Source organism: Rhododendron vialii, chromosome 13a, assembly GCF_030253575.1.
Source record: "Rhododendron vialii isolate Sample 1 chromosome 13a, ASM3025357v1".
Classification (NCBI taxonomy): Eukaryota; Viridiplantae; Streptophyta; class Magnoliopsida; order Ericales; family Ericaceae; genus Rhododendron; species Rhododendron vialii.
The window spans coordinates 14,101,535-14,225,127 of NC_080569.1; the positions used below are offsets into that span (position 1 = coordinate 14,101,535).

Sequence of the window (123,593 nt, forward strand, 5' to 3'; positions counted from 1 at the left end):
GGGGAGGGAAATCGTACCAACAGCGGGCCGTCTCCGGCCACCGGACGGCCGATCCAAGCTGTCCAAAAATTCTAAAAAAAACACCAATGGGGCCCACGCGGGAATCAACGGCATCCAAGGTGTAAAGAGTTGCTCGGATCAAGCACCCTACACACCTTGGATGTTGTTGATTTCCGCGAAGGCCCCATCGTTTTTTTTTTAGAATTTTTGGACAGCTCGGATCGGCCATCCAGTGGCCGGAGACGGCCCGCCGGCGGCCATTGGTACGATTTCCCTCCCCCCGGTTAGTACTTATATCATTTTCGCGTGAAAAATCAGCTCAATCCGATATGTGTAAATGCTCAATCCAATCTTCTTCTTTTTAACGAATCTGGAATCAAAATGGAAAAAATGAAGGTTGGATCGAGCATCTACACATCGGATTGAGTTGATTTTTCAAGGACCTACTCGGGATTTTTTTTTTAAATTATTGAACGGATCATCCGTGCAGGATTCAGAGTGAGCCCCACGTGCCCTTCGGTGGCCTTAGAGTTTCTGTGTAAAATTACACATACAAGTTGTACATGGTTTTTGTCTTTTGTATGATGACTTAGAGAGAAACTTGTTCACGGTCCTGCAGTAAACAAGTTTTTTGCGGAAACGTTCAATTGCAGCCGTCTGTTTCGGCAATTAACGGCTGAGATTGCTTTTCAATATTGACCGGTAAGAATCAATATTGATTTTCAATCCGGACCGTCCAAAATTATTTTGGACGCGCGAGATTTGGCTCCGTAAACTCTTCTTTACGGTAAGCGCCGTAAAGAAGTTTTTCTCGTAACATTTGCTTGGTGATGACATATATATATAATATACTTTTCTTAATTACTACTCCGTATTTAAGTGATGGCTCCAAAACAAATAAGTTATAGTAGTAAACTCGTTGGCAGTGATAAAGCCAGAAATATTTTATAAGGTGTTCAAAAGGTTCTTTCCATCCCATATTATATGTTCATTTGCATTAAAAAATTATATACTTTAATTCCTAGGGTGTTCGACTGAATACCCTTGCTTGTATGTGCCGCCGCCTCTAACGCGAGTTACGTCACCTTCACTAATTGCTTACTATGAATCAACTTGTGATGCTTGTAGTGTTAGTTTGAGTCACTTTTTCCAATAAGGTCACAGTCCTTTCCACAAGAGGGTGGCTTGGGACCCCCTTGGTCCACTACTCCTTTGTCTTGCACCAACTTTCCGGGTCCGGTTGTAGAAATAAGATAGATAAACCCAAAGTTCCGCTTTATCTACTTCTGTCCGAAAGTCTTTCCGTTTTGGCTCGATCAGCTCATAACGCTTTTTGCTTTAATTCGTCGCCCTCAACAGCACGGCAAAGTGACTACTTGTGGAAAAAAATTTCCTGACATCGAGAGACCGATGGCATTGTTTGTAGGACTGAGCTCTCAATTAAGAGCTGGCAGCCGTACCTAGTTGCAAGCGTGCCGATAGCATTGTTTGTAGTACTAAGCTCTCAATTAAGAGCTGGCAACCGTACCTAGTTGCAGGCGTGCTGATGGCATTGTTTGTAGGACTGAGCTCTCAATTAAGAGCTGGCAGCTGTACCTAGTTGAAGGCGTGAAAGTTCGGGCGGTGTTAGCATTGGTGGTTATGGTAGTGGGATGACAAAAATAGATAAACCTCACTAAAGAATCGTTCCTAGTTAAGATCGGACTGGAAAAAGTTAGTAGATAGATAATCAAAACACTGTTGTTTATCTGTCAAACAGAATAAAGGCACACCGAGGCTCATCTTTGTAAAGTGGGGTTGGTAAGATACATTTAAGTAGAAAATTTACACTCTTTCAACTGTTAAGGCAAAAAGGGCACACTGCACAACAGAAAATTATTCCACTATTGGGTACCGCAACTACCACTTATGGAGCAACCACGTGGAGGTGCTCCAAGAGCATTAAATAATCATATGGCAGTACCGCTTGTGTTTCAATGATGCCAAGAAAGAACATAATATCATATCAGCCTCCTTTCTTCTCCAATTGCCATAAATTATCAAATAGAACTGGAAAAAACTCGTCCAAGGGACTCTGACCTAAAGAAAAAGAAAACAGGCCCTCCTCTTCCTTGTCCGGGGCAGGAATTTCTATCCCGCGGTAAAGACACTGTTTTAGTTAACTATAAATCTCAACTTCGGGAACTATACCAAAATCACTGACCTTCAAGCGCCGAAGCGTTTGGCTCCATCTCACCTAATACTAACAGTTTAAGCCGTTTCATCAGTTGTAAACATGTTCTGTATCTACTGTTTCAAACTTCAGAATAATGCATATGATAAAAATCATCTATACTTCATTCACAGAGCAACCATGTTTCAATGAAACTATACCATTTCAGGGCCTCATAACTCAGCCAGTTTAAGCTTAACAGCTCCACTATTTACTTAACAGCTCCCCTATTTACTTAGCATATTTCTTTTCCCGATTGGAAAACAACAACCAAATTACAGTGAGGGGGAAAGAAAAGAACAGACAATTACTGAAATGTATCGTCAATAAATCATCATCAACCTCAAATCTAATCTTTGTCCAGAGGCAGGGCACGGAATAATTTTTCCTCCTAGGGTTGGATGTTCTACTGTACTAAAGTTAAACCGGAATTACGTTCAAGATAAGGCTCTAAACACCAAGCAATCACATTGCAAACGTGTCCAGTTTCTGCACAAGATCATGCGGACTATGCATATGCAAGTACACAGACTATACTTATATATACGGCAATATGAACTTTTGCATGCATTGGGTATCATCTCATGGAGATCATCCCTTAATAGGAATCTTATGTTAACATACTAGGTATCTGTATTTGTCACTCCCGTATACAAACAGGATCTTACTTTTCTCCATCTCTTATCCAGCAATGACCTGTACAAGTCGGTCTCTAAAGGGAACATGTGAGGATATAAAGTAGAAAGAACCAAGACTTTACTTCAGATGGACCACAATGACCAAGAAGCTTTTTCCATCTTTGGGTCCATTGACAAAAACAACATATCAGTATATAGAGACAGAGGGGGGAGAGAGAGAGGACACTGAATGACACTGTTGCATAAGCCACATTTGTCCAGTAGTCAAAAGTTTTGTTAAGAACTATGTGAAACTAATCTGCATGTGATTGTAGGACCATCGACAATTGCTGAATGATCGATTATCGTTTTCTTTGGTTACCCATCGAGGGTATACCGTAATATTAGTAGTTGATGTCTGCTCAATTTTCCAATTGTTTCACATACATTTGAACTCCGTAGGAGTGTCAGTATTCTCCAATCAAACTGAAGCTCCATTTATGCTATGCAACTTCTCAAATCGAAAGAATCAGAGTAAGCATGCATTAGCAAAAATCTCACAAAATCAAACACGTACACACATAAGGCACATATTAGCTAACAACTCAAGAGTCCATGATTACCAGAAATAGTAGCAGTTTTCTCTTCCAATATCAAAATTAATACTACTATGTCTTGAGGCAAACAGCCAAATGCAATATGCTGACTCGTTCGAGTTAAACAACAAAACATAGATCTTCAAACGCATCTCTCTCTCTCTCTCTCTCGATCTCTCTCTCGATGGTCCAATTGCTGATTCAAGCTACTAATCACGCAAGGAAGAGGTAAAATAACAGCAGCCTCTATGCACAGATTACGCCAACGATTTAGAATGTTTCTAATGTTACCCTAATTTTTTTGATCGGCGTTTCTAATGTTACCCTAAGCAATGCACTAGACGTATGGGGCCCACTAATAAACCGATTTCCTTCGTTTAAGACTAACAAATAAGTTATCAAAAGATGATAGTCATGCCAGAATTTTTCTCACCAAAGCAATTATCATGCAAGACTTATTCAGAACCAAAGGGAAAAAACGATAACCCAGATTGAAATAAGTAAACAAAACCTAGAGCAACAAATAATTATTTATTGACACACTTTATCCTTGTTACCTAAATCAGTCAACTCAGCCTTATATAGGAAGGCACCAGGAAACTTCTCACCTTTAAAATCAAGAATAACTCATGACATCAATGACAATATTTGGGGTTCACTAAATTTGATTGAGAATATGTGGGGTTCACTAAATTTGGTAATTGGCAAAAGGTTGCTAGTTTTGGTTATCTAAAGTCCAAAATTTGATTATTTCTAAGGAGATTGCTAAGTTTAATTATATCATTGTTAGCCATATTTTGCACAGATATTGTTAACTTAAGAAACGTATTACTTTTGATTGTCATTGTGGATAGCCTTAGGGCTGTGAGTGGTGGTTAAGGTCAGAATACACTAAAGAGCAATACTATTAATTGTTGAGGTAAGCTCCAAAAACTGAACTGAAAACAAAATCATCCAAAAACCACGTCAACCCACCATCAATAAAATTAACGATTACAATGGAACAATAAAACACTTCTTCAATACACTATATGGTAATCCGTAACAATTTAAGAACTTCACTCCTTCAAAGACCTTTTCCTTGAACACACTGAAACTGGCGAAATTAGTAGCCCTAATTGAGTAATGTCCTAGCTATTGGAAAGACAGATCACAAAGCAACCTTCCAACAAGGCCAGGGCAATGCGCCTTTCTTGGTTGCACCAACCAATGATTACCGTCTTACTGAATTGGGTTAGGGCCAGGTATGATTAGATTACAGTTGTGCTAGATTTATCGAGCTGAAAAACAGGACATCCATATTACTTTCTAACCAAGCTTGAAAATACCAACCCGAGAATCAAGTCATTCAACCTCAGCTCAACCCGCTAACCTACTTAATGTTGTGCTTTTATGGGAATCACACACAATATATACAAAGAAAAAACTCCGTATCTGTATTAATCAACTCAAACACAAATACATGAAAAAACCCTCAACACTCTGGTTCACTCACTCACTCTGTTTGCTACGTTCCACACCTCTCTCACTATCCTATACGCAGATGTATACAAAGGCCAAGGAAACAAATCAGTAAAGACAACGTGTGAGGTGGGTGAGAAGTGGTTGCCGTCACCTAAGAAAATAATCCTCTACATCTAACTCAAACCCACTTGGAAGGAACTTGACTGGCCAAGTCAACACTTAATCTAAGAAATTTACTAACTCAATATCTGAACATAAAATAGCGGTAGAACGATCCCAAGAAAAAGAGTCATTTAGTTGTTTTCAAATTTTACGGAATCCCAGCTATTTACGCAGGTTTTATGATCTTCTCTACCGGCTGTAGGAGGATCTGTCAATGAAAACGCAAATATTCGCAAATAGTAGTACTTCTCCTTGATAGGAACTTAACCTGCTTAGGCAAAGGCAACCCGTGTACGAAATGGATTTCTTGCACTTTCTTAACCAAATAGACATGCTCTCATGGAGTAATCTTAACCAAGCTTACCGCAACTCATTTTCAGAAGCTGGTGAAGCACGGAACAAATCAACTATCCAAACTAATGCAACCATCGGAACTCGAGGTTATTAATTGACACATGGCATCTAACCAGCCGCCCCCGGGAAGTTTGTAAAAAGTGAAAAATGGAAGCTTTCGATAACAACAAAGGAAAATCTTTGAGGGATATAAACTTTTCTACTCATGCATTGACACATTGCACCATTAGGTCCCACCCATCAGTGCAATATCACATATAGTCCCACAACTGAAATTCTATCCTTGAAGTGACTAGTTAACATCAAGGCCCGCACAATTAATACCAAAAGTAAGAGGCGGCACTAAAAGCTAAAACTGATTTAACTTGTGTGATTGGGACCAGTGACTAAACTTTAAGCCTTACCATGCCCTCACAAATCTTATCTAGTGGTTCCTTATAAATTCCATCCAAAGGGTGTGTGTCCTTGCTCATCCGCAACCTCACCTTCCTGTACAAAACACCCTCTCGACTTCCTCATCTCTTAGTGTCTTAGCTCCTAGTGTCATACACTTTACACCAATAAAATGGCAAATGCTCGCATTGCAAGGTTTGTCACTGAGGTAGCACCACCACAACTTGTGTGTGTCATGAGGCAAAGAGCATCAAAGGTTTTGGATACAATTAATGAAGAAGAGAGAGATATCAGCTCCAATGATTCTCTTTCTTCAACTCCAAAGAGTTCATCATCATCTTCTTGTTCTACCCCTACTTCTGCTTCATCTTCAAACGAAAACATATCTAAGGGCTTTGTCAAAGAGGTACAAAGCTATCTTGCAATATTTGGCCACTAAAGAGGTACAAAGCCCCTATCTCCAATGGGGTTTTCAGCAACACAGTTAAGTTGCAGTCTCTTCTGACTCAATTGCTTGGTTTTTACTCCCAAGTTACAGTGTGAGAAGATCTTGTATCAAAAGCCTTGGCGTGATATGACTGGACGGAATAAACCTACTATTTGTACAAGCAATAATATTATGGCCTGAGAGACTGGCTGTAACTTTCTTGTGTATACCTAGACGGTTTTCTGAAGAGTATTCGATCTGAGTAAATGATTTGATGTTTAAAATGTTCTTGCCTTGCTTCATTGCTGAATTAAAAGTATCAGATTGTCTCAGCTACAAAATAAGAGACCCTATCTACTTCCAAACAGCAAAATAAAAGGCATAGGCATAGGCATGGATTTGCTGAAATATGTTTTCATAGATGCCATTACAGCAAAATAAAAGGCATAGGCATGGATTTGCTGAAATATGTTTTCATAGATGCCATCAAATCAAAATTGTTTTGATAAGGAAATCAAAATTGTTACCCTATTGCTAGTGCAGCTAAGAAGAGTAAGCCACAACTTCCATCTTATTTTCTAGTGGTCAAAGCCTGCTATGACTATAGCAACACCTTTTCTTATCTTTTCTTTTCCATTGGTCAGAAAATACAACAGTGCAACCTAGACTGGGGGCAGCAGTATCATGATGAATACTAAAAATAAAAAAAATAAAAAAAGAATCATGCATTGAGAAATGTAGGACATGATTTGAACTCTAAGCAAGTAAGCAACCATCCTGGGAGTCAATACACTCAGGGATTATTTGGGAGGACGCCTGCAAGGCGTTGGTGTTCATTTAACAAATTTGCAGTCTAAAAGTGCAAATTTGCAGTCTAAATTCTCATTAGTGTTAGTGTTCATTTAATAATTTGCAGTCTAAATTTGTATGTAGCTTGCAAATTTGCACTTTTAGACTGCAAAGTTTACAAAAGTTCCTTTATTTGAAGTCTAAAAGTGCAAATTTGCAGTCTAAATTTTCTCTAGCTTTAGTGTTCATTTAACAAATTTGCAGTCTTACACACACACCCCCACCCGGCAGCCAGTCAACCTCCACACCCCCAGCTGTGTTACATCTATGATCTTTGGTCATATTTGACACCATCGTTAAGACTGGGATTAATTTCTTGTCGCATAAAGCTTGCAGGCTTGTTTCGCCTGTATATTACCCTTCAAGTTTGATGTGTTCCGCCTCCTTGAAAATGGACGCAGCCCACTGGAAATTCGGAGGACTCATGTTCGTAAAAGAGGATGATCACCTTTTCTTATCTTTTCTTTTCCATTGGTCAGAAAATACTAGACTGGGGGCAGTAGTATCATGATGAGTACTAAAAATTAAAAAAATTAAAAAAGAATCATGCATTGAGAAATGTATTACATGATTTGAACTCTAAGCAACCATCCTGGGAGTCGTACACTCAGCGATTATTTCGGAGGACGCCTGCAACCCTCGCTACACAAAACAAATCACAGACTAGAGATCAACATTCTAATTTAAAATACTCAACTTGACAGGCATTAAGTCAATTACCAATGTTCCCTCTGCAAAATTTGAAAAAAATTAGCCCTCTTCTTGTGGCCTTGATACTCATTTGTACCTAAGCATAAGTTGTTTGCAGCATGTACGAAAAAACTATCTAAAAGGATACTAGTCATTTTCAACATAATTGGTACCACTTTTAAGTTTTCGAGAACAGATTGATTTCCTTTTCTATATTCGTAAAGTTTGGTGCTGTAATATCATGAAGAACCCCAAGGGTGAGCTAACTCCAAAAACCCCTTCTGCGATCAGATTGCTGGCTGCAACTAACCTGCATGAAGCTGGAATCTCTAGTAGTCATCAGAATGCCCTACGACGGTGAATTTGTTCCCAGGCCTGACATGAGAAATTGAAAATATGAATAGCGCTTTCCCCAACCATTAGGAACATTACGTTTTGAACCAACACCTGTATGCCATTATTGAAGAATTCTAGTCAATCGAAGAGTCTATTTAAGTTTTCAAGAGTCTTCCTAGTTTTTAGGAGTCAATTGTCTTTATTTTTCATTAAGTTCTAATCTAGGAAAACTAAGTTTATTTTTCCTATGTTGGAGGGATGTTCCAACAAGTCCTATATATACACACACACACACCACGGATCCAGTGAGGGATCCCTTACCAGTCTACCGTGCGGAGCTCCCCTTTCCCGATCGAATTGCGATGATCCGAGCCGCTCAATATGTTCAGAACGTGATTTTAAGGGTACCCGCGAGAAATTAGCAAAAAAAATGATCGGGAAGGGCTTGATCCGAGCAGTTTTTACTGAACCGTTCAATAAAAAACTGCTCGGATCAAGCCTTTCCCGATCATTTTTTTTGCTGATTTCTCACGGGTACCCTTAAAATCACGTTCTGATCACTTTGAGCGGCTCGGATCGTCCCAATTCGATCGGAAAATGGGAGTCCCGCACGGTAAGCCCGTGCGGGATCCCTTAAGGGAACCTAACTATATATATATATATATATATATATATATATATAGTTAGGTTCCGGTGAGGGATCCCTCATTTTATTAAAATGCGGGACTCCCCTTCCCGATTGAATTTCGATGACGCCCTTCCCGGTCATTTTTTTTGCTGATTTCTCACGGGGACCCTTAAAATTACGTTCTGCACACATTGAACGGTTCGGATTTTCAAAATTTGATCGGGAAATGAAAGTCCCTCATTTTAACAAAATGAGGGATCCCTCACTTGAAAATTCCTATATATATATATATATATATATATATATATATATATATATATATATATATATATATATATATATATATATACTTTGCTATGAATGAAATGAGTAGTTTTTGAGTGTTGAATTAAAATAGCCTTTGGCTTGCGAGAAGATATTTCTTCTTGTTAACTCTTATCCTTCGGTGGATTCTGATAGGTGGCGAGTTCCCCGTTTTTGTATCTCTTAGGTGGATTCCTTAAGAGTGGTGAGCGGTCCCTAGCCCTGTATCCCTCGTTAAATCCTCAAGTGGTGTTAATCTGTATCCCGTTGGGTCCCTAACGTAGGTGGTGAGCTTTACCCTTTTATCCCTTTATAATTTTCTTTTCTTCCTTCCAAATTTCCGTCGTTAGAAGTTTTCAGACACACAGTGGGTACAAACACGAAGTAGGATAGGATCACAAAAGAGAGAGAATATTATTAACTTGCACTATCATGTGACTAACTTGGTTTACAACGGAGAGAGGCCTGGCTATTTATAGGCAGCCAAGACATCTACTTACATCACTACGTGCATCAGCATACAGTATTACAACATAGTTGACAAATACTATTTAAGCCAGGAAAGTAAAAACCTATAAAGCTAAGCCTAAAAAGCCTACAGCAAAAATACAACCTGCTGAGGACTTACGGACACCTGCTGAGGACTTACGGACAATAAAGTAAGATTACACTATTACACCATTGACAAGTAAACATAAATACAAACATCTGTATAGTAAACACTAATAATTTCACCCTTGCCGAAAAAGGCTGAAACTTTATTGTACGCAAAGGGACAGCTGGCTTGAACACATTGGTGTTATTCTGATTCACTCTTTCCAGAAGAGTCTTCAGTCCTGTCTGTGAGGTGATACTGATCTAAAAGATAGCGGATATTTTGGCGCCATTCTTCCGGATAAGTGTCATTGAATTTCCAATTTGCAGACTCATAATGGAGGAGAGATGAGGGGACCTCTATTAGTGCCAATCCATTAAGAGAACACATTGTTTGGGTCATGACAAGATAATTTCCACTGTTGATCCACAATCCTTGAGTCACTGGATATGTTGAAAGAAATATAGTGTGATACTCCTTTCGCCAAGTGATAGAACCATCTGGATTAGGGTGACTCCTGTTGTTACGACTTGTCCAGAAAGCAAACTGGAGATCTTCATCTGGATTGCAGGGGGTGCTTCTGAATTTTTGTTGCCAGAATGATATGCTTCCAAAGAGCAGGAGAAATTTCAGGAAGTAATCTTCAGGAGGACGGATCTGACTGAACGCTGCATGTGCCAAGTATACCAAGACGGCTGACTTATTAAAACAGACGCTTATAGTATAGACATCAACTAAATACCATAAGAGAAGATACGCTTCTTTCTTAAAATGAAAGACATTATGGTAAGAGATCTCAAACGGGGTAAGGAAAGGATAGACGGGATGAAAAGGTAGACCTTTTATGGGACACTCATCAAGACCATATTTAAATATACATAGATGTTGAAGGTTTTGACACATTTGAACACAACGAGAAAGAAGGGTTAACTCTAAAAGATAACACTGGAGGTGGACAGGAAAATTCACTGGATGGAAACAGGAAATCATGGGAAAACAACCAGGGACAAAGAAATGTGATTTTGATTTTGAAAACTGGTTGATTTCTTTTTTGAGTCTAGACAAAAAGTCTGGGAGGACATTTGTTTTTCCTTTTATGTGAACAGCATCAAAACTCCAATTGGAAAACCAATTTGCCCATCTGAGTAACTGTGCCTTTGGAAGGTGTTTCTGTTTGAACTTGAGCATGTTGGGAAAGCTCATCATATCAGTCTCAATAAGGAAATGATGACCGATTAGATGAAACTCAAACTTTTCAATACTCTTCTTGATTGCCAGAATTTCTTTGTAAGTGGAGTGGTAATGAAGTTCTGCTGTGGAGAAAGCACCACTCTTGTAACCACAAATTCTGCGCTTTTGTTCTGTATCTTCTTCCAAAAGAACTGCTCCCCAATACAGATCAGAGGCATCTGTCTGAAGTACTCTCTTCCCATTTGAAGGTATGGTTAAAGGTGGAAGGGTTTTGGCTAAGGTTTTGAGGTCTTTGATGGCTTTAGTGCAGTGGGTTGACCAGGGAGGAGGAATTTTCTTTAGTAGAGCTGAGAGAGGGGTACGGTATTGAGCAAGGTTGGGGATGAAATCAGCCATATAGTTAACAATTCCTAGAAATTGCTGAACCTGTTTGACTGTGAGGTTTTCATCTGAAAAGTGGTCAAGCTGGGAGGCTATATGAGGTTGGAGAGTATATTGACCTTTAGAGATATGCATCCCTAAAAAATCAATTTCTGGTTGGGCCAAAAGCATCTTCTTTTCTGAGAGCATAATGCCATGGGTTTGGACAAGGGAATGGAAAGTTTGTAGTAGAACAGCATGGGATTCAATATCTGGGGAGAAGAGTAAGATATCATCAATGTAGACAAGAGCTGTGGATAATATAGGAGCAAATACCCGAATCATGGCCTTTTGAAATAAAGATGGAGCTGTTTTAAGACCAAAGGGCATGACTGTCCACTGAAAGTGGTGATCTGGAATGCAAAATCCAGTTTTGGGACGATCATCGGGATGAATGCCAAGTTGCCAAAAACCTGCTTTCAAATCAAATTTTGAGAAAATCTGAGCTTTAGGCAAGTTTGCAAAAAGAACACTTCTTCGAGGAAGAGGGAACTTATTATCCTGCAAAAAATGATTAAGAGGCTGGTAATTGATAACCAGTCGGAGTTTTCCTCTTATCTGCTCTGTCCTTTTGTTTACATAGAATGCTTCACATGCCCACTGAGAGGTTGTGGGTTCAATCAAACTTTCTGACTGAAGTTGCTGGAGCTCCTGAAGAGCAAGTTGGTAATGTTCTGGGTTCATTCCATGATGTGTGGCTTTGGTGGGGTTAATATCTTCATTTTTCTTGAAAGGAAGGGAAATGAAGAAATCTGGGTTTTTCCAAAGCGGGTTGGAACATTTGGTGAGGAACTGGGAATGGGTTTCAGCACAAGAGGTTTGGATTATGGCTTCTTTTATGGAGGAAAAGGTTTTTATGCTGAAAAGGTTTGGTTGAGTGGTCCAGGGTAACAAATAGTTTTTGTATTTCAATCCTTTTTTGAGCCATGAAACTTTGCTGAGATTTTGGAGGATATCAAAGCCTAACAGTAAATCTTTTCCTGGGAGATCAGAACCATAGACTTGGTGTTTTATGGTGTATCCAGGGAAAAGTTGAATGATAATAGGCTTACTGATTAGAGAGATGACAAAAGTTTCTCCATTGGCTGCTGTAAAGGGTCGGAAACATGACTGCCAGTAGGACCTGGGAAGAATTGCTGGGTTGAGGATGGAGGCTGCTGCACCAGTATCAAAGAAAGCGATAACTGGTATGGGTTTTTCATATTTTCCAAGTAAGATCTGGACCTTGGCTAAAGGTTGAGCTAGCATGATATTTGGAAAACAGAGTGTTTGGATTTCATAGGGGAAGGAATCAGATTCATCAGGGAGATCATCTAGATCATCTGATTCTGAAGAGGAATCATCAAAAGTGAATGCCAGGACGGCATCATCTGTTGCTTCATCTTCGATGGAAAATAGGGACTCAACATCAGCATCTTCGAGATCACCATTAATGAGAGCCAAAGAGTTCATCATCTTGTCTCTAGCTGCTTTGTTGGGACACTGTTTCGCATAGTGCCCTTTCTTTCCACATATGTAGCAGCGATCAGACTTTCGCTGTCCTCTGAACTTTTTCTTCTTAAAGAATTTCCATTTCTTCTTTCGTGAGAACTTGCGAGACTTGAAGGACTTGGGGAACCTGCCAGGAGATTGAAACTTCCATTTCTGAAAGTGTTTAGACTTCCGGTGTGAAGGACGGCAAGTGCACTTCTTGTCTTTACACTTTATGGATAAGTCTGGCCGATCACAAGCTTTGCCAAGAAGTTTTCCTTGTTCTTCAAGAGTTCTGAGGAATTTCTGATGATTGCACAGTTTCTCTAAAGCAATCAAAGAGTGTTGATAAATACCGCCAAGAGAAATTGAGTTCAGCGTTAATCCTTTTGTCTGGAGGAGCCTTGTTGTCTCATTTCCCAATGGTTCAGGAAGGGAATTGAGAAAAGCTTGCTTGAGATTAACATCATCCATTCCGTTGAGAAGATAAAATCTCTGAGACATACGGTCATAGTGAGTCTCAAGATCTTTCCGTTTGAATGAACAGCATCTCATGCTGAGGTATTCTTCTCGAACGAATTCCTTGGTGTTGTTGTGGTCTCCAAGAAACTCAGTATGGAGGACTGAAATAAATTGGTCAAGTGTTGGCAGCTGCTTGAGTTGTAGCTGTCGGTATTCACCGAGAGCTAAGAACCATTGACGGAGACGGCCAAGAAATTTTGCTGTACACTTAGTAATGACATTACTTAGTGTAGCATTTGGAGAAAGCATAGCTGCAGTACACCAGGCATGAATCTCATAGAGTTTATCCAACCATTTTGAGGGGGGAATGGTATCAAAAGAGAAACCTTGGGTATGGATATTGGCATGGGAGAAGGAATCAAAGGTTGGAATTTCTGGAGGTGTTTCAAACTCAGGATCCTCTTCAATGATAGGAGGGTCCTCAACATCCTCTTCTGGGTTTTCAGGGTTCATCATGAAAACATGAGGAGTCGGTATAGAATCAGTAGATTCAATATCTGAATCAGATTCGATGGTTGGTTCGGGAGATGGGGTTTCAGGCATGGTGGCTAGGGTATGTAGCAAGGTGGAGATTGGATTGTTAGAAGGACTAACAACTGGCTGGACCATTAATTGAGGTGCTTTGGAATTTGGGTTAGATGGTGGATCTGTTGGTCTAGAAGAAGTGGAGGTAACCGGTGCTGTAGTAGAGGTGGATGGTGGAGATATGACAACTGGAGGTTGGGTAGGTTTTATCTGGGGCTTTGGGAAAGGAAGTTTTGGTGGAGATGGTCTTTTTGGTGGAGGAAGGAAAGCCGACGGGCTTCCAAAGAGACTGGAGCTTGAATCACCAAATATTGAGGTAGGGTTTAAAGGTAAGGGTTGAGACATTTGAGGATACCCAGAGAAACTTTGTTGGGGATAAGTTGAGAACATATCAAATGGATTTTTCTGTTGAGAATACTGCTGAGCCTGGAGTGAGTGAAGCTGGTTCTTGAGATGCTTCATTTCAGCATCCTTTTGGGAAAAAGCTGCTGAAAATGCTTGGTTGGCATAAGCCATCTGAAGGAGTTCCTGGTGAACATGTTGGATTTTCTGCTGCAAATCTCTGATAAGAAGTTCTAATGTTGACAACTTCTTATGGACAACATTTTCCAAATTTTGCTGAGAGTTAGCAATTCTTTGGAGAATTTGATTTTGTGCTAGAGAATTTGCTGATTGCCAATTTATGGCTGCTTCTGCTGCTGATACTGCTTTAGTACTACCATCAGGGTGAATGGTAGTTGAATCAAGAATCTTATGACGGTGAGTGGTTCTTTCTTGAGGGTTATGATATTCCAATGGAGGAAAATCTGCATCAGTGAAAGATGGGGATGAGGTGAACATGAAACAACCACTGGGTTGAGCTGAAGGGTCATTTTTGGATGGTAACTTTGGAGAAGGTGGAGATTTACAAGGTATAGGAGTTGACTGGGGTGACTGAGGACAAATGGGACAAGGATTGTCAGACTCATCATTGTCATCTAGAAAACTTTCTTCGGAACATTCATCACAGTTACAGGCATCAAAGTAACAATGACCTGTTTCTGGGTGCTTGAAATAGAAGACTGGAAGACCACTAGATTGAAAATATTTAATTGGAGGTTCTGGTTTAGAACCATCAACAAACATGTCAATCCTTGAGGGAAAGATGACTGGATTGGTTGCAGGTGAGGCAGACGTTTCTCTTGGGAAAGAAATTTCTACCGTGCCATCGGGTTTGGTTTCAAAAAGTGGGTTTGAAGATTGGACAGGTATGGGCTGGTGTTGGTTATTCTCAAAAGCTGTAACCCATTTTTCTGGGAGAAGCTTAAGAAGTTCAGATCTGGAAATTTGTCGGGGTACATGAACACACGAAGCTTGGTGAGGTGCGTTGACAGTTAGGAAAAGGGCTTCATCTGTGGAGGAGGGTAAGGACATGTCAAAGGCATGGTTTTGAAGTCGGTAGGCCATTTGGTAGTGAAGGGTTGCAGCATATGTAGTGGAGATTTGGGAGGCACCACCAATTTGGACTTGAACTTTTAGAGCTGAGAGCAGATGAGGATCTGCTAGTGGCATGTTGAAGTTGGGGTAAAAGGTAAGATGACAGTTCCAGCATTTAAAGTGGTTTGGACCGTGGCAATACATGCATGCTGATACTTCATAAACCTAGTATCAACCAGAGCAATTCTGGAAGTAATAGGTAAACCTTTTCTGCCATGGAAAGTAACGGCCAATCTGATTGCTCCAAAGTGAAGATGGGTAAATCCTTGTTGTTGCCAAATGCGAGGCAAGTCAACTGGGATTTCTAGAGGTAAAAGCTGTTCAGCTTCTGTAGCTGCTATGAAGCACTGATCAAACTTAGAGGCTTGGACATACTCTTTTACTGAGGTTGGACGCTTTGTAGAGAAGAGTTGGGTGACTGTCTTTTTTACAGAGGTTTGTGGACGGACAAAAGCATTATATGGGTTGAGGAAAGGAAGATCAGTAAGAGGAACCTTACTGTCGTCAGGAAGATACTCAAACTCATAGAGGTACTCAAGATTAGAAGAAGAAGTAGAATTTCTACTGGTAGATGAACTTGAAGAGACTAGAGAAGATGTGGTAGGGGAATTAGGTGAAAGCCAACGGTTCATTTAAGATAAAGGCTCTGGGTCCTTCACTTCCTCATACAATAAATTTTTTCTTTTAACTGTAAAATCTTCAACTAATTTTGATTAACAAAATTTCTGTATACTAGGGTAGATAAACCGAGACAAACTGCTTTCTCTGAAGCCAAACGTCTCAAGGTACTTTAACCCACTGATACAAGAATTTTTTTCAATCAAAACAGTTAGTGAAGTTTCTGGTGTGGAAGATCCTTAGAAGGCAACCACAGAGCATACGCTTCAATTTCTTTTTTAGAAAAAATTTACCGTAGTATTGAAAAAGAAGTTCCCAGAGGAGGGGGTTTAAGCTAGAATGAAAGACATGGCTTTGATACCAAGTTTTCAGACACACAGTGGGTACAAACACGAAGTAGGATAGGATCACAAAAGAGAGAGAATATTATTAAGAAAAGGACCGGTTTGGAATCGGGGTAAAAGAAAATCTTTTGGTAAGTCCAAGAAGCCAAAATTCTTCTCTAAAAAGGGCAGGAAGAGGAAAAAACCCTCCGCACCCCCTAAGAAGGATGCTGCTTCATGCAAATGCTTCATTTGCAATCAGCTAGGTCACTATGCTAATCGTTGTCCCAAACGAGGAAGCAGTGAACAGGCAAAACTCATCGAAGACTTTGAAGTCTATCCAATCGATGAATATGAACTTGATAGTGATGACACTGTCTACGAGTTCGACCACTGGACAGATGAGGATACTTCATCTAACTACGAAAGTAGTAATGCCAGTTCCGAGGATCTGATGAACAGACTTGAATGTCTGGACATATAAGATACACGGATGATGTCACGGAAACAAACCCCGAAGTACTCACAAGGTACAGGGAGTTTTGTTCTCTACGTGATCCCAGAACACCTGGTCATGCTCATTGGAAGGGTAAAACCGACCTTGAAGTTATGAACTCAGCCAGGAAACGTGTCTGGTATATAAAACTTCAGGATAGGCCTTTGGCCGGTCAAGAAGCTGAAGTACCTTTAGCTTGCCATAGTGTCCAAATGGATATCTTACAAAAGCAGCTAGAGTTAAAGCAATTGGAATTGCAAATATTGCAATTACAACTGGAGAATAAAAAGAAAGTGGAAGATAAACCAATCAAAGAAAAATTGGTTCAACCACCTTCTCCTTCTCTAACAATTGCGCAACCATATCCTTCTGACGATTCTTATGAGGGTGACACCGAAGAATCTGAATCAGATGAAGAATATGAGTCGTATTTCCCTGAGGAAAACGATAACGAATCTGAGGATACTTCAGAATCGGAACCATCACAGTCAGATGACGATTATACGTCTAAATCTGATGATGATGAGGTTGATTTCATAAAAGAAGCTGAACCAGCATTTTCCATAGGAAAAGCTACAGGGGTTCGTTTCTTTGAAACAACTATCCACGCTCAAGGACATAATGACTATACAGTCAGTGCTCTTTACGACACTGGATGTACATTAAATCTTGCTCGTGAGGAAGTATTGCCTCCTGAACTATGGATTCAGGGTCCAGCTAAGTCTTTGACTTATGCAAATTCGGCAACTTCTACCATTGATCGATGGGCACCAAACGTGCAAGTAACTCTTGGAATCCAAGTGTTTACTATCGATTTCTGGCAACACAATTTAATGCGATATGAGATTATCATAGGTAACTCATTTTGGTCTTCCAATGGCCCATTAATTGTGTATGACGATACAATTATCCTTCGCGATAACAATATTGTTCGTCTTAATAAAAAGCCTACGGAATTTATTCCTCAATGGCTAGCATCAGAAGTAAACGCGCTGAAAAGTGGTGAATATCACCCTACAAAAGCCGGAATTCAGGAAACTATCACTCACGTGAGACAGTTACTGAATAAAAACTTCTCGAGTAACCCTTTGGCGATGAGCAACCCTTCTCACCCAAAGTGTAAAATTACTCTCATGCCAAAGGATACCTTGGCAATACGCAATCTTAAAATTCCAATAAGGATAAAACCTTATCCCGCATCACCGGATGGAATACGAGATATGCAAGAACATATCAAAGAGGCCATGGACCTTTCTTTAATAAGAAAGAGTACATCTGAATGGTCATCTCCCGCTTTCATTATGGTTAACCATAGTGAAGAAAAGCGAGGCAAATCAAGAATGGTCATTGATTATACTAAGTTAAACTTATGTATAATTAAAGACAGCTATAGAATCCCTAACAAGGATGAGCTATTCTTGAAGCTTAGAAATACTAAGTATTTCTCCAAGATGGATTGTAAGTCCGGATTCTTCCAAGTAAAAATGGAAGAAGACTGCATTCATTACACTGCCTTCAGTACTCCCATAGGGACCTACGAATGGTTAGTAATGCCAATGGGATTGGCAAATGCCCCAAGCATCTTTCAAAGAAAAATGGACGATGCACTTCAAAACCATATGGATTACTGTATGATATATATTGACGATATTCTTGTTTTTAGCAGAAATGCAGAAGAACACAAGAAGCACCTAATCGCAGTTGCAGAGACATTGCGAAATGAAGGTATCATCATCAGTGAGAAAAAGGCAGAATTCTTCAAAACCAAAATCGAGTTTCTAGGAATAGAAATCGAAGACGGAGAAATAATCCTGCAGCCACACATTCTCACCAAAGTCAGAGACTTTCCAGAACAGATCAGTGACAAGAAGGAACTACAACAATTCCTTGGCATAATCAACTATGCTTCGTCAACTTATCTGCCTTTTATAGCTGAGCTACGGAAACCGTTGCAAAACAAGCTTAAGAAAGGAACACCTTGGTCGTGGAATATCCAAGACACTGAATGCGTCAGACGCATCAAACAAGAGTGCACAAAAATGCCTACTCTCACTCTGCCCAAGAATGGTGACAAGATACTTGTAACCACAGATGCAAGTGATATTGGCTGGGCTGGAGCTCTCCAATTCTACCAACTTTTGGAAGATGGAAACTACAGCAAAACCCTTAAAATTGCCAGATACGCAAATGGTACCTGGAACGACACTGAGCGAAGATGGAACACCTTCGACAAGGAGCTCAGAGCCATCAAAAATGTTTTGAAAAAATTCAGAATATTTTTATGGAATCCATTTATCCTACAAACTGACTCAAAACCAGTTATCGGATTTTTGGAAAAGAAAGAGATTCAAAAAGATCGATCTGACAAACAGATTCGAGATAAGATCTCTATCATGTCATACGAAGATCGTATGACCATTCAACATATCTCTGGTGCAAGAAATTTCATCGCAGATGTGTTAACTCGACAATTAGCTGCATCAAACACGAACACAGCACATTGTAGTGAAGAAGATATTTCTAACTCTGCTCATTGTTCAGTTTCAGCTATTGACTCGGAAATGGAAGGTCCCAACCACGAAAAGGAGATCCTCCAGATGAAACTTCAGCTAGCCCAGCTCGAAGCTGAAAAAATGAAGTTAATGACTCAAGAGGCTAATAAGCCCATAATAAGTCAAGAGGCTAATAAGCCCAAACTTCCCCCTCACAGCTATAAACAAGCTGTGGAAGCAACTGCCAAACTTGTGCCATTAGGCCCGAAGAAAGCAGCCCAACAAGCAGCCTCTCGAAAGGCCCAACCCTCTCAAAAGGGTATATTCATCCATGAGCCCACTGCTATGGAAATCCAAATGCCCGAGCCCACTGGCAAAGGCAAAAGCCCATTGCAGCCCAAAATGAAATTTGACCCAAAAAGCCCAGATATTAGAAAGGCCAAATTTCAGGCTCGTTTATCCAAGAGACCCTTCAACATCTTGGATCACATGAATAGCGAGCACAACCATAGGTTGGCCGTATCAAATCCTCTCTCTCTGGAACCTCAGATTGATGACTCAGGCCCATCCATACAAGCCGGGTTAAAAATCAAAAAATGGAAAAGGTCCAGCAGAAGATCTATCACCAAAGAACAAAATGAGATAATTACTCTCGTGTTCACTCAAACTGGTGATTCTGCTATATGCAGAACTATTGAGGATGAGTTCTTTCGCCTCAATAAAATGACCCAATCAAATGGCATTAACATTCGTGTCAAAAATGCCAGCTCTTTTGAAAAAATTATTTTTAAAGAGGAAATTGATTTGGAAAATTGGGATAAAGAAGCCCCAATAATTTGGGAAAAATTTGGACACCAAATCATCCCAAAATTTTTTGGTCTATATGAAAGATGGAATTTATTCCACAGAAATATAGCCACCAACAATTGGAGCTATTTCCTCGAAACATGTTTTCAAAAAACTAACAAACTTGCTTTCGAAGAAAATGCTATGATCTTTCAAGAAAAGATATACATTACTAAAGAAATCGAGTCTCATATGTTTCTCGAAATTCTTGACTATGGTTTTCTTGGGGGAATCAAAATCCCATTCGAAGGAAAAATCCAAAAAATGATCGAACACTGTTCCAGTAGTGTGAAGGAGTTCATCAACTTTGTGATTAATACCCTAGAACAAAGAGAGATAACACTCTCTGGCTATGGTATACAGGTTATTTCAGCAGCACCACTCTACGTTTTCAACAGATGGCGTACGATACAGGATTTTTACAACAATCCTCCTGCTGTTCATCCAAGTCTCCATTTATTCAAAGAAAGTAATGAATGGATCGACACGATCGAAGATAACTACAAATCCTCTCCAAGTATGGGAATTAATTCTCAAGAAAGAGGAATAGGAATTCAAAAAATTAATGATGAATTGGGCAACCAAAGTCAGCATTATGTTTGGAAAGACGACGAAAGATTCGTTTTCTTTGCACACCAAGAATGGCCAAGAATCAAAATCCACTATCTTTGCTTAGAGGACAAGATTTTTGCAAAGCAGATGTTGCGGACCCCATCTCCACCGAAAGATGCTACTTTTGACTCGGATACTGAGCAAGAAGACATCAACAGTGAAGAAATGGCCGACAATCCAGACTGTGAGCCATGTGAAGAGATTCCCACCACTAACATAATGTAGTGGAGTCACTATTCACCTTTTGACCCATAGGGTCATGCTTTATGCTTTCGGTGTGGCGTGCTTTCCTTTTGAGCTGTAACACTAAGTGGGGGTTCCCACCATGTGAGCCTTAGCTCAGGGCATCTAGGTCCTCTCCTATTTAAGGAGAGCAGGTTTTCTCTTACAGATAATCCGATTTTAGAGCTTTCTCTCTCTCTCTAAAAAAAAAAAAAAAAAAAAAATCAAAGTGTTCTTGTAAGGTATGTGTGAGTAGTCCTCTAGGGGCTCCGATGGGGGCTCTGAAGGCAAGAGCATAGTAGCTCATATCTATGTAAGTCGTTTGTTTTGAATAAATTTCAGGTTTAATAACTACTTTTGTTCTTGTACTACTTGTGTTATGTCTATGAGTTTAAAGGGTTATTGCTAAGGCTTAATTTGGTTTGGCCCCTGTATGATTGTCAGAACAAAAATTTATTTTTGAAACGCCCAAAGATTTTCATGGCAACAAAACACCATATTCTACCAGAAGTCTTTTAAAAATGCCGCCCCTGTTGATAGCACCGCCGCTCTGCCGCCTCCGCTTTAGTCGCCGCGATGGACAGCATAGACGTTTTAGGAACAGGCTTCAGGCAACGCTTTTATGAAAATGGCAAAACTTAAAGACGGGTATTCGAATAAGGTTTTGACCAAAAACCCATAGGGTGCCAGAGTTCTGAGGATCAGTTGTTCTTTTATAAATTTTTGGCAGTATAAGACCATTAACCAAATATTAGCCAAAGCCTTTCAATCTCTCGATAGACCTATACACATAGTATTTTTACAAAAGATTTCTAGTTATTCGAAGTTTATGTCAAAATAAAACTTCCTTTTCATAGTAGAGCTTCTTATTCGCTCCTAGTAAGTCCTTTATGACAAAGAGCCATATCCCATGGAGTACCCCGTTCTTTCATCTATTGCATAAACACCACTTGCATATAGTATCATGCATTTGAAATGAAGATCATTTCAAGAAAATCCCTTAAAATAAGGGAAAACCATGCTCCAAAGGAGCAAATACGGGCCAACCCGACCAGATCCTGCCGGCCAAACGACGGTCAGAAATGGTATCAGATCCTCATCCATAGGTTCGTTTTTGACATTGACTGTGCCTCCATATCTTTTGTTCCAAAGATGTTTGCTTCGCTCGTAAGCGGTATAATCATCTTGGACTAATATGGGTTTCTTCTTATGCCTCCTTTTAGGGTTTTTACCCTTAAAGGTCTGAGCATTAACCTCTTCCTCTGGAAGTGGTGATTCGTCATGATCAATGTTGTTGACCTCGAATCTCTCAGGAAAGTAACCATAGTCTATCGGATATTCCAATATACTGGTTACAAGGCATAGTTCCTCGCAGACGTTTTTTCCATTATCCCAGTCAGTATCCAACTGTGATTTTAATACCTTTAGATTTACATCTAATGGTAATCCAAGTCTGGCTAATTCCTTCTGGTAATTAGTCATATTAGATTGGAAAAATCCATCGTGGAGTGATTTCTCGAAGATACTGATCCTCTGGATCTAGTAGGCTTCTTTAATCTTACATTGAGACCATCTTTGGTATCAATGCTGTATTCAACTTCAGTAGATGTTTCTACTGTGAGGGAAGGTGCCCTTCTTTTGAATACAAAATCTAAGTCATAAGTAAGCTCATCAACCGGTATAGGTTGGGGAATAGCTTCAGGACCAATATTCGATCCTTTGATTATGACTGATTTGCCCCGAGATAAACCATATTGATCTATCCCTGAGTCAGAACGTTTTCTATATGGCTTGCCCATTTGGTTCCAAGACATATAGGTTCTAACTTCAACTGCTAAAGCCTTGGATCCTTCCAATAACTTTACAGTGGGTTTTATATGCAATGCTAGTGCATCTTCGAGATTAGCATCCATTATCGACAACGTATTGTCCAGGAATATCTCGGTGTATGTAGCTCCAGAAAACAAATTGGTAGTGTAGAGACCTATCACTCCTTGTTTTGGATCTGACATACGTTCATCAATGAGGTATATTTGCAGAGGGATGTTAACTCCTGCATTACCCAGCCATTTGACTGTCAGCTGTATTGCTGATACATTGATATAGCCATAGCTAGGACAATCCTTTCGGATTTCATCTTCTATGATTACCGGTATCCGAATATAATCATTTGAAGTGTAGTCCTTGATGTTTATTTTAAACATCCGAATGGCTTTATCTTTCTTTGCCCGATTTACTTCATATAGCGCCGCCTCAGGGATCTGACATGCTTTGAAGTTGCTAGCATCATCTACCTCTTGGTAGGTGAGCTTGCCATAAACCTGGTATCCAGGCTTGGGCTTTTCTCTTACCAAAAGTCTTTGGAATTTTCCCAATAGACTCATTTTCTTTGGTAAGGAACATCCATCCAAGCATATGCCTTGGGCTTCCTCAGGGTAGCACCAAATTCTGGCAATAGAGGCTTGTTACCACCTGAGGTTCCTATGGAACCTACGGCTTTCTTTACTTCATCAAGATCTTTCTCCACATGGGATAGATCGAGATGTTTCATACCGTCTTCGATTTGCTTGACCATAGGTCCAGTATCAAATCGGGGATTGGTGGTTTTATTTTTCAAATCATCTACAATATCAACAAGAGTATTGATGGAGATATTACTATCATTCAATACTTTTACTGCGGTAGTTATCTGGTTTCCAGATTGCTCCATAGCAGTTAATGCTTTGTTGATTGTAGTAGTGGTTTGAGTTACGTCAACTTGTTTGAAATTGACAAACTCTTGTTTCAGAGTGCTTATCTCATCAAGGATTTCCTTGAGAATTTCTCTGTTTTTATCCACTTCGCAGAAGGTATATGTTATCAAAAACTGATTAGATCGTATCAATCTTTCAGTTCTTAATGTACTTTCTTTTGCGCTTGATTTGACCAAGGTATCATCTGCTATACTTATGGCAAAGTTTTGATCTCCTGTTCCGTGATAATCGGACAGTAGTTCTTTTGCCTTAAGTGCATAGAGTTTTGCATTAGCATCCATGGTAGCCATATCTTGGCTCCTGTAGGAATTATCGCTATTGCTCATCTAAGCCAGATTTTAACCTTTTCAAGGACTCCAGTGGTAGCGGCTAAGGTATCCTTAACCTCTTTAACCAAAGGTAAGAGTTCTCCGTTAATCCTCAGGATTTCTTTAGAGTTCTCTTCTGTCCTTAACTCTGTGGGTTTTGGGTTATCCGGATCAAATTTGATCTCTGAGATAGCCTCCCTTAGAGTATAGTGAAGTTTATGAAGCTCGAGGCTTACTTCACCCATATGGTCTTGGTTTGCTTTAAGCATAGAAGCCTGAATCAGTCCAGGGTTCATAGCTTTGACCATTGTTACCATATCTTTGATTTGGACTGAAGTTTGACGTTGAATCATTTCAAGGTCTTTAACTCTGTCGCAAAGATTGGCAATAGCGTCATTGCTCGTACTATCGCTAGTAGAGCTACCTGGGGTATTGGGAAGTCTGTCCCTTAACCTTTCCAAGACGTTATACATCTTTTCATTCCAGGCTTCAAAGTCGCTAGCTTTGATTGATCTAGACTTGAGATCATTAATCTTCTTTTTGAGCTTTTCATAGCTTCCTATGGAAGTTTGATTGATGCTTAGCATCTGCTCTGAAGATTTGTCTACAGCAGCACTAAATCCAATAATCAAGAGATCCACAATGACGTTAGTCATACGGATTATATCCTGATTAGAGAAAGTTGTACTGTGCAACTTGTGAGGATGTATGCATCCTTCAGAAGCTATAGGGCAGTAGTTAACTGTCCACCAAGAATTTTGATCTTGGTTTGGAGCTTCCACTAGGCGTCTTAGGCCTTGCAAGATTTCTCCAATCATGATCAATATTCAATCAAGATGTGGAAAGAGAAATTGCTTGAAGTCCCTTGCCCAATTGACATTATTAACATCAATAGTAGGTCTCCTACTATTGCCTATACCACCATTTCTGATGGATAGCTTGTTAAGCATGTCTTGCACTATTCGATCGAGTGTGAGATTTGCACATCCCGCGATAGGCATTTCATCAAGATGATATTCATCTTGGTTTATCTCATTGTGTTCCACGTTTCTTTTATAGACCAGTTCATGATCTATGAGGAACTTGAGATATTTGCTGTACTGTTCGTCGCATAAGCGGTATACAGTTTTAGCGTCTTCATCGGCGTCTTCAAACCATTGGGTTGCTGGATTTATCCTGTGCTTGATAAGATTCATAGCAAACTGAGCAACACCAATATAATGTAAAGCTCTTTTTCCTTCGTCATTAGGAAAATAAAGAGTATTATTTGTTTGAACAGCCCAAGGAGGATTTAGCCATGTTTTGGCGTAAGCCCTATAAAAGGCATGATCATTTTCATGTCCATGCAAAGCCCAGTGAGTAGTTAGCTCCTTGGCCTCTTGCAGCATAGCTGCTCGCATGTGGTCTGCCATTTGTTTTATTTTAAAACAAAAATTCTCCTTGTTGTAGAAACAGTGCAATGTCTTGAAACAAGACGAGGTGTTCCCAAGGGTTTCTTGGCAAATTTTACAAAGATCGACATAACCGATGCCATAGGCAAAAGGGTATGTTAATATTTGTACTTTTGCTAATTTTTAGCAAAATGGAGTAAGTATGGCATTTACGACCTTTTGAAGGAAATAAATAAATACTTACAGGTCTAAACCATATTGGTTTAGTGTAGATTCCGATCTTCTTTTTGCAGAATAACCGGCTCTGATACCATTTCTGACCGTCGTTTGGCCGGCAGGATCTGGTCGGGTTGGCCCGTATTTGCTCCTTTGGAGCATGGTTTTCCCTTATTTTAAGGGATTTTCTTGAAATGATCTTCATTTCAAATGCATGATACTATATGCAAGTGGTGTTTATGCAATAGATGAAAGAACGGGGTACTCCATGGGATATGGCTCTTTGTCATAAAGGACTTACTAGGAGCGAATAAGAAGCTCTACTATGAAAAGGAAGTTTTATTTTGACATAAACTTCGAATAACTAGAAATCTTTTGTAAAAATACTATGTGTATAGGTCTATCGAGAGATTGAAAGGCTTTGGCTAATATTTGGTTAATGGTCTTATACTGCCAAAAATTTATAAAAGAACAACTGACCCTCAGAACTCTGGCACCCTATGGGTTTTTGGTCAAAACCTTATTCGAATACCTGTCTTTAAGTTTTGCCATTTTCATAAAAGCGTTGCCTGAAGCCTGTTCCTAAAACGTCTATGCTGTCCATCGCGGCGACTAAAGCGGAGGCGGCAGAGCGGCGGTGCTATCAACAGGGGCGGCATTTTTAAAAGACTTCTGGTAGAATATGGTGTTTTGTTGCCATGAAAATCTTTGGGCGTTTCAAAAATAAATTTTTGTTCTGACAATCATACAGGGGCCAAACCAAATTAAGCCTTAGCAATAACCCTTTAAACTCATAGACATAACACAAGTAGTACAAGAACAAAAGTAGTTATTAAACCTGAAATTTATTCAAAACAAACGACTTACATAGATATGAGCTACTATGCTCTTGCCTTCAGAGCCCCCATCGGAGCCCCTAGAGGACTACTCACACATACCTTACAAGAACACTTTGATTTTTTTTTTTTTTTTTTTTTTTTTTTTAGAGAGAGAGAGAAAGCTCTAAAATCGGATTATCTGTAAGAGAAAACCTGCTCTCCTTAAATAGGAGAGGACCTAGATGCCCTGAGCTAAGGCTCACATGGTGGGAACCCCCACTTAGTGTTACAGCTCAAAAGGAAAGCACGCCACACCGAAAGCATAAAGCATGACCCTATGGGTCAAAAGGTGAATAGTGACTCCACTACATTATGTTAGTGGTGGGAATCTCTTCACATGGCTCACAGTCTGGATTGTCGGCCATTTCTTCACTGTTGATGTCTTCTTGCTCAGTATCCGAGTCAAAAGTAGCATCTTTCGGTGGAGATGGGGTCCGCAACATCTGCTTTGCAAAAATCTTGTCCTCTAAGCAAAGATAGTGGATTTTGATTCTTGGCCATTCTTGGTGTGCAAAGAAAACGAATCTTTCGTCGTCTTTCCAAACATAATGCTGACTTTGGTTGCCCAATTCATCATTAATTTTTTGAATTCCTATTCCTCTTTCTTGAGAATTAATTCCCATACTTGGAGAGGATTTGTAGTTATCTTCGATCGTGTCGATCCATTCATTACTTTCTTTGAATAAATGGAGACTTGGATGAACAGCAGGAGGATTGTTGTAAAAATCCTGTATCGTACGCCATCTGTTGAAAACGTAGAGTGGTGCTGCTGAAATAACCTGTATACCATAGCCAGAGAGTGTTATCTCTCTTTGTTCTAGGGTATTAATCACAAAGTTGATGAACTCCTTCACACTACTGGAACAGTGTTCGATCATTTTTTGGATTTTTCCTTCGAATGGGATTTTGATTCCCCCAAGAAAACCATAGTCAAGAATTTCGAGAAACATATGAGACTCGATTTCTTTAGTAATGTATATCTTTTCTTGAAAGATCATAGCATTTTCTTCGAAAGCAAGTTTGTTAGTTTTTTGAAAACATGTTTCGAGGAAATAGCTCCAATTGTTGGTGGCTATATTTCTGTGGAATAAATTCCATCTTTCATATAGACCAAAAAATTTTGGGATGATTTGGTGTCCAAATTTTTCCCAAATTATTGGGGCTTCTTTATCCCAATTTTCCAAATCAATTTCCTCTTTAAAAATAATTTTTTCAAAAGAGCTGGCATTTTTGACACGAATGTTAATGCCATTTGATTGGGTCATTTTATTGAGGCGAAAGAACTCATCCTCAATAGTTCTGCATATAGCAGAATCACCAGTTTGAGTGAACACGAGAGTAATTATCTCATTTTGTTCTTTGGTGATAGATCTTCTGCTGGACCTTTTCCATTTTTTGATTTTTAACCCGGCTTGTATGGATGGGCCTGAGTCATCAATCTGAGGTTCCAGAGAGAGAGGATTTGATACGGCCAACCTATGGTTGTGCTCGCTATTCATGTGATCCAAGATGTTGAAGGGTCTCTTGGATAAACGAGCCTGAAATTTGGCCTTTCTAATATCTGGGCTTTTTGGGTCAAATTTCATTTTGGGCTGCAATGGGCTTTTGCCTTTGCCAGTGGGCTCGGGCATTTGGATTTCCATAGCAGTGGGCTCATGGATGAATATACCCTTTTGAGAGGGTTGGGCCTTTCGAGAGGCTGCTTGTTGGGCTGCTTTCTTCGGGCCTAATGGCACAAGTTTGGCAGTTGCTTCCACAGCTTGTTTATAGCTGTGAGGGGGAAGTTTGGGCTTATTAGCCTCTTGACTTATTATGGGCTTATTAGCCTCTTGAGTCATTAACTTCATTTTTTCAGCTTCGAGCTGGGCTAGCTGAAGTTTCATCTGGAGGATCTCCTTTTCGTGGTTGGGACCTTCCATTTCCGAGTCAATAGCTGAAACTGAACAATGAGCAGAGTTAGAAATATCTTCTTCACTACAATGTGCTGTGTTCGTGTTTGATGCAGCTAATTGTCGAGTTAACACATCTGCGATGAAATTTCTTGCACCAGAGATATGTTGAATGGTCATACGATCTTCGTATGACATGATAGAGATCTTATCTCGAATCTGTTTGTCAGATCGATCTTTTTGAATCTCTTTCTTTTCCAAAAATCCGATAACTGGTTTTGAGTCAGTTTGTAGGATAAATGGATTCCATAAAAATATTCTGAATTTTTTCAAAACATTTTTGATGGCTCTGAGCTCCTTGTCGAAGGTGTTCCATCTTCGCTCAGTGTCGTTCCAGGTACCATTTGCGTATCTGGCAATTTTAAGGGTTTTGCTGTAGTTTCCATCTTCCAAAAGTTGGTAGAATTGGAGAGCTCCAGCCCAGCCAATATCACTTGCATCTGTGGTTACAAGTATCTTGTCACCATTCTTGGGCAGAGTGAGAGTAGGCATTTTTGTGCACTCTTGTTTGATGCGTCTGACGCATTCAGTGTCTTGGATATTCCACGACCAAGGTGTTCCTTTCTTAAGCTTGTTTTGCAACGGTTTCCGTAGCTCAGCTATAAAAGGCAGATAAGTTGACGAAGCATAGTTGATTATGCCAAGGAATTGTTGTAGTTCCTTCTTGTCACTGATCTGTTCTGGAAAGTCTCTGACTTTGGTGAGAATGTGTGGCTGCAGGATTATTTCTCCGTCTTCGATTTCTATTCCTAGAAACTCGATTTTGGTTTTGAAGAATTCTGCCTTTTTCTCACTGATGATGATACCTTCATTTCGCAATGTCTCTGCAACTGCGATTAGGTGCTTCTTGTGTTCTTCTGCATTTCTGCTAAAAACAAGAATATCGTCAATATATATCATACAGTAATCCATATGGTTTTGAAGTGCATCGTCCATTTTTCTTTGAAAGATGCTTGGGGCATTTGCCAATCCCATTGGCATTACTAACCATTCGTAGGTCCCTATGGGAGTACTGAAGGCAGTGTAATGAATGCAGTCTTCTTCCATTTTTACTTGGAAGAATCCGGACTTACAATCCATCTTGGAGAAATACTTAGTATTTCTAAGCTTCAAGAATAGCTCATCCTTGTTAGGGATTCTATAGCTGTCTTTAATTATACATAAGTTTAACTTAGTATAATCAATGACCATTCTTGATTTGCCTCGCTTTTCTTCACTATGGTTAACCATAATGAAAGCGGGAGATGACCATTCAGATGTACTCTTTCTTATTAAAGAAAGGTCCATGGCCTCTTTGATATGTTCTTGCATATCTCGTATTCCATCCGGTGATGCGGGATAAGGTTTTATCCTTATTGGAATTTTAAGATTGCGTATTGCCAAGGTATCCTTTGGCATGAGAGTAATTTTACACTTTGGGTGAGAAGGGTTGCTCATCGCCAAAGGGTTACTCGAGAAGTTTTTATTCAGTAACTGTCTCACGTGAGTGATAGTTTCCTGAATTCCGGCTTTTGTAGGGTGATATTCACCACTTTTCAGCGCGTTTACTTCTGATGCTAGCCATTGAGGAATAAATTCCGTAGGCTTTTTATTAAGACGAACAATATTGTTATCGCGAAGGATAATTGTATCGTCATACACAATTAATGGGCCATTGGAAGACCAAAATGAGTTACCTATGATAATCTCATATCGCATTAAATTGTGTATGACGATACAATTATCCTTCGCGATAACAATATTGTTCGTCTTAATAAAAAGCCTACGGAATTTATTCCTCAATGGCTAGCATCAGAAGTAAACGCGCTGAAAAGTGGTGAATATCACCCTACAAAAGCCGGAATTCAGGAAACTATCACTCACGTGAGACAGTTACTGAATAAAAACTTCTCGAGTAACCCTTTGGCGATGAGCAACCCTTCTGGTAATTAGTCATATTAGATTGGAAAAATCCATCGTGGAGTGATTTCTCGAAGATACTGATCCTCTGGATCTAGTAGGCTTCTTTAATCTTACATTGAGACCATCTTTGGTATCAATGCTGTATTCAACTTCAGTAGATGTTTCTACTGTGAGGGAAGGTGCCCTTCTTTTGAATACAAAATCTAAGTCATAAGTAAGCTCATCAACCGGTATAGGTTGGGGAATAGCTTCAGGACCAATATTCGATCCTTTGATTATGACTGATTTGCCCCGAGATAAACCATATTGATCTATCCCTGAGTCAGAACGTTTTCTATATGGCTTGCCCATTTGGTTCCAAGACATATAGGTTCTAACTTCAACTGCTAAAGCCTTGGATCCTTCCAATAACTTTACAGTGGGTTTTATATGCAATGCTAGTGCATCTTCGAGATTAGCATCCATTATCGACAACGTATTGTCCAGGAATATCTCGGTGTATGTAGCTCCAGAAAACAAATTGGTAGTGTAGAGACCTATCACTCCTTGTTTTGGATCTGACATACGTTCATCAATGAGGTATATTTGCAGAGGGATGTTAACTCCTGCATTACCCAGCCATTTGACTGTCAGCTGTATTGCTGATACATTGATATAGCCATAGCTAGGACAATCCTTTCGGATTTCATCTTCTATGATTACCGGTATCCGAATATAATCATTTGAAGTGTAGTCCTTGATGTTTATTTTAAACATCCGAATGGCTTTATCTTTCTTTGCCCGATTTACTTCATATAGCGCCGCCTCAGGGATCTGACACGCTTTGAAGTTGCTAGCATCATCTACCTCTTGGTAGGTGAGCTTGCCATAAACCTGGTATCCAGGCTTGGGCTTTTCTCTTACCAAAAGTCTTTGGAATTTTCGCAATAGACTCATTTTCTTTGGTAAGGAACATCCATCCAAGCATATGCCTTGGGCTTCCTCAGGGTAGCACCAAATTCTGGCAATAGAGGCTTGTTACCACCTGAGGTTCCTATGGAACCTACGGCTTTCTTTACTTCATCAAGATCTTTCTCCACATGGGATAGATCGAGATGTTTCATACCGTCTTCGATTTGCTTGACCATAGGTCCAGTATCAAATCGGGGATTGGTGGTTTTATTTTTCAAATCATCTACAATATCAACAAGAGTATTGATGGAGATATTACTATCATTCAATACTTTTACTGCGGTAGTTATCTGGTTTCCAGATTGCTCCATAGCAGTTAATGCTTTGTTGATTGTAGTAGTGGTTTGAGTTACGTCAACTTGTTTGAAATTGACAAACTCTTGTTTCAGAGTGCTTATCTCATCAAGGATTTCCTTGAGAATTTCTCTGTTTTTATCCACTTCGCAGAAGGTATATGTTATCAAAAACTGATTAGATCGTATCAATCTTTCAGTTCTTAATGTACTTTCTTTTGCGCTTGATTTGACCAAGGTATCATCTGCTATACTTATGGCAAAGTTTTGATCTCCTGTTCCGTGATAATCGGACAGTAGTTCTTTTGCCTTAAGTGCATAGAGTTTTGCATTAGCATCCATGGTAGCCATATCTTGGCTCCTGTAGGAATTATCGCTATTGCTCATCTAAGCCAGATTTTAACCTTTTCAAGGACTCCAGTGGTAGCGGCTAAGGTATCCTTAACCTCTTTAACCAAAGGTAAGAGTTCTCCGTTAATCCTCAGGATTTCTTTAGAGTTCTCTTCTGTCCTTAACTCTGTGGGTTTTGGGTTATCCGGATCAAATTTGATCTCTGAGATAGATTTCTGTCCCTGGTTGTTTTCCCATGATTTCCTGTTTCCATCCAGTGAATTTTCCTGTCCACCTCCAGTGTTATCTTTTAGAGTTAACCCTTCTTTCTCGTTGTGTTCAAATGTGTCAAAACCTTCAACATCTATGTATATTTAAATATGGTCTTGATGAGTGTCCCATAAAAGGTCTACCTTTTCATCCCGTCTATCCTTTCCTTACCCCGTTTGAGATCTCTTACCATAATGTCTTTCATTTTAAGAAAGAAGCGTATCTTCTCTTATGGTATTTAGTTGATGTCTATACTATAAGCGTCTGTTTTAATAAGTCAGCCGTCTTGGTATACTTGGCACATGCAGCGTTCAGTCAGATCCGTCCTCCTGAAGATTACTTCCTGAAATTTCTCCTGCTCTTTGGAAGCATATCATTCTGGCAACAAAAATTCAGAAGCACCCCCTGCAATCCAGATGAAGATCTCCAGTTTGCTTTCTGGACAAGTCGTAACAACAGGAGTCACCCTAATCCAGATGGTTCTATCACTTGGCGAAAGGAGTATCACACTATATTTCTTTCAACATATCCAGTGACTCAAGGATTGTGGATCAACAGTGGAAATTATCTTGTCATGACCCAAACAATGTGTTCTCTTAATGGATTGGCACTAATAGAGGTCCCCTCATCTCTCCTCCATTATGAGTCTGCAAATTGGAAATTCAATGACACTTATCCGGAAGAATGGCGCCAAAATATCCGCTATCTTTTAGATCAGTATCACCTCACAGACAGGACTGAAGACTCTTCTGGAAAGAGTGAATCAGAATAACACCAATGTGTTCAAGCCAGCTGTCCCTTTGCGTACAATAAAGTTTCAGCCTTTTTCGGCAAGGGTGAAATTATTAGTGTTTACTATACAGATGTTTGTATTTATGTTTACTTGTCAATGGTGTAATAGTGTAATCTTACTTTATTGTCCGTAAGTCCTCAGCAGGTTGTATTTTTGCTGTAGGCTTTTTAGGCTTAGCTTTATAGGTTTTTACTTTCCTGGCTTAAATAGTATTTGTCAACTATGTTGTAATACTGTATGCTGATGCACGTAGTGATGTAAGTAGATGTCTTGGCTGCCTATAAATAGCCAGGCCTCTCTCCGTTGTAAACCAAGTTAGTCACATGATAGTGCAAGTTAATAATATTCTCTCTCTTTTGTGATCCTATCCTACTTCGTGTTTGTACCCACTGTGTGTCTGAAAACTTGGTATCAAAGCCTAACAGTAAATCTTTTCCTGGGAGATCAGAACCATAGACTTGGTGTTTTATGGTGTATCCAGGGAAAAGTTGAATGATAATAGGCTTACTGATTAGAGAGATGACAAAAGTTTCTCCATTGGCTGCTGTAAAGGGTCGGAAACATGACTGCCAGTAGGACCTGGGAAGAATTGCTGGGTTGAGGATGGAGGCTGCTGAAGCTGGTTCTTGAGATGCTTCATTTCAGCATCCTTTTGGGAAAAAGCTGCTGAAAATGCTTGGTTGGCATAAGCCATCTGAAGGAGTTCCTGGTGAACATGTTGGATTTTCTGCTGCAAATCTCTGATAAGAAGTTCTAATGTTGACAACTTCTTATGGACAACATTTTCCAAATTTTGCTGAGAGTTAGCAATTCTTTGGAGAATTTGATTTTGTGCTAGAGAATTTGCTGATTGCCAATTTATGGCTGCTTCTGCTGCTGATACTGCTTTAGTAATACCATCAGGGTGAATGGTAGTTGAATCAAGAATCTTATGACGGTGAGTGGTTCTTTCTTGAGGGTTATGATATTCCAATGGAGGAAAATCTGCATCAGTGAAAGATGGGGATGAGGTGAACATGAAACAACCACTGGGTTGAGCTGAAGGGTCATTTTTGGATGGTAACTTTGGAGAAGGTGGAGATTTACAAGGTATAGGAGTTGACTGGGGTGACTGAGGACAAATGGGACAAGGATTGTCAGACTCATCATCGTCATCTAGAAAACTTTCTTCGGAACATTCATCACAGTTACAGGCATCAAAGTAACAATGACCTGTTTCTGGGTGCTTGAAATAGAAGACTGGAAGACCACTAGATTGAAAATATTTAATTGGAGGTTCTGGTTTAGAACCATCAACAAACATGTCAATCCTTGAGGGAAAGATGACTGGATGGGTTGCAGGTGAGGCAGACGTTTCTCTTGGGAAAGAAATTTCTACCGTGCCATCGGGTTTGGTTTCAAAAAGTGGGTTTGAAGATTGGACAGGTATGGGCTGGTGTTGGTTATTCTCAAAAGCTGTAACCCATTTTTCTGGAAGTAATCTTCAGGAGGACGCATATCATTTGCACCAAAGGATTTAAGATATTTCAGTTTTAATTGGCGGTGGCGGGGGCGGGGGCGGGGGCGGGGGCGAACTGGGAATTGGTGCCTGCTTGCTTGCTAACCTTACCTATTTTATGCTCAACTTTTCAAAATAGACAACAATTATGGGACATCTCAAATTGGAAAGAAGGACAACCAAAATGGGACGAACAATGTAACTTCAGTTCCTTAAAGTTTGGTTCACAAAGGAAGACCATTTACTGAAAATTGTGCTTTGTTAATGACTTGTATACAATACAAACAATGAGTTCTTACACAAAATGAAACTTGGTTTGGGAAGATTTTGAATAATGTTTGTGGATTTCCCGTAATCCTTGTGCATTGTTCAAATAAAAGAATGCTTCTGTAGGTCAAACCAAATTTGGTAAACTAGATATTCTGCGATATAGGGACGTATCATTTAGCATAGAATAGTGGAACCAGACCAAGCCAAAACAAACTTCGGTTCCAACCAGCGCAGTAGCCTCAGAGCTGCTATATGGATTTCTTTTCCAAACTAATTTGAGTTTACGATCAACAGCTTTCCTAAGCATTTAAAAAAATCTCATCTTTCAGTCAATGGTAAATGTCAAAATAAGCGTCAAAGGGACGATTCATTAAGGAGTTTGATTTGTTAATCAAGCCTTCTATAGATTTCCATAGATTGCCAGAGATGTACCCACATGGTACTTGTAAACATCAAAGCTAAAAAATACTGACACATGTACCAGGTAGTTAATGGGTAGGAGATCCAACTAAGCAAACACAAACCAAGTCCGACAGAATTTCAACTCCCCCTTATTTAAGAATCTTTAGGTTACGAAATGTTGCATGGTTATTTCGTGGCATAGATATTTAAAGGAAGGGGGAAAAAAAACTTGTAGCACATTGCAGAATTGTCCACGATAAACGTAGATGGTTTTCTTGTCAATGAGGTCTTGAATCGCCTCCTTCAATGCAACTGAGCAGTTATGTGGCCAGAGGCAGAACTAGATGATAATCACTGCCTTCATAATGTTAGAATGTGAAGACGATCAATTTTTGTGACCTTGATCCGGACCACCGTCAGACTGGTCCGGACCACCGCAAACAGAATTCAGTTTTAAGCTGCTGGAATTTTGGTCCGGACCAGCAGGACCCAAGAAACGTTTTTTTTAGGGTTTTTTGGTGTGCTAACTTGCTTGGACTATAAAAGCAAAGTTAGGGTTGCCTCCCATTGTATTGTTGTTCATCTTCTCATCATAGTGAAACCCCCCAACACCCCGTGGAGTACGATTAGGCAAATTGCTTAAGTCGGAACCATGTATATCGCGTGTCTTGTTCTTTCGATTGCTTATTTATTTTTCGCTTGCGTGTGTTCTCTTGCCCTAGCAACTGGTATCAGCGCGCCCAGGTTGAGTGGGAGCATCGATGGCAGGAGAAGAAGGAAAAGTAAATGGAATCGAAAAGTTCGATGGTTCTGGATATTGGAAGATGCAGATAGAGGATTATCTATATGGAAAAAGCTTGAACGCACTGTTGGAAGGGAAGAAACCGGAAGGGATGAAAGATGAAGACCGGAAAACCCTAGACAGGAGAGTCTTGGGGATTATTCGTTTAACGTTGACAAAATCGGTGGCCTACAACGTCGCGAAGGAGAAGACAGTTGCAGATATGATGGCGGTCTTGTCAAGTATGTATGAGAAACCCTCTGCGAACAATAAGGTACATCTCATGAAGAAGCTATTTAATCTTAAGATGTCGGAAGGCACTGCAGTTGCCAACCATCTTAATGAGTTTAATACCATTACGAATCAATTGTCTGTTGTTTCAATTGAGTTTGATGATAAGATACGGGCCTTGATTGTTTTGGCTTCGTTACCCAATAGCTGGGAGGGTATGAGAATGGCTATTAGTAACTCTGTTGGCAAGGAGAAACTCAAATACGATGACATTCGAGATTTAATCTTCAGTGAAGAGGTTCGTAGGAGAGATACAGGAGAATCCTATTCGTCTAGTTCGGGTTCTGCTTTGAATACCTAGACTAGGGGTAGGAGCCAGAATAGAGGTTCTAACAGAGGTAGGTCGAGGTCAAGAAAAGGAAGGAGTGGGTCAAGGACCCCTCAACATGAGGTTCAATGTTGGAACCTATGTTGCTTGGACTCGGGTACGGGAATCGGGTGCAGGTACATATCCAAGGGTCGGACACCTCAAAGCTGAAAATAGAGGATTCGGGGATATGTATCCGAATTTGGACACGGGCGCGGGGATTCGCTGAATAGTTATATATAAATAAAAATATTTATATTATTCATATAAATATATGAAAATTATCTCATAAAAATATTATTTTCTTTGCACAAAATTAATTATTAAAATTATAGTAAATATTTTTATGTTTTTTATATAATTGTTTCGTTAATAATTTGAGGGGGTTAACTGTTATGTTAATAAACAATAAGGGTCTTAGTGTAGTTTATATATACAAACATATATCATGTACATAAGTACATGTCGGTCAAAATCTCCAAAAGCAGATCAGATTCAAAACACTCTCTCTCTCTCTCTCTCTCTCTCTCTCTCTCCCCTACGCAGCAAGAGGAGGTTCGATGACGATCTGCTGCTCCTCCTCCGACGGCGGCTTTCACACATCGATCTCCGCCGACGATGATTCTTCCTCCGAAGGCGACTATCTACTCGACGACGACAACGGTGAAACAATCTGCTCCGACGACGACGATGATGTTCGTCCACGTCTCTTTCAATGATCTTCGACGACGAAACAAGCTAGTAAGCTACGCCTCTTACTTCTTCTTCTCCTCCTCCCTTGTCTTCTTGTTCTTCTTCTTCTCTGGAACGTATCCGATTGTTTTCCAATGAATCCCGTACGGATCCCACACCCGCACCCGCACCGTGTCGTGTCGACACGGGTACTTTGCCCAAAGTGGCGAGTCCGCGTAACATAGGTTGGAACTGTAACAAGATGGGCCACTAAAGGAGAAACTGTAGGGAGCCGAAAAAGTAAAATAACGATTCTGCTAATGTTGTTGCTACTGAAAATCAGGATGCTTTGCTTCTTTCAGTTGACAGTCCGATAGACTCTTGGGTGTTGGACTCAGGAGCTTCGTTTCATACCACTGCACACCGAGAAATTATCGAGAACTATGTTGCTGGTAATTTTGGGAAGGTGTATTTGGCTAATGGTGAAGCGTTGGAGATTGTGGGTATGGGAAATGTTCGAATCAGACTGCCGAATAGGTCTTCATGGTCACTACAGAAAGTCAGACATGTTCCAAATTTGATGAGAAATTTGATTGCTGTGGGACAGCTAGATACAGAGGGTCATTCAATCTCATTCTTCAATGATCAGTGGAAGATTACAAAAGGAGCATTGGTTATGGCTCGTGGGGTCAAGACAAGAACGTTGTACATGACGCAGAGCACAAGGGATATAGTTGCAGTTGCTACTGCAAGTTGTGATGCAAACCTTTGGCATCAAAGATTGGGTCACATGAGTGAAAAGGGCATGAAGGTACTTCTTTCCAAGGGTAAACTTCCAGGGTTGAAGTCAGTTCAGTTTGACTTGTGCGAGGGTTGTGTTTTTGGGAAGCAGAAGAAGATTAGCTTTCTGAAAAACAGCAGGACTCCAAGGTCAAGGAAGTTGGAGTGGGTCCACACAAATTTGTGGGGTCCCGCTCCTGTTGAATCGCTTGGTAGGTCAAGATACTACATGAGTTTCGTTGATGAATCAAGCAGGAAGGTATGGGATTATTTTTTGAGAAATAAATCTGACGCCTTTGAAACTTTTAAGAAGTGGAGAGCTTTGGTAGAGAATGAAGCAGCCCTAAGACTGAAATGTCTAAGGTCAGATAATGGAGGTGAGTATGAGGACAAAAAGTTCAAGGAATATTGCACTGTTAACGGGATTAGGATGGAGAAGACCATTCCGGGGACACCATAGCAGAATGGTGTGGCCGAGCACATGAACAGGACCCTGAATGAGCGAGCAAGATGCATGAGGCTGCATACTGGGTTGCCAGAAACTTTTTGGGTTGATGCAGTGAGCACTGCGGCTTACCTAATAAATCGAGGACCATCAGTTCCTTTGAATTTCCAATTGCCCGAGGAGGTTTGGAGCGGAAAGGAGGTAAACTTTTCGTTTCTTAAAGTTTTTGGCTGTGTTTCATATGTTCATATTGATTCTAATGCTCGTAATAAATTGGAAGCTAAGTCTAATAAATGTTTTTTTATTGGCTATGGCGATGAGGAATTCAGCTATCGATTTTGGGATGCGCAAAATCAAAAGATTGTAAGAAGCCGGAATGTGATATTCAATGAGCAGGTTATGTACAAGGATCGTAATAGGACAGAACAGGTTGATTCTGTGCCAGAGGTTGAGAAAAAGGATGTGGTCGCTTTGGATGAGCTATTTGAGGGTTTTGTGCCAGACAGCAGCCAGGAAGATGAAGAAATTGTTATTCCACAAGGGAGACAGAGTACGCCAACTAGCACTGTCAGAAGGTTGTCTTCCAAGGTTAGCAAACCACCACAGCGTTTTTCACCGTCTTTGTACTACATATTGCTCACTGATGCTGGTGAACCAGAGTATTATGACGAGGCTTTGCAGAATGAGAGTTCAATCAAGTGGGAGTTGGCCATGAAAGATGAGATGAACTCTTTGTTGACGAACCGGACGTGGGAGTTGACAGAATTGCCAGCCGGTAAGAAAGCTCTTAATAATAAGTGGGTTTACAGATTGAAGGAAGAGCACAATGGTAGCAAGCACTACAAGGCTCAACTAGCAGTCAAAGGCTTTCAGCAGAAGGAAAGGATTGATTACACTGATATTTTTTCTCCAGTTGTGAAGTTGACGACAATACGGTTGGTATTGGGGATTGTGGTTGCTGAGGATTTGCATTTGGAGCAGTTGGATGTGAAGATTGCGTTTCTCCATGGGGATTTGGAGGAGGACATCTACATGCATCAGCCACAAGGCTTCGCAGTTAAAGGGAAGGAGAAGATGGTTTGCAAACTGAGCAAGAGCTTGTATGGGTTGAAGCAAGCTCCGAGGCAATGGTACAAGAAGTTTGATAGCTTCATGTGCAGCAATGGATTCAAACGGCTAGAGGAAGATCACTGCTGTTATACCAAGGGGTTTGGCAAGTCTTATGTGATTTTGTTGCTATATGTTGATGACATACTTATCGCAGGGTCTGATATTAGGGAGATCAACAAAATGAAGAAGGCGTTGTCGAAACAGTTTGCAATGAAGGATTTGGGAGTAGCTAAGCAAATCCTTGGGATGAGAATAATCCGAGATAGAGCAAAGGGGACTTTAAAGTTATCACAGGCCAAACATATCAAAAAGGTGCTCAAGAGATTTAGCATGGGTCATGTAAAACCTGTTGGAACACTTTTGGCTAGTCATTTTAGACTAACCAAGGATCAGTCACCGAAGACAAACGAGGAGCTGGACTACATGGGTAAAGTTCCGTATGCATCAGCGATAGGGAGTCTTATGTACGCTATGGTTTGCACACGTCCTGACATTGCGCATGCAATGGGAGTAGTGAGTAGGTACATGAATAATCCAGGGAAGCAGCATTGGGAAGCAGTGAAATGGGTTATGAGGTATTTGAGGGGTTCTACAGATGTCTCATTGTGTTTCACGAGGGCTGGCCTGAAGTTGCAAGGTTATGTTGATGCAGACTTGGCGGGTGACATGGATAGTCAGAAGAGTACTACCGGGTTTGTGCATACTTTGGGTGGTACAACTGTGTGTTGGGGCTCTAAGTTGCAGAAAATTGTTGCTCTCTCAACTACAGAAGCCGACTATGTGGCAGTCACGGAAGCTGGAAAGGAGATGGTATGGTTGCAAGGATTTCTGGATGAGTTGGGGAAGACGGTTGAGAAAGGAGTGTTGCACAGTGATAGTCAGAGTGCCATCTTTCTCGCCAAGAATCCAGTCTTTCATTCTAGAACGAAGCACATACAATTGAGGTATCACTTTATCCGTTCTTTGATTGATAGTGGACAGTTGATACTTGACAAGATCCATGGTGCAGAGAATCCAGCGGATATATTGACAAAGGCTGTGACTGTTGATAAGCTGAAGCTTGTGTTGGTCTCCAAGCTTGAGGTTGTGGAGATGGGTGTTGTGGGTGTTGATGATAGATGGTGTTTGTTGACAACCATTGAAGTTTGGGGAGCACCGTTGATCAGTCTTCAAGTCGGAGAATTGTTAGAATGTGAAGACGATCAATTTTTGTGACCTTGGTCCGGACCACCATCAGACTGGTCCGGACCACCGCAAACAGAATTCAGTTTTGAAGCTGCTGGAATTTTGGTCCGGACCAAAGGTAAAGCTGGTCCGGACCAGCGGGACTCAAGAAACGTTTTTTTTAGGGTTTTTTGGTGTGCTAACTTGCTTGGACTGTAAAAGCAAAGTTGGGTTGCCTCCCATTGTATCATTGTTCATCTTCTCATCATAGTGAAACCCCCCAACACCCCCATGGAGTACGATTAGGCAAATTGCTTAAGTCGGAACCACGTATATCGCGTGTCTTGTTCTTTCGATTGCTTATTTATTTTCGCTTGCGTGTGTTCTCTTGCCCCAACACATAAGCCCTAATGATATACAAGACACCAAAACAAGAGTGATAATAGTTCCTGAACAGATAACCATACAACTTTCTCCAGAGGTTCTTAAGTAATGCAGTAACATAATTGCTTCTTTTCAGTCTTGGAATTGCTAAGTGTAGTGGGAGATTGAACTCGCATCTCCTCTCACAAAAACAACGGTTAGGTCCTTCAGAAATATCCCAAAGATACAAACTGCCAAGAAAAAATAACTTAGATAAAAATTCTCTGAAGTTGCAAACCAACCACCAGAGGAGGGGAAAAAAACTCAATTTGTCCTCAACAGAAAGCTGCTAAGGTAAGCCAATTGGTTACAGAAAATGCAAAAAGTTACAATTGTGGGTTTGCTGTTTGCATGTATTAAGATTAAGAAGATGCTCAAAGAGATTGGACAGGCAGAAGTAAGCGTTCATGCTGCACAATATAACTCAACAAGTAGCACTAGAAAAACAAACTACTACAAGGGATTATCTTCTCTGCATAACATTCTCTCAATCTATAGTTTCAAGGATAATTTTTTTGAGATACATTGTATATAAAATCAATTAAATGTGAAGCTGTAAAAGTAACCAAAAGCGTTAGGACTCACCTCATATGCAAAACTGAATTTGTGATAGGAGAACTTTCTTCAAGAAAAACAGATTTCACACCTTTGAATTGTTCAACTCCTTTCGTTTAACCATTCTTGAAGACTTAAACTTAATCTTGCGCTTCTTGTATGATTCTGATTCAACGCTCTCTTTCAGTTTCTCCAGAGCTGACAGTTGGCAAGAACAAGGGTAAGTTAACTATTGGAAAAATAGCTGACGTTATTTTATTCAAAACTTAAGGCACATTCAACATAAAGTCAGCCAACCATAAGAACAGAGAACAAAAACTAAATAAATGAAACTAACAAGTTCACGGAATCTGAGCCGATTAGCACTCCTGGTTGCAAATAACTTACAATTTCATGGAAATGATTTTCACACTCCTTTTGATAGATGCACTCCACTTCTTGTCTTTTAGTGAAAAAATTACACATAAAAGATTCACTAAAGGACAAAAAATGGAGTGCATTTATCAAAAAAGGGAGTGTGGAAACCACTACCCTTCTTTCTACCTGTATTACTTATGGGCCTTCGGCCAATAGCATGATGCTTATCACTAAAGGCGTTGAGATTTGTTCTTCACTCTTCACACAGTTGGATTCTGGAGACACTAAACTGCAGTTGGTCTGCAACTACTCTTTGTTCTTTTAGAAGTCACTACTATAAGGTCCATAAGTAACCAACTGGCTTTATTCAATATCTGGTCTATCATTTTCCTGTACTTAAACCTTTTTTAACCATTATTACTAAATCAACGTTGACTGTCTTCCTATTGCTTACTCATACAATAACTTATTCTTCAGTACCCTATCTATCATTTTTATGTACTTCATGTATTTCTTCCATTCTTAATCCAGAAGAAATATGAACATTAAATTCATTAGGCATTCATTTCTCTTTAGTGCACCGCATCCATGAATCACTACTCTTCTTGTGGTCTGTACACCAAATAAGATACAGAAATTACCGGATGTGTATGCTGAGCGAAGTAACTCAATGGAATCGGAAGGAACAGAGTAAACAAGACAAGAGTTGTTGTCAGCTTTCTGTAACATCTTCTTGAATCGCTTAACCTGAAACAAGAGAAAGAGAGGGTGACTACCCAAAATTAAACCAATGTCAAAGCATCATCACAATTCTTTCATCTGAAAAATGGAAACAAGCTATATTAATTGAACAAAAAAACCAAGGAAAAAGGTTCCTCCACACCCTCAAAAGACGTATAATTCTACTCTACCCTGCATATTCCGTGTCATAAGCATCAAAATAATCTAGAATGGAAACACTTCAACTATACCACATACCTCGTCCTTACGTAGAAGTGTACAGCAGCGTCCTGCCTGGCCCGCTCTTGCAGTCCGACCAGCCCGATGGATGTAGGTCTTTATGTATGCAGGTATATCATAGTTGATGACATTTGTCACACCTTCAACATCCATCCCACGAGTCATTGCATCAGATGAAACAAGTACTTGTATATCACCCGCCCGGAATGCCTTCAATGCCTTGCTGCAGAATAAGTTCCCACTCTACTTAAAGTCAAATCAGATTCAGATTAATTCATTCGCTCAAAGGCTTAAAACAAGATAAATTACAGCTTTCAATTGAAAGCACAGAAGCAAAATGTTAGGACGTTGCAGAACGTCACAAAGTTTGTTTTCCGATACAACAGTTTTACCCTGTGAACCTGCTGTTTTTGTAGTATGAAAATTTTACTTTATAACATAATGTGGGGCAGTTCATGTACATTTCTGTTTCTTCACAGCGCAATTTTGTGTCAGGATTCTCAGGAAAAAATATTCAGGCTCTGAGAATAGCTTCTCTAGTTCAAGTGGAAACCAAATCAAAATCTACATGACCTGCACCCAAGTATAATTGAAGACCCTTCATCTTGGATTAGTAGAAAATAGCAATACAACCATAAATACACAAACACCTTTAAAAGAGTTTTTCAGTCATCATAACCCAACCTACCTCTTTTAATCCAAGATCCAACTCATTTCTCACACACACTCTTGTGTGCACATGCACACGCACACACAACAAAAAGTAACCAATTCAAATTATCAACATGACTTTGAAGAAAAGCTTCTCATGGTTTGCAGACAATGGTTACAAAAAGCAAGGATTATATTGACAATGGTACCTACAATTTGGTAGAGCTAGCCATCTAAGTCTCTTGAATCAAATCCAACACATTCAAGCTTCCAATGTATCAAAGTCAAAACCTCGTGGTTTCGGTAACTAAAGATAGAAAACTAAGCGACCAAATGATCCCTTTTGGTCTTTTGACTTTGCCAACAGCACATTGGTGTGTTTTAGTCCATTGTTCGCCCAATTCATGTGCACCAGATGCTTTCCATTCTATAACAGATGGAAGAGGATCCACTGCTCAGCACAGGGCCTTAATCGTGTCTAAAAAGTGAATGAATGGGACGAGAACTGCGGAAAAAACAACAAAAAAGTACACTAATTCAGATGTTACCTTCTTACGGACTGACGCTGCAGACCTGAATACTCCTTGATCTTGATTTGTAAATCGCCGAAGAAGTTTAGTAAGGTGCACAGTCTATGGGTTGACTCCACCGACGATGTGAAAACAATGCATTTCTCCCCTTGTAAAGTTTGTAGAAGGGCTACTAAATACAAGGGTTTAAGCTTTGATTCACAAATCTGTACAGAAAATTGGGAGGAAAATGAACATCAGTGCAACATTTTACTGGTAAAATAACAGCTTTTTGAAAGGTGAAGTATAACTTCTTTTTCTGGGAAGAGGAGTTGGACTTCTTTTCTTCTAGCACCCAAGTGCACTCCTAATGCCATTGGGCCAAAGGCCTCTTGGCAAGGTGAAGTACAGCTAAATTTTGCTTTAAATTTAACCTAGTAAGAAATACCCCAACCATGGTTTGTAGATACATCCTCAATAGAAATACAAGGCTCATCAGAGAGACCACGACTCACTAAGGCAGAATTTGCATGAAGAGTAACAACTCTACCACAGCATAGTGTCCCTAGGGAAACTCAACTTGAAAATTTCAATGCACCAAAAGGAGAACCAGAGGATTCCAATCTCCATTAGTCTTAAACAGGTGTCCCTTTCATAGATTCTTCAACTCCCGACCAATATTCTCTTCAAAGATCATCATATCATATAACGATGGTCATATAAGAAGCACAAAATACAGGTCACTTATTACGCTTGGGCCTAATCCTAAAAATGAGGGGCTGACAAAAAAAAATCCTAAAGAATGAGGGGAAAAAAGCTACTCAAAAAACTAAGAACATTTTACAAACATGAGTGTGCCCTTCAATATGTTAACATCGTGTTCAGATATGTAAAGCCTCAATTCCAATCTCTTTCTTATAACTTCAACTTTGAAAGTACGCAACTTCAAGGAACTTGATAAGTACTTGTGTACCGCATATATAATGCTATTATCAAGAGTCTCACCAATTGGAAGGATTCTAGTCGTTCAGGGAGTCGATAGCGTCTTTGCCCAGTTGTCAAGAGCAAAGGGTGATGCAGATCAAGCTGGGCAAGCTTGCTTGGATCTTGGGTTAGTGTCGCAGATAGAACCATCTTCACAAGCCTAGGGTAAGCCTTACCCTTAAAGCCCCTTTCAACACCCCTGTAACATATTAAACCCAATTTTAAGTACAAGCTACCTGTCACATGTTAAATACTTCGCCAGCCATTTAAACAAAACTACACAGTAAATTTGAACAAAAGTTACATTATTATCGAAGATACATTAGGCCTTAGGGGACGCATTTAAGTAGCTGCATTAGACTTGTTAACTGTGGGTTCTAATACAACTCGTTCAGACCAAAATTTGTGAGAGCCGATATGAAGGCACTCAAATTTGAGCAAGAAACAAAAAAAATATATGAAATATGAAATACACATCCAAAACATTGCTCCAGATATCAAGAAAGTATATTGACAGCCCTCACAAGTTTATGAAACCACCGTAATTGACAATTCACCTAGAAACCAACAGTTGAATACATATGATAGGATCCTGGATACCTGACAGCAGTTTCATCTAAGGTATCTAATGCTTGCAGTACATATACCAAGGAACTACTAGCACTGACCAAAAATTGCAGCAATGCTTGTGGGGCATGCCCAACAGTGAGGAAGTTTCAACTATTCCAAGGAGGTGAAGGGAATTAGAACTTACGATCTCCTTATGGTTTTTAAGGAACCAAATGTGGAAGGAAGGAAAGTGCTGATATGAGGGAAGAGACTTCTGAGATCCCCACCACTGGAGCGCGTTAATTGAAGAACAGTGGGCAGCCAGGATTGGTATGCTTCCCTGAGTAATCGATCTGTTTCATCAACAACCTAAAAAATAGACCTCGTCAAAGGATACTTTTCTAGAGAAACTTCAAAATCAAAAGCAATGAATGTTAAATGAATATCCAAGTTGTAAGCAAAATATTCCCATAAAATATATGCTACTGATGCCAAATAGAAACATTACTTCCTAAAAGGGAAATTAGTTAAATCAGCCTGGTGGGTAAAAGTAAAACTCTCCTACTTACCAGATAAGAAAGATGCTCAAGTGTAAAACCATTTGTAGAATTTATATGGTCCATCAGCCTTCCAGGTGTTGCCACCAAAATGTCAACTGAACTTTGCAAATGAAGCAAAGGAGCTTCAGGGTCATAACAGATACCCGCCTCAAGCTTAGGTCTCTTAATGAGTTCTGAAATTTCATCAGCAATTGAAGATTGACCTACTGCCAAGCCAACAGATAAGCCCACTGCAGGTGCAATGGCAGAAAATACTTCCTTAACCTGCAACAACAAAGAAAACCTTACACACATCTTTCAAGGGAAAATTAAGAAAGCACTTGGATACAATTCCCCTCTTGTATTCATTACATCACAATAAGTCCACCTTTCGTTTCCAATGGATCAAGAGTTAAAGGTCTTCAAACACTAGGATACTTTAAGCTATAAGGATTAACAGCATTAATCTCACTAGATCATTTTCATCAGTTTGGTATTTCTTTTAGATTGAATTCAAAATTAATCGGGTTACATCATCTAACCGTATGAGTGTGTATGTAAGTATGTTAGTTAAGCAACAAGTATTGAATCGAAGTTTTCCAATCTCATATGATGCCAATCTTTTATGATGCAATGGACACCGGATTACATATACAATACTATTCTTGACACTCTATCTCTCCATCAAAGAATACCCTATCAAATGAAGGCATGAATTGCTCTTCCACATGGTACAAACATTTCCTTACCTGATGCAATTGAAAGACACATCCAACTTGTGCTAAAAAATAAGAACTTATTTGTAATTTTCAAGTTAAAAATAATGGACTTACTGAAATAATGTTTTGTGCAATATGGATCTTGTTTGATAGATCTTGAAGAGATCTTTCAAACAGTGCAAAAAAATTGAAAATTTATTTTCGTAAATACATTATTTTTAAGCTTAAAAATTGCAAATTAAGTACTTATTTTTTAAGAACCCTTAGCGGAACAGGTTTCATTATCTAGAGCTATCCATCAAAAAGCTGTCGAAAAGGATTCCCAAATCAACTAACTTGCGTCACCAAAACAAGGTTTACCACACAGAAAAGTCGAAGACGTGGCATTGAACATAACTAAAGTACTCAATGCACAAGGAGAAACATTCAGCAATTCCTAGTCTGCCAACTTCATTACGTTGAATGTACTTACTTTCCATCAAACAACATACTTACAACAAAAGGCCTTGCCACTATTCACTTGTAGGAGCTATTACAAACACTTTTAACCTATTTTGGCTAGGTCTAATTTCGAATATGTCCACACAATCTTGATAAAGTACCTTGAGCTACTTAATTTTTCTTTGATAAATAGGATTGTTTGGAAATCAAAGCTTGTCAACATGAAAATTAGCTACTTTGATTTACTCTCAGGGCATCACAATAAGAAACTTGCGAAAGTTTGAACACTTGCCATAAATTACCAGATTTCCAACTGCTAACAATGCATGAAATTGAAGGAACTAACGTAAGAATGAAAGATAAAACAAGTATGGTAAACCTAATACACTATCGACCAAACCTTTAAATCAAAGAAACTGATTAGCTATTGTAAACACGAGCACCATTTTCCATTGGTGCATCCAACAACATGAATCTAATTTTGCATTTTGGGCCGAAAGAAATATCTTCACCTTAAGAGATTTCTTATCTTTGAATCAAATTCCACACCTTCCTCTTCCGTTTACAATGCCGCCAATTATCAATGCCTTCATCAGTCCACAAGGGAGCATCTAGGAAATGTATGGAGCATTCAAGTATTCCACCCTTGTTAAAACTCTTTCTTAAGCACTAGTGCTCTCCTTTCTTGTTCAATAAATTGCTCATTCTGAATTTTCCTCACTCCACCCTTCAGCACCTTCATTTTTTTTTCCCCTTTCATCAGCTTCAGCACCTTCATTTCAGCTTAGACAAATTGTAGAATATCACTTTGATTCTATTACAACACATTTGTCCAAAATTTTCCACTCTCATACCAATTCGCAGACATGTTCCCTCTTTTGCCACTGCATATGCTAAAAGGCCTGACTGAAAGAACTACAAACATTTGAGAGGCAATTTATATAGATTTCCTTCTTCCATTAATAAGTTAGAAAGGGTCATTTTATTGGTGGGTGAGCAGTAAAACCCTCAAGCTGACAACCATTGAAAGGCACCAACCCCAGCCCGGCCCAGTTGCAAAATAAAAAGTAGCCAGGTGTGCAGGTTTCTAACCTTCCTGTACCTTGAATTGACAGGAGTTCTAACCTTCCAGTACCGCGAATTGACCAGACCAGCCATTGGGTAATGGTTGGTCAATAAATTTATCCGTTATCTATCAAGGCATCAATCTCATAAATGTCCTGAATTTCCGTTTGACCGGGAAAAAAAAAATCTCATAAACGTCCCACATCCAATGGACAATGCTTCAGGAGTTCGTGAGACACCACGCAATAAGGAATAGAAACAAAACATAAATCAAAGAAAGCCCCATGAGATCAAAGTTAACACAAACCAAAGAAAAGGAGCATGCTCAATTTGTGCATGTATTTGAGTTAGAGAATTTGACGGCAGTAATATTCCTTTAAAACAGAATAACCAAGGCATGATTGCGAAAATGGGGAACAAGTTCACAAATAAGGGTATAACCTGCAAGGCTAAATCACGTGTTGGCAATACCACTAATGCACGAAGACATCTAACAGCACGAGTTGACAGCATCTGCACTATCGGCAACGCATAGGCTAGTGTCTTTCCACTTCCAGTCGGTGAGTTTATACAAAGGTCTCGTTCAAAAGAACCAGGTCCAATCGTCTCTTGCCAGACTCCGACTTGCACTGGAAAGAGTGAAGTAATACCCATTTTCTGCAACGCCACCTCCAACCTATGTAGACCGCATCGACAACAAACATAATCACAAATAGCTATGCAATACAACCTCGAGGGGTAAACCGACTGAATGCTATTTTACAGTAATCAAATAGGACCTCAATGTCAAGTTGCAGAAGAAAACATTACTTCAAAAGGTCAGGCAAAAATGGTGCATAGGAGTCTATAATTCCATTTGTAACAATTATTCAGTAACTTTTTCGCAGATATGATCTGAAGGAATCGAGTGAGCGAAAACCATGTACAGTACATTTTAACAAAATATCTTATTACAGTGATGTAACCCAGAAGAGCAGAACTGATCATAGGGTTGTTTAAGCTTAGCTTAGTTAAGCAAGTTTCGGTTCAAGTTTGAGAATTTCATCAATTCCTCAGCTCCTCAACATTCTAAACCAGATAATAATAACAAAGTCTTCGCATTTTTAACAAATTTAATTAGTCTTGCTTTTAAACCACAGTATCCATACATATTAGCTTCACATAAGCACGAAGACAGAGACAGAGAGAGAACCTGGGGTCGAGAAAAGGAAGGAGATTGAGAAGGCACTCATCGATGAGAGTAACATCAATGGGACTTCTCATCCATGGGAGTACAGGCACGCTCTTCTTCTGCTTTTGGTTCTGCTCCGATGCTTCCTCCATTCCCTCTCTCTCTCTCTCTCTCTCTCTCTCTCTCTCTCTCTCTCTTCAGTTTCTTCCCCCGACGAATACTAAAACCTCTCCAAAACTCCAAGAGAAGCGAGGTATGTGCAAGTGTGCAACTACAAGCTGAGAGAGAGAGTGAGAGAGAGAGAGAGAGCGCAACGGCGTACGGGAGTGAAGCGTAGAATTTAGAGAGGTGAGTCAGAGTGGGGCGGCGAACCGAAGAGGAACCGGGTAAGGGACCATGGATTATTCGGGTCAGATATGAAAGGATGAGAAATTATTCTATGCCCTTGGGGCAACACGTCATTTTTTTACAGGTGGTGCCTCGCACCAATCATTGAATGCCTTGTGGAAAGACTGTCAGTAACTCTTCCACGTCAAACATCGTTCTCATAATCCAACATATATTTAACGGACCATTTGAAGCAATAATGGTTACTGACAGCGCACAGTTTTTTCAGTCTTTCTCTCTTGACTTCTCACTCTCTAAAATGGGCACATATATTTGAATTTCCTTTTTTTTTTTTAAATTTGGGTTTAGATCTGAATATTTAAACACTCAACAAGTTTTCTGTATCAAAAAGTTAAAGTGATATTTTTTTGTTCTTATTTAAATTTTTTTTGCATTGGTTTGTTTTGTGTCTAACTTTTGTGACTTATTGATTCATCTCAATGAGAGGAATCGAAAAAGTAAAAAATTTTAATCAAAACTCATAATTTTTTGAATAAAAACAAAAATAAGTCAATAACACGCTATTTTTTTACTTATTTTTGTTTTTTTGAAAAAAATTATGAGTTTCGATCAAAATTTTTACTTTTTTGATTTCCTCTTCAAGATGAATCAATAAGTTACAAAAGTTTGACACAAAACTAACAAATGTGAAAAAAAAATTAAATAAAAACAAAAAAAATAACTCAAAATGACTTTTGAAGCCAAACCGGCCTGTTAAAGGACTAAAGCATGACAAGATTAAAGACTACCCATTCATGGATCAAAAAAAAATACTACCCAATCTACCTAAATTTTGGTATTTTTTATTTATATTTTTGTTTTATTTTTTATTTTATTATTCATCGTATTTTTTTAATTAATCAATTGTCTCGACGAGATAATTTACAAAAAAAAAATTATGACCCAAAACAAACAAAAAAATTCACTAAAGACAAAAAATACCAAATAATTGTTATTGTTAGTTTTAAGTCAAACATTTATGTAGTATTAGTTCGTTCCGACAAGATGAATTGAAAAAGTAAGAAATGTATATTTTTTACACAAATATTTTTTTGGAAAATATCCAAGGAAAATTTTTGAGCTTTTACTAGGATATTTCTCAAAATACTTGTGTAAAAGTTAGTTGGCCAAGACTCTTGCATCTCATTAGAAGATCAGGAGTTCGAGTCTCTCTACCTGCGTGTGGGTGTTCTTCTCTTAGAGGGCTTTTCATTTCTTTATTTGTCTCTACCCCATAATGGGCTTATTTCTTGTATTAATTGAGTTGTTAGATTTGATTGTTCTGAATTTGTACTTTGTATTTCGTATCTGATGTAAAATGATCTCTTCTGTTGATTGATAAAAAAAAATACTGATTGCAGAAATAGCGGCCAAAACTGGAGGGAAAAAATGTGAGCCAAAATTAAAGGAGGAGAGAGAATAGCAAGGTTCAAAATTTATAAGACAGCGGCCAAAACTGGAGGGAAAAAATGTGAGCCAAAATTAAAGGAGGAGAGAGAATAGCAAGGTTCAAAATTTATAAGACAGGAGTAGGTACCGTACGTGTTAACGCCATGCCTGGCCGTTTGTTTTGGTTGGCTGGCCATTGAGAGTTGTTGACGTGGCAAAAAAATGACAAGAAGTCAATAAGGTAGGTTTTGATTGGTAGGTACCGTATGTGTTAACGCCATGCCTGGCCGTTTGTTTTGGTTGGCTGGCCATTGAGAGTTGTTGACGTGGCAAAAAAATGACAAGGAGTTAATAAGGTAGGTTTTGATTGGTGTGAGGCACCACTTGTCAAAAATGACTTGCCCCAAGGGCATAGAATAATTTCTCTTTCATTCGTTTGGTAGAGATGACAATGGGGCTGGTCGGAGTCAGATTTAGCGTCCCCCAAACCACCCCTTCTATATCGGAGCGGGAAAAATTAGGAAGGTGCCGAGGTCGGGGAATAATCGAGTCCCCATTCACCGTAATAATATGACTAATTTTGTTCTTTTTAGAATGTTTTGACAAGAAAACAAGATATTGATGATTGATGAGAGTTAAAAACATAAAAAAAACGAAAACAAAGACATAAATTAGTATTTTATTAATTAGCATATTGCTCTTATTATATAAAAATAATAAAATTTATTTAGACATATTCATATAAAAACATAAATATTTATAATCAAAGTTGGATCGGGTTAAAACGGAGCGAGAGAAGCAAATATCATTCACGCGCCATTTGCTTACCGGATCAAGGAATACCCGCTCGGATCGGGACGGAAAAGTCTGAGGCGGAGATGGGTCAGAGGTAATTGCCATCGATCCCTACAGTCCCGATTCCCAGACCCACTCCAAGGCAATTACTTCTTTTTTAGTAACACACTAGGTGAACTGCACGTGCCAGCACGCGAAGTCTCGTGCCTATGAATTTTGTGCCCGTGAGATAGTGGTAGGTTTTATGAAAAAGTTTTTAAGTATGTACATTGAGATAAACACAAGTCTGCTCCTTCGACACGGTGCTATTAACTCACAAACTCAGCTATTTCACTTAATGAGCTAATTCCATGAGACCATTGAATTTTGTCAAATTAATCTATTTGCACGCTACTTCTGAAATCTTTGTCCTTAACCAAGTAATGCAACAGTAAAATCCCATTGGGTACACCCCAGCGGCTAAGGTCACATTCCTGATTCCACCAATAAACTGATAGGAGATACTTAAAAAGTTCATGTCTCCTTTACCTACAAATAGGGAAGAGCGAGGGAAAAAAATCAAAGCAAACAAATGGAAAAGAAGTGCACACTGTACTCATACTCGGTCCATAAAATCTGGTACACATAACTTTTACAGTTTGTGACTTCAGAGGAGTCAGGAATGCACGAACATAGTTTTACCCCAAAACAGGACATTTATCTTGCCAGAGACTATTCAACAAGAAGAAATCAAACTCGGAGATCTACTTATTCTTGTTCTAACTTTTTCGTATTCCTACCTCTCTCCCACCAAATAGAAGAGCAACATCTACAGAATGTTGTTGAGCTTCCTTCCCTGAACACTGAAAGAAAATGAAACCAGCATGAGAGACTCAAGGCTGTATCATAAATAAGCTACTATTCCTTTTCTTATCTTTTTGATTCTTCTCCATGGTTTTTGGTTGTAAAGAAGTAAACCAATGCAAAGAATTCTACAAAAGAAAGAAAAATGCAGTCAACTTGGAAGGTGAGAACATGCAATACCAGTAAGTTTGACCAGCCCCCTTCAGACAGAACAGACTTGGCCAAATCCTTTGTAGAGAGAGTTTGATAATTTACTGCTTCCTTTATTCCATTGCTTGAAAATATGCAGCAACATAGATCAGGAAGAGATTCAAAACATAACAGAAGAGTGAAATATGAAGTATAAAATATACAGTGATATTATGATCTGAACATGTCTTTCGCAGAATTATGCATATCATTGTTCATTATACCTTTCAACATTACAACGTAGAGCACAAATATTATACTGCATAAGATAAGGCCATTCTTTACAATGAAATGACATGGCATATTTCAAACTGGTTGCCTCTCATTTTCATCAATAATCAATAATCAATAAGCAATGAATAATGCTTATTAGTTTATAGAGTTCCATAGTTGCAAATCCCTGAAGATTGAACAATTGGGATTCCCAACAGTGGTATCAGCAATTGATAATGGTGGTTATTCCTTGGGATGCTTATGGATAAAGTTGAAGCGAGGAAGCAGATTGTGGATAACCTGTGCCAGGTAGTAATGGGGAGATCGTGACTTGACTGTGGAGCCTTCAAATACAGTTTGATACCCTTATGGCAAAACGAATGGACAATCAAGAATCATTACCACTTGTAATGGAAAGAAATTCTATAATTGAAGTACCATAGCTTAAAAAGGGTTCGATGGTCGTTTTTATATCATGTTAGCTCTTGGTACGGGGTCTCATTGTGCATATATTCCAGTTAACCGGCGAATAATTGCAAGGGTTACAAAGGCCTCGGCAAGATCCATGATTGCAAAGTAGGTCACTTATCTAAGAGGAGAATTGTGGCTCAAACGATATCTTCATCCAATGGATATTTGCTATGATACATGAAAATGTGTGCGAGTGAGCACACCAATGCCCAAGCAGATGACAGTCTGCCAGTTGTGGATTACAAATCGATCCAATTAATCTACTTCAACTGGTAGATATTAAATTTTGGAAAGTCCAAGGAAAAATTCACGTTCATTACAAACAAAAATAATAGCCACGTACCCATCTTCAAGGGGCGACCAGAGAAATGCAGGTACGGTGGATGGAAGGGTTAGCCCGGTTGGAATCTCAAGTGCAACAAGCAAAAGCATCGCCACTGTTACTGCAATTTGTCTCATCATACTGCTAATCTGCAGCGGAACATTATAACAAGTCAACAAGAAGCCGGAAAAACTTTCAGCATACATTCTCAACATAATAAAGATACCTATCATGATGCAGTTTTAACCTGGGAATTGTGTTTTTACACCCAAGTCACAGACTTGGAACATATGGTCACCTCATTTCAACCAAAAAAATACAGAACCCATGTATCCACATAATAAATCATCCATTTAGCACTAATTAGCTGATAAAACAAAACGAAACCAAACATAAACAGCCAAAAAACCGCTGACAGACAGGGAGAGGGAATTTGATATACGCATCACTTGCCAACCATCCTGGCAATGAACTCCTCATATCGTATCGTCCCATTGGACCCAACATCCACTCATCAAATGCTTCCGCATCCAGCTTATCCGCAGCACTCGTCAGAAACATAAGATTCAAAAATTTAAAAACAAGAGAACCTATCTAGAGAAAGGACCTGATTAGAGAATGGACGTTAGCGAAAGATTAGATAGATCATATAAACATAAAATTCCAAAATTTAAAAACAGGAGAACCTATCTAGAGAAAGGACCTGATTAAAATTACCTTCGGAGGCTTTTATATAGGCTTCAATGACCCACAATATGAATTCAAGCTAAAACATCTCACTCACCTGAAATTAAGCTTTCTGATAAGAAAAATAAAGTGAAATTACGATAAAAGTCAGATATTTCTATCTTTTGCTTCTCATGGATATATGAGGAAATCGATAGACTTAAATGCGCATACAGAAATTTCATAAATCTCAGTTAAAAACTAAGAGACGAATTTCAGTGCGTTCCCATCAATGGCTAACTGGAAGAGAAAGTAAAATAGACAATGATTGATTTCTAGTGGGAAAAATTAAACCTATGACGATCAAAATAAATAGGGATTTTTCTAAAGATCAGAGTTAGCTGATTTGGTAATAGTCCCTAGAAATCGAAACCCACTCCCACAAATGACTACTTAACCCAACAATCAACCAATCGAAACCCACCCAGATGAAGAACTCACCCAGCTACGCCACGATTTTTGACAACGACGATCTTTGCCAGAGGTGCTAACTGGGCTTACCTTCTCCGGAGCAAACGAAGACAACGGCAACGCAGTAGTTTTGGAGACGTAGAGGACGAGTAAGCGAGAGTTACAGTAGCTCGAAACGCCTAGAGAGCAACTGTAGCAAAGGGGGAAGCGGAGATGAAGACGGCGAGACTGCAGGGTTCCGTTTCCAGACCCGCTGCTCGGCAAACCGCCCGAATCGGAGGAGCCCCGACGAGGGCTGTGTATAGCTCGCCCCAAAAGCTCTCCTCTCTGGCTCTCTCTCTCTCTTTTCCTCTGAACCAGACGAAGAAGAAAAGGACAGGGGGATACGTGGCCTGATATGATTCACGATTTTCCCTTGGGCAGAAAAGACGAAATTACCCTCCCCTCAAAGCCAATGGCTCCCAATCAAGGGGTAAATGTGTCCCAAATTGAAATTTTGGCAAGCCATTAATTTGGCTTTCAACGTTTTTAGTTTTAAAGCTTTAGAAATTCTTGCAGAATTTTGAATGAGTCCATGGGTGACCCGGCACTTAGAGCATCTCCAATCCATCCAAAATAGAGGATGGATGTAACACATTGAGGGGAGATTTTGTAATTTATTTCATTTTTTCTTCACTTTTTGTACTTTTTGGGAGAATCTTTGAGGGACCCATCGTCCTTTTTAAAGTTTTGGAGGAATTTTGTACTCCAAATTTACTTTTGATCCTCTATTTTTAGAGGACCAAATTTACTTTTAGAGGACCAAACTCTAAAAAGGACGGTGGGTTCCTCAAAAATTCTTTCAAAAATTACAAAAAGTGAAGAAAAAAGAGAATAAATTATAAAATCTCCCTTCAATGTGTCACATCCATTCTCTATTTTGGAGAAATAGAGGTGGATTGGAGATGCTCTTAGGGAGACTCGAACTGGAAACCAACCCCATGGGAGAAGGCATTTACTTTATGGAGTAGCTCTTAGTCATTTGCTGATATAAATCATTTTGATTGGATATTAATAGATTGACAATTGACACAATTTGCATTTGTCTCAAGATAAAACATATTGTGTTCAGAAACTACTTGCCATCACTTTTGACATAATTGATGCGCTCGACGAATCCTAAATAATGAATTTTTTTTTTATCATTCGAGTTGATCCCGAAAAGACCCATGAAAATCACAACATGGCGACTCGGTCTCTCTGAAGGAAAAATATGATTTGAACCCTCTTGCAAATCCGATTGAAAAGGGGAGCACAAAAAAACAAGGATATTTCGTTTGTAGAATAAAGTATTTCGCAGACATACACTTGATGTATACATTTAGCCAATATATATATATATATATATATATATATATATATATATATATATATGGTACTGTACCCATAGTTTTTTTTTATAAATTCTTTTGCTATTAACCACAACGAAATACTTATTCTACAAAATTTGATATTCTATGGTGACTAGTCAAACCAATCAAATGTGACGTATATATGTGAAAAATAAAAAAACTGAGGCTCATATCGTTCCAAGATCAAAAAACACTCACCTTACGATCGCCTTTGCAAAGGCACATGAAGATTGATTGTATTGTCCTTTTTGTTTGTTCAATTAATTTGTGATAATACTAGGCTCGTTACGTTCCAATATTAGATGACCAATTGGTCACACAAGACTCAACTAGTGTGTTTGGTAACTAAGAGCATTTCCAACCCTTAACTTCAAATTAGGGATGCCAATTTTTTTTTAAGGCTAATGTGACATTTTGGCATATCCAGTTTGACATCAAAACCTTCTCTCCAACCCTTATGTCAAATTCTATTTATTTGACATCAAATTATTCCTCTCCAACCCTTATGTCAAAATACAAATGGTCATTTTTTGAAATTTGGCATGGAGGAGGGTGGCTGTCAAAGTTGGCATAAAAAGGCTTACCTTCAAATCCACGTGTATTTGGCATCAAAGAAGGCTATTAGGTTGGATTGAATTTTGGTATCAATTTTTACGGTTAAATTGTCCACGTAGGAATTGATATATCCCATTGGAGATGCTCTAAAGGCATCTTTAGATAACCTAATTTACTTATTGACAAATCAAACAAAATGATATGTAACGGTCGATTAAATTAAGGGAACCCACATGGGTCCCCGTTTAGATGACAACCGCTACTTGAATTAGTTATATTTATTGAGAGAGAAAAAAAGGAGGCCGTACTTGACAAATAACTTCAAAATTCCTACTGATGTATCAAGGCCACTTGCCAGTGCTCCTTTTATATGTATGTGTATGACTCATGTAATGGTGATCTTCCTATCTTTCTTTCTCTTTTTCCTTCTTTTTTGGCCATATTTTTCTATTACACTGGTTTGTTAGTGTATGGAGAGTAGCTATCGCCAGTGCATAATTGGGTTTACATGTTTTGCTTGTTCCCCCTAACCGAGGGGGTGTCTCTTGGACTTCATATTTTTTATCTCTATATTAGGGCTGCTCAAAAAATTCGGTGAACTACGAAACCGGTCCGGACCGAACGGATCCGTACCTTTTGAATTTTGTCCGCGGATTAATTGTCCGGACACGGATTGAAAAATTAGAAAACTGTGGCTCGCGGTTCGGTCTACGGATTTTCATTACAAAACCATGGATTAACTGAACCGGACCGTGAGATCAAGGACGGACCGAAGCGGGGGCCTGCGGGGCCACGTGCCCCCACTCAAACGCGTGCTCTCGCTCAAAATTAAAATATTTTTTTGGTATAAATTAGCATAATTATGAAAACGTGCTAATATATAAACATAACACTTGCATATATCTCGAAAAAATACATACATAATTAGTTTTATGTCTGAATTTTATCATATGGTGTATTTATACTTGTTGCTTTATGAGCTATTTGTCTATTTTGAACTATTCTTTCTTAATTCTCTTTATTTTTAACCGTCTGGGAGAAATATTGTAAAACAAAGTCATTAACAAAACTAGCTCGATCATTCTAAAACTCGTCGATGTTCATTTAAAACATACTTTAAATATTTTGTATGAGATTTTGTGCTCATTTTAACCTAATTTAACTTAAAGTACGCATTACAAACTTTTGTAGTCAGTAATACATGCCTTAATTTTGTAAAATCTTATTGTGGTTGACTACAAAAATAATTTTCACCATTATGATTAACAGGTGCCCCCACTACACTATATTTCTGGATCCGTCCCTGCGTGAAATATTTATTTTATATAAATAAATAAATAAATATATATACACACACACACACGCACAAAAATACGTGTGTATTTATATAATTAATAGTTAGGAATGTTAAAACTTTTTTCCACCAATTTTAGTATTTTAATGTTAAACTGTTGCCATGCATTGCATTTGAAAGGAAGATAAAATTTCACCTCTTTGGTGTTATAGTTGTCCCCCTTTGATTTTTTTTTTGTTTTGTTTGGTTTTATGTTATGTATTATAATGATACAATCTACTAGTGTTTAGATTCTTTTGAATCTGATTTCTGAAGTAGGTCTTTGGTAGTTTATGTAACAAATACTTTCTGGTGGTATTAAACTTAATTCTGAGTGTAACCTTCTTTCATTTTAGTGTGGGATATTTGCTTGAGCTTTATTTTCGCTAAAATCCATGGACAAAACCGTAACTGATCCGCGAGTCACGGATATGATTGGAACCGGATCGTAGGACTTTTGGTCCGAACACGGATTTCATTTTGTAAAAACCGTGACTAGCGGTTCGATCCTTGAATTCCTAGAAATCCGAACCGAACTGGACCGCGAGCAGCCCTACTCTGTATGTATCTTTTGCCATGGTGTTTTTTTTTCCTTTCGGAGGTTGGCGCAACCACACGTTGAGTTGGGCTTCAATCCCATGTCTGGTGTTGGCTGTGCTATTGGGCTAGTCATAATCTAATTAAGGAAAATGAAAGTCCGGAACTTGTTTTGATAATTAATACCTGCCAAGGATATGCTGAGAACATTTGTTAATACTGAATATCATTGACGGATATTAATTATCAAAACACGTCATTAGCCGTCATTTTTCCAATCAAATGCAGCAAATCTGTCCATATAGATTGGGCTATTAGGCTTCTCAAGCAACAATTGGTGTCTTCACCACCGATGGTAGTAGCCTAGATGGCAAAGGTGCGTGGGTTAAAAAGCTCCTCCCTCCATGTCTGCGGTTGGAGTCCCACGCCAAGGAAGGATTGTTCCTCGCATTGTGGGACTTTGATTGATTTCGCGTGGAGGGCCATTCATCTAGTATCTAGGTGGTACTGTGGTGATAGCCTGTCCTCACAGGTAATAGTTATGGTTCGAACCAGACATTTCACAATGGGTTAGGAACTCCTATAGTCACACCCAAGGGAGTTGGTACCCTGGTCTCCCCTTTCCAACATTTCGGCAATCAAAAAAAAAAATAGTTGGTGTCTTTCGTAGGTCTATGAGTTAATTTTAGGCCGGTCCTAATATTGAATTTCATAGCCCACCAAGTCCTATGGGATAAAAGTGTAATGCTCACTAAGTCCTGTGAGTGTGATTTTACTTGTTTACCCTACTTTAAATAGCAACAAATGAACACAGCTCATCATTTAGGATTTTCAAATGAATGCAGCTCTCTCTCTCTCTCTCTCTCTCTCTCTCTCTCTCTCTCTCTCTCTCCTCCAGTCAACCATGCCACCACTGGCTACTCCTTCGTCGGTCTCAGCCATGCCACCGGCCACTCTTCCGTCGGTCTTAGCTCCACCGCCAACTACTCCTCCTCCGGTCGTTCCACCCCCACTGCCTCCATGGACGTCGATGCTTCCGCCGCCTCCATGGACGTTGATGCCTCTACTGCCTCCGTCTGGAATTGCAATCGTTGATCTTGTCGCGGTTCACAAATGAATGCTCATCATTTTATGGTTTCAAATCTCCCAGCCCATCCCTCCATCGCCGCCCTCTCTTCAACCAGGATTACTCCGTCCGGAGGCGGCGTAACGCCATCCTTCCACCTGCGCGTGACCGCTGGCCACTCAACGGCAACACCTTATCCATCTCCACCCTTTCAGCTAACAGTGTTAATTAACAATGTTAATTATAAATTTGGACATAATTTAACACTATTAATTATAAATTTAGATAGAATTTAACACTGTTAATCGTGGTGGTAATTAACACTATTAATTGTAAATTTAGACAGAATTTAACACTGTTAATCGTGGCGGTAATTAACACTGTTAATTATAAATTTAGACAGAATTTAACACTGTTAATCATGGCGGTGGTGTCATGGTGGTGGTGGAGTGGTTGATAAACACCCTAGAATGTAATGTAGGGTGCGCTAGTGCCTAGTTTTAGTTTAATTTAAGTACTAATTAGTTATTGTTAACGATATTTGCTTGTAGAGTGTTTTAGTTCTGTTTTGTAGGTGATTTGTCAAAGAAAGGAATTTTAAAGGCCAAGGCAGAAGCAGAATTGCCCGAGCAAGAAGCAGGCAGCCAAGGCAGCAGCAAGCCAGAGAGCTAGAAGAATGGGGCTCGGCATCAATGGGAAGAATGGAGGTCCATCGATGTCGAAGCACTTAAGAGGATCAGAGCTATGGGCCTCGGCATCGATGTAAGGTTCTATGGTCCATCGATGCCGAGCATGTTAGTGAAACACTCTAAGGCCGTTGCCATCGATGCCAAGGGGCTTAGAGGTGGATTTTCAGAGTATTTTGGGAATATTCCGTGCGCGAGGGCGGCTGACATAAATAGGAGTGACATCATTTTGTAAAGAAGGACGTTTTTTAGTACAATTTTCTAGATCTAGGATTAGATTGGCTTGCATTTTCAAATTGTTCTTGTTGTTCTTCATTTTTTCAACACTTATCTTTTAATTTCCTGTCTTAATTAGTTTAGTTTTGTTATTATTGTCTTTATTAAAGTTGTTGCCACTCTCCCGATCTATCATAATCTCTAATTTTCTTCTAGTGTTGCTTTTCAATTATGCTTAGTAAATTTTTGCTTGCTCTTATTTCTCTAGATATGTATGAGTAGTTTCAAGGGTTACGTCATGGGGTGATTAGCACCTCATTGCTCGGGCAAAAATTGCATTTTGCACCCAATAAAGCTTTAATCTTTGATTTGGAAATTAATGTGGGGTTCGGGTTTGTTTGACAAATCACCGAGGTGTTAACCTCTTTGATCATGTGTAGGTGGGAGCATCGCCTACCCACCACACATGATGCTTAAAGCTCTGTCGCTCAAGGTATTTGCCAAATGAATTCTAGAGCTAGCTTGGTTCTCAAATCATTTTATCTTCCGATTTGAGAACTTTAACCAAGTATCTTAAATTGTGTAATTGGTGAAGACTGTGATTTAGCTCGAGTCTTAAGTGTTAATAATTCCTAGACCTAGCCTATCTTTTCTCTAGTTAATTCGTTTTTAATTTAGCCTTTTATTTCCACCGTTTAAAGTAAAACAAAGTTGGCTGTCTAAAGGCCGAAAACCCGAGCTTACTTGCATCTACAAATCCGACCAAGCCATATAATTATTCCCTTGGGTACGATCCCGGTCTTCCGGATTATTATGCTTCAACAGACATATTAGGCCCTACGCTTGGGGTATTATTCCATTACATCGGAGCAAACGAAGCATTTTTGGCGCCGTTGCAGGGGATTTCTTATTATGGCTTTCTTGGAGGTTCGACAAACCACTGTAAGTATCCTGCTTTCGTCTAGTAGTAGTTTATGTGTTAGTAGTTCGTATTTAGTTTGGTGGATACCTCTAACTTGGTTATACTAAACTTGAGGCGTAACGAAGCCAGGTTAAATATCGAGTTAGTTCTTAGTTAGTTTAGCGTAGTTAATTTAGTTAGTTAGTTTAAATTTGATTGCATTGCTTAGCCGAGGTGGTGGCATAACCCCTCGCATATTCTGTTTGTTGAATTGAGGTGGCGGCATAGCCCCTCCTGTCTGGTAGTTTGTTGGTAATTAGTTAGTATTTTTGCTTGTGTTAGTTTATGCCTGTTTACCAAAGCCCAATTTTCAATCGGCTTCATCGTTCTTCTTCACCGCCAAGAATCCGTAGCATTGCCAGGGCGTATCCTGCCCACTCTCCGCCTCGCAAATTAAATCGCAATCGCAAAGGCCCAATGCCCGAAGAAGTTTCAGTTCGTACTCTACATGATTATCTGAATCCAGAACGGGCTCCTCAAGTATCTCCTATCGTTATTTCGACTCCGACCGCTAGGAATGCATTTGAATTCAAAGCTGAGTATCTTCGGATAATTCCAGAATTTCGGGGGCGAGAATTGGAGGATCCTTATTTGCATATCCGGGAGTTCGAGAATATTCTACATTCTTTCGTTACAGTTCCGGGGCAACTTAATCAAGCTCGTTTGAAATTGTTCCCATTTACTCTCAAAGACAAGGCAAAACAATGGTTCAATTCTTTGAAACCCCAATCTTTGCGTAACTGGGGAGAAGTCCAGGATGCTTTCACCACTAAATTCTTTCCAGCCAGCAGGACAAAGTTACTTATCGATCAGATTCAATGTTTCAAGCAAAGGGATGGAGAGACTTACCACAAGTATTGGGGGCGGTACAAAGACTTGGTTATGTCGGTTCCTCATCACAACCTTTCGTTGTATCTCAGAGTCAACTATTTCTACACAGGGTGTTCTCAAGAGAGTAAACAGCTTCTGGATACTATGGGTGGAGGTGATGTTATGGGAAAGACACCGGAGGATGCTTGAGATTACTATGAGTCACTAGCTGAGAAGACCCAGTCTTGGCAGTTTGCACATCCGGGAGATAGAGCGATGTTCAATCAAGGTCCTACAGGTTTAAAAAAATTCTCTATTGCGGAGCATACAGCTTTTGAAACTCAATTGGAGGAGATTGCTCGGAAACTTGACAAGTTGAAATTAAAGAGTGCTCAATCTCAAGAAGTGAAAGTAGTGCGCCAAGTGGAAGAAGTATGTGTTATTTGTGAGATTGTGGGCCATTCTACCGAAGTGTGCCCCAATATTCCTACTCTTAAGAATGTGATTAATGGAATTGCTCCAGAAGAAGTACATGCCGTGCAACGTTTTGATCCTTATTCTCACTCTTATAATTCGGGAACACGTCAACATTCGGCTTTCCGTTGGAGTCAAACTGTTGAGGGGGGTTCTTCTCAAGTTCCACCCCCCGCTCCTCAATTACCTTGGAAACAACCTCAGAATGCTTTCCGTTTCCCTCAAGCTCAAGGTCCGCCTGGTTTTGCTCCTTCTGCTCCATTTTCACATGCAAACCAATTTCAACAACAACCTACCCAGTTCCACCACCAACCACCAAAGCGTTCTTGGAAAGATCAATTCAGTGCTCTTTTGCAAGGTCAAACTGCCATTAATGAGCAACAAACTACGGTTGGGCAAGTTGACAACTACGGTGGGTTTGTTACAACAAGAGAAAGGGAAGTTTCCTACTCAACCTCAACCTAATCCGCAACCGAATTCTAATCCGACTTCTCAAGGTCTTCACTTTGCGAGCTCTTCGGTGACTTTCCCCGAGCAAGCAAAGGCTATTATTTCACTTCGAAGTGGAAAGACAGTTGACAATCAAGTGGCGATGCCTCCGGAACCATCTTATTTGCCTCCTCCTATCGATCGTTCAATTCCAACATCAACCCTTGGGGAATCTCCCAAGGAGGCAAGCAAAGAGGTTTCAAAGGAAAATGGTAAGGGTAAGGCGAAGGAACAAAGTGTACAAAATCCTCGAGTTATTCTAACACCGACACCATTTCCCAACCGATTGAGGGCTTTGGTGAAACCAAATTTGAATGCGGCGTTGCATGAGTTATTCAATCAAGTAAAGATCAATATTCCTCTCTTGGATGCAGTCAAGCAAATTCTCTCATATACCAAGTTTCTTAAGGATTTGTGTACTCGGAAGCATAAGCTTAATGTTCAAAAGAAGATATTCCTTACTGAGCAAGTGAGTTCTATCATCTAGACGAATATCGCGCCTAAGTATAAGGATCCGGGGAGCCCTACTATTGCTGTCACAATTGGAGGAAAGCGTATTGAACAAGCTTTACTTGATCTTGGTGCAAGTGTCAACCTGCTTCCGTTTTCTGTTTATCAAGAACTTGGGTTGGGAGAGATGAAGCCTACTCGTGTCACACTCCAATTAGCCGATCGAAGTGTTCGTGTACCAAGGGGAGTAGTGGAAGATGTTCTAGTCCAAGTTGATCAGTTTGTCTATCCGATAGATTTTATGATTCTCGATACAAATCCGACCGACTCTTCTGCTACTTCAACTCCAATGATTCTTGGAAGACCCTTTTTAGCCACGGCGGATGCAGTTATCAACTGTCGAAATGGACTTCTAAATATGACCTTCGGTAACATGAAGATGGAGGTCAATGTTTTTAATGTGGGCAGTCAAATGGGGGATGATGAGAACGTGAATAAAGTAAGCCTTATCGATACTCTTGTAGAAGAACACGTGGACGAGCTACTCTATAGTGATCCTTTGGAAGTTACTCTTACAGCTGAGGAGGCCGAATTTCTCGAATCTTCCGAAGTGAGATATTTACATGCGTTGCTCAATGAGGAGGATGAAGCGTGTCCCATGACCTCTTGGACTCCAAAATTTGAAGAGTTTGAAGAACTACCCCCAATAGAGAAGAAGGTTCTTCCCTCTCTTGTGGATGCCCCTCTATATGATGATCCGGAGGGAAAATGCCTCAACGCTAAAGTTGTCTCTTTCGATCTCCCGTATCTTGATTCTTCCCCAGAGGACTTACTCCTTGCTCACGAGATGGACATGCTTGAAACGTTGGACATCTACTATGAAGATCCATTGGAAAAACCTCTCACTGCTAAGGAAATGGATGCCAAAGTGGATTACTTGTATTCGTTGTTGGCTAAATAGGATGCTTATGGACCAATCTTTGAAGAGTTAGAGCCCATGGAAGCTACAACTGTCCCTTCGAGTTCTCCATGCCTTGATCCTCTCAGCGAGGTAGATTTCTCACACTCTTTGTTAGAAAAACAAGATGCATGTGAGCCTATTCTTGAGTAGTTACCAATCATAAAACCAATTGATTTTCTTGGTGTTGACAATTTTCTTGTGGTTTATCATCCTTATATTGTAGATTTGGTCAACAAATTGAAAATTGATTTTGTTTGGACTATGCACTTGGTGGAACTTAAGTTTTTAAAACGAATTCAGCAATTGCTTTACTCAAAGTATCTTATCTTGTGGTATGGTCGAGTTCAATTCTTGGTAAAGAGTGTAGCATGGGGTGTTATGTTTATTATATTAGCTCTTAATGGCATAATAACTATTCGAAACTATCATGTGGATGAACATATTTTCTCTCTCTTTCACTCATTGTCACACTCTTTTTCTCTCTCTCATTTCTTTTTCATTTTCGACGGTCTAGTATAGCCACCCATTTCTTACCCCACCGATAAGAGAAGGGAAGAAAAGTATGAATCGTGAGATCGCGTGATGATCGGGTGGTGCATTGCATTCCGTTCTGTTTTGCATGTTTTTATTTGTTTTGTGTGTTTTCTTCATCTTCTGCCTTTTAATTTTCTGTTTTGTTTGGAAGCCGGATAACATGGGCCGGTGATTCTAATGTCATTTGTTTTGTGGAAAGCCGTCCTCTTAAGTCTTCTGCAGGGTTTATATGCTACCAGACTAGCCTTGGTGGTTTGGGTCTAAAGCCGAAGTGAGTGAGGCGTTCAGGAGCCCTAAGCATGGGTGTGGCTAAGCGTCGCGGTTGTTAGTCCGATAGAACTTTGGATATGGCCCTGTGTGACTAGCTGTGGTTTCGAGTTGGAAGAATCGAAGGAGTAAACCTTGGAAGCATCTAATCCGGCTGGAGCAAGGCATTGACATGAAATCCTCCTACTTGGTCGAGGTATTTAGGGGTTGACATTCTCCTTGGACGATATATTCGCGCACTTTTCCTTTCTTCGCTCTTGTTCCTAATGCTATGAGGGCATAGCATCGCTTTAAGTTGGAGGGAGGGGTTAGCTTATGTGCTATTTGTTTGCATTTTTGAGAAAATTGGAAAATTTGAAAAATCCAAAAACAATAGAAATTGAAAAACCAAAAAAATTGAGAAAATTGAAAATTTTCAAAAATAAATAAAGCTTTTTACTTGCAATTTCTTCCTTTTGTCATAGTTTTTAGTTTTGTTCATGACTTGTTGCATGCTCAATCGTTGTTAGTTGGCAAAAGCACATAGCAATCCTAAGAAATTTTGTGCTTCTCAATTTGCATGCTTAGTTGAAAATTGAATGGGTTTAAGTCTTAAGCAAGTTTTTAAGCAAGTTTTTGGCCCATATCCCCATCTTCTCAATAAAATGCTTGTAGTGTAGGTGAATAATCGCATGTCCATCCATAATTATGTTTAATGTCGATTTTCAATCATTTTGGAATCCAAAGCGCACTTAGGAAAGGATACAAGGCATTCTTTGCATGATTATACCTTATATGTGTCACCTAATCCTATTTTGCATCCTGTCCTCTTCCCGTTCTTTGCTTTAACCTAGGCGACCGGTTGTTTGGAGGGATGTTGGGGATGAGTGTTCATTACTAAGAGGTGTTTTGGAGGTGTTGAGGGAATTAATGGAAGTTCAGGGGTGAGAAATGAAGAAAGGAAATCTAATGCAAGGCAGATCGGCATCGATGGGAGGTAATATTTTCCATCGATAGCAAGTGGTTTTCAGCGGCTGCGTAAAGCATGTCGGCATCGATGGAGAAAAATACATTCCATCGATAGCGAACAGCTTTCATCAGGGATCCACTAAGGCAATCGGCATCGATGGGAGGAGAAAAATTACATCGATGCCGACGGGTTTTTCAACAGCAGATCAGTCCCAGACCAGTGCACGATTCAACTTCAAAACCCAACTTCATATTCTCCAGCCGACTGTCCCCATCAAAAATCCCATAAACCCTAGCCCTAAACCTTCAATTTATCACCAAATCTTCCACCTTTTCCCACAAAATACCCCAACCCTCCATCTCCATCAACAATACTCTAGATTCTTCCACCAATTTTGGGTTCTCCAGCCAAAATCAAGGTAAACCCAAAATCTCCTTTCAATTTTGAATTTTTCCTTAATTTTCCACAAAAAAATCTTTGTTTTCTTCCTATTTTCCACCTATATACCTATTCCCCACCATAATCTACCCTGCATTCTCATTTTTCCACCAAAAATCGAAACCCTAGAAAAATTCTACCAAAAATCCGAAAATACAAAAAAAAAAACAAAAAACCCTAGCCTTTTTCAACCTACAATGCCGAGAATCAAGCAAACCGCACACCATGCTCCTCCTTCTCAATCAGAAATCGAGGAGGAGGATGATTTTATGGCTGAGAGTGAAGAAGAAAATCAGCCTGAGGAGGCTTCGGGATCTAGGAGTAAAAGGAGAAGACGGACTCCGGGTCAGATTGCAGCGGATAAGAGGAGGGTTTGGGAAGATAGTTTTACGGGCAGAAAGTTCAAAAACGAGCGGCAAGTGGATGCTACGGCTTTGCCCGATGATCAGACGGGGCTCCGGTACATCATGAGGAAAGGTTTGAATTTTTGGACTGAGCAATTAATTGGGTATAATAAGAATGTCGTTATTGAATTTTATAAGTTCATGATTATTCCTGAGGGTGATTGGGAAAGTGACACGGCTGTTGGAATTTTTTCGAAAAGTAGGGGGAATTGATATTGTTATTACTCCTAATGATATTGCTGCATATCTGAAAATTCAAAGGCCCCCTCCTGAATCTGTGAACTACCCTAGGAAGGATGAATTGATTGATTTACAGGTTGTGAATGAGACTTTGTATAGTGACCCCGCTTTGGCTTCATTACCCCATGTGCCCGGAAATTTCAAAGCAAGCTTTAGATTTCTGAATAAAGTGATACATTATAATCTTTATCCCCGAGGCTCAGAGAGTAGACCAACAAGGAAAAGTGGAGAAATTTTGTTTGCATTTACGGCTAATGATTTGATAGTTGATTGGGCTATGTTCATCTTTACTCAGCTGCGTGATTTTAGGGCCAATACTCTGATTACTGCCAATATGCCCTTCCCGTGTATGATTACTGGTTTGTGTAAGGAGAAAGGAGTTAGGGGGGCAGCTTATGAGCAATTGGAAGAACTCTCTCCGGGGCCCATAGATGACACATTTGATGTGAAGAGCTCATCCCAAATTCACACGGCTAAGGGTAAACAGGCGAGAAAGGGGGATTATTTGACTACGATGCCATCAAGGAAGGAGAAACAGGGGTCTTGGATCAAGAAACTGTTCTGTCAAGGGGTGTCAATAATTAACTTTCAAAGAAAGGAAAAGGCTGAAAGAAGAAAGATGATGAGGGAACAGGAAGCACAGAGGAAAGAGATAGCCTAGCAGACATCGATTCTGGAGCAGTAGCATGGGGTGAAGTATGTCCCCGAGCCGGTTGATGAGGGAAAAGTGAGTGATGATTTTGCAGGGTATGAGAGTGAGGAGTTGGCTGATTGATGGGATGACTTGATGATTGGATGACGTGGTGATGATCTGATGCAGAGTTGGTGGTTTTAGAAATGCCCCTTACTTGGTCGGGGTCTTGGTTGGTTGACATGCCAACTATCCTATCCTTTTATTTTGTTGCATTTTCATTTCGTAGTATAAACTTTGCACATTGTTAGTTAGTAGTTGGTTTATTGGTTTGGCCGGTTTGGCCTTGACTTGGTTCATTTCATATGTTGGCGGCGGTCACTCGGGTAGTTAACCAAGCTAGTATTGTCGCCCATTTTTGCTAACCCGTTCTTTGTAACCAAGGTCATTACAAGCTGAAAAAGACCTTAGTTGATCTTTTGTGCACATGGATTCCATTTTGATTGACTGTCTGATAGTTGCATAACTAGTTAATGGCATGCTTTCCTTTCGTTATCCAACTTTCATCTGTTAGTTGTTAATTCTGTTGAATAAAGTGCTTCGTTGTTTAAGGCGTGGTATTCCTTGTTCACTATTGCCTGTTTGTCAAGCACTGATTCGGTGGATATGGTTTAGTTTGAATTCGAAAGTTTTGTGTCCCGTATCCTCCCATTGTTCGAGGACACAAACCTTTTTAGCTTGCTCTTTAACTTGCTTGATACTTAGCCTATTTAGTTGGATGCTGAAAATGTGAATTGTAAAAATGAAATAAAAAGCTGAATTGTTGAACTCTTGCTAGTCGATAATGTTGAGCATGTTCTGAGTTGTGAATTCGGAAGGATTGCATAGTTGCTAGTTTTCTAATTTTCTGCATTTCGTTCGCTATGGACTAGCAAACCTTAAGTTTGGGGGTGTGATAAGCACCTAGAATGTAATGTAGGTGCGCTAGTGCCTAGTTTTAGTTTAATTTAAGTACTAATTAGTTATTGTTAACGATATTTGCTTGTAGAGTGTTTTAGTTCTGTTTTGTAGGTGATTTGTCAAAGAAAGGAATTTCAAAGGCCAAGGCAGAAGCAGAATTGCCCGAGCAAGAAGCAGGCAGCCAAGGCAGCAGCAGGCCAGAGTGCTAGAAGAATGGGGCTCGGCATCGATGGGAAGAATGGAGGTCCATCGATGCCGAAGCACTTAAGAGGATCAGAGCTATGGGCCTCGGCATTGATGTAAGGTTCTATGGTCCATCGATGCCGAGCATGCTAGTGAAACACTCTAAGGCCGTTGCCATCGATGCCGAGGGGCTAAGAGGTGGATTTTCAGAGTATTTTGGGAATATTCCGTGCGCGAGGGCGGCTGACATAAATAGGAGTGACATCATTTTGTAAAGAATGACGTTTTTTAGTACAATTTTCTAGATCTAGGATTAGATTGGTATACATTTTCAAATTGTTCTTGTTGTTCTTCATTTTTTCAGCACTTATCTTTTAATTTTCTGTCTTAATTAGTTTAGTTTTGTTATTATTGTCTTTATTAAAGTTGTTGCCACTCTCCCGATCTATCATAATCTCTAATTTTCTTCTAGTGTTGCTTTTCAATTATGCTTAGTAAATTTTTGCTTGCTTTTATCTCTCTAGATATGTATGAGTAGTTTCAAGGGTTAGGTCATGGGGTGATTGGCACCTCATGGCTCGGGCGAAAATTGCATTTTGCACCCAATAAAGCTTTAATATTTGATTTGGAAATTGATGTGGGGTTCGGGTTTGTTTGACAAATCACCGAGGTGTTAACCTCTTTGATCATGTGTAAGTGGTAGCATCGCCTACCCACCACATATGATGCTTAAAGCTCTGTCGCTCAAGGTATTTGCCAAATGAATTCTAGAGCTAGCTTGGTTCTCAAATCATTTTATCTTCTAATTTGAGAACTTTAACCAAGTATCTTAAATTGTGTAATTGGGTGAAGAGTGTGATTTAGCTCGAGTCTTAAGTGTTAATAATTCCTAGACCTAGCCTATCTTTTCTCTAGTTAATTCGTTTTTAATTTAGCCTTTTATTTCCACCGTTTAAAGTAAAACAAAGTTGGTTGTCTAAAGGCCGAAAACCCGAGCTTACTTGCATCTACAAATCCGACCAAGCCATATAATTATTCCCTTGGGTACGATTCCGGTCTTCCGGATTATTATGCTTCAACAGACGTATTAGGCCATACGTATGGGGTATTATTCCATTACATCGGAGCAGACGAAGCAGTGGTGGTATAGGAGGATAGGCCAACTGTTAATTGTGGTGTAAATTTATATAAAAATTAGCACCGTTAATTTAAAGAAGAATTAACGCTATTAATTTGGATAGGAATTAACATTGTTAATTATGGTGATGATGGTGGTGGCATGGTGGCGACACGGTGGCGATGTGGTGGTGGTGGCAGCGTGGTGGTGGCAGTGGGTGGCGAGGGTGGCGACGTGGCCGCGTCAGACCGTCTTCAGCCACCAGACGGCCCATCTGAGCCGTCCAAAAATTCTTTTAAAAAAAATGAGGGGCCTACGCGGGAATCAACGGCATCCGATATGTGTAGAGTGCTTGTTCTAAACACCCTATTTTTCGTGGACGGCTTGGATCGACTGTCCGGTGGACAAAGACTGCCCGACGCACAAGTCGGTACGGAAACCGTCGGTGCCTATAGGATTTCCATTTTTTTACGAGGGGTATTTTTGTCAACAAAATAATGAAGAGGATTTACTGAGCTATAGGCTCTTTGGACATGACCTATTAGGCTATTCTTCACCCAGACAGGACCAGCCAGGAAGTCCTAATATTAGATTCCATAGTCCACCAAGTCATATGGGGTAAAAGTGCAATGCTCATTAAGTCCTATGGGTGTGATTTTACTTCTTTACCTCACTTTAAATAGCAACAAATGAACACAGCCCATCATTTAGGATTTCAAATAAATGCAGCTCACCTCTCTCTCTCTCTCTCTCTCTCTCTCTCTCTCTCTCTCTCTCTCTCTCTCTCTCTCTCTCTCTCTCTCCAGTCAGCCCCGCCACCCCCGGCTACTCCTCCGCCAGTCTCAGTCTCGCCACCGGCCACTCCTTCGCCGGTCTTAGCTCTACCGCCAACTATTCCTCCTCCGACCGTCCCACTCCCGACTGTTAGTTAACACTGTTAATTATGGTGGTATAGGAAGTTATATGGACCAACTATTAATTAACACTGTTAATTGTGGTGTAAATTTATATAAAAACTAATACTGTTAATTTAGATAGAAATTAACACTGTTAATTGTGATGGAGTGGTGGTATAGGAAGTTACATGGGCCAACTATTAGTTAACATTGTTAATTGTGGTGGTGGTGGGGGCGGCGGCGTGGTAGTAGTAATTGTGGTGGCAATGGTTGTAGCGGCGTGGTGGTGATGGTGGAGTGGTGGTGGTAATGGTGGCGGCGGCGGCGTTGTGATGGTGGTGGTGTTGGATGTTGTATGGGTCAACTGTTAATTTAGACAAAAATTAACATTGTTAATTGTGGTGGCGGTGGTGGTGTGGGTGGTGTTGGTGGCATGGTGGCGGCGATGGTGATGGCACAATGGCGATGTGGTGGTGGCAGCATGGTAGTGGCGGTGTGGCGGTTGTGGGGGTGGTGGCGGCAGCGATGTGGTGGTGGTGGCGGCAGCGGTTGTGGCGACGTGGCGGCGGCGGTGGGGTGACGTCGTGGTGGCAGCGGCGGCATGGTAGTGGTGGTGGCTGAATCGTCTCTCTTCAATCGCTTTTTTTTTACGAGGAGTACTTTTGTCGACAAAATAATAAAAATGACTTACTGAGCTATAGGCTCTTTGAGCAGGATCTAGTAGGCAAACAGAACCGGTCAGGAAGTTCCCTAAGTCTATCACGAGCCTCATCTCACGCAACAGCTGGTGTCTCTTATGGCAAGCCTAATCATTGGGCCCAGGATCCATTTCCGTTTGTTTTCATCTCCTCTTTGGGACCCTGGGGCTCTGCTGCGCAGGGAGGCGCAACAGGCCCTACCCACTGTTTTAAACGTGGACGTTTTGGTATAAAAAAAAATCCAAACCTTCCGTTTGCAATCCTATGGAGCAGAAACATGATTATGAGAACCCTAAAGACAAAATTTAATTATGACTCTTTAGAATAATATGATCAGAATAATAACATTTTTATAGCCGTTCAAACGGAGTGAAAATTGGAGTACTTAATTTTTTAACCATATTTTTTAATATATAAACGGTCTTAAAAAAGTGCTCAAATTGTCACTCCGTTTGAATCGGTGTAAAAATCTTGTTATTTTGATCATATTATTCTAAAAGGTCGTAATTCATTTTTATCTCTAGGACTCTCATATTAAGTATATGCTCTTTATTTAGGACCATGTGGAGCAGAAATGTGATTACGAGAGTCCTATAAACAAAAATTAATTATGACCATTTAGAATAATATGATAAGAATACCAAAATTATTGCACTGATTCAAATGGAGTGAAAATTTGAACACTTAGGTTTTTTAGACGGTTATATATTAAAAAATGTGGTTAAAAAATTAAGTACTCCAATTTTCACTCCGTTTGAACCAGTACAAAGATGTTATTATTCTGATCATATTATTCTAAAGAGTCATAATTAAATTTTGTCTTTAGAGTTCTCATAATCACGTTTCTGCTCCATAGGATTGCAAATGGAAGGTTTGGATTTTTTTTATACCAAAACGTCGACGTTTAAAACAGTGGGTAGGGGCTGCTGCGCCTCCCTGGGCAGCAGAGTCCCCGGGTCCCCCTCTTTGATAGTTGGTTTGGAGCAATAGGGTGGATTGATAAGAGCATCCACAATGTAATAATCAAAATCAAAAAGCTGCTAAAGTTAGCAATATTTATTCAAAAAAGTGCTTATATTATAATAACCAAATTTAGCAATCTCTTAGCAACTCATCAAATTTTGGCATTTGAATAATCAAAACTAACAACATTTTGCCAATAATCAAATTTAATGATCTCCACATTTACTTAATCAAGTATATCCATCATTACACAAAACCTTATCTCTCTTTCAACAATGTTTTCAAAAAATAATTTTTAAAAACTATTTTTTTAGAAACTTAAAAAAAAATAGTTTCAAAAAAAAATGTTATTTTGAAAATTTGTTTAAAAAAAATGTTTTCAAAAACAGTTTTTACAAAAAAAAAATTTGTTTTCTTTTTGAAAAATCCAATATTTTTCTCTAAACTCTTTTTTTAAAATTATTATTATTTTCAAACAAACTATTCAAATTATTATCACAGTTTTTAGTTTTTAGAATTTTGTAGTTTTGACGTGGTAAGTTTTGGTTATCCAATTTTGATTATTACATTGTGGACCTCTACATTGCTAACCTTAGTAATGTCTTAAATGGATAATCAAGAGATGATGTGGCAACTTTTGATTATCCAATTTTGATTATTACATTGTGGATGCTCTAACCGCGCGTCTCAAATTGTAGCCTTTTGGCGTAATTTTCTCTGCTTTTTTTTTTTGTTTTTTGTTTCCTTCTGGAGACTGGAGTATGACTTTTGTAGGTTGTACATTCGATTAATCTTTTTTTTATTGCAAGCTAAATTACCCCAAAAAAACCTTCAAAATTCATACTTCATCAATTATCTTGTTCAATTAATTGCCTCTCTCTTTCTCGTAATAGGGATTCAAATGTAACGGATACCTTCCAGACATGCACTATCTTCGAAAGAAGAACTCGTTTATTATTCTTTTAGTCATAATGGCATAACATGAACTTGGAATATTCTTTTCTTTTTATCATCTGAAAATTCGTAATTGGAATATTCTTGTTGATTCTTTCGTCAAAAAACGTGGGTTTACAAGATCCCGCTTTTCAAACACGCCTTATACTAGCTTGTAGTCGTAGCTAGGTTAAAATATGATGAAGTGAATGCATATCGATAATTGGAGTCATTGGACGGTGAAAAGTACTACTAGTATTTCTTATGATGATGCTGAGCTCTTAATTTAATTACTAGTATTTTTCTCAACTAATGGATAGATTTAGGGGTGTTTTCGGTAGCAAAAAATTTGTAGATTTTTATTTGTGGTTGAAAAGTTGTTAGGTGTTTCCGATAGTAAATAAGTTGTTGAGAAATATCAAGTTGTTTCCGGTAGTGAATAAGTTGCTGATGGGTTTGTGAGTATAGTACTATAGCAAAAAAAAATTTTGTTGACAACTTTTTTGTTAGTGGAAACGAGATAGTAAATTGCTGAAATTTTTTTGTTAATGCAAGTTTTTAGAATTTTTTGGTAGTGGAAACACTCCCTAATAGCATACATTAAGATGGTAAAAGTAAAAAGTTCTTACACAAAAAAATGTATTTTTTTGGGTTACTAGCTTTAGAATTGTCAACGAAAACGCGCTTAACTTTTAACAATCTCGTATGTTCAGCGATTTAACAGTGAAAAATATGATACGAGATACATGAAAAAAAAAAATTGATTCGATACGTATAGCGACATAATTTATTTTTTTAGACAAAAGATATAGTACATGTTAGTATTCTTACGTCAAACTAATTTTTGGGCCGAAGATCTCAAATGAGAACTTACATAACGGACGAATCGTATCAATAAAATAGGAGGACCATGGCCGGATGACTCACTCACGCACGCGCAAAAATGCTCCTATCATTGTTCGGTGAAAGACAATAATATATTTTTTTTGACTGCGTGCATTTTTGTGCTTACTTTAATCACTTAGTATATTTGCTCAACTTTTTTAAAATATTTTTTGGAGGATTTCTGTAAAAAATCAGCTCCAATGGATATCGGTAAGGACTTTCTCAGAAATCGTAGGACGAATCATTCTGTTTTGCCCTACGAATTCTAAGAAAGCCTTTACCAATATCCGTTGGAGCTGATTTTTTACAGAAACCCTCCAAAAAATATTTTAAAAAAGATGAGCGGTTCGAATCATTTTCTGGAATCTCAATATGGACCCCACAAAAATGTATGTGCAAGATATGTGAAAAACATATGCGCAAATAGCATGGTTGCTTGTGGTTAATTAACTTTGAACGGGTTGGGAGGCATCCTTGCTGATTGCTAGTAAATTATTGGGGAAGAAATATTTTTTTATGTCGATGATTAAATCAGCCTTGTTTTAAACAACAGTTATTCAGTGTTCAAACGACATCGTCACATGATATTCTCAAAATTCTATATATAGTCGCACATCTGCATAAATTTCATGGACTTACTTATGAGCAATACATAGGGTCCATTTGGGAGCCTAATTATTTTTGCATTTTTCCATTTTGGATTGTAAGTTATTGGTTGTAGAATATGGCCTGAATAAATTATGAATATGATAGAGTGTGTGTTTGGGAGTAGTTTTTTTACCATGTTGGTCTTCCTTATCATTATGGTATTATATAATAGTTTGACAAATAACCATTTTAAGTTTGGAAAAAAATATTAAAATAGTCCAAAATAAAATTTTCTCCACAAAAGTCTTCAAAAAAAATTTGGGCACGCAAAAATCTTAATTGTTGGTCGATTAAAAAGTTAAACAACCATTATGTAAGTACAAAATTAGGGAGTACCGATGCCTAGAAGAACAATAAAAATGACTCACAAATTACAACAATAACAACAACAAAAAAGGTCAGGGGTATAATAATGTGGAGGGAAAATTCAGAATAATTGAAAAAGGTCAGAGATAGTTACGTTTTTTATCCTACCAGAATTTGATAATACAAAACGAAAAATGAAAAAGCTCCTCCAAGACTGGTTATGAGATAGTGCCTCTAAAGTGTAGTTTTCATAATACATTATGAGAGAATCCATTCTCAAAATACAACTTTCAAATCAAAAATGTTGGACAATGAATAATCACAATTCATAATGGGGCTCCCAAACGGCCCCGCAAATATGTGGTTACAAAAGGGTACCCAATAATTTGTCCAGTAGCAAATACTTGTCTTGGTGCTCGTCAGTCCTCACTAAAGTTTAAGATCAAGGACGTGCCTCACGAATTACAATTTTAACCTATAGTTAATTAAATTGACTGAATTGTTGTGCGTAAAATTTTCAATTATATCTCCCTCCGTTCTAATTTTAGTGTTCATGTTTCTAGTTTGGAATGTCCCGGAATAAGTGTTCACTTTCTAAAAATAACCATCAAAACATGTAAAACTTTCAACTTTCCCTAAAAAGTATCATTTCCTTCCTAATTGATTTGACAGTTTTTCATATTCGTGTAATTTTTAGATTGACATTATCTTTCAATTTATTAACATTTTTCATAATTTTGAATTTTTTTATTTTATAGCAAAACTAATTAATATCTATCAAATAAGATCTATATTATATATTTTTTAAAATCCATATTGAAAAATATAAACAATTTTAATACATATAATTAACTTCGCAATTTGAAGGTTAATTTAAGAAATTTAGAGCAAAAAATTTGACTTCTTAAAATGCTCGATTTCCCTAGATGAAATTTCTTAAACTTGTATACCCTTTCTTTTTATTTTTGTTTCTTAGTAAAATGACCCACCCAGTGTAGAGACTTGTAATTTCTGGAAAAAAAATATTTAAAGGTTTATAATTGAAAAGAAATTAGGAAAATGTGAGAATTGTGGAGTTTATCTGATTTGGGGTCAATGTAATAAAATTGTTAGTCGAATGAGTGCAAATATGATTCGTATATGAGTTAGTATATATGTGTGTGTGTGTGTGTAGAGGATAGAAATATCCCCCATTTCTCTCTCTCTCTAACACGCCTCTCCCTCCCTCCTCGTCGGCTCTCTCTTTCTCTCTCTCTCTCTCTCTCTCTCTCTCTCTCTCTCTCTACTCTTCCACTCACAAACTCACTCCCAAACTCGAAACCCACCAAGATCCTCCACCGAATGGTCTTCCTCAAGTGTTCTAGGTCTCGGGTTGTGTTCGTTTAAGCTAAGAGGAGGTATATTTCACTTGGTTTTGAAGTCCTTGGAGCTAGGGCTTGCTCAAATCGTGTGAACTTTGATCTTTAAGGTAGAGATTTCTTACTCTCTTTATGTGTTTATGAGTTGATTTTGGGCTTCAATCAAGTTTGAATTGTAAACCTTGGTGTCCTTGAAAAGCAGTAAAAAAAATCTGCAGAAATCGCCCGGGGATTAATCCCTCATTCAAATTTGGACTTTTGCCTCTTAGGGATCGATCCCTCCTCTCTCTGGAAATTCTGTCCGCTTTCTGGATTTCAGCCCAACTTCAATCGGCCATAACTTCCTCGTCCGATGTCCGATTCATGCAAAATCGCCTTAAAACTCTTAGTACACAGAAAGTTATGACCATTGGAGTAGGGGTATGTCAGTTTTGCCAACATCCGCTGGCTACTCCAAAAATTCTCGTTTTGTCGTTATGACTCCCTATATAAGTAGAACATGTTTAAGTCACTCTCGGGCATGATTGATCGTGCCCTAATAACTTGTTGTTCAATCTTGTCTCTTGGCACTCATTAGAGTAAAATATTAATGTCATTGGGTAGGAAATGTACCGTAAGGTTGATAGGAGTACCATGGGCTATAAGGGGTAATGTGGTGAGTGTTATGGGGAGACATGAGCTTGTCTAGTGATCTGATGGATAGTATTGTGACTCGTATCCTCGTGCCTCGTCTTGTTGAGCTCCCTAGGTTCCTTTGACACTCGTTCTATAATATTCTTGTTTAGAACATAGCGGGTGGTGTGTCGTGGAGTCATTGTGGGTTCTGTGCGTGATGAAGGACGTCATGATTGACTTTGAGGAATAGCGTGAACTTATAATATTTACCAATGTACAATGGGACTTGTTTATGAGTTTGTAATACATTATGTGATGATGAATGAAAGAATGTGACCTTAGAAAACATTGTCTTCTTGTATACTGATTGATTGATAATGCATGTGTGTATGTGTTAGTTGAAAATTTGAATTGAGGGTCCTGCAACGCGAGGTGTGGTAATGCGGAGGCTCTAGAGGGCCCGCAACGCAAGGTGTGGAAATGCGGAAACCCAGGTGGAGAGAATTCACTGTGACGCAAGGTGTGGTAACACAGTTGAATGTCTCGCATGATGAAGAGAATTATGATTGACTTTAGAAGTTTATGTTGATGTTCGGACTATTTGTTACTTGAGATTGTGGCTGTTGAAAAGGGGAATGAACGGTTGATTCTATCAAGGTTTTATTAAAAAAAGGATTTTGGAAATCAAAAAGGAAAGTTTTATGAAATAAGGCTCTATGGTGGATGGTATGAAATGAGGAAGTGGTTTGTGGCATTCATTCGAAAAGTTATTAGATGGTTGAACTATTGTTGTTGTTTGTTTGATTGATGTGAGTTTTAATGCTGTTTCTAGTCAATGTGTGGATGGTTAGGGTTATCTCTAAGATGTCTGAAATTCCGAAGTCTAAATTCGTCAGTTCATTTTGGTAACCCTCTTGTATCTCATATTTGCTTGTTGAGTCTCATTCGCGTTTGGTGCATAGTTCATCACATTTTCATATAACTTGAGTATAGATTTATCTACCGGGCTAGTGTAGCTCAACCTATCATTTTCAGGTGCAAAGCAAAGAAATAGGCATAGCGTGCATCTCGTGTTTGTTGATTATATGTTTCGAAGGTATAAAAGAGGCAACTATTAGCATTTGTCTTGAAAAGAGTATTTGAAAGGACTGATTATTGTAAACTGTAATATTATTTTGGTATTTTGATAACTTGAAGCTTCGATCCAGGATTGTAATATTTGTATTTAAATTCGCGAATAGGAAAAAGAAATGTTATTTGGGTATTATCGATATTTTAGTAATGATTTTATTTTTTGAAAATGATTATTATTTATATTGAAAATCGAGGGCGTGACACCCAGTCTAATTCACTCCTTTCAAGTTTTTGTTTTTTTTTTTAACAATAATGCTACACACACAGACATCACACACAGATTCTTCACGGATACAATGACATGGCAAAAAATGGGCCCACTCCCACTCTCTCTCTCTTCTCTCTCTCCCTCGTTTTGGGCGGAAAAAATTCAATTTTCACGAAACCCATTTCTTCTCCACCTCGGTCCTCACCAGTCACCACAAACTAGCACCCAGCCACCCACCAACAACTGCCGCCCACCGGAAACGCAACCGACGACCATCCACCAACTACAAGCACCGGATGCAGCCCTAAAATTTTTCACAGGTGTGTTTGTGGTGCACAGAATTCCAAAAACCAAAACACAGTTCACCGCCGCCGCCGTCGCCCGACCAAACACAGACAGACACCATCGACCAGCACCAAAGCCATCCTCTTCTCCCAGACTCCTGTACGCCGATCTTGTGAATTCTTGATTTCTTCTCTCTTCCAAAGAAAAAAGGGGTAAAGAAATCCTATAGAGCAAAGAAATGTCAAAAATTACATGACCCTCTACTATTGCGCAAAACCCTGATTGGGTTCATAAGCTGTTTATAATAGAAGGTTGAAAAGAAACTAAAAAAAAATAGAAAAAAACAACAGCCAGAATGGATTAGAAAAAACCTCCCGATTGACCTCCTCCGGAAAAAAAAAGAGAACTAAAACACCATCTCCATCCAAATCACGTCTTGCAATGTTTCTTCCCCAATGTGGGTTTACCCAAAACGTTTTCCTTCCATTCGTCGTTACGTTTGCCATCGTCGGGCACCATCTCTTGCAACCGTTACGATTGTCCAACTCGGGTCATCGGACACCGGAATGAGAATCTATTATCTGACTTCCGCTGCCATCACAGACGTCTAAAGTTTGGAAAATTTATCAGTTTAATAGGCAGTGGATAGCAATTGGTTGCATCTCCGGTGGTCGGCGGTTGTTGGTAGCGGCGGGTGCTGGTTCGTGGTGTGGTGGAGGCGTGGAGCAGATATGGGTGTGGGGGAAATTTTGGGAGCAAAATTGTTTGCGGCCCTCAAACCAAAACGAGAGGGGAGAGGGTGGGAGCAGGGCCGGCCCAAGGGTTTTGGGTGCCCAAGGCCAATAAAAAAAAGTGTGTCCTTAAAGAGTAAATACTTAACAATTTTTACAGCAACAATCACAATACAAAAAAGCCAAACCAATATAAAGTTCTACTAATCATTATATACGAACACAAAATACAAAGTCTCCAAATAGGTAAATACATATTATCTCAAGAACGCATGAGGGTCACTTGAATATTACTTGTCTTGCATTTCTAGAAGCAAAACTATCAATTAAATTTGTATAATCCACCTCTTTCACCAAGTCATTTTCAATTGATAACATGGCTAACCCATTTAGTCTTTCTTGTGACATGGTTGATCGAAGGTAATTTTTGATCAACTTTAACTTTGAAAAGCTTCTTTCTCCCGAGGCAACACTAACCGGTATAGTCAAAAGCACTCTATACGCATTCCATGTATTTGGGAAAGAGTCCGCCATAAGTTTGATAAAATTGAGCACTTCAATTGGTTTCTGCACTCCCCTTGGCAATACTTGTTTCAAGTATTTCAACTCTACAAACAAATCTCTCCCATCAATATCGGAAACCCCGCCATGCTTTAAAACTTCTTCAAGGTTGGTACAATGATTTTTCAAGCATTCATCACTCGAACTCACCTTTTCCAAATCAAACAAGAAACCAAAATTCTTCTCATACACTTCAAATTGTTGGAACCTATCTTTGAAGGAAGAAAGAGCTTTATCCACAATTACCGAGAAGTAATTTATTTTCATTGATTCTTCAACAGAGTGTGTCACCTCGTCCGCAACATCTTCATCAAATTGCTTCTTTCTTTGAATGATGCGCTTTTCAACAAACTTAGGTTCAATCCTCATTTCATTCGCCATTTCCGTAGCATCAACCATTGCCTCCGCAAAACCAACTTTTCTGTAGTTCTCAAAATAATCAATCAGGGCCTTTTAACTTCTCGATAGCAAGGTATATGCACATGTCTTCACTTTGAAGAAATTTGCTCACAATGTTAACAGCAAACAACAACTTGTACCAAATAGCCATGGCAAACAAGAACTCAAAATTCTCAAGTTCGTTCTTTGCAAGGGATTTAGCTTCACTTTGTGCTATCGACTCCGTCGTCGTGTCGTTCGCCAAGTCTACCAAAGCATCTCTTAGTTTTGAGGGATTGTATCTTATCGGCTTGATGCTTTCAATGCGACTTTCCCAACGTGTTTGTGACAATGTCTTAAGCATGAGACCCTTCACATCTTTCAAATTGTCTTTTAAAATTGCCCACCGTTGGACTGAAGAGGAAAACAACACATATAGACGTTGTACCACAGAAGAGAAATACTTTATTCAAAGCCTCCGAGTATACTAGACATTTTCTATCATGTTTCTCTCCATTGGGTAAATGGCGAATATAGTGCACAGAAGAGAAATGTCTACTCTTCTCATTGTCATCCTTAGGAAAGGTAGCATCACCATTTCTTCTTACGGGACCTCTTTCAACCAATAAGTCCCTTAATTTTTGATCCATGTTATCCCAATTACATGGATCATCAATGTTCACAGGAGCGCATTCAACATTCAAGTCTTCATTTGGATTGACATCCCTCGAACTTTCATTAATATTTTCATTGACACATTGATAGGCTTCCTCATCCCCCAAATCCTCACATTCTTCTTCTACTTGTTCTTCATTCACCAAGTTTTCAGCGACATCAATCACCAAATTTTCGTGTTCTTCGACTGAGCTTTGTACATTTCGTTGCTTGAAAAGAACTTTTTAATAGCCCCCTTTTGAGAATTTATTAATGCTTCAGTTTTTTGCTTCTTTATTCTTTTCTAATGACCAGATAGTTGACGTTTAGGCATGATGCACCTAGGTAAGATTTAAAAAAAGAGGCTTATAACATTATTATTAATGATGCACTAACCGATAATCAGATAAATCAGATATTTTTAAATTTAAGCACACCAACTAATGTCAACTAAATCAGCACAAATCTAAGCACCACCAGCCAGGGCTCTGCATTTAACAACATACGTACAAATCTAAGCACCACCAGCCAGGGCTCTGCATAATAAGAGAATACTTACCGATTTGAAGCCTCGCAAGTCGCAAGCAAATGGGGTTATGCTGTAGTTGTCAATCTCTCTCTTCCTGTCTAGCATGACCTTTTGTTCAATTTGTGACGGCATAAACTCATCAGCATAAACTCAGCATAAATAAAAATGCTTATTTATCAGAAGTTTCCTGACTTTCAAAGATCATTAGCCCCCTTTGACTTTAAGAGAAGGGAATTGTTTTCAAAGTTCCCAAAACGAATTGTTTTAAGCACTTCAAATGTGAATAGAACCACTGTGATTAAAAAAAATTACCTCGAGGCTCGAGCTCAAAGCCTCGAATAGTCGAACACAATACGGCAGTCGGGTAGTGCGCCAGTGCCCTTCCGGCCTTCCCAGAATCCCAGTTTGGCAGCGCCCCCTTCGTTCGTTTGGTGAAAGTCTCGAACACAGAGAAGGGTTTGATTCGTTTGAATTCGAGAAGGGTTTGAATCTGTTCCAGAAGGGTTTCAAAATAGACGGTGAACTGTTAGAGAAGAGAAGGGTTTGAGTTAAAGACCATGTACAGCCCTTATTTACAAAAATGTCACCGAGCATTTTTTGGGCTGTACTGATCTGTGTGGGCCACAACCATTTTAATTGGAATGGGCCTTTTTTTTCCTTCTATAGGGCTCAAAAAGACTTCTAGTCAAGCCCAAATTGAAAAATTAGTGGAGTGCCCCTAAAATTAGGCCTTTTTGGGATGCCCAAGGCCCAGGCCTCTTGGGCCTTGGGCTTGGGCCGGCCCTGGGTGGGAGTGGGGCCGTTTTTGCCACATCAGCGTGTCTGAAGAATTTGTGTGTGATATATGTGTGGATAGCATTATTGTTTTTTTAAAAACCTATAAGCATAAACCATGTCTTGATGAGAAAATCAGAGAAATGATCAAATCCCTAATGTGACGCAAAATGAATTCCAAATGATTTCATCGGGCAATATCAGCCTTTCATTTTATGAATCTCAAAGTTGATTATACCTTGTTTATGAAATTGACTGATCTTTTCATGTTATGGGCATAATTCATTGTAAGTTAAAATTTCCTTTGGCGACATTTTTACTTTTCATTTTTTCATATTGTGGTCGATTAATCTATATTATAAAACAGGACAGGTATCTTTAAGAATATTTCTTCTCAACGGTTTATATTTATTCTTGCTATAAATTTTATCTACCCATACAAACACAACCAACGGTCCAGATTTCTCTCCACCCCTCCTTCTACAACATGGCATTTGGGTAAATACCTTACATTGTTTGGATAAAAATATAGATGGCATTCTTTCGTCATTCAAAATTTGAAACCCACGTCACTCCTTCTCTCTTACTTTCCCTTCTCCCTTCTCTCTCTCTCTCTCTCTCTCTCTCTCTCTCTCTCTCTCTCTCTCTCTCAAAAACTGGGAGAGGCGACATCAGGGCTCCCAAAAACGCCATCAGCTTCGTCCTCGGCGTCTGACCTCTCTCTCGACTCATCTCTCTGTCTTCCTCCGCCCTCCGTCGACCCACCACCACCGACCTAACACCACCAGCAGCACCGCACCAAAACTCCGAAACCCGTAACCATAAATCAGAATTCTTCCTTGGCGAGAGATTCTTCAGTCTCCTTTTCCTTTCTAATACCCACAATCCAATCTCCCAATTATGTTATTCAGGTATGTTATTCTTCATCCCATGGCCATGCACGCGGAAACTGTTCGTCTTCTTCCTGTTCGGAGTTTTCCATGTTCCTTGATCTGTGAACCCTGATTTTATATAAACACTAGATCACTTTCAGTGTACGTGAGGTGTAGGAACAGTCGTTGTATGTCAGCCAACAAAGAGGTATTTCTTGCCTAATGAATTTGTTATTTAACTTTACTTATATAGGATTCGTCTTGAAATGTAATGGAGTTGAGGAGGATTAACATGAATACATTGCTTCGACGTCATCGTAATGTTTCTAACTTCGAAGCTTGGTAGAGGGCACCATCACCAACATCAGCAGTTTATGGTAACCACTAAATTCAAGTAAGCTTAGGAAATAGAACAGAGTATAGAAGAAGCAAGGAAGATAGACTATGTAGCAGCAAAATCACTACTTCGGATGAGGGTACGTTGTTCAAAATAAATTTCTCTATTTCAGTTGGTAACTTTTCAAATGAATTTATTATTTAAGTTTACTTATATAGGATTCGTCTTGGAATGCAATGGAGTTGAGGAGGATTAACATGAATAAATTGCTTCGATGTCATCGTAATGTTTGTAACTTCAAAGCTTGGTAGAGGGCACCATCACCAACATCAACAGTTTATGGTAACCACTAAATTCAAGAAAGCTTATATTGTTGAACTTTGTAGCTGATGTTGCTTTTTTAATTCTCAAAAGAATCATGAGCTCATCTGCTGATCGTCGTTTCTACATGGCATTGACCTTTTATTTTAATCTACCATTGTAGCTTACTCTCTGCTCTTACTAACACACCGGTTGGATTGATTATTGGACTTTGGTTTTTATTTTTGATGGTACATCTTTCCTTACATTTCACATGCATTAGGACAACACATTTCATATATCTCTTCGGGTTTGTCTTCCTTTCTTTTTCATCGTAGTATTTAGGTGTCAATGTTTGAACTCCCTGTCAAACTGTGATACCGTAATTAACTTTGAATACATGTTTTAGTTGTTTTACTTTTGTGTATCTAATAGTACAAGCCACAAACTACGGGGGTATTCAATGTTGAATACATAACCGGCTTAAAAGTTGTAGTGGATGCATGCTAAGACGTGTGATTTTGCATTCTAAATGCTTCATTTTCTTTTAAATATACAATCAATTTTGAGCACGTATGAACCTGACTTGGTTTATTTATTTTTGCATTTGTGTAGAAATACCACTCAAGCACGTCAAATCGCAAGGCTATTCACTTATTATGCAGAGTACTGGCTGATGTGCTTAGATTTGTACTTATGTTAGCTGATGTGCTTAATTTTATACTTATGTTGTTAAATGCAGAGCACTGGCGGGTGTGCTTAGATTTTCTCTTATATTGTTAAATGCAGAGCACTGGCTGATGTGCTTAGATTTTTACTGATTTAGTTGATAGTGTGCTTAAATTTTAAAATGCTTTTGATTCCATAGAACTGGGTGACTGCACTGTGCGTGCACGTGCTTGAGTGACATGTGACACATAAATTGAAAACATTTCAATGAGCATGCTTGTGTTATTATTTGTCGCATAGTTGGATTCATTGGGCGGAGGTTGATATATAGCACGCGTGTCAAGTTTTTTTTTGCGTGTGCTAATCGTTCGAACCGTGCCTTCAGGCACGGGCATGCACTAGTGAAGAGATAAGATAACTCAAACGAAGGGATAACCAGCTAGTGAATCTGTCTTCAGTGATTTCAAATTGTGGTCCATTAATGAAGAAAGATAATTAGAAAAAATAAAGCAACAAAGAAATGTTTTCCAACCCCAAGGAGTTTGGCCAAATAGGTAAAAGAAAACAAATAGTAAGTGATTGTTTTCTATAAGGTCGCTTGTTCGAATTTCACGTAGGCCAAACATTCCAAACTTTGAGGTCACTGGGGCTTTGTTCGTTTGGAGGTCTCAAAATCTCTAGGCACAATTTCCAATAAATTTTATATATCTATCTTACTCCACTCATTATTTTAAAAAACCTCCCTCAAAACCTCCAAATTTGTCCGATCGTTAACTTCGAGGGTTCAAAATTAGTTGAGATACATGCAAGCTAGCCGAACATAATAAATAAATAAAAACGTTCCTCTTTGGGAAGAGGGAATCTACTTAAGTAGGAGTACTATATTGGAGTACAATAATTCATTGTTTGAAGCATAATTCCAAAAGTCTCGGCCTAATCTCCAATATAATTTGTTCTAAAGGAGCCCACTTGTCACTTCCCCTAACAAAGCACGATAAGCCTATCATGATCAAAAGACTATTCAATAAATTAAATGCATAATGTTTAATGCATACCGTCCCGATCAAATGAAAAAATGTTCAATGCATACCAACGAACTCGGGAAGCTGAAAGGGTGTTCTGGATTCTCAAAAAAACATTTTTTGAAAAAGAAGATAATTTCAAATTTAAAAATTATGTGTTTACGTAAATAATTTTTCTACCAATATAAATCTTATTTGATAGATCTTATTGAAATTTTTTATACGGTACAAAAAAAAATCAAAAAATTAATTTTCATTTTCATTATATTTGAATTTGAAAATTGAAAAAAAAAAAAACTTTTAGAAAAGGAATGTAAACTGGAACGCAGCCTAACATTTGTATTGTCCCTCCAAGCGCTTCATTCAGACCGTTCGTCTCGGCAACCAATGGTCCGCATTTTAAAATAGTTCTTTCGTGAAAGAATTCCTTTAAAATTTGGACCATTCAAAATACTTTTGAACGGTTGAGATAGGCACTGCATTGCGTTGTCCTTATAAGAGACAACAGGCTCCCCGATCAGGCATACCAACGTTGGGGCTGTTGAGTTTCCTGTGGTAGTGAGGTACTCCGTACTCATCGAGCCAGTTTATGTGCCTACTGTGATGCCCCATAGCCAGGTTGACGTCGGATTCTGAAGGAGAGTCCTGGTAGGCATCTGAATGGGTGGTCACGGGTTCTACATTGCTAGGTGAATGCAAAATTCTGTGCTATATATAATAAATCATGGCCCTATCTTATACAAACAAAACCAAGGTCAAAATCTAATGGTTGTTGACGATATAACTATCAAGCAAAACTATGGTTACTCATTTAAATCATGCTTTTAAGAGTTCTTGTAAAAAATTAACTCATTTGAACGTCAGGCTTGATCAATTTTTGTCCCAAATTCGCAAAGAATAATTGAGTGTACTGATCAAATATTTTTCAATATCCGAATAAGCTAATTTTTTCTAGAATCTTTAATTAATAATTAAACAAATTAAACAACTCTGATCATTAGTATGAAACCTTGAAATGAATATCAAACAGTCTGGTGCACATTTAGCGGACACCAAATTGGTGTACCATCGTTGGGCTATACCTAATTATAAGCTTTTGTCTTTTGCATTTGTGTTGACAAAAATGCTTCTAAGTGTACATCCATTTGCACATTTTCTCACAGATAGTGTTGTGGATTCCACCGTTACTTGTGGGAGAGATGTAAAAATGAATGTAAATTTTGATGTATTCCTAGCATTGCTCTTGCGTTAATTTTGCTCTTATAATAGTAGGTGAAATTATACAATAGTTTGGGGATCCTGTCATGTGGTACTTCGGATTATTTAATAACCACATGTTTTTTGGGGTTCATACACGTAGTGCTGCCACATGGATTTAGTCCACCACCAGTTTGATAACCTAAATTCAGCACTTAAAACTAAATCAATTAAGTAATAAGTGATTCAGTAGGTTTGATAACCACATTTTACATTGCTTAACAAATTAAGTATCACTTAAAATATAAGCTAAAAAATTGAAAAAAATTAAGTAACTTTGAGCTATTTAATTCTGGTTAAATTTTTATGAATTTACATTCAACCATTATATTACCACTACAACCACTCCCACCAACACTTCCACCACTCCACCACCACCACCACCATCACTACTACTACACCACCACTCCTCCACCACCACATCACCACCACCACCACACCACCAACACCACCACCACCACCGCTCCTACCACCACTTCACCACCTCCACCACTCCCCCCCCATCACCATCACTCCACCACCACCGCCCCACCACCACCCCTACCATCCCTTCACCTCCACCACTCCCACGTACCACTCCACCACACCACACCACTCCACAACCACCACTACACCACCACTCTACCACCTCCACCACATCCACCACCATCACCACCGCCACCACCGCCGTCGCCACCACTCCCCCACTCCTCCACCATTCCACCACTCCTCCACCATTACCATAAGTATATTGTGACTGTTAGTAAATTAAGAGAGAATTGGAACAAAATTAATTTAGCATTTTTTTAATTCAGTACTTAATATATCTATCAAACAGTTTTTCAGCTTAAAAATTTCAGCATTCAGCTTTCAGTACTTAATTTTTCAGCTTTCAGTTTCAGTTTTCAGTCTTATCAAACAACCCCTAAGTGTATAACCCCTACAAGAATGTATAATTATAGAATGATTCAAAATATCACGTGACGATATTTGCTGAATATTGAATAGTTACTCGGTTGGTAGACCCTTGACAGGATGGAAACGACCTCCACCTGCTGCCAACTCAACCTTGAAGAACAGTAGCTATCATCCCCGGTTTGTTTATGAGTTTGCTCAAATAATTAATCATTGTTCAATTCTTGTGTTAGATGCACGAAAGTAATTGTTTGTGAATTCTCTTTTATGATGTGTTCGGCGGCGTTTCACTTTTAGAAAAAGAAGGTTTTGGAAAAAAAAAGATAATTTCAAGGTCAAAAATCTTGTGTTAACATAAATAATTTTCCTAATAATATGAATCTTGCTTAATAAATCTTATTAAGATTTTTTAAACGGTGTAAAAAAAATTTAAAAATTATTTTTCATTTTTCTTATTTTTGAATTTAAAATTACATTCTTTTTGAAAAAACAGGTTTTAAGAGAAAACGGAACGAAACTTCCCATTTTTTACTGAATTATAAAAAAATTTAATTAAAGTGCACATAAACTGATCTGAACATCCCAAAACTTAATAGACAATAGCAATTACTGCTGCTGCTGCGACTACGACTGCGCTACCGTCACGGTATTCTGTCTCCATCTTCCACGTTTTTAAACTAATCATTTTTCCAGTCATAACACATCGGCGGAGATTCAGCTTTCATCAGAGCTTGCAAAACCGTACCCGCAACATAGAGAGAGAGAGAGAGAGATTAACGACTTCTTCTTCCTTCCTATCGGAAAAACAGGAACCCCAAAATTCTCCCTACATCGTTCCCCAAAAAATCACACAAAATTCGCCTGATTCGATCCAACAAAACCACAATTCACCACCCGACAAACCATGTAAACAATTCCTTGTTCTTATTATCCCAGCAGTTATCGTTTCCGAACTCGAATCACACGTTTTTTTATTCTCTCTCGAAAAAAACCTCAATCAATAATGGAGGAATTCTCAGTGCCACCGCCTGTCGCTTCTCTCTCATCCCTCGCAGCGACTCTTCAGTTCCTCCGTGGCCTCCGTCTTCATTGAAGGCTTATAATTTCGTTTTAATTGGTTTAGTCCCGTTTTTTTACGGTTTCTATATCTGCTCTATCCGTTGCGTGTTTTATTTTTTCTCTGTAATTAACTTAAAAAGGAAATATGAATGTGGGGAAGTCCCAGGTTTGGCAGCCTTGTAAGAGAAAGCGGTTTTGATTTCTAGAGAGAGAGAGGGGGGGGGGAGAGAGAAAGCGATTCATATCAAGAATAAGCAATGGATGGTATCTGTATCATCTGTGAAATCTCCGTTTCCTAACAGTTGTAGATCTTAAGGTTACGGAAAGAGATACATACATTGAAGGAGAAAGAGAGAAAAAAACATATACTTTACAGAGAGAGAGAGAAAGAGAGAGAGATGGCTTCGCGATCGAGTGGCGGTGGTGCGAGCGGGAGCGGGATTGGGAGGACGAAGGTTGGGAGATACGAGCTGGGGAGGACGCTCGGGGAGGGGACGTTTGCGAAGGTGAAGTTTGCTAGGAATACGGAGACAGGAGAGAATGTGGCTATTAAGATTTTGGACAAGGAGAAGGTTCTCAAGCATAAGATGATCGGTCAGGTACTTTCTCGATCTTCCAACTTTGATATATTGATTCTCTGATGTTTTGAATATGCTTGATGGATTTTGGGACAGAGATTCCATGTGGGTGTTTGCCAAAACTTTTAATGGGTAAAAATAAAAAGTAAAAACTCTTTTCTTTAGAGCAGAATATGCAATATAGATTCCTTGTGGGTTTGCCAAGATTTTAGATGGGGAGACCTGTTTTTCGAGCAGAAGCAGAATCTAAAAGCACCAAAATGCGGCTTCTCAGAATATGTTTAAGTAGCCTTTTTTTTTTTTTGTTCCTTCTCAAAAGTACATGCAAGTTGGCAAACTTTGTGTGGCGCCAGAATCCAAAACCTGGGACTGATTGGCGTTTTAGTAGTTTGACCTGGGTTGGCTTCTGATTTTTCCAGTGGTGGTAGTTAGAATCTGGTTGAATGTGAGTTTAACAGGAATCCTCTGACTGATTGGGCTTTTTAGTGGTTTAGCATATATGGGCTTTTGATTTTGCAAGTGGTATAACAGTTAGATTCTATTTGATTAGGTGTTTAACAAGGATGCCTCGACTGAAGGGCCTTTTAATAGTTTGAACTGTATTGGTCCTGAATTTCAAAGTGGGAATTGTTAAGATTCTGCTTGAATAGGGGTGCAACAGAGATGCCATGACTTGTTGGTTCTTCAGTAGTTTAATAATTATTGGCTTCTGATTTTACTTGTGTTAATAGTTATATTCCCCTTTGGTTCAAGTCTAACAGAAATTCAATGATTGCTTTTCAAGAGTTTTACATGTATAGCTTCGGATTTTCCAAATTGTCATGGGTGAACACAAGGGGGTGCCCGGGCCCCTGCACAACTCTAAATATTCTCATTAGTTTTTATAATTGTACTGTATTAGTTTTTCAGGTTAATTACAAGAAGTTATACGGGATGCCCCTGCAAATCTCTTGGTCGAAAAAATTCTCAAAATACCTACACATGTGGAAAAAACCTTCTAAAATATCAAGTTATGAACCCTTTCTTGGTCGCATTTGTAAAACTATATGATGGCTATATACATAAACACAATTTTTTCTTTTCCTTGACCAAATAGCAATATATACATATGCAATATAATCCTTGTAATCAATATAGAAATACATGTAGTTCTTCAGACCCCCACCGACTACAAATTCTGCGTCCGCCAATGCACTTACGTAGTAGTTAGGTTCCGCTTTAATGGTTTAACAGAATTCCTTGCATGATTGGCTTTAATGGGTGTTTTTTGCAGCTGAACTTATGTAAAAACTGATAATTGGAAAGCAAAAGCCAGAAAGAATCATAATTTAGCTTCTAAATAATTTATTTATTTTTTCAGCTTTTGGAAGTTGTTTTTGACACGCCTTCCTACTATACTTGAGCTCCAACAATGCCTCTTATTAGTTTGAGACTTTCCAAATAGTTGTAGTCAGACTGTGATTGAATACCGCGAAGCTTGAGGACATATGAGTTTTGGAATTTGTATGTTGTTAAGTTTTGGCTGTCTATTTGGTGTATAGTATATACTGCTCTGGCTATTATGTAGAACAGTAGAAGTGAGGTCTCCAATTCAATGCAGTGAATACACTGTGCATGTCCCAGTTGGGTATGGTCTTTTCCCTTTCATCAGATGGGCACATCTGAGTGTAGAATCTTCACATGTTAATGAAATTGGAACGCGCAGATATCAAAGAATCTGCTGCTGATCATGAAATTTTGTTTGGACAGCCAGAAACCTGAGAAAAGCAAAAGATATTAAAATTGGAATCATTAAGCTTTTAGCCTCTAAAACTGGCATATCTGGTTAAATAGTTCATAAGAATATGGGTGTCACAATTTTATCCAGCAAATGATTGTACAAGTGATTAATGGAGTTTGTACTTTTCCCTTTTTACTGAGAGGAACTGCAAAATATAGATCATTCGATTGTCAATTTAATGGAAAATCAACACAACACACACACTAACCAAAGTTTATTTTTCATTGGTTTTGGTTATGTTCCTCAAGTGTCTCATAAGTTGAAGCAGAGCTGATCTATGATTATGGTTAATTTTGTGCACTTCCTCATAAAATGTCTCAAACTATTAATTGCAAATTCATCTTATGTTAAATTTGTTGTTTCACCTATTTAGGTTAACTAGACGAGATAACCTCCGTGCAAGTTGCCTCTTTTTAGCACTTAATTCTTTTGACCTTTTAGTTTTTTAGTTCTTTTTTTTGTTGTTGTTGTGTTGTTGGAATACATATGCATCCTTGTTCAAGCTCTTCTTTTTTATACGCTCCTTTACCTCCTAAACTTGGTCTGCAACACAAATGTGTTTTCTCTCTGCAGATTAAACGTGAGATTTCAACCATGAAACTAATCAGACATCCAAATGTCATTCGTATGTATGAGGTCAGAATGTGCTTCCATGCTTATTCTATCAGATTTAAAGTTGCAGCAGCATGGCTTTTAATAAAAGGAGAAATAGTGCATTGATTGGGGAATGTTTTGCATTGATGAATCAGCAATTTTACTTTTAGACAACTCATATATGTCTTGACTGACTCTATATTCTCTGTTGTAGGTTATGGCCAGCAAGGCAAAAATTTACATTGTTTTGGAATTTGTGACTGGGGGTGAACTATTTGACAAAATTGTAAGAAGTGATTTCGCTTTGCCTAAAACAATAATCTTGTTCTGTGCAATTTGCAAGATTGTGATATTTTTGAGTTAATTTATGGGAGCTAGGCTAGTAAAGGGAGATTGAAAGAAGATGAAGCAAGGAAGTATTTTCAGCAGCTCATAAACGCGGTGGATTACTGCCACAGCAGAGGTGTTTTCCACAGAGACCTGAAGGCAAGGCTGTGACTAATCTTCAAATTATAATTTCCCTCAAACTCAAGTCTTCATATACATATCGTTCAGAGATTTTTTAAAATCAGAAGTTCAGTTTTAAGCATTATTATTCTTTTATAACTCACAGCCTGAGAATCTGCTACTGGATGCAAATGGAGTTCTTAAAGTTTCAGATTTTGGATTAAGTGCTCTACCTCAGCAAGTTCGAGTAAGCATTACTGTTCCCTATTCCTTGTTGGAATAATTGTTATTTCAAGTGCCACGATTATTCTGTTAGTGTTGATGGTAATGTAATAGTCATTCCACAATTTTATTCATACCACTACGGATAAAAGACTTAAAATTTGAGCTTCTGACCCTTTTTATGCAGGAAGATGGGTTACTACATACCACCTGTGGAACACCAAATTATGTTGCTCCTGAGGTATTTTTGTGGCTTCTGGTGCAATTATTTTTATCCACTCTTTCAAACTACTGGTTTTACTCTTTTTCTTTACTTCCACAGGTGATCAACAATAAAGGATATGATGGAGCTAAGGCAGATCTGTGGTCTTGTGGTGTGATCCTGTTTGTCCTCATGGCCGGGTATCTTCCTTTTGAGGAGTCCAACCTCATGGCATTATACAAAAAGGTTTTCTTTCTTTTTGCTTTTTCTTTTTTCCATTGGGTTATTTTGTCATCTTTCTTTCTTCCCTATTTGGTTATTTGCCACATTGTCTTACTTTATACTACTTGATCTATGAGGACAGTTAAATATTTTTTATGTTCAGTTGTTTTTTTGGTGAGATTTAGGTGAAGCGTCTTGATCAAGTCTCATGTATCAATGCTAGTTTTACTCAAATCTACTGCAAAGATTATAAATGCTTTTTGTACCCAACTGGAAAATGCTTTGGTCAAGTGTAACCAGCAATTTCTTCTTCCAATTGCATCAATACATGTAACTATGTAAGCAACAATTTTTACAGTAGCAACCTATTTTTGGATCTCTCTCTTGATTTTCTGTAAATTCTCTCACATAAGGATCGACAACGCATCTCTTGAACTGCTCTAAAATATTTTGCTCTAGGGACTAGGGAGCTTCATGTTTGTTTTTTATGTCTATGCAATATGAGCTCCAAAATATTGTTCCTTGGAACAGCACAGCAGGGTTTCTTTGCAGACTTGCAGTTACATTTAGAGAGCTGCAGTGATGGAACAGGAGACCAAAAGAGTGAACATTTATTTTTCTAATGCCAGAATGCGTATTTATCATGTATTGCATAGGGAACAGTATATGGCTGAACAACGTATCTGCCATAGTTTGGTAATAGATAATCATCTGCATGCCTGATAAAAGATAATCATCTGCATGACTGGATCAGTATGAGGGTATGCCATTTACATGTTTCTGCTTTCTTAAGGTGGAAATATAAGTAGAGAAGGACTTCCCATTTGCAGATATTCAAGGCTGAGTTCACATGTCCTCCATGGTTTTCCTCGAGTGCAAAGAAACTAATAAAAAGAATCCTGGATCCTAATCCAACGACAGTATGTGCACTTTTCTCTCACTCTAGTGGTTAAAATGCAGTAAACTTTGTTTTCATTTGTTTACGGGAAAAATTGCATTCATAATATTCAATGTTTGTGTGAAATTCCCTCTTCTGATTTAAGGTGCCTGTAATGCTAACGCCATTTATACTTTTTGGTGTAAAACAGCGCATTACAATTGCTGAGGTCATTGAGAATGAGTGGTTTAAGAAAGGGTACAAGCCACCTACTTTTGAACAGGCAGATGTTAGTCTTGATGATGTGGATGCAATTTTTAATGAATCAGGGGTAACAATCTCTTGTTTATAATATTTGATAAGCACTCTGATTACATTCCTTTTGGAGTATTGATTATTTTTGTTTTGATGTGAAGGATTCTCCAAACCTTGTTGTGGAAAGGCGGGAAGAACGACCTCCCGTCTCTTTGAACGCTTTTGAGCTTATCTCTAAATCACAGGGTCTCAACCTTAGTTCCCTATTCGAAAAGCAAATGGTACGTCAAAGGCGTACAGCTTCGTTTTTTTACGCTTGGTACCTGATTCTCTGATGTAAAGATCTTTTGAATCAAATCATATTGTGCATTTGTCAATGAAGCCCATGTTATCTCTTGAGGGAATTATGATCTAGCTTTATATTTTATTGTGTGCATACCGATGCTTTGGACTATAAATGAAGAAAGTATGGTAATGTGCACATAAATTAATTTGGGTCTCTAGGCATGCCCTCTTTGATGCCATTTAGTTTTGATTTGGGGGCATGGTTCCACAACAAAACAGGTATAAGGGGGCCACTGTTTCAGTGGTATTTTGTGAGTAGCCACTTTGTGCATATTGCCAAAGGCTAGGTCTGTATCTAATCCTCCCCGCCCATACCCCCAATGATTGGGGACTAAATGGGTTCTGCTATGTTTGTTTGTTTGTTTGTTTGTTTGATGACTTAGTTAAATGCTGTTTCTATATATCGGATAGACCTTCACCTTGTTCTGTTGCATTTGGGAAGTTTGTAAAAAGGGAAACAAGAATGTTCATATTCTTGGAGCTTATGATTGATGCCTGACATCTGTTCTGGTGAACAGGGGCTTGTTAAACGGGAAACAAGATTTACTTCTAAATGTCCTGCCAGTGAGATTATCTCCAAAATTGAGGAAGCAGCTGTGCCTCTGGGTTTTGATGTGAAGAAAAACAATTACAAGGTGCAGTTAGCATTTTTTCCTGGCCTCTCGCTGTTTGCACTTTTCTCCCCCTGATAATGGCCCCTTGTGTCCTCTTGTTATAATGCCTTGGGGCCTGTAAGCTATCGTTACAATTGAATAGAATTTGGTAGTGGATTCTTGTCCTCCATTTCCTGAAGAATTTTTCTGGAACTTTTTCATTTTTTCTGGTTTAATTTAGAATAAATTACTTTATAAAGAACTCAGTGAAATACATTTTTTTAGAGTAATTTGACTAAATCCAAGAAATCAGGCTTCCTGCAACCTGATATCATTGCTGATAATTTCACTTCCTGTGTTTAGCTAATTTTAGTGCTAGGTTTGATATATTCTGTGGATCTGATTTCATACGATGGCTTGGTCCAAGGAGAACACTACTATGTCATGAACTCTCTAGATCCCAATCAAGTTTTTTCTATTCTCCCTCTCCTTATGATACTATTTCTGTGTCAATCCCAGCTGAAGCTTCAAGGGGAGAAAACTGGGCGTAAGGGTCATTTATCCGTCTCAACAGAGGTATGTTTCTCCTAGGGGCTTTCTTCATGTTATCCTCTGTTGAAATAGAAATCACTAGAACAGAATTTAGGTGCTGTAATTGAGACAGTCTGGAAATAATTTTCCAAACAGGTTTTTGAGGTGGCTCCTTCACTATGTATGGTTGAGCTTCGCAAGGCTGGAGGTGATACCTTAGAATTTCATAAGGTATGGTTGTGAAGTGTCATTGCAAATGTAACATTGTGCGTAAATGCTGCTGCAATTATTTATAGACTATTTTATGAACCACATACCATTCATGCTAGTGACGGCAGTGAGCCATGGCCAGAATTTTCTTTGATTTTATGCTTAGTAAAAGCAAGTCCTAAGAAGTTGGTAGCAGGTTGTCCCTTTGCTCAGCTGATCATAAAATCATATGTTTTATACTCCTGTTAGATGCTCGACACTTGGATGAGGGTATGGGACATATATCTGGCAGATGTGGTTAGGCATCCGTCAGTCGTTCTCATGTTAGACACTCAAGACATTTGGATAAGAGAATGCTGTAAATGTCAGGAACCTGTAGTTAGATACCCATTAAACGGACATCAGTAATTTGAGTTCCTATATTACTATATATGAAAGTTGAAACAACCAGATTATGAGTGAAATGCTCTATGAAACATTATACACGCTCTTTGATCATTTTATTATCCCCTTTGCATAAATAAAATACTTTTCACTCTTGACCAATCCACACTTGATAGTTACCCAAGTCTATGTAACCAAGGAAGAACCAGATGCAAAATCCTGATCATCCATCTGCTTTGCCTCATGAAATATTAACTGATGTATCTGCGTTGAAGCCAAAAGCTACCCTTTCATGGATCAGTGTCCATGTTATAAGCTCAATCTTACTCTTTCTCTTGATTGCAGTTCTACAAAAATCTGGCAACTGGTTTGAAAGATGTAGTCTGGAAAACAGGAGATGAAGCGAAAGAGGAAGCCAATGATGGTTAGTATGTTGTAGTGACATATTCTTTCTGAATAATGGGATTGACCAGTAACTTGTTTGAGCCTAATAACTGGGCCAGTAGGAGGTGGGTTGTTATGACTTATGAGTGCATATCATGGTCTACGTGGTGGGGGCCACCTCTAGGATCTTGTATGAGCGTGATGATGTGCTATACCGGGCTAAATGCTACACAATAGCTACCAAGGGAAGGAGGTTGGGCCAATGCAACGAGTAGGTTGGATCATAAGGTTGGGTGATTATGAGAACCCTCACCAGCATATATATATCTATAACCACCTACCTATTACAACTTGGACTTTGGCATTTTGGGCCATGTTAGGATCCAACAAGTTACTGGGCAGTGGTCTACTTGGGTCGTCGTGCAAATGAACTATTGCTAGCATGATTGGAGAAAATGCATGACATTGGATATAAAGTTTCTGACTTTATATGATGTTAACGTTTTCCCATTCTAAAAAATAAGGGGCAGTAGCTTCAAGATTACTCTAAATAGGGAATCACGAGCAAGCTGGTGATAGGTATTGTTCTTGTGCCTTGGATAAAATTACTCTTAAGAAGTAGGAGCTTCCCCATCTTAAAAATAAGGGGCAGTAGCTTCAAGATTATGACCCATATGCTGTTTCAATTTTACAGGTGTTCGTACGGTCTCCTCTTAATCATCAGCTCGCTCTCAAGAGATAATTGGTGGAAATGTCGCCAAATTTTCAGGCACCAGAATCCTAGGCTAGTCGTATTATATGTTCTTAATATGTACGTGGCGGAGTGTAAGATCTGGACTCCTCTCGTTTGTTTTTTTTCTTGTTATATCAGTTTGCCATCAATAAAATATAGTGGGTTATTGGTTTTGATGGAAAATAGCTTGGCATCGTTTCAATGTGCTTCATTGGATGGTTTTTCTGTTCTACTAGAAATTTAAAATAGGTTGAAACCTTTGCACTACTGAAATTTGTAGAGGTCCTCAGATGTTTGCACCTTGCACAATCATGATTTTGGCACTCCAAATATTGATAATCACACTCCAATATTTGTCTTTTAGTGTTTATGTTATGTGTATTTTGAACACTAAAAGACAAATATTGGAGTGTGGTTAACAAAAGCGGAGTGCCGAGATCAATTGAGGTAAAATGTCCTTACATATTGATTTCTTCTTCGATTAAGTTGGGTGTTAAACTGTTAAGAAAGCCAATAAATGGCAACAATTTGGGAGGTGGAATCCTCTGTTTTGAGAAATTGTATCAGTTCTCATGATCTCGTTTAAAAGTGTGGGACTGTGGAGTACCATGTTGGCCGGCCACTTGATCCAGAGGTGAGGGTATGAGATATGCGTTTGATTTTTTTACTTGAGCATCAATGGAAGAAACATATTTGTGCATTATGTATGTCATATGACTCTTTTTTTTTTATTGATCATGAGTCATATGACAGCTTATTAATCGTCTGTTTGCGCTATACGAAATTAGAAGAATTATGAATAATTAATAGTGTCGCATTATTCTTGGTACCTAAAATGGGTGAATATAGTACTGAGGCACATGCTCATACCGAATCGAACATCTTTTTCCGAGTTGTTGAAGTTGTTTGTTGGTGAGGTCAAATCTTCTATACCAAAAAAGTGTGTATTTTTGTTCTAGTATGATTTTAGTTGCTAGATTACACAGATTCAACCATCTTTAGTCGTGGTTTATTTCTTTACCCAAATTTGGGTGAAATTTTGGGTCAAAAGCTCTATTTAGGTATGCCTTATTCAATGTTAAATTCGTGTTTTACCTAAATCTATTGTTCTTTAGGTTTTCCCTAAAAAAATTGAGTCAAATATAACATATTGGTAAATACTAAGAGCATGTACAACCCTAACCCTTACCTCAAAAATTTCCTCTACTCTCTCCAAATAGAGTTTTATTCAAATTTTTACTCAAATCAAAGGAGATTCAAGTTTTTACTCAAATTTTGCAAGGCTATTTCCCCCTCCCAACAAAAATAAATAAATAAATAAATAAATTTACAACAATGCCATTAATGAAGCTTTTACTCAAATTTGTACTTACATTTGTGTTTGCTCCAATGCCATTGATGAAGCTTTTACTTAAATTTGTACTTACATTTGAGTTTGCTAATTGAAGTGTTTCATATAAAATGAAGTTTTTACTCATTTTTTTCTTGAATTTGAGTGAGAGTTGAAGATGTTCTAAGAAAGTGAAACGAGGTGCTGAGAAAAAAATGTTTATATATGGGTTTCTGCTCATTTGTGTATCATCACTTGGTGTATACCCTGATCTACTCCGGTGTGTTTTGCACCAAGTCACAAAATACGTGTGCGCGTGAGTGAGCGAAAGTGGAAGTGCAAGCGTAAAAACGTCTTGTAAAACTAGCCCGAGATACTAGAATTTGCGAGAGCGATGATAGAGAGTGGGTTCAGATGCTATATTGAAGAGTTCCGTGACTAAGCTCTCAGCGTCATGCAAGAGTACATGCTGGTCGGCCCGGGGTCACTAATGTTCTTTCCAACACCAATCCACCACATGACGAAGGTCTTGCACCCAATCTACAAATCCTGACTGAGCCAATCAAGATAAAGGTAACTGCCACCTGTCATTGACAACTAGATATAATAATTGGATGCAGGCTCTCAAAGAAGCCAACTCTCTCCTCTCTCTCTCCCTCACCACCACCATGCCTGCAGCAGCAGCGGCAGCGGCAGCCATTTCTTCCTTGTGCTTCTGTTCCCATAACCCATCGCCACAACCCTCAAGTTCCCACCAAACAAACAACATCCAATTAACACCAAAACCCAAAACCTCATTGCAGAAACACCCACTCTATCAACCAGCAAACTCAAACCTCTCCTTCCAATTCAAAGAGAAAATCCTTTGCCTGGAAATAATGGGGGTTGATTCAGGGAAAGCACTGTCAATAAACCCATCACTCCACTCAGCCTCCTTGCACTCCATCCACTCCATAATTTCCTTCCTCCAATCCAAAGGCATCCACCAAAAGGACATGGGCAGGATTTTTGGCATGTGCCCCCAAATCCTCACCTCTGATATCAAATCTGACCTCATCCCAGTTTTCAATTTCCTATTTCATGACCTTAGAGTCCCAGAAACCAATTTCAGAAGTGTCATCAACAAATGCCCCAGGTTACTGGCTTCTAGTGTCAGAGACCAGCTCAAACCTGCTCTTTTCTACTTACAGAGACTTGGGTTTAGGGATTTGAAAGCCTTGGCTTATCAAGATCCAATTTTGCTGGTCTCTAGTGTGGAAAACACATTGATTCCAAAACTTGATTATTTGGGGGAGTTGGGTTTCTCAAGAAATGATACAGTGGGAATGGTTCTGAGGTGTCCTACTTTGTTCACTTTTAGTATTGAAAATAACTTTAAGCCCAAGTTTGAGTATTTTGACAAGGAGATGGGGGGTAGGTTGGAGGAGTTGAAGGAGTTTCCTGGGTACTTTGCTTTCAGTTTGGAGAAGAGAATAAAGCCTAGGCATATGGAGGTTGTGCAGAGTGGGGTGAAGGTTCCTTTGCCACTTATGCTTAAGAGCACTGATGAAGAGTTCAGGGAGCTGATTAGGCGTGGTGGTCGATGACTAGTCTATGGGTCCTCCCTCATATTTTCTAGCTAATTACTTTGGGAGAGTCTCCGGTACAATCCACTATCCTCCGGTTTGGTTCAGTAGCTTGAGTTTGGAGCTTTTGTGGGCTTATCTCAGGACGTATAATCGAAACAGTTCATCCAGAAGCTCCTCAATGAAGTGACATTCATGCATAGTTGATGGGATATCAATAGTTGTTCCGGTGTATTTGTAATTTGGAGCAATCCATCTTATATGGGTTGTAATATATATTATCTAGTGCAATAATGGACTGTTTGTTTCTGTAGCCTTTGTGTTGCATTCTGTGAATAAATTTGGAATTTTCTTGTCTCATAGTTCATAGCCGCAGTTCACACTCGTGCTTGTAACTTGTAAGAATTTTGTGCCACATTCTAGAGGCATGTAACACTAGTCATCTTGCCATGTTACGAAGACCAGGGATTTTGTGGAACAAAGAAAACCATGTTGAACTAAGAGCTTATGGTGGTTTCTTGAACAACATGGATTTGGGATCAAGCTGTGATAGTTCTGGAATGTATAGCTAGCATGCCCAATGAAGAAGTTGGTAAAATGTATTTCTGCTAGTGAAATATGTCCATGCGTTCATGAATTATATTAAAAACAAGGTTAGAGGTGAAATTTTAAAAAGGCATGCTTCCAAAGCTTTTTCAAAACAATGTCATCATATAGTACAAGTAATTCCTCGACAACAACTGATACAGTCATGGTAATCTTAGTACCATCCTCAATCTCCCACCATTGATCGATTAACCAGGGGAAGATAGATCACATACTCTCTGATGGGCATTAAGTTTCTGAGTATATATGTGGTCTGACTATTAGTTACACACCCTATATGGTATAAAAGTTGCAGCTTTCTTGAACCATCTCCACCAAAGACGGGTCCATGATTGAATTTACATGAGGTGCTTCCAGTTTAGTTCAAACAGTTTGCATAGGATTCATCATCCTCTAGCTGTAGAAGACATCTTGGGAGATGTATGCTGCCCATGCTTCCTGTCACAAGAAACCAAATCTTATTGAGAAACTTCCACAATTTGAAGTGTTCCATTAGCCAATTTAGTTGTCAAAGTGTATCACACTTTTTTGTACCAATCAGTAAGAGGGGATGTATGGGGAAGGAAAACTGCATTTCGTAGTTGTAAGACCCGAACCAGACTCCATCCTTTGGTAAGGGGAATCAACAAAAGAGCCAAACTCATATGCTTTGGAACGGGGGATAAAATGATAAAGTCCTACATCGATTTGAACTTCTTAGGCAATGGAGATAAGAGGCCCTTGTCTCTTCTAGCATATAACTATGCGTAATACATCTAACATATGCACTCACCCAGATTGCACCCTCTTTCTGTCTTACCTTCCGATATCTTCTCACCCCTAGTTCACTCTAGGTAGATCCCGAGAGTTGGACCGTGTAAGTTGGTATAGAGAACTTTAGTAGCCACACTATACTACACAAGAAAAGTTCACCAATCTCAGTTGAGGCATGATAGGTTTCATTGTGTTTTGCTGATGGCCTGAGGTTTGTGTGATTGTCTTACCACTGCATTTAATGTGCATTCTTCCACGCATCCTTTAATTTCTTCTAACATCAACTTATGGTTAGAGGTTATTTATATTACAAATTCTGACTCTGAAAATTTCTTGGTTCATATGCTCCTTACCTCAACAGCCAGACGACGACGATAGAAATTCCTACTTATGTTTTTCTGGATTTGAATTGGATCAGAATTCTCGATCCAGGGTCTTTAACCATGTCGAACAAAATTATTTTCTGATCTTGATTGATATCCCAAGTTGTTTTTATCAGATGTATTCACTTTTTATTCAGGCTGACTATAATGTAATACAATCAAAAGACATACCTGGAGAACTGAGAATGCCTTCTCGGCAACACATTTTTGCTTCATCGTTGCACCTCTTTGTTGAAGCTTGTCAGGGTGCAGGCACAACCTTGCCTTTTGATAAGCCCTTTTTACTTGTGAATTTTCCACCAGGTTAGTAAGAGGGATAGCATACCAGCCACTATTGGGCCATAGAATCTGAATCAGAGAAAAAAAAAAATGTAATAAGCACATCGCTCATCTCACCAGAATTAAGATTTTGCTTGGAATTAGACGATAATTCAAAAGTTCAATCTAGAGATGTTACGTGGTGCAATGTTGAGAGCAGCAGCCGGATGTTTGATTCTTTACCAGCTGACCATGACATTATCTCTGTTTCCGGTAGCTCCATTTCCATCTGCTATTTTTCACGGTAGAGAAAAGTGAAAGTTTGAAACGTTGATACACATCTTCAGAAGGAAAATAACACAAAACTAAACATAAAAGCCGAAGTGAAAGTCGTTCATGATGAACAAGATTCAACACCTTCTGATGTTTTTTATGTAGTCTGTTCTAAAGTTAGATTCATAGTAGAAATTCCATTGATGCTCTGATCTCCAGAGTTGAAGTCATTAAATCATGAAGCTGTGCTACAAGTGACACTGGGTATGATGAATAGAGTGGTATCCCATGTCTAGGTATGTAAAAACCATAAATACTAGGATGCATAATATGTTATACTGGAACTTACTTTTTCTCACTGTTGGTTTTTTCTGCATCTATCAACTAAATACTTAGTTTGTAAAAGCTTGCCTGTTTTTCCGACTTGCATATCAATGTCTGCAATAAGCACATGGACCTTTGCTCTTTGTCCACGGTGAAAGAGCTATAAACACTAATAGAAGATGCTTACGTGTTTTTCCATTTGTTCTTCATCTTCTGGTGCACATACATTTGTTTCTTCTTCTTCTTCTTCCTGCACAATGAAAGAAAGGCAACATATTAATGAAAGAAAGGCAACATATTAGTGTACAATTCCCGCCAACCAAAAATATCGATGTTCTCATCAAAATGTAATACGAACATTAGTTTTTTTATTTCTATAAATTTGGATTTACTTCACAGAGTTTGCTCGTAATCCACTTCATTATTCACAGACAACCACTCCTGCAAGTAGCTCTCTTAGTTATTTCCTTTCTTTCCCATCAGTACATTCTTCTTATCGAATATAGCAAGAGTTTTTTGGTTTCAGAAAATTTACCACTGAGCATCCCATTGGTCCATTTCCATCCATCTGTCCATCTGAAAATCCTGCTGAATATCAGAACCAAATATATAAGTTAATTTCTCTTCTCACATGTTAACGTGAGATACAGATTATAAGACATTTCTCACCACCTTGGGCTTCAGAAGACTGATCTTTCCCCCTCTTGCTCCAACTTTTATCATCACTCCGCATATAAAACTTCTCTTTAGCCCATGCAATTGCTTCGTCAACGCTTAGTGCTTCATCTGTGGCTTCCCTATTATCAACGTTAATCTCAATAACATAAGAGCTGATGACTTCATCTTCTTCTTGTTCCATCTCTTCTTCTCTGTATCCTTTATCTTGAATTTTACTAGCTTTGGCCTCTACATCTTGACACAGTGAAGAGACTACAGATGAAGGGGAGTTAAGTTCAAGATCATCCATGGGTGTCTTGATGCTTCTATAAGAATTGGGATTGAGACTAATGGTTTCTGGGGACGGAACCCTTTGTGGGAATCCAAAGTGGGGGCTTCTGAAGTTGTCATTGTACTCGTTTTCCGGAAATCGGTTGTCATAATGAGAAGGCTGATTGTAAGGGAAAGCCGGTTGACTTGAGTGTTCATGGTATGGCATTGTCGTCGATGAATTCCATCTACATGGGACATTTATTGGCCTGTAAATAGAGAGAAACAATTACTAATGCTAGTATGTGAACAACTATGTGTTAGGAACAAGTACCATTTAACAATAACATATTCTTGTGCTGATGTATTGATTTCTGTTGGATCTTGGATTGAAATTACAAAATGGAAGATTTTAAAGAATTTCAGCAAAGAATATTTGCAGCCTTTTTTGCGTTCTTTTAAATTCAAAACAAAACACTTGCATAAAAACGTGCTATGGCTATATCATTATGGATGATTGTTGAGTAAGAAAAGTTCGTTTGTACGTCATTTTCGCAAAAAAGAATACTCCATATTCTAAGTACATAATTTTCATGCCAGGACTTCTTTTTGAAAACAAAATGTCATGTCGTAATAAGACCGAGGAAATGTAATGATTCTTCATTTAACTTTCTCTCTAAAGAGGATCTGTATCTCGGTATCTGCAAAAAAGGCCTTTTTAATTTGCAAATTCCCTTGAAAGGAAATTAAAAAAAAAAGGAAGAGATCTGGGGTGGGGGAAAGATAAACAATCAAGGTGATAACCATGAAATTTGCCTCACTAAATCTTCACTGACAAAAAGTTAGAATTGGCCATAAACCTACAGGCTTCAAATTATATAAAGCATGGGGATAGGTGATTAATTGAGATATACTCCATATTGGAACCTATATGTTGCTCCAAAGTACATATATATTCAACAATGTCAACTACTACTACTTTAGGAGACAATTGACAAATAGTATACACAATCAGCCTGTGGGGATGCAGGAAATTAATAGGAATCATTCTTCGGGGACCAAACTCATTGAGTGAGTTTTCCGTGGAACCTTAATGAATAAGCGAAAAGTTCGGAGGGGCAAGTATTGATAATTGAATAACCCAATAGCAAAAAGCCAAAAACTCCTGAAATAAAAAGGACTTTTAAAGTTTTTTTTTTTTTTTTTGATAATCCAAGGACTTTTAAAGTTGGGGAGCCATCATATAAGAGGTCTGCACTAATCCACTACGGGTTGTAGTGCAACTAGATGGCCTTCAGACGCTTTTGTTTCTATCCATGAAAAAGACTTTATCCCTAATCAAAAAAGGAAAAAAGACCTTATCGGATTCCCTTGTCAATCTATAAGAAAACCCACCGATCAAAAAAAAAAAATCTATAAGAAAACCCTGAGGGTAACAGGGTAATTTAAGTTGGTTTTTGATCGGCGCTTGGGTCTCGGGTACTTCCGAAGATTAAATAATTTTAATTTTATTGTGCCTTTATCCTTTTAATATCTGTAATTTTCGTATTCAGTGATTAATAAAATCATTATGATTCGAACAATGAACTAGAAGAGAAATTTGTAACTTGTAACTGTCATTACGCAATTAATATAATTTTTTTTTACCAATAAAGTGCTCAAGGAGGAAAGATTCGAATAATGAGGTTGCGATCTAAAAAGGGACCCCACCCCTAGATCATGGTGGCTCAAATTTGTATATTCGTATGAATTACTTTTTTCAGTCAATCATCATTCGGCGAAGGAATTATGAAAGACTATATGGTGTTGATATAATATCTAAGAGAGGAAATAAGCGGCAGTGCTCTCGCATTCGAATTTTATAGGCTACTATTTTTTAATGAATTAGATGGCCTTCTGACTCTTTTATTTCTATCTCCAAGAAAAAGAGTTTATCCCTGATAAAAAAAAGAAAAAAAAGAAGAAGACCTTATTGGATTCCCTTGTCATTTTACAAGAAAACCCTGAGGGTAACAGGGTCATTTATGCCTTGTTTTCTCTTTTATCTCTTTCCATTTATTATTTTTACTATTTTTTAAAAAAATTTTCAAAACACAAACCAAACACAACATTAAGCACCATCACGTTTTCTCCCGCGATTAACGGAGATTCAACAGCTCCGCACTTATCATGACGAGATTACCCCCCATCCAAGCATCATAAACAAGCGAAACCCAAAAAAATAACATGGGCAAATACGTCATTTCATTCATAAGCAGTTTGCAACGGACACAGGGACTGTAGAGTAGTTTCACCTGAGCTTCGAAGCAAACGACGAGAACGAAGCCTCGTCGCCGGCCGCCGCCGGCCGCCGCGGGCTCAGCTCCTCTGAGCTCAACACCGATGACGAATCCGACTTCGATTTCGATTTCGACTTCGTCTTCGACCTCGATCTCCACACACCGTCCTCCTCTTTCCCAATCCCAAATATATCGCTGTAAAACCCCTCGCTCCTCTCTCTGCTCCCCGGAATCCTGAACTCCGGCAGGTTCCTCCCCGTCCTCCTCGACGGCGCCGCCGCATCCGGCTGCCGGAATATCTCCTCGTAGAACGGATTCGCCGGCGACCGTGTGAAATCGCCGGCGGAGAATTGGCGCGAGAGGACGGTCCGCGGCGGCCCACCGAAGACGTCGCTGAAGTCTTCGGCGGCTAGAGTCTCGGACTCACCACCGTACACGGCGGCTCGCCGCGCCGAGGTTTCCTCCGTCGATCGCCGTGGAGGAAGGCTCTGTCTCGTTTTCGTTCTCGTCGGCGCTCCCATTCGCATCCTCCAGGATTCGTCCATTCTCGGTGACCAGGTGAGTGCCTGTGCATGTATATATATGCGCCAATGTGTAAGGCTTGAATTGAAAGGTGCTCTATTCCTAGTAGCATGAATTTTCATGAAAAGTTACTTCTTTTTTATTAGACTTTTTTTAATAATACAAATTGTCCCGGATCAGTTTGTACGCACTTTAAGCTATTCTCTATGGCCTCTCTTGTCCGTTTCAAATGTTTACGCGCAAGTTGAGTTGACCTCAAGAATCATTGGTAAGAAAAATCAAGCCGAAAATCTTAAAGGAAATGAATCAGGTCCTTACTTTAAGACTAAGACCACTTAGCCAATCTCTTCCGATTTGGCATTGTTTGGTTGTCTGGCTGTCTTTCTGATTAATTTAATTACAGTAGCTAATTTTGGCTTTTTAAATTCTTGGTAGGATGAGAGTAGTGGAATTTCGAAAGATGTTAGTGCCATCATCAGTTGACATGCTCAGCTGGAAAGATGTTTTGGTGAGGTGCTGGGTCGGGTGACACTGAGTCACTGACCCCGCAATATATTGCGAAGATTTTTGTAATTTTACTCATTTCGAAATGAAAAGATTAAGACTCTGTTTGGAACTCGAAGAAAGTGAGAAAAAAGAAAGGAAAGTTAAAATTTTTTCCTCCAATTGTTTGGATTGGAGAGAAAGATGAGAGAAAATAAAAGAATTCAAGTTTTAGGAATAGTAAAATTTCTCTCCCAATTTCTCTTTCATTTTCTTTCCCCCACTTTCCCTCAATTCCAAACAGAGCCTAGGGATCAAAAAACGTGGAAAGATTGAAAAAAAATCTAATCGAGTGAAAGGATGAAGAATAATTTGCAGGGCGGTCATATTTTTTTGTCAAAAATTTAAAAACCACTGCGGAAGGAGAAATAGATAACATTCTCAGTACATACCTATGTACGTCAACAAAGTCAAATTTTGAAAAATCAGAATCATTACAAGAATAGTCAACACTCATAATACACAAAGATCGATTGAAAGGAATAAACGTCATTTATTATAGCAAATGTACCCTTATATACATTACAAGTCGGGAAATTAGTAGCTTGACATTAACGGGTTACAAAAGAGGTATTTCATCTAGGAAAAACAAAACGAGCATTGTTGAATGCCCGCCCTAGGGATCCCTCATCGGCCTTTTGCGAAATGACTTTGAAGGGAGCTATTGACAGATTTTGTTTGGATTCTCCATCCCGTCCCATGACCTCGGTGAGGAGCTGATCATTAGAGGCTTCCAAAGTGTCCATAACCCGAGCTAGAGCTAGCAACAAATGGGAATGACCGGTCCCCACCTCTCGTCATATCGGATGCTGGATGCCTGAGCAGAGGGATGTCATTCCTTCCCAGCGCAGGTGAGACAATGGGACGACAGTGACCAATCTCCGCCAACCAAGCTGGGGCACCATAAGTCCCGTTTGACCGGGTCCAAGAAGAGCCAAAGGTCTTTCCCCCGACTCTGCTTGATGGCCTTGGCCCTTTTCTTGACTCTGCTTGATGGCCTTGAAGTAGCAGCTTCCCAAAACCCCCAACGCCAAAGGTGGGTACCCCATGGCTGGTAGACACAACATATATAGGCACGTAGGGGAAAAACATCCCTCTTGGATGTTTCCACAAATGCATGCAAGATGGAGAGCACAGCTGAATCTCGAATAGATGAAGCCAAGAATTCGGGGAGAAGTAGAAAAGCCCCTTAGGATGACTAAACATAGAGTCAACGATAATCCAAACGCCTCTATCTATAGGAGGAGTGAGCCCAGATTGCGCGCATCCAGAGGTAGATTGAACTGGTCAAAAGTAAGGATTGACATGACAAATCACAAATCAGAGAGACAAGTTACTGAAGATCACATGGAAAAACTATAATTACTAACACTGGGTGAGAGAATAATGAATCCTGACCCTAATAGAGAGTCCGAAAGTTTGTACGGATCTCGAGAGAGTGCAGTTCCCCAAGAAGAAAAAACGCGTCTTGGGAACAATATATAAGAGGGGACATTAATCGGCAGGACATCATCCCCGACATGTAAGGAGCCTGATTGATGCCACGTGTCCTATTAGCCAAGCAAATAGGAAGGTTGGAAGGTTATGCACACCGATTAATTATCTCATGGCGCGAAGGAGGGGGGCACATGGGGACATTTCACTATAAATACGTGAAGAATGTTCACATCCAAGGAGAGGGAAGATAGAAAAGAAAAAATTGAAAGACGGTAATTAGAACTATCCGATCGAGCTAGAGTATTTTCTATAAAATTTAATTAATTGGAAGAGTTTGGTTACTGATTTGATAATTGGAGGACATGTCTGGTCAATATATAATACCGGCATATATATTCTTATGAAATTTTCTTTTGCAGGTCCTAAAGTCAAAGGTCAAAGCTTTCATCTTCTAAGCGGCCGGGAACTCAAGGAAAAGCTTCGTACAAACGGAGTCCTAAACCCGGCTTCCATAGCCACTATGAATACGATTGAAACTACTAATGTGAGAATCTTTTTAAGTGCATATATGTGATATCGACTACTTTAATTGGTGATACTATACTCGTTAAATTTTTGAACAACTGCGGCTGATATCTCCAAAGCAACATCAGGCAGGTAGGTTGTCTTTCACTGATTTGCCTAATTTTTCTTTTTGTGAGTTTGATTATCAATAGCTTTTTCAAATGGTAAAGTTAGTTTTGTTGATAGGTTTTGTATTTGTGGACACACCAGTTGATTTGATTATAAAGCATCTCTTGGTTTTGGGCAGAATTTTATTTTGTAGTTTATAATAATATAGTTCTTGATTTTTTTAATTGTAAATTGCTTTTCTGATGATACATGTGGACCACACAATGGATGATGCTGATATATACTACCTCCTTTTTAATTTAATTGTTCTTTTTGGTAGTTCGTGCTACTTTTCAATTTATTATATATTGTAATTTATATTAATGTTTTAGGTGATTTCGAAAATATTGTATTATAGAACAAATCGAGATCTATCAAATAAGATTCATATTGGATATAAAATTCATTACTAATTTAAAAATATAACTAATTTTTTTTATCCGATTAGAATAGAACTGGGACAAGTGAATTAGAACGGAGGAAGTATTTTTTCCCCGAAATTTGATCTAGAAATAATAGGAAAGAAAGAAGGGAATTAGTTGTACTATATAAAGGTGTTTAAAGGCGAGGTGGGGGAAAGGATGGTTGATACCTCAAAAGGAGACAATGCATGCTGTTATGTGGTTGATTGGCATTATCTTTATGCCTAACCTTTTCCAACTCATCTTTACTTGAAAAATAAAGGGGAGTGATTTTCACACTTTCTTTTTAATTTCCACACTCCTTTTGTTGTTTTTTAGTATGTAATTTTTTTTTTTTTGCTTTTAGCAAAAAAAAAATTAAGTATGTATATAAAAAAAGGAGTGTGAAAAAGAAAGTGGCACCCATTAAGCTACACATTTTAACAAAGACAAAACCAGGATTAGGAGAGGAAAAGGAAAAAAAAAAGGGAAGTGCAAGCCCAAATATTCACCAAAAAAAATGGCATTTATTCTAATATATAAAAGGAGAGCACCATTTGGTATCACTCAAATTTGAGGCTATGTAGATTTTTGAATAGAGAAGAACTAGCGTTGTACCCGTTCGATGCACGAGACAAAAAAATTACAGTGGTGTTTTTTTTTCCGTTTCCGTGTATTGAATTATTTCCCTTCTGCAAACAACCTTAATTTTCAGTTTTGGGAGAAAAAAAAAATACTCCACCATGTATGATCTAGTAACCGCAAGTACCTTGCTCTTAACCCATGCTTTCTCTTCTGACGAAAGGTGAGAGTTTGGAAGACAAATTCCCCTTCATTCTCTCTCAACCCATGCTTCTCATGCTTTGTGGACTATAATAGTGTACCTTCAAAAAGAGGAGTCAGAGAAATTAGGAGGACATTCTTTCTCATTAGAGAAGCATTGTGTCTAACCTTTTTGCTCGTGGTTAAGCTTTCATGTTCGTTTTAGGATTTTGGATAATGAGTGGGGAATTAGAGAAAGAAATGGAAGTAATAATTGAGAAAAAATTTATTAGAGTTCGTGTGCAAAGAAAAAGTCCAAAATCTCAAAACGAACATGGTCTATTTGCAAGATGGAGACGAAATCAACCCATAGAGAGTTGACATAGTTATTGAATCGTGGGGTGCTGTCGAGTTTGAGGCAGTTGAGTCAGGTTTTGGCCGCGGGATGATTTTACACACTCAACTACGTACATCTCTGAGCCTACTTACGTGAATGCCATGGTTTTAAATTGTGGGCAATTCTGGAAAACAAAAAATGTGAGCCATCCTCGACGAGGAGGAGTCCACACCAAAGACGAGCATCTTTGTGAGAGTACTCTATTTTTATTTAAAGGTGTGCTTTTGTGGTGTAAAATGTGTTGGGTCCCTCCTAAGAAAAGGTGGATCACCTTGTGATTATGATGATGTTTGCTTGGAAGAACAATGATGGGTTTTTGTTTTGGAAATGTGTTGTAGCACAATATATATATACACACACTTTACCATTTGTTGTTCTTTTTCCATTCTTTAATCTGTTACTTATGCTAAAAAATACGGTAAAATTAAAAAAAGCTTGGGTTCTTTTACAAGTTTGGAGAAAATTTTGTAGACTCTGCATGGTTCTCAATAGGATTTCTTTTTATCTCTCTTCACTCATTACATCAAAAAATTCTCAAAATTCAAAACCAAACAAAGTCTATTCTTTCGCTTTCGTTGCCAGGATGGAGTAATTCTTTGAAGATTTGGTTTGTGGATACATTTTTTTGTTTGCTTCCCATATTTTTTTCCCTTTTTGTCGAAAGTTAAGTATTTTGCATCTTATATAAAATGCACTAGATGTCGTGTGCAAGTCGAATTTTGCATATTCTGTCAAAATTCGATCAAACAAACAATAGGCAGGAAGCTATTGTGTACAATCTGTCAAAATTCAACTTGCACATGCATGGACCTCTATTTTACAATAACTGACAAATTAAACAGCAATTGACACTGTTTATAACATAGGTCTGTAATTGCATCATAAATGAGGACTTACATGTGCATAAGGAAGACCAAGATGCTGCCTTGGAGAGAAACGGGGACCGAATTGGAATAAATCCATATGAGATACAAGTTGAAAAACCCATTCTCATTGAATTTCTTGGAGGCCAATTAAGAAGCAAAAGAACAGTGCCCATCAAATGTTCATGAGGGTTCTAGAGAGAGAGAGAGAGAGAGAAGATTAACCCAAACTGGATATATAGTGGGTGGTGGTGTGAGTTATCTAACCACTGGTTCCCCATCTCAAAGGAAAAAGGGACAAACAAAACTTAATTGGATACATTTCAGCCCATGTCAAATATCGATTTCTGGGTGGCCCTAAATCTAATACTAATAGAGTACTCTCGATCACAAAGATACATACTCGTACAATTTTCATGGGAAAGAATAAAGTTATATACCACCAACACACATGCACCAACGAAAAATTCGGTATGCTTGATCATGTGGTCCAGAAAGAAAATAACCAAAACTCAACCTCTACCTGAATAATGCCTGTAGAGAAGGGGAACATAAAAGCTGTACTATTCAGCAAAACATATACAGTATAATCACAGATCGATCGACGAACTAGCTAGCTAGGGAAATAAATAAATTACTCCACTTTATATGCTTAATTCCCTCGGTCTCTGATCTCTCTCCCTCTCTCGTACGCTTTTAATGAGTAACGAAACAATATCCTCGATATAATTAATGAGTCCGTGACAGATCGATCGAGCGAAATGACAGACAAATGATTCTCGTAGCCAACTCCTAGCTGCTGACAAGATACAAGCAAGTGCAGTTGATAATTAAGTATTGATAGCAACTATAGGAAAGAAAGCAGGGAACACTAGTCTCTACATTAAAGCTTTCAACCATTACAGTCATCCAATTCCAAGTTACAGTGCCTAGATGTAGAATTAATACAGAAACCGATCAAAGTAAACTCAGCACCACTAATTAACCACTCTAGAAGCCCAATTTGATCCGCTTGACTGGTTAATTTCCCGAGTTGATACGAATCGAATTCTCAAGAAAACGGAGTTGAAAGTTGGAAAGTATGGCCAATTGCATGTGGAGTTGGATTAATTTCATGAACTCCATGTAGTTTACTTTACAACAGTTGACCAACCCCAGGTACTTCCACCTTACTGATTTCAGTGGTTCTGCTGAGCACATCATGCATCTCCCCGAAAAATCATGTTGGTCATATACTGGCAGCAACAAAACTGGAATACATCCATCTTCAGGAATTGGACATGCAGACATACATTGCACATCTGTTCAAGGCTAATGTGATGCGGTCATGCGACTCATGCGGCTATAGATCAGTGGTGGCTCCAGGATTTTCCAGTATTCTAAATGACGCTCGTCGCTAGTCGGGTGGCGACCCACCACCAAGCACCAAGCCCGTCTAGGCGCCACCAAGCAATTCGGCATTTTTTAAAAAATATTTAAAAAAAAAAAATCCTATAGATTATTTTTAAGGCAAATGGACTGAAATAAAAAAATCAAAGAGACTGACATTGTTCAAATATTTAAAACCATGGTTAAAAAATTAAGTGCTCAAATTTTTAATCCATTTAAAACGGTGCGAAGATATTATTTTTATGATCATTTTATCCTAAAATGTCATATTTAATATTTGTCTATAGGGCTTTCATAATTATGTATCTGCTCTTCATTTGGTTTTACGACTCTCAGCCAAAAATTAATATGACCTTTTAGAATAAAATAATTGAAAAAGTAAGATCTTCGAACTGGTTCAAAAGGATTAAAAATTGAAGAAGTTAATTTTTTTAGATTGTTTATATATTAAAAAATATGATGAAAATATATATAAAAAGTCTCAAATAAAGAAAATAAAGAGCCGTAATTTTGCCACTGATTAGTGGTCATTGATGTATGGACTGGGTGTTCATTGATGTAGCGACTGAGTGTTTTTTTTTTTTTTTCCCGCTAAGCAAAAAGAATTTATTAATCTTTATAAAGAAATACAAAGATTAAAATGATCAAAGGGGCACTCCGGGACTGAGCCACCCGAGACCTAAGAGAAGGCAAGACTGCAACTGAACACCAAAAAACCACGAGAACCAGCATAAAACAACCAAAAAACCTAAGCAAACCTGAGAGGAACAAAAACCCCATCATCGACAAGCCAAAAATTCCTTATGTATTATAACAAAAAAAAAAAATGTTTGGCGCCGCCAGTGCTATAGCTATAGATATCTGATGAAGGTAACGTTGATGTATCGATGATCTGCTCAGTGGGCATACGAATGAGTGACTCAGATCGTCCAGATTGGCCCGGGGTAGGCCGGCCCATGACATCGGCCAACTGCATGATGATTGATGTAGTCCCAACTCCAAGTGGCAGAAAAATAATGCTACGTACCTTTTTTTGTCTGAACGAAATGGACAGAGACGAGACAGTAAGCACAGGATGCAATGAACGTAGCTTATCTTGTTAGATAGAGTTTAAACACAGCTAGCTAGAGTAGGAGCTGAGACAATTATGTTTACCGAATGCGCGCTAAGATGGCAGACAAGCTAGCTAAGCTAACATTGTTTATGTTTCGATCTCCTTACTTTTGAAAAGTACTGAGTTACATGGTACTATAATTTTTCCAAATAATTAAAGTTGCATCATCAATCCATATGTACTCTGATTTTTCTCTTATTTGTTGTTATTGATGTTATGATATAAAAACAGAAACTTTGATTACTAAATGGATTTTTGAACGAGCCTTCACATTCTCAAAATATATTTCCGAGGTGCACACATATATGTACATGATTTTGTGGGTCGGCCGACTTCACTGGGAGTTCGGCTGACTGATTTTGACAGGAGGATCATAAAAGAATTAAATATTGACAGGAGCAAAGCTAGGAACAAAATGATCATCATATATTTCCTAGCTAATTGTGAATGAATGTCGGAGCGATTTATGTGAGTTGTCACTGCGATGGAACGAAATTGTCAAGAGTTGGGGGGCTCAAAATTTTATTTATTTATTTTCTCCTTGAACACGTCGACTGTAATCTTAATAGGACTCTATGAATCCGTGTCTGGAAATCATCTCAATGGAGCAAGATTATCAAGAGTCGTGGCTCAGTTCTTCTATTTGGTTCTTTTGTCGAACACGTTGAGAGCAATTTTGAGTCCTTTATGAACGCTACAACTTGGCTTAAGTTGCTGAGCAAAAACTCAGGTGAGAGTCGGGCCTTGCAATCAAATTCTGGGAGTTATTCCTAATTAAGTATCAACAGATATAGCATGAGTGATGAGGATATAATTAAGTAGGCTTTGGTGACCAAATCGTGCATGGGAGATGTGTCAAAACATGCATCAGACTGACTAATTAAGACATCGATCGAGATATTGATATTGCCTTAGCAAGTGCATGTTTCCGATCGAACTCGTTTGCTCTTCCAAAATCCAAAACGCAGGGCAGCTGGGGAGATGAATCTAGCTAATTAAGTAGTCTTGGTAATGGACAGAGCATATAATAATAATTAAAAGGGACAAGAAATCAAATATACTTACAAAAAAAGTAGTATACGTAGATGCATGCACTAGGACTAGGGTTTGTTGTTTTCCTTCCTATTCGTTAATTTCAATGAATTTAACCCGAGAGCGAGCTAGCTAGCTAGCTCTAGTAGGCATGCATGCATGAATTAATGAACCCAATATTTATAGGGAGAATTTTTCATAAGTCCATTGTAGCACTTTCCAAACCCATCTAGTCCACTTTTAAGTTTCATAACCCACTAAGTCCACTAATAATTTTAATGACAAAAATACCCTACCTAAGAAACAAGGGCCTTGTTTGGCTAACACGAATATATATTTTTTACATTTTTTTTCCGCTTTTGTTGCAATCAAGCCGCCACCACCACTGCCACCGCAGCTGACGCCGCCACCACCATTGTCACCGCTGCCATCACGCCACGTTATATGTATAACAAAAAACGTATTTTTTCATCATTTTTTTCGATTTTTTTATTAAACCCGCTACACTTAACATTTAACGTTATATATGTGACAAATTTCTCTTTTTGTTTTTTCCTATTTTTCTTGTATTGATTTTTTTAATGTTATATGAGTGATAAAAATTTCCTAACAAACAACGTTATAACGTTATTTTTTTTAACGTTTTTTCTTGTATATATTCAATAAGAGAACATATAACGTTATTAATTCCTTCTCTTTTTTTTTTTGAGTTTTACAGGGCAAAATCTCATATACAACGTTATATGTTCTCTATGCAAATTGAAAATTTTTTTTATGTCAATACAAAAAAGGAAATATATATATATATATATATATATATATATATATATATATAACGTTATAACTATATATATAATCATATATGAATATATCCATATGTGTTTTTGAGAGGCCGCTGCGCGGACCAATTCAATAAGAGAATATATAACGTTATTAGTTCATTTGTTATGGAGTTTTACGGGACAAAATTAGGTACCAAGGGCAAATTGTCACATATAACATATATGTCTCAGTAGAAAAGATCATCTATAACCAAACTACATCACTAACCAAGCTTCAAATCACATATTTTCACGTATAAGTCAGAGAGGCCACTACGTGGACCAATTTAATAAGTGATCGACAACAGAGAATATACCATTATATATGACAGAAGCTCATACATAACGTTACACAGTACAAAAGGTCATATATAACGTTATATGTTTTCTTTGTCAAATTGCATAGAATATTTATAATCTAGAATGTTATATATAACAATATAACATTATATATTATTATATCTCTCTCTAACTAAGAATGTTTTAAAAAAATGATATAAAATAACAACAAAAACACACAAAAATATATTTTTTTTGTGACACGAAATACACACATATAACCTTATATATTTTTTCAAAAAACACAACATGTTCCAACCTTATATGTCTAGCTCTAGAAAAAACACACACATAACTTTATATATTTATTCAAAAAACTCGCGCGACGAACACAACGGCGGCGAATCTGGTGATTCTGTTCAGGGAGGGGGCGGCACTTTTGCGCTTTTGAATGGAGAATAGATAGAAACAGATCTCTATGATGGCTGCCGCCGTTGCCTTCGACCATGCGGATCATGGCGGATATCTTGTCACCGTCGACTTCACCGGACCTAATTAACAAACATCAAACAACAACGCCCGGATTAGTGCGAGGAATTCAAGCCAAACTCATCCAGATCTTAATCTTATTGTAAATTTCCGAATTACTAATCAACAATTTCTTTACAGTATTCTAACATGCGTCCCTGAGTGAGCATCTCCCCTTAGTTACGTACACGACATATATAACTGATTTGGGGCGAAACCTAGATGTCGATTGAACCAAAAATTTAAAGATCCAACAAAATTGAAACTTTAAATAAGGGTAAACAACAAAAATACAGTCGCATGTATGTGGGTTTTGACATACATGTGAATCGTGTGTATATATATAGGAGAATGGTTGAACAACAACAAAAAGGCAGTCACTATAGAGAATGGTCTAACCCCACTAGTTCACTATAGCATGTTTCGCAGGATGTATCAAAGATCGGAAGACAAAGAGGCGGCCAGATCGCAACTGGTGTGGGCTTATACCCAACCCGACTCCCACCCGTACACAAACTCCTCCCCTTCTTCTTCCACCACTACCAAACAAACAGACAACGATAGGTTCTCTACTGTCCATGATTTTTGTCCGGCGGCAATGAGAGAGAGAGAGAGAGAGAGAGAGAGAAGGGAGGCTGTGCTCCAGATTTTTTTTGTCTAGGGTTTTTTTCAATATGACAGTTTATATAGGAGGACATTTTTGTCTTTGTTTAATTTGTTTTTAAAAAAAAAATGGACTTAAGGCCTTACTAAACTATATTAGTGGACTAGAGGGGTTACAAACATTAAAGGTGGACTAATTGGGTTACAAGTTCTCTATAGTGGACCCTATACTAATTTTTTAATATTTATATATAGGAGATAGGAGATGGGTGACTGATGGCCGCCAAGAAATTAGTGTAATCAGCAGCACATTAATGTGTTGTGTTTAACAAATGACGGAATCTGGACCCACCAAATTAATTAGAAACCCACGTGGGCATAATTACTTGTTTGTTTCACCAAATGGAGTTTAGTTTCGATTATCATGCATGGGATCGACGAGTACTATTTGCCGGCTGGTAACAGAGCAAGCATATATAACATGTGAAATACGAGTATATATCTATATAATAAAACAGAGCTGTGTTTGAATTCAAAAGATAACCAACGCTCCAGATTTATCTCTTCCTCCTGCATAAATCTCTACCATCCGTTCTACAAAATGGCATGTCCGTAAATTGATAACTTTTTTTGACCATTTTCTAATCATACATTCCCCTTCTATTTTCTATTTTGGAAGAGAATTGGGGAGTAAACGTAGGGGGTGTTCCGGATAACCTTCTTTTTTTTCAATTTTCAAACTCAAATATAATGAAAATGAAAAATATTTTTTTGATTTTTCTTGCACTGTATAAAAGATCTCAATGAAATCTATCAAACAAGATCTATATTGGTAGAAAAATTATTTGCGTATACAGATAATTTTTGGGCTTGAAATTATCTTCCTTTTTCTAAAACCTTCCTTTTGTTTAGTTGGAACACCACCGTAATTGCTTAATTAGAGGCAAAAGCTAATTGGCCAAGACAATTGCTTAATTACAGTAGATTTTTGTTAATCTTTCAACGAATTCTTTTAGTTATTAAATCTTTGATTTGGTGGGTAAATATTTCATCCCTTGAATTCGTATATTTTGGACCATTAGATTGGTACATATTTTTTAAACGGAATTAGTTTTTGAATTCGTATATACGGGTAGTATAACCAGCGACATATTTGAAAAGAATTAATGAAATGAAACCTAAAATACTCCTTCCGATTAAAAAGAAAACATTTGGCCCTTCTAATTAAAATTCAATTTGTATGTATCTCCAAACATTTGAAATCCCATGATTTATGGAATCGATTATAAACTGAAAAGAAGAATACGTACATATATGGAATTGATTTAGTCTATTTTAAATCCATAGATCGATAATTGAAAAGGAATCCATAGGTAATTGATTTAGCCTTTTTAAAAGGAGAATTACGCACATATCACTTGGGATATAGACAAAACTGTATATAAGGAGTCATTTCAGCCTCTTATTTAGGCATTAGGTAAAATATATAAAAAGTCCACAACCTAAAAGAAATATACCTTCTATTTAGGAATGTGTGAGTGATTGGTTCCCTGTGATTTCCTTATCACATAAGATTTAAATTTTAGAAGATTTAAACTTATCACTACGTTTTAGAAGTCCCCGTTTCTTAGAAGACCAACCTACTGTGTGCAATTGATACCTTCTATTTAGAAGTCCACATTTTTTGGGTTTGTTTGTCACATGCATAGATTTTCCATGTCCTCCAACTTCTGAACGACCATTACCTATAGTGAGGTAAGTTCGATTTTTTTTAGTACTCACTAAAGTTCGATTTCTTTCTTGAACGATTTTTAATCATATTGGGTTTCTTTTGCCAAAAACAACTTCCTGAACGACCATTACCGATAGTGATATAAGTTTGATTTTTTCAGTTCTCATGCAAATTTGATTTTTTTCATGGACGAGTTTTACTCATATTGGGTTTCTTTTGCCGTAAATTAGGAGTTTCTTGACTAATTTTTTTTTAATTTTATTGCAAGGGATTCAAACATCAAAGGATTTTTTTCATTTCTCATGCAAGTTCAATTTTCATATTGGGTTTCTTTTGCCGAAAATTGGAAGGAAAAATATGAGTGTGCGAGAAATTTTTTTTTTTGACAACCTTGCATGGGTCTTTTGCGTTAATCCTAATTTTGTTGTTTATTCTACCATCTTCTTACTTTCTTTTGTTGTTTATTTTACCATCTTCTTACTTTCTATTATTTTACTACAGGAAAGATCACAAGAAATATATTTAGAGAATTCTTGCGTTGAGCTATTGCTATCCTTTTTCATGTAGAGCACTCACAATGATTTTGTTGTTAAACTTATAAACGTTTTAATTAGGTTCATGGCCAATTTTATTTGTCATTTGGAACATGCATGCTGACTCCTTCATCATTCTTTACAAAATCGATAAGGGAGGATTGAGTTTAAATCCAAAAGACAACCAACGGACCAGAATGTCCCCTTTATAAATCTAGACTGTTAGTTGTTCAAGGGTTATCATCATCACATTTTGATAACCGGCTAATCAAAAAAAAAAAAAGGATCCCTGAGATTGATTCCCTGTGATTCGGGGATTTAATTTTTTACCACATTTAAAAGGATGCATGAGATTGATTCCCTGTGATTCAGGGATTTAATTTTTTTACCATATTTACCAAATATTGACATTTAAACTTCTATTGATTATCACATAAATTGAAAAATAATGCTTACAGCCACATTTCCGGGTAAGAATGGATCCCTGTGATTCAGGGAATTAATGCCGAAAATTAGGGTGGTTTTCAAACGTTTTTTTTTTTAACGGTAAGATCAAACGTTTGCTACTTCAAACCTTTCTTCTTTTTTTTGACATAGGAAAAGAAAGAGTGCAAAACTAATTAACGCCCTATTCTTTTTTTTTTAACAGCAACACCCTATTCTTTTTTCCCTTGATAGTTGTCAAAACAACATTTTTTTGCAAGATTAACAAATGGAGTGATTGTAAACCGTTTTTTCTCATTTTTTTAAACTTCGTTTCATTAGAACATGTGTTGTTATTTACACTCTTTTAAACATTACCATATATGCATCGATGAAAATATTACGATGTTAACCAAACACATCGCAAACTGGAGTTTTGTGTTCCTTTTTTTTTGTCACTCATTTAATTTTATGAGAGTCTATATATATCTTTAAAATGCTTTCTGTTGTTATTCCCATGATTAACTTTTGACTATTACTTTCTTTCAAATTTCAGATAACTTCTTGGGACTTAACTAATCATGGACAATCTAAGCGTCTATGGCCATGTGAGTTGAACCGTTTCATTTTATACCTTGGTCGTAATAATCAAATTAATTGTTTCCTATGCATTCGGTGAATTCTTCAATTTCTTATGCAGTTCGACGGTAACTTGCAGAAAATGTAAGAACTATTTACTCAATTGCTTTGCTTAATCTGATTTTATATATTTGATTCATATTTGCTTTGTTTTATTTTTTCAGTACAGAGGTTACGTGTCTTCGAAAAAAAATGTAATTGTGGTGATTTATGATGAGCAAGAAGTTAATCGTATTTTTATGCATGGGGTATGCCTACCAATGCCATTATTACTTTACTCCCTTTATACTGTAAGGGGTCAACGAATTGATAAAAGGGATGTGGTGTCATACAATACATACCTTTCGAGAAACTATAATTCTCATATCAATGTGGAAGTTTGTCCTGGAATAAAATCTGTTAAGTATATTCACAAGTACATCTACAAAGGTCATGATCGTACCATGATGGTGTTGAGAGACAAATAAACAAGATATAGAATTAAGGTAACTATTATTAGTCATCATTTTACTTTTACAAGAAGAAATTATTGCTCATTAATTATTTTTTTAGGCTGTTATTCATGTTCCTAATTGTGCTTTTTAGATGAAGTAGATATGCGTTGGTACAAAAACTCTTGGGAGGCAGATGGAGAGACAAATTTCAAGACAATAAGATCTATGTTGAACACCTTTTTTTTCCCCTACGTAGTGTATCAGATTTGACTCTATATAAATTTTTAGATTTTTTATGCATGTTACAATTGGATTCTATGAATGCAACATAGTATTGGTTTTGAGTTTTGTGGTTTGGATTAATATAGTTCAGTGTGTATCCTATCAATGCAATTAACTCGGTATATGTGATTAGGATTATCATTGGTAGTGATGTACACACGGGTAGAGGCTTAACAAATAAATTTTTTTGTTGCGGAGTGCTGCAGGCATAGATAATTAGCATATTAAAGTTTTGCAACAACAAAAATATACCGTATTTTACTTTGTTCCTATCCATTTTTTTCAACATGTCATCCCTTTGCTCATTGCTCGACCCGTAGCTTTAGTTGTCTTCAAAATGTGTTGCGCCGTGCCTTCAGGCACGAGCATTCGCTAGTGTGTGTATATATATATATATATATGTGTGTGGTGGAATATATATTAATTAGAGCTAGCGCATGGAGCTCATCTTTTTGATGAATCCATTCTTGTTGGAATCTTCTTTGATGTCAACTAGCTAGTGTGAATTGCGACGTGATCGTCTTGTGCTCATGGTTTGTTTGGTTCGGAGTTTTTAGGGTGCTGTTAGGTTCCATTTGTACATGTTTCAATGTAAAATGTTTTACAATGTACAATGTTTTTCATGTAAAATATTTTTTCAGAAAATAAAACTTCAAACTTTTATTTTCAGAAATCAACAAAATAGTGTGTGTGTGTGTGTGTGTGTGTGTGTGTATATATATATATATTTGAGCATAAGGGAATTGAACGTTGACTGACGATCGAGAAAACTGAGAAGTGAAAATTGCAATAGAAGGCAGCGGGTTCATTTCAGAAAATAACTTATCGAAAGATTTAAGAGGTAAGTCATTTACATCCAATTAATGGAAAATGTTTTACATGTAAAATATTTTTTTTATTTTTTATACAACCAAACACCGGAAAATAGGTAAAACATTATACACCCAAACAAACGGAGCCTTAATGACCAGACATCGATCTAGTCTAAGTGAAGGTGTGTAGTTCAATCAATTATCAAGAAATAAAACGTCATATAGTCTCTATCTTACTGGTATCTTCAAATGATATTGAGGTGGCCATATGAAGAAAAGGTTAGGGGAAAACCATCAAGCAAGGAAGAAGCACGCCAAAGGTTTGCTCCAGGCTTCTAGCCTTCTAAAACAATTTCCCTGATTTTGAAAACATGATATTGATTCAAAATTAAGAAGGCATTTTTAAAACATGATTCATTGACCGGGAATGAGAATTGTGT

The 123,593-nt window shown here is 38.5% G+C and overlaps 6 protein-coding genes, 1 long non-coding RNA gene and 1 other non-coding gene across 23 annotated transcripts; 4 read left to right on the plus strand and 4 right to left on the minus strand.

Moving 5' to 3' along the window:
* Positions 1-2,988: 2,988 nt before the first annotated feature.
* Positions 2,989-49,866, minus strand: LOC131313174 (DEAD-box ATP-dependent RNA helicase 1-like). 7 transcript variants are annotated; one of them, XR_009196100.1, is made up of 11 exons: positions 49,538-49,866; positions 48,787-49,021; positions 46,151-46,405; positions 45,787-45,950; positions 45,054-45,231; positions 44,088-44,275; positions 42,907-43,111; positions 42,570-42,675; positions 41,602-41,769; positions 8,075-8,139; positions 2,989-3,340 (listed from the first exon to the last, which is right to left on the minus strand). XR_009196100.1 is itself a non-coding variant. In XM_058341327.1 (9 exons), the coding sequence occupies exons 1-9, from the start codon at positions 49,666-49,668 to the stop codon at positions 41,657-41,659; spliced, it is 1,575 nt and encodes a 524-aa protein (XP_058197310.1). In that variant the 5' UTR covers positions 49,669-49,866; the 3' UTR covers positions 41,269-41,656. The 7 variants fall into 7 exon arrangements, 1 of the variants encoding a protein (XP_058197310.1); XR_009196102.1 differs by lacking the exons at positions 2,989-3,340; positions 8,075-8,139 and adding exons at positions 35,177-35,383; positions 41,061-41,153; XR_009196099.1 differs by lacking the exon at positions 8,075-8,139.
* On the minus strand, positions 13,450-14,879 carry LOC131313895 (uncharacterized). The gene is made up of 3 exons (XM_058342392.1): positions 14,474-14,879; positions 13,621-13,909; positions 13,450-13,480 (listed from the first exon to the last, which is right to left on the minus strand). The coding sequence occupies exons 1-3, from the start codon at positions 14,877-14,879 to the stop codon at positions 13,450-13,452; spliced, it is 726 nt and encodes a 241-aa protein (XP_058198375.1).
* A 2,793-nt stretch (positions 49,867-52,659) lies between the features above and the next one.
* Positions 52,660-63,553, minus strand: LOC131313896 (uncharacterized). Its single transcript, XM_058342394.1, has 7 exons — positions 63,382-63,553; positions 60,303-60,359; positions 59,990-60,154; positions 55,353-55,654; positions 54,147-54,274; positions 53,111-53,204; positions 52,660-52,929 (listed from the first exon to the last, which is right to left on the minus strand). Exons 1-7 carry the CDS (start codon positions 63,551-63,553, stop codon positions 52,846-52,848), a joined length of 1,002 nt encoding a protein of 333 aa, XP_058198377.1. The 3' UTR covers positions 52,660-52,845.
* A 20,950-nt stretch (positions 63,554-84,503) lies between these two features.
* LOC131314386 (uncharacterized) lies at positions 84,504-85,796 on the plus strand. The gene is made up of 3 exons (XR_009196392.1): positions 84,504-84,550; positions 84,596-84,736; positions 85,595-85,796. It is a non-coding gene; the product is annotated as an uncharacterized LOC131314386 (long non-coding RNA).
* Positions 85,797-89,458: 3,662 nt separating this feature from the next.
* Positions 89,459-98,504, plus strand: LOC131314866 (CBL-interacting serine/threonine-protein kinase 23). 2 transcript variants are annotated; one of them, XM_058343766.1, is made up of 15 exons: positions 89,459-90,479; positions 92,812-92,874; positions 93,047-93,118; positions 93,211-93,318; positions 93,446-93,526; positions 93,689-93,742; positions 93,824-93,949; positions 94,756-94,845; positions 95,014-95,133; positions 95,219-95,338; positions 95,921-96,037; positions 96,515-96,571; positions 96,683-96,757; positions 97,466-97,544; positions 98,199-98,504. In XM_058343766.1, the coding sequence occupies exons 1-15, from the start codon at positions 90,279-90,281 to the stop codon at positions 98,219-98,221; spliced, it is 1,386 nt and encodes a 461-aa protein (XP_058199749.1). In that variant the 5' UTR covers positions 89,459-90,278; the 3' UTR covers positions 98,222-98,504. The 2 variants fall into 2 exon arrangements, with proteins under 2 accessions (XP_058199749.1, XP_058199750.1); XM_058343767.1 differs by having other exon boundaries at positions 93,211-93,312; positions 93,440-93,526.
* LOC131315395 (small nucleolar RNA snoR100) lies at positions 95,513-95,620 on the plus strand. Its single transcript, XR_009196729.1, has one exon. It is a non-coding gene; the product is annotated as a small nucleolar RNA snoR100 (small nucleolar RNA).
* A 1,557-nt stretch (positions 98,505-100,061) lies between the features above and the next one.
* Positions 100,062-101,492, plus strand: LOC131314869 (transcription termination factor MTEF1, chloroplastic). The gene has a single exon (XM_058343778.1). The coding sequence runs from the start codon at positions 100,182-100,184 to the stop codon at positions 101,151-101,153; it is 972 nt and encodes a 323-aa protein (XP_058199761.1). The 5' UTR covers positions 100,062-100,181; the 3' UTR covers positions 101,154-101,492.
* Positions 101,493-101,798: 306 nt separating this feature from the next.
* On the minus strand, positions 101,799-107,535 carry LOC131314867 (uncharacterized). 9 transcript variants are annotated; one of them, XM_058343775.1, is made up of 7 exons: positions 106,951-107,535; positions 104,402-104,925; positions 104,265-104,314; positions 103,917-103,979; positions 103,332-103,421; positions 103,046-103,222; positions 101,799-102,176 (listed from the first exon to the last, which is right to left on the minus strand). In XM_058343775.1, the coding sequence occupies exons 1-7, from the start codon at positions 107,478-107,480 to the stop codon at positions 102,132-102,134; spliced, it is 1,479 nt and encodes a 492-aa protein (XP_058199758.1). In that variant the 5' UTR covers positions 107,481-107,535; the 3' UTR covers positions 101,799-102,131. The 9 variants fall into 9 exon arrangements, with proteins under 9 accessions (XP_058199758.1, XP_058199757.1, XP_058199755.1 ...); XM_058343774.1 differs by having other exon boundaries at positions 103,332-103,424; XM_058343772.1 differs by having other exon boundaries at positions 104,265-104,317.
* Positions 107,536-123,593: the final 16,058 nt, after the last annotated feature.

Coding starts and splice junctions, on each gene's coding strand:
- LOC131313174 (XM_058341327.1), bottom strand. CDS start 49,668: ATGGAGGAAGCATCGGAGCAGAACCAAAAGCAGAAGAAGAGCGTGCCT. Junction 44,276..45,053: donor GACTAGAATCCTTCCAATTG/GTGAGACTCTTG, acceptor TTTTCTGTACAG/ATTTGTGAATCAAAGCTTAA. Junction 43,112..44,087: donor CAGCGTCAGTCCGTAAGAAG/GTAACATCTGAA, acceptor CTTATTCTGCAG/CAAGGCATTGAAGGCATTCC.
- LOC131314866 (XM_058343766.1), top strand. CDS start 90,279: ATGGCTTCGCGATCGAGTGGCGGTGGTGCGAGCGGGAGCGGGATTGGG. Junction 93,319..93,445: donor TTTTCCACAGAGACCTGAAG/GCAAGGCTGTGA, acceptor TATAACTCACAG/CCTGAGAATCTGCTACTGGA. Junction 97,545..98,198: donor GAAAGAGGAAGCCAATGATG/GTTAGTATGTTG, acceptor TCAATTTTACAG/GTGTTCGTACGGTCTCCTCT.
- LOC131314867 (XM_058343768.1), bottom strand. CDS start 107,480: ATGGACGAATCCTGGAGGATGCGAATGGGAGCGCCGACGAGAACGAAA. Junction 104,318..104,398: donor GTCTTCTGAAGCCCAAGGTG/GTGAGAAATGTC, acceptor TCTGATATTCAG/CAGGATTTTCAGATGGACAG. Junction 103,425..103,916: donor AAGAACAAATGGAAAAACAC/GTAAGCATCTTC, acceptor CGTGAAAAATAG/CAGATGGAAATGGAGCTACC.
- LOC131313895 (XM_058342392.1), bottom strand. CDS start 14,879: ATGTTTGTTGATGGTTCTAAACCAGAACCTCCAATTAAATATTTTCAA. Junction 13,910..14,473: donor AACTACCATTCACCCTGATG/GTAGTACTAAAG, acceptor CCTCTACTACAG/CACCGGTTACCTCCACTTCT. Junction 13,481..13,620: donor ATCATTGAAGAGGATCCTGA/GTTTGAAACACC, acceptor GGTGTACTGCAG/CTATGCTTTCTCCAAATGCT.
- LOC131313896 (XM_058342394.1), bottom strand. CDS start 63,553: ATGGAGCAGAAGGAGCAAAACCAGGCGGACCTTGAGCTTGAGGGAAAC. Junction 53,205..54,146: donor TGGTCGCCCCTTGAAGATGG/GTACGTGGCTAT, acceptor CATATTTTCAAG/CAATGGAATAAAGGAAGCAG. Junction 52,930..53,110: donor GGGGCTGGTCAAACTTACTG/GTATTGCATGTT, acceptor ATTTTCTTTCAG/TGTTCAGGGAAGGAAGCTCA.
- LOC131314869 (XM_058343778.1), top strand. CDS start 100,182: ATGCAGGCTCTCAAAGAAGCCAACTCTCTCCTCTCTCTCTCCCTCACC.